This window comes from Phyllostomus discolor, chromosome 9 (genome assembly GCF_004126475.2).
Source record: "Phyllostomus discolor isolate MPI-MPIP mPhyDis1 chromosome 9, mPhyDis1.pri.v3, whole genome shotgun sequence".
NCBI lineage: Eukaryota > Metazoa > Chordata > Mammalia > Chiroptera > Phyllostomidae > Phyllostomus > Phyllostomus discolor.
Window position 1 is genome coordinate 97,462,764 of NC_040911.2, and position 139,996 is coordinate 97,602,759.

General features: G+C 52.6%; 4 protein-coding genes and 1 pseudogene across 5 annotated transcripts; 4 read left to right on the plus strand and 1 right to left on the minus strand.

Annotated features, from left to right (window-relative positions):
• The first annotated feature begins 9,785 nt into the window (after positions 1-9,785).
• SLC9A8 (solute carrier family 9 member A8) lies at positions 9,786-71,127 on the plus strand. Of its 2 annotated transcripts, none has more exons than XM_028524922.2 (16): positions 9,786-9,899; positions 11,935-12,113; positions 17,430-17,510; positions 29,932-29,990; positions 34,782-34,865; positions 39,292-39,393; positions 40,505-40,539; positions 45,635-45,778; positions 51,831-51,969; positions 53,437-53,542; positions 59,956-60,072; positions 62,339-62,421; positions 64,868-64,979; positions 65,663-65,883; positions 67,913-68,059; positions 69,013-71,127. In XM_028524922.2, the coding sequence occupies exons 1-16, from the start codon at positions 9,874-9,876 to the stop codon at positions 69,118-69,120; spliced, it is 1,743 nt and encodes a 580-aa protein (XP_028380723.1). In that variant the 5' UTR covers positions 9,786-9,873; the 3' UTR covers positions 69,121-71,127. The 2 variants fall into 2 exon arrangements, with proteins under 2 accessions (XP_028380723.1, XP_035865854.1); XM_036009961.1 differs by having other exon boundaries at positions 9,788-9,899; positions 40,460-40,539.
• Positions 71,128-77,465: 6,338 nt separating this feature from the next.
• Positions 77,466-88,380, minus strand: SPATA2 (spermatogenesis associated 2). The gene is made up of 3 exons (XM_028524715.2): positions 87,684-88,380; positions 81,853-82,294; positions 77,466-80,813 (listed from the first exon to the last, which is right to left on the minus strand). Exons 2-3 carry the CDS (start codon positions 82,186-82,188, stop codon positions 79,593-79,595), a joined length of 1,557 nt encoding a protein of 518 aa, XP_028380516.1. The 5' UTR covers positions 82,189-82,294; positions 87,684-88,380; the 3' UTR covers positions 77,466-79,592.
• Positions 88,381-91,834: 3,454 nt separating this feature from the next.
• On the plus strand, positions 91,835-92,151 carry LOC114507044 (annotated as a pseudogene).
• Positions 92,152-100,488: 8,337 nt separating this feature from the next.
• RNF114 (ring finger protein 114) lies at positions 100,489-115,276 on the plus strand. The gene is made up of 6 exons (XM_028524346.2): positions 100,489-100,662; positions 104,339-104,489; positions 106,563-106,669; positions 107,033-107,147; positions 112,079-112,186; positions 113,562-115,276. The coding sequence occupies exons 1-6, from the start codon at positions 100,523-100,525 to the stop codon at positions 113,625-113,627; spliced, it is 687 nt and encodes a 228-aa protein (XP_028380147.1). The 5' UTR covers positions 100,489-100,522; the 3' UTR covers positions 113,628-115,276.
• A 12,179-nt stretch (positions 115,277-127,455) lies between these two features.
• SNAI1 (snail family transcriptional repressor 1) lies at positions 127,456-133,434 on the plus strand. The gene is made up of 3 exons (XM_028524180.2): positions 127,456-127,636; positions 128,337-128,864; positions 132,439-133,434. The coding sequence occupies exons 1-3, from the start codon at positions 127,555-127,557 to the stop codon at positions 132,621-132,623; spliced, it is 795 nt and encodes a 264-aa protein (XP_028379981.1). The 5' UTR covers positions 127,456-127,554; the 3' UTR covers positions 132,624-133,434.
• The last annotated feature ends 6,562 nt before the right edge of the window (positions 133,435-139,996 follow it).

Sequence of the window (139,996 nt, forward strand, 5' to 3'; positions counted from 1 at the left end):
CCCTTGGGACAGTGGTGGAGCTGGCAGATTTGTGACATCATCCAGGCCCCAGGTTCTTTCATCCCTGTTCTGTTGCCCAGTGTTGCTTCATCCCAAGGCTGGTTCCCCTCGTGCACGTAGGATCACTGCCAAGAGCAATCAGGGCTATGGGCATCTGCTTTCATGTCCAGTAGGCAAAAAGGGTCACTCCCTAACTCTCTCCTGGGAGAGTGAGGAAGAACTATCCTGGCAACAGTCTCCTCACTTCTCATTGGCTACATTTGGATCACATGCCCATTCCTGAGCCAATCTCTGGCAAGAGGATGTAATTCCTATGATTGGCTTAGACTAACTGGGTCCCAGGCCTGTGGCTGGGTTGGAATGGATGTCAAGGAGTCAGCTGTGCTGTCCACCGCACCTGCCTCAAGGGTTGCAGGGAGAATGAAATGTGATCATGCTTACAAAGCGTAGCACACAGTAGGTGCTCAACAAATAGTAGTTCTCATTACTATAATCACCATCATCATCATCACCATCATCATCATCATCATTTAGGCATTTGGGCATCAGACAGACTTCAGTGAACAGTTTCTCCACTTATGAGCTCTCTGGCCTTACAAAAGTTGCTGACCTTCAATTTGACTCTGTAAAATGGAAATAAGTGTTCCTATCCAGCGTCATTACTGTGTGGCAAACAGTTAATGTTTAACGTGTGCCGATCATGCTTTTCCTCTTTTTTTAGCCTTCCGGTAGGATTAGATGGCCTCTCCCCCTCCTCAACAGATGTGGTTCACGTGAGGGAGACTCTCCCTTCTGGCGCCAGAGTGAATGCATTATCTTCACCTGAATGTCCACATCCCTCAGGCCAATTTGATTGGTTCAGGGAAAACATGTGACTCAAACTGGACCAATGACTGGCAGCTCCAGCACTTTACTGGTCTTCCCAGGGGAAGGGGTGCTCTCTTCTCTCTTTTTTCTCTTCTCCCTAGGATTGCTGAGCTGGGAGGACCACAATCGGGGAGCTGCTGGCAGCCATCTCGGTCACCACAAGGGGAGAGCCTGCCTGAGAGTGAGGCCAACAGAAGGGAAAGCAGAAATGGGAGATGAAGAAGGGCAGAGGCCTACTGGCACTGTTGAGCTCCTGGATCTAGCCATACCTGCACCAGCTGTACCACTAGACTTTTCCTCACGTGACCCAATTTTCCTTTAGACTACTTTGAGTTTCTGTTCCTTGCATTGATGAGTTCAGAGTCCAGCCTAACCTGAACGAGGGGGAAATCAGAGAAGGAGACAGCCCTCTGACGGCAGGACCTTGCTTAGCCAAGAATTTTGCCCAGACCAGTGCATAGAAAAGAACTCCAGAAGCACCTGGAGTTAAAGTGCAAACAGTCTGGTGAGGATTCCTTATTCTTTAGCTTATGATAAACAGGCAAACACAGAGGAATATTTTTACAAAACTGGGATCACACTGTACATCCTCAAGTGCCACCTCCTTGAGAGGCCTTCTGGGACCACCCCATCTACACGGCTCTGCCTCCACCCCATCTCTTGCGTTACAGCATTTTTCATTGCCTGAATTAATTTACTTTGTTTTCTTTGCACTGTCTGTCTCTTCTTCTGGAATGTCAGCTCTCCGAGGGCAGGGTTTTTCTCTGCTTATCACTGCTGTGTCCCCTGGGCCTTGAACAGAGTGGTTAAGTATTCAATACTTATGTTTAGAATAAACGTAGTTAGTTTGTTTGTTTTAACTGAGAAGTATGATCACAAACATCTTTCCATGGTAATACTTATTTTTAGAATTCAATACCTATTTTCTAGCTCTGGCAGGTGTGGCTCAATGGATTGGGTGCTGGCCTGCAAACAGAAAGGTCACTGGGTCAATTCCCAGTCAGGGCACATGCCTGGGTTTGGGGCCAGGTCTCCAGCTGGGAGCGTGCCAGCGGCAACCAATCCGTGTATCTTTCTCACACAGATGTTTCTCTTCCTCTCTTTCTCCCTCCCTTCTCCTTTCTCTAAAAATAAATAAATAAAATCTTTTTTAAAAAACAATTAAATTACAGACATCTTTCCATGGTAACAGGTATGAATCTGCCTCTATCTTTGAGATGGATGCGTGGATTTCTGCTGGTTGGATGGGCCGTGTTTGTCTCGCAAACCTTGTTGAATGACTGTGGGGGAAATGAACGGCCAAATGAGCCAGGGGGTGGGTCGGTCGGTACCTCCTTTCCTGCAACCCAGAGTAGGGCAGGGGAAGGGGGACCCACCCGGCCTTTCACAGGCTCGCCCTGATTCACAAGGACAGGACTTGAGCAAACACAGGTGGCTTTGTGTTTTGGCAAGAATGCCCCAGGCAAAAGCAGTCCTCAAACACACGAAGGTGAGGACAGGCAAACAATTCATTGAGGACAGAGTTGTTTATTAAGCTCCCAACCCCAGATGGAATTAACTTAAAATTTTTTCTAATTACAAAGGTAATATTGGCTTATAATTATAAAAAAAAATTAAGACAGTACAGAAAAGCAGTTATGATTTTAGAGCATTTTATAAATTATCTCATAGACTTTTTATCACTGCATAGGCACATATTTAAATGCTAAAGCATATTCGCTCTATATTTTAATTCAACAGCAATAGCTAAGGTTTACTGAGTACTTACATATGATAGTTGCTTGCTATTTATTAATTCATTTTATCCTAACAACAGTTCTGTGTGATAAGTTGTATTATTAACCCCATTTTACAGATGGAGAAACTGAGACAGAGAGAGGCGGAGTGATTTAGCCAAGGTCACACAGCAATAGGTAGCTAAGCTGGGATTCAGACGCAGGGAATCCGGCTTCCAGGCCGATGGCCTTAACCTCCACACTCTGTTGCCAAGGCAGAGAGCTCAGGCCCTTTCCTGGGATGAAATCCGCACATGAGAGTGACTATTTTTGGGGCCTGCACTTAGGATTTTTGTAATTTTCCCCTACTTGGAAAGACGGGGGAACTTCCCCATTGGTCTTTACATGAGGTAAGAAAACTGACAGTGTCCGCCACAGCAGGTATGTCTGACCCGGGAGAAGCAATAAAAGCGCTCAGCGAGAGGAATGATGCTGGTGGTTGGGATACACGCCACCGAGAAGCCACAAAGCGCTTTCTTTAAAATGAACATTTAAAATGACATGTGGCTGATTTTGTATTTTTATAGGACAGTCCTGCCAAGGTCTCTCTAGGTACAAGTGTCCGGGAAGAACTTATTTACGGAAAACAAAAGACACACCCAAATACCGACGTCAATGTGCGCAGCCTCTTCCACATACGGCCCGGTGCACGGTACCTGGTACCTGCCTGGACGTGACGCCTGTTTACTGTCCGAGGGACGTGCTGGAGGATCAAGAGCGAAACGCTCGTGCCTGCGACTTTGCAGCACTCACAGATCCACGTGAGGATTTGTTCATTGCAATTATTAACTACAGTGTGAGACACCCAAAGGCCCTGAGGTAGGGACAAGCTCCCCGTGTTCGGGGAGAAGGTGAGGGAGCAGCACCAGGAGCCCCGGGAGCTGGGCTGCGGTAGGAAAGGTACCAGAGAAGGTGCGAGATGGGGCGCCATGGGACGCTTCTGAGCAAGGGAAGAACAGGATCCGTGAATGCTTGAACAGCAAGTAAGGGCAGGAGCGGCACAAACCAAGAGCAAAGCCCTGGGACGCGCTGCCTGTCATGGGGAACACCCAGCAACTGCCAGTCACCTGTCAAAAACTATGCCAGCTTGTCATCTTAAAAAACAGGAAGTGAAGGCCATGGTTATTGGATATTTTCATCTTTGACGCCGCCTCACCTCCCTGTTTCATGAGTCACCGGGCTCTGTCAACTCTTCCTCCCCCGCCCTCCACCCCTTCACCTTTGTCTTCTCCCTGCTGTCCCCACCTCGAGACCCGGCGACACACAGAAACGCTCATTTCCAGGCTGCCCCTGGGCATGCCTTTTTTTCTTTCCCCCTTTAAAACATATCCTATTTTGTCTCATTTCTTGCTGTATATCATTTTCAGAAGATAAAAACTTTCAATAACAAGAAAAGGAAAAAGAATACCCACGATCTGCAATTCAGAGACAACCATTATCAAAACATTTTAATGTATGCTTTTCCTGTCCTTTATGTAGTTGTTTTTTTTTGGTTGTAGGTTTTATTTGTATCAAGGTTGTACATACACATAACTCGATGAGTCAAATTTTCTAAAACCAGAAATCTCCACTTGATTCTCTCTTTCCACCTCCCCGTTCCCAGAGACACCCACTTTGACCTCTTTTAACTGGCTGTTTGATATTTAACTCCATTTCCCTAAATAACAGGCTTCTATTTCCATCTCTAAACCTTCCCATTTTCAGTATAATCTTCTTTCCCACTATAGGATGTGAGGGTTCTGCCCCCTCCCCTCCCCTACACTTGACCCTAGCATATACACACGCCCTTCCCGCCTGTCCCCATCCTCTCAAGATGGTTGTAATTTTGGTGAGATCAATGTTTATTGTTTACATAGTTGTCACTATGTAAATGTCATTCACAGCCAAGCCGTGTGGTACACTACCATGTCCTTTGCTTTCCGGCACAGCTTCATAATGTTCCTTGAGTTAATCATTGACTGGCTCTCCTCCCCCACCCCTGGCAGACCTCATTTTCTCAGTATTTGTTTTCAGTTCAACTTCGAACATTTTGCCAATGGCCCAATGGTCCTCTCAACACCTTCCAGCGCGTCAGAAACGGTATTTACTTACCTTTTCGGAGAGATCTCCCTGGGGCCTCCAGACCTGCCGGAATCTTCACCGGGTACCCCCTCTGGTGCGCAGCTGTCATCCTGGGATCTCCCTTCACCGCCATCTGGGAATTCCAGTGGCTTCTGTCTTGTGCTGGGTTTCTGTTTCCTATACGTACGTGGTGTCAAGGGGCTCACTCTTACGGGCAGCTGGAACTCTGGGCAACTGTTTAGAACATGCGCCTCAGAGTTGCTCCATCCAAGGGGCAAGGGGGCAGAGGTGCTCATCCTTCGACTCCTGCCAGTTGTTGGCCGAGGCCTGTTCGGGGGCCGTCAACACCCCGGCACGGCTGGCTTGTCCTGCGCGGACCGGAAGCTCTGAGTCAGCAGGAGGACCCTCCGAGGGGTTATGAGCGGTCACCAACAGGGTCCGCTAGGGAACTGGAAAGCCCCCAAACTTCAGGTTCCCAGGCCCCACCCTGGAGATCCAGTAGGTCTGCGATAGGACTGGAATCTGTATATTTTACAAAGATGCTGTGTTTGTTTGTTTTTAAAAGATTTTATTTGTTTATTTTTAGAGAGAGGAGAAGGGAGGGAGAAAGGCATCGATGTGAGAGAGAAATCATCAATCGGTTGCCTCTCATATGTGCCCCAGCCAGGGACCGAACCCACAACCCAGGCAGGGGCCCTGACTGGGAATCAGATTGGTGACATTTTGCTTTGTGGGATGACGTTCAACCAACTGAGCCTCACCTGAGTCAGGGCTGGAATCTGTATTTTATCTGCTAAGTGGCCAGGACCAAATTAAAACATTAAAATCTACAAACATTAAAAATTATGCCCAACTCCTTCCCCAGTAAATCCATACGAAACAATGCTAAATGGCAAAACGCAATGAAGGGAAGGCCAACACAGAACTGATTTCTCCCACAGTGTAGAAGGCAGAGAAATGGCCCCCCAAAGATGTCTACATGCTAACCCATGAACCCTGTGAATGTGTTCTATTACATGATAGGGGGGAGTCTCAGTTGACCTTGAGATGGGGAGGTCATTCTAGAACATCAGATGGGCTCAGTGGAGTCCCAAGTCTCCTCACAAAGGAAAGAAGAAGGCAGGAAAGTCCGAGTCAGCGGGGGTGTGACGACCAGGGCAGAGGCTGAAGTGACGCCATCGCTGGCTTTGCAGAGAGAAGACAGGACCACAAGCCACGGGGTGCAGGCACCTCTAGAAGCTGGAAAAGGTGAGAAAGGACATTCTTTCCTCGAGCTTCCAGGAGGCACACAGGCAGCCCTGCTGGCATCTCGATTTTACGCCCATAACACTTCTAACCTACAGAAGAACTCTAAGATAATAAGTAATCCATGTTGTTTTAGGCCAGTTTCTTTACAATCAATCTCTTAACATACTCCTCCTGCTGGCTCTGCGTCTTTGATTACACCCTGACTGGTACACACGGTAACCACTCTGATTCCCGTTACAAACATATTGGACATATCAAGGTCACTAAAAAGTCTTTGTGGGTGCCCCCGTTTTGCTGACAGCTTCGGCGTTTTCTAAGCTCCGGGGAAAGGAGTCATGAACAAGACGTCCGATTCCACATCTGTAAAACTGGACTGATCAGAGTAACTCACGGGGCTTTTGTAAGCATTAAATAAATTACAGAGCATAATGTCCTTGGAACACTGCCTGGCGCAGAATAAATATTCAAGAAACACTAAAAGAGATAAAGAACAGAAAAAAGAAAGGAGCGTGACAAACTGTCTGCTTTCAGGGACTTATATCCTAGAGGGGAGAATGGACGATAAACTTAGCGAAGAAGGAAGGAAGGGAAGGATGGAGGGAAGAAGGGGGAAGGTGTCTGATAACGATAAATACCTCAGAAATACTTGTTTTAAGATCAGACTAAGGGCCGGCTGCCCCTGGTGGGCCAATCTAGCCCGCCACCTTCTTTTACACGGCCTCTAGCTAAGAATGGTTTCCCCATTCTTCAATAGTTGGGAAAGAAATCAAAAGAATATTTGGTGACATGTGAAAATGATAAGAAATTCAAATTTCAGTATCCATAAAGTTTTACTGGAACACAGCCACGCCCATTTAAATCATCCACGGTGTCCTTCCCACTGTCAGGCAGAATGGAGTTGTTGGTATAGAGATCAGGCTGAAATATTTACTGTCTGGCTCTTTACAAGAAAGGTTTCCAACCCCTGCTTCAGACTAAGTGGTCAGGGAGGGCCTCCCTGAGGAGGTGACATTTAAGCTGAGATCTGAATGGCAAGATTAGGGGAAGAGGGCAGTGGAAACAGGGAACAAAGGTAGAGTCTTTTCTCTAATCTTATAACAGCATTCCAAAGGCTTTTGTCACAACAACGATTGGCCCTAAGTTTCTTCAGGTGCTGTGGGGTCCAGGGTTCCGGAGCCCACAGGTACTGAGTTGGCATAGGGAGCCAGGACTGTCTGGCACCAAAGCCTGCCATGCCCTGTGCCAGCGGCCTAATAGCACACAGGAGCCCAGGAAATGGCTTTATTTGTCCAATGACTTTATTTGCCTTCCTGGGGTCAATGACCGGGGATTTTAGATTCATTCCCAGGAACAGGTGAGAAGGGCCTGGGATCTGTTCATAAGCCTGAGAGCAGGTGTTATTTGGACTCCTGGTTGGCAGCAGGTCCGTGATTGCCACAAAGCCCGGATGTGGACCTGATAGCAGGATCTGTGGCGAGGGCAGTGGGGGTGATGGCAGGTAAAATGGGACACCCGTCGGTGACTCGGGGCCCTGCTCTCATCCTGACTGGCCCACAGCCTGCAGTCTGATGCAAGGGGCCTTACCCCGGCCATGGGGGCTCACCTCCAGCTAGCTGAGGTTTTCTGGGCCTGATAGAAAAGTGGCAACCTCGCACCCGCAGTTAGTAAGTGTGGCTCTGAGAGAACCCAGCTCTCAATGCCTAGAAGCCACTTCATTTTCACCAGGCTCTGTTCGGGATAGCAGAGGAAAAGAGGCAGTCTAGCCCCATTTTAGAGCCGGAGAGATTCCGACAGTGGGGAGGAGCAGTGGGTACAGGCTAAAAGCACAGACTTCGCCTGAATCACAGCCTCGACTTTTGCCAGCTGCATGACTTCAGGCAAGTGGCTGACCTCTCTGGGCTTCTGCTCTGGGGTTATGATAGCATCTGCCTCCAAGAAATGTAAGGAATTAAGGAAACAATAGGCCGGCGTCACACCCACGGGAGGACTCAGTAAACTTTGGCTGATCCTGAGCACATTCGCTTTGACAACAGTCCTAAAAGGTCTCGGAGACGCAGTGAGCTCTGGGTTGGAGCCAGACAGATCTCTTTTCCGCCCAGGACCAAAAGCTTGACGTCAACCTTGACTTCTCTCTTTCTTTCCCACGCCACAGTCCATCAGCAAATCTTGCCTTCGGTTTGCATCCAGAGTCCAATCATTCCTACCATGTCCATGGCATCACCTTAATCCAAACTACAACTCGCTCTCACCCAGATTACTGGAAAGACCTCCCAGCAGGTATGAAGGCTTCCATCCTTGTCTCCACGCCTCCCCCCTGCCCGCCCCTGCTCCCCTCAACTCTCTATTGTCAAAGGGATCCTAATAAAAGTAGGGTTGTAGCACTCCTCTTTCCCAAAACTTCCTGTTTCTGAACACATCTAGAGTTAACTAATGTCTTTATTCATTCAGTGATCATTTACCATTGAGTACCTACTATGTGTCAGGTAGGTGTACTATCCTAGGCACTGGAGATAAAACAGAGAGCAAAACAAATAAAACCCTCTGCATTCTGGAAGTTTACATGCTCACGGAAGGACGATAGACAAATGTATAAGTAAAACAGTATGTTCGGTGTTATGGAGAAAGATAACTCAGGAAAGAGGAGGGGCCTTGGATTTTAAACAGAATGGTTGGGGAAGGAAGAATGGATAAGTTAAGGATTAAATAAAAAGCCTGAAAGTGGGAAAGGTGGGAGCCAAAGGACAACGCACCACTTAAGGACGGGGATACATTCCGAAGAATGCGTCACTAGGCGATTTCATCCTTGTACAAATATCACAGAGTGCAATTACCCAAACCTAGACGGGTGTAGCCTCCGTGGGAGGGAGGGAACATTGTTTTGCGGTGCACCATTGTATTCTAGACAAAAGGATCAGCCAGGCCAGAGGGGGCAGTGCTCCCCGTGTGTTTCGGGCACCCTGAGAAAGCCACTGTGACCACAGTGCTAGGATGCTGGAGGGAGAAAGGGGATCCCACTCACAGGGGGAAATGGGGCCGGGTTGAGTCCTGTTAGCACGCCAAGTTTTTTTTTTCTCTGGTCAAGATTGGAAGCCAGTGGAGGTTTTGAGCAGAGGAGTACCCAAATTTTAAAAGTTCACGGGGGCCACTGTGTGGAAAGCCAGGGGAACAATGGCAGGGACAGAGAGGTTTCGGCAGCTTTGCAGATGTGACGAGATAAGATGGCTTGGACAGGGAAGGAAGTAGCAGCAGAGGTGGCCTCCAGTGCAAAGGCCTAAAGCCCTTACAGTACGGTCCAGCTCTCCTAAGGGGGTTCCTCTTACACCTCCAACCTCACCTTGCTCCTTGCGGTACCCCCAACCCCACAGGGCACTGCTAGGTACATACAGGCGTCGATGACCAAATTCATCAGTGGCCCATCCCTGGATAACACCAGCCGTTTGAACGCCGGGCACACAGTCAGAACCCGGTAAATGTTTATAGGCAGATACTGCACGGCTCTGCAAAGCCCAGGTGGCCAGCCCTCTCTACAGCTGAGGAAAGCCGAGGCTCATGCTGGGGAAGTGAAACCCTCGGGTCCCTCTGCCCAGCCGAGGCTAGACGTTTCTTTCCCAACACTCAGCTAGGGTGAATGGCAGTGACCTCACAGGAGTTTCCCGCAAAACGTCCCCGCTCCGTGGGGGGCTGCCGAAACCTCGTGGGCCCAGAAGCTCCCTAGTCCTGCAGTGCCCCGGGAAGATCCTCCCGTAGGCATCCTCCCACCCTCGGGCTATAGAGACAAAGGGACTGAAGGGCCGCCCTCCCGCGGCCGAGGCCCCGCCCCCCACTCGTTGGCCGGCCGGCGGCTTCAGCGGAAGCCGGAAGCAAAGAGCGGGCCCTGCTAGCCCCGCGGGTCGGAACTCGGTGGTCTTGGAGGATCGGCAGGATGGGGGAGAAGATGGCGGGAGAGGAGTGAGTGGGAATTTCCCGGGCGGCGGAGGCGGCGGGGCTGGGCCCCAGCGGGTGACAGCTAGCGCCTCAGGCCGCCTTCTAGCCCCCGGAAGGCGGAGCTCCTTGTGCTGGTTGGCCAGGACTGACCATGCCGGCCCCTGCAAGGAGGGCGGGAGGGATGGGCCTGGGCCCAGCCCGGCCTCGCAGCCTCCTGGAGGTCAGACTCTCGGGTTGGGGATCGGCCTCCCAGCGCAGGCCTCGAAAGCTGTCTTGCGGCAACCGCAACCCAAATTTCCCTTTTCCAGCTTTCGGTCATCTGACAATAATGGAGCGCTCCGCCTCCTCCTCCAGGAAGTCCCCCAACCCCGTCCCCTGGTTAGCCAGTTTCCTCCTCCACTGTAACGATCATTTTTCGCATCTGTGTCCACTCAGTTTCATTCATTCATTAACTGTTGGCGGCCCACTGTATTTCCGGCCCTGGGTGCCTAGTAGAAGGAGGCAGACCAGGAGCTGCTCTCTGGGAACTTCCTTTATAGTAGAAGGAGACCTTAAATAGACAAGATGATATCAGATGCTCTGAAGGAATGGGATAGTGTCAGGGTGGGGGAAGTCTACTCAGGAAGGAGTGATAGTGCCAGCTGAAACCTTAATGAACAGAAGGAGGGATGGGAGAGGACACAGCAAGTGCAAGAGGTCAGAAGCAAGAAAGGCATAGTGTCTTTGAGGAACAGAAAGGCAGGCAGGGTGGCTGGAGGGTAGAGAGCAAGGGGGCTGGCTGGCCATACAAGATGACATGGGGGCGGCCGCGGGGCGGGTCCTGCAGGTACTTCTGCAGAAGGACCCCTCTTCACCCATCTCCATACCTGCCGGGCACAGCCTGTTCGTGTTACAGACGCCCTATGTTTATGGAATGAATATGTGGAAGTTCACAGGGAGCCCGGTGGTTGAAATTTGGCTCCCTCACCTGACAACTTTTTGGATGTGCGTCTTGGCTGCGTGGTCATTTCATTTAGTGACCCTACCTCTGGCCCAGACTCTAAACTGTGCTGCAGCAGCACAGAACAAAAAAAGTGATATGGACCAGTGATCTCAAGTTTGCTTTCAAAGCTCTGTTCTGCCACAGACTGAGCCGTTGGCCAAGTTACACAACCTCTGAGTCACTGTTGTTTGTGGGTATAAAAGGGAAAGTGGGGGTATCCACCTCGGGCATGTTATGCCTATTAAATGAAAGGTTGTATGTTTCCCTGGAATGGAGCAGGCTCAATAAACATTAGCTGTTAAGACTCACAATACAATGACTGTTACCAGTATTGCACTAGTGTACAGTCCCAACAGGTGAGGAGAGAGCTGTGAGGACATAAGTGGTGGGCTGGAGAGGGGTATTACAGAGGAGGTTACACTGAGCTTCTTGAAACCTGAGAAGGATTTTGTGAAGTACCAGATCAACGATCACAAATTCAGGTGGCTTCTTTGACTTGTGGAGCCAATTCCAGGAAAAGAATGTAAACTGGAGAAATAAAGGCACCAAGTAAATAATGTTGGGCCTTATAAAGTTGGACCCTGGAAGTGATGGGACTCCGGTTGGCCTCCATTTATTTTTTAATTTAAAAATTACTGTATTTTTTTCCATTACCATTCAGTCCCCTTATACCCTTTCCCCCTGCAATCACCACACTGTTGTTCATTGTCCATGAGTCCTTTACCCTTTCTGTTCAATCCCTCCACCCCTTAAACTCCCCCTGACCCCCGCCTCCATTTGAATCCTGCATAAAGGCCAGGGGACAGGCAGCATGCCCTTTCTAAGCTGCCCCTGATTCCCCCTTGTTCCTGTGCTCTAAGTGGCCGAGTTCAGAAGCACCCGAGGGCACCGGTCCCCTCCTGCGGCAGCAGGCCGGCATCTCCTCAGTCAGGTTCTCCAAAGCCTACCTGTTAGTCACAAGACTTGTGACTCCTATAAAGCTCTGTGTCAAGTTCTCTTTCTGGCTTCGTGTGTTGATGCTCTGGGGCCCTTTTCACCTTGATCTCATTCTGCTTTTTTGTGTGTGTCCGCCAACAGGTTCCTCAACACAACTCACGAAAGTTTCAATGTCACCCTCCACGCCACCCTGGTTGTCACCACAAAACTGGTGCTCCCGACCCCGGCCAAGCCCATCCTACCTGTGCAGACGGGGGAGCAGGCGCAGCAGGAGGAGCAGTCGAGCGGCATGACGATCTTCTTCAGCCTCCTCGTCCTAGGTGAATGCAGAGGCGCCGTCGTCGGCCTCGCTGTGTGTCGGTGGGCGCTGGCTGTGGTCGGCCCGTCTAAATCACTGTTGGCTGGGCCACACCCTCCAACTGGTTTTCATTTCAGACAGCGAGGGGCACCGACCAGCGTGTACCGTTATAGCAGGGTACTTCTTTTTTTATATAACATCAGAGCTTAGCAGTCCGGAAGAGCCCTCGGTGCAGTATCTTAGATGTCTGTTGGAAGAAAGAATTGAAGAATTTTTGACCTAGAAGGAACCTTGAACATCTTCCAGTTTAATGGACTTCAAACTCTGCTCGTGAGAATCTGTGTGTGCGTGTGCGAGTGTGTGTGGTGGTGGCGACGGGAGGCAGGGGGCGTCGAACAGATTTAGTCTCTCAAACTCTAAATCTCATTTTGTTCACCCTCTTCCTTTAATGGGTGAGAAAATGTAGGCCCAGAGAGGGTAAGCATTTGACCTGGGATTTGGGAGACTAGAGGCTAATATCCAGGTTACCAGACAGCAGTCAAGAATTTTAGACAAAAGGTGGTAACTTCAGTACCTCCCAGAGACTGTAGTAGAGAATTGTGTTAAACAAACACAAAAACTCCCATTGAAACTGCACAACCACTTTGGATTAGCTGACTACAGAAGAAATAGCTTAGCATTTGACCCAAGCCCAAGCTGTCCTTTGAAAAGTGAAGTTGGCACGTTTACATTTCTCCACTGTCCTTTAATGATGGTTAGTCATACTTCCAATTAGATCGTTTCGGAACAGGGCAAGGTGCAACCAGATTTAAAGGTGTAGTGCATTTCTCTGATGTCTGGTAAGGTTTTTTTGAGGAAAAGCGTCACGTCTTTCACACTGACATTCAGACTCTTACAGTCCATCTTAATGACCCAGTGAAGTCCTAAGGCTCATCCTCGTCTCATAGATTTAAACCAGACCAAACCAAACCAAAACCTGTTACATCTGGCTTTTTTCCCTTCGCAGCATGTCTTCAAGGTTCACCCATGTTGTAGCGTGCGTTAGAACTGTATTCCTTTGTTGGGTGGCATGTATCCCCTTGTAAGGATATGTATGCCACGTTGTGTTCATCCATTCATCAGCTGGTGCACATTTGTGGTGTTTCCACCTTTTTTTGACTGTTGTAAATGGTTCTGCTGTGAACATCTGTGTACACACTGTTGTGTGAACATACCTTTTTATTTCTCTTGGATGGACAGTAGGTACCGAGGAGTGGAATTGCTGGGTTAACTGGGTATTCTCTCTGGAACTTTCTCACCAGCTGCCAGCCTTTCCCACAGAGGCTGCACCCTTTTACATTCCCGCCAGCAAATGCCCCAGTGCGCCATGTCCCGTGTAGATTTAATGTGCCCAGGTAACTTTTTACCCTATAAATATAGTTGAATTGTATTTTTTGAGGATTGCTGCAACAATCAAGGGCTCTTGTTTTCTTTTCCTTTTGTTATAGTAGCTGAATACAGCGAAGAAAAACAGTTCCTCTGTTGATCAGGAAATCTCTAGTTCCTAAAACCCTGCAGCCTTAATCTGTCTACATTGTCGTCAGCTTGGTATGTTAGAGGATTTAAAAGCCTGGCCTGGAGAAAAAAACTTGTTTTGTAATCACTTTTTTCACAAGAGGGCGAGAAGCATAAGTAGGACTTCTAAAGTAATTTTTAGGGTGTGTAGCGTTGAAGATTATTTTGTGCCAAAGACCGCAAAACAGGTTTTTATGAGGTACTTTTTCGACCAGGCAAAATCCTGCCCAGCGTTCATGCATGTCTGGGGCCAGAAGGACCGACCTGCATTTCACAGGGCTGAGTGTTTCTCTTGGGTTGCCTTCCCTTCAAACACGTCCTGGGCCCAGACTCTGGGGTTGCGCTGACGTCCTGCGGGCCCCGTCTCCCCAGAAGCAGCTTCTCGGCAGTTCATGAGTTGGTATTTCCGCTTTTTCCGAGTGGGTCGCTTTTAGCAGACTAGAATGCTTCTTTTTAAGTACACTTGAAGGCATTTTTCCTCTCGTGTGTTATATAGATAACATGTTTCCTGATTAGATGTAAATCTGATAAAGTAAAAAGCAAAGTACTGTTAATAGATAACTTGCTAACCCACTGAGTGCACGAGCCCTGGTGAAGTGAGGGAGATTACTAGTCCACAGTTCGTGGTAGGCTTCTGGAACTGATGTAGAGCACCTTTGCCGCTTTTGTTCGCTGTTAGCTACGTCAGATGAAATTGTGACTCTTGTGTCCATAAGGATATGAAAGAATTACATTGTGTTCCTCTTTGTGGAGAAGGGATTTTTTTTATTTTGTATTTTTAGGAGCTTTGAATCAGTTCACTGGTACTTAACCCTTGCCGATCTTCGACTCCGCAGAAATTGCAGTGAGTCACCATTACCGACTTCCACTGGAGTTAGCAGTCAGCATCATTTGATAGACATTTTATGGGCCATTAAATTGACTGGCGTTATTAAAATCAAAATGTCTGTGTTTTAATATAGTTTACCTAATTATTGCTTCAGGCATGAAGAGTTGGAAGCGCATTCGCTTGTGGGATGCATACCCTCCATACCACCCGGAAGCTTTTGCCGCTGCTTGCTCTTTCGCCCGAAGCGCCTTGGGAACGTGGACTTGGGTTTGCACACATGCACTTGTGTGTTCATAAGCGCGTACCCTCGTGCAGGCTCACGGGGCTTGGGGCTTGTTTTACGATAAATGGGGTCCTGTCGCTTGCTTTCCCCCCTCACAGAATGACTTGGAGATCTTTCTGCGTTAGTGTGTTTTGTAGACTTCGTCCTTTTCTTCTTTTTAAAGGATGTGCATGTGGTAAAAATAAACAGAACATAAAATTTACCCCATCTGTGGCATTTCTGTTCGGTGGCATTTCCTACATTCACAGCGTTGTGCAGCCATCGCCATTGCTTAGTTCCAGAACATTGCCATGACCCCAAAAGGAAACCCAGTGCCCATTAAAAACATCCACTCCCCATTCGCCCCTCTCCCCCGTCGCTGGCAAGCACAATTCTGCTTTCGGTCTCTAAGAATTTTGCCTACTCAGAATACTTGATACAAATGGAATCATACAACGTGTGATCTGTATTTGGCCTCTTTCACTTAGCATCACGTCTACAAAGTTCACCCGTGTTTCAGCATGTGGTAGAATTGTACTCCTTTGTACGGCTCAGTAATAGTCCACTGTAAGGGTGTAACCACACAGTGTTTATCCATTCACCAGCTGATGCGCATTTGTGTCGTTTCGTCCTGTTGGCTGCTGTGAGTAGGGCTGCTGCGAACCTTTGTGTACACGTTTTTGTGTGGACACGAGTGTTTATTTCTCTTGGACGTGTACTTAGGAGCAGAATTACTGGGTGAATAGGCTGCTCTCTGTAACTTCTCAGGACCTGCCCGACTTTCCCCGCCAGCAAGGCCCAAGTGTTCCGATTGCTTTACATCCTTACCCACGCCTGCTATTATCCTCGCTGTTTGGTTTCCCTAATTATAGCCATCCTAGTGGGCGTGGGGTCGGATCTCACTGCGCCTTTGATTTGCGTTCGTCTAATGACTAATGATGTCGAGCATCTTTTCATGTGCTTATCGGTCATTTATCTTTCTTTGGAGAAATGTCTATTCAGGTCCTTTGCTCATTTTATGTTGTGTTGTTTTTCCTTTTGTTGTTGAGTTGTAAGAGTTCTTTCTGTATCTAGATGTCTGATTTACAGATACGTCCTCCCCTTCTGTGGGTTGTTTTTTCAGACCTCATTCTTCTTAATGGCTGAAGGCCGTCGTTCCTTGAGCCTTATATTTTAGCGCTCTCTCTCTTGATAATTTCCCCTCCGCTCTGAAAGACGCAAATAGTTGTTTGACGGATGAGAATACATTTTTAAATTAATTTTTTAATTCAGTTTGGTGCAGAGAAAGAGCAGAAACTGACTCAACCCCCTGATTATTATCTGTCTCCCTGCGGGCTCCTACACCTGCCTTTTTCGACGGCACGCATGCTCTTTGGTCGCTTGTTACAATCGGGCATCGGGACTCTTTTCTTGCTCTTAGTATTCAGTGTAGGATTTTCCTAACTAGGAGAAATGTTTACGATAAAATAGCACCACAGATTGATAGTTTAGAGCACAGAACGAAAGGAGGACAACATTTCTGTATGCACAACCGTTTCCTTTCTCTGGGCACCTGGTGCTTTTTGGAGGGACTGAAGGTATCTTAACTTGTCAGCGCGGCTCTGAGGGTGGCCACGTGACAGCCGTGCAGAGTGCATAAACGTTTCTTTTTTAAGTGCCATGAAGGCAGCACTGTGACTGGGGAGACGGCGAACCACCCGCTGCCTGATGAAAAGAAACGTGCTCGTTGACATTGGACCATGAATTTACAGTGAGGAATTATTTACATAACAGGTTGCCGTTGGGGGAGGGTCCAGAAATACTTACTCCTTTCAGATAGTTTTCTAGTCTTTCATTTCCTTTTCTGCCATGACGTCACCTCTGTGAGGAAAGTCAGGCATTCCCCTTATTCCGCTGACTGAGGAATGAAGGCAGCCAGCAGGGAGGTGGGGCTGCCCGAGGCTCGGGGCACCTGACTGGACTCCAGCCCCAGCCCTGCGGCACCTCCCAGTGGAGTGCCCTCTGGGGCTCAGGTTTCCCATCTAGAGCCAAAGGGGATAATGGTGACGATAGTGGGTTGAGAGGGGTGTTGGGGGTCAAATGAGGCAGCAGTCGGAAGTTCTCAGTGCCGGCCTGACTGGTGGGGAGCACTCAACCAGGGGGAGCCCCTGTACCCGGCTGGAGCGCAGGTGCCCCATCTTTAGGTCCCTGACGTTCATAGAACCAAAGTATTTACTTTGTTGTGTTTATAAAACACCCCCGTTTTCTTCTGTGTTAAGAGAGAACCAGTCACCTGGTGGCAAAGTACTCTGTGTCGGCACATTCGGTTGTAGTTACAGGTGCGTGAGCGTGATTTCCCTGACTTCCTCCTCTCCACTCAGACTTTTGCAGTTGATGGCAACTTCAAAAAACTCGAGGACCACTTCTCAGAATCAGGGAAGGTCAAATAATTTTAGATCATTGTGTAAGGTTTAGCAGCTTAGAAAAAAAGTAGATGTCTGATTCTCTCAGATGTACGGAAGTGTGGAGAAATGCTGTAAACACCATGAGTCTGTGTCCAGCTTCAGAAGTAAGAGATCGAAAATACCACTGACGTTTACGGTGTCACTGACAGCTGTCCGTTTCCCTGGCAGCCCTCGAGTAACTGTTGCCTTGAACTTGGTGTTTATGACTTACACATGTGCTGTTTTAACAATGTCTTGTTTTTCCCACAGCTATCTGCATCATATTGGTGCACTTACTGATTCGATACAGATTACATTTCTTGCCAGAGAGCGTTGCTGTTGTTTCTCTAGGTAAGTGCTTATTGGTGGTTTTACAATAAAAGCAGTTGCAATAGCCATCACTTTTTTAGTACCGCCTACAGCCAGGAACCGTAAGAGATGTGGTACATACCTGATCTCGTTTAATCCTCGCCGCAACCTGCCATGAGGGTGTTCTGATCCCATTTTACTGGTGAGGACACTGGCTCAGAGAGGGGTCATGACCTCATGAAGGTCACACGGACGCCCCTCTGTACAGCTTGAAGGCCTTTTCTACTTCTGGAACACATTGAGGTGCCTTGACCTCCGCCGCTAGGCTGTGCAGACACCCAGCTTAACCAAGCCCAGTAACTGACACTTGAGTTCACAGCGTCACTGAATTTTACAGCCAAGAGGGGCTCTCGCTTCACAGTTCGGGAAAGAGAAATGGCTCGCTGCGATGTCAGAGTCAGATCTAAGGTCTTCAGAGAGCATTTCATTCTGCCTCACATTTCTCCTTTGTTTCCTGTGGCAATTAACTCTTAAAATAATTAGCCGCTATTTAGAGGGAATAAATTGGTGTAATAACAGGTGTGAACTCACAAGCAAGTTCATTGAAGTGGTTAAGTGGAGGAAGAGGCAGACACCTTATTTTCAGTAAGTGTTAAGATCAAGATGAAAACGTGGGTGGGGATGCTTAAGGCGTAGAAAATGAGGTTTAACCAAGTTCAGCTAAAGCTCTCATCACATTATTATACTGTAGTTACTCTTACTAGTTTCCACTTGCCTGCTGATGATATTTAATTGTTTCATATCACCACCGATGCTTTAAGTTAATTTTATTTGCCTTGTAGATCTTGTTCAGTGTATTTAGTAATTCTTTCACAACATAGCTGTTGTTTGGATTGGCTTTGGAAACGAACACTCAGACTGTTCACGCTCCTCCTCCCCGCACCGCCACGGCGGCGTTCCTGCTGCCCTGGTTTGGCCCTCCTGTGCCTTGCCTGGACTTCTGGCCTCTGGCTCTCACACCGTCATCTCATTTAAGCCTCAGGACCCCGGGGGACGCTATATTTTAAGGGAGAAGCACCACTGTGTCGTATCGATCTTCGGGAAAGAGTTGGAAACCAGTTTTGCTCAAAAGGGTTCCTGTTCTCTGTCTAGCAGGCTCTCCAGCTGCACACCCTGCAGACCCTAACAGCCGTAGCTGACACATAGCCCGAGAGCCCTGAGGGTGGGAGGGTCGTTCGTGGATGTTCCTTTCCCAATGTCGGGCATGCTGAAAGTAACAGCCAATGCCTGTTATTCCGGGGCACTCAGTAAAGCCTTTACAGACCCATTCCAAGGAATTTGCAGTCTTGCAGTCAGTTTCCATAGTTTCTCAAGAATAATAGACATAGTTGGTGCGTACTGAGGTGTTGTGTGCATGGAAACTAAGGTGGTGGTTGGTTCTTATCATTGGATTTGGAACGTCAGGCTCTTCGCTGTCTCTTGAATGTCTGTGTAACTGCAGGTCGGGGACCACCAGTGCTGGTGCTGGGACTCACGGCATGCATTGCTGGTTGCCTACCCAAAAGCCACTTTTTCTCCTTCTTCCTTGAAAATAGAGGCCTCATTTTGATCAGGTGTCTTGCCTCCAAGTTAAGGTTGGTCTTCACAATCATTATAATCTCATTCTCCTTTGCCCAGGTGCAGAGGCAGCAAAGCAGTGTGAAATCGAGATCTGGCGGTGAGCCCAAGGGAAGGCCGCTCGGGGGTGGGTTTGGGAAAACTCCTCCCCTCTGACGGAAAGGGCGATTCCCCCTCTCTCTGATGCTGCTGCCTGAGGATGCGGTGCCCGGAGCCCCGGGAGCCACCTTGGCTCCCAGACGGATGCCAGACGCCCAGGACGGCCAGGGCGGCAGACGGGAAGCCCAGATCCCCAACCGCACTTTCTTTTCCTTGAATCGATAGCTGCCTATCTCAGAGCTGCCCGTCCAATGAGATGATAAACCATTTTCAGCCAGGGGTTCTTTTACTTGCAGCCAAAAACATCTTAACTGACATGGGATTGGGCCCTTTCCATTCAAGGGACAAAATCCGTTCAAATTGACTCAAAGGAAATAAATTGGTGGGGGTGGAGTTGCACACTCATCGGCTCATAGAACCAAAAAAAAAAAAGAGAGAGAAAAAAGGAAAATTCATGGGTGGTGCCAGCTCCCGACTCAGCTGCGTCAGGTCTCCCGCACTCGGTTTGTCTTCATTTTCAACAGTGTTTCCCTCTGTTTCGGCCTCGCTCTTGGGCAGGCTCTCTCCACTGGGTGATCGATCCTTCAGAGCTTCGGGCTTACCGTCTTTACAGTAGCAAGTGGGGGGGGGGTGGCCTCCTGTTCTACCCAGTTCCACCAGGAGCTGTGCGTGCACTCCGACCACATGGCCGCCCCAGAATGGGGAACAGGGGTGCGAGTGTGGTTGGGAGTCAGCCAGGGCTCTGCGTCCACAGGATTCATCTCTTCGCTGATGTGACAGAAATGACCGTGGCCTGTGCAGCCAGGCCTGGGGCAGGGCGACGGGAAGTAAGTCTTGCTTTCAGTAATTATTTGCTAACTTAGGTGAATGGAACGCTGCGAGCACATCTGGGAAGAGTGCCGGGGTCAGAAAGTGGCTTTCATTACGCTTGAGGACACGTGGTTGGAACTCAGAAAAGCTGACAAAGCTCTCGAAGCAGTCCTGCATCCCATAAAGCTGTGTATTTGTGAACCGAAGGAGAACTTTGTGCCACTATAGCAAAGTGTAACAAAATAGGGAGACATTCACCATTTCAAGAATTTCCAGCTTTTGTGCCAAAAAATAGTCTTGATGAAGCTGCCAGAGAAAGTGGGGTTTTCGCTCTCCCGGGAAACATTTCCCCAGCCGACCTCTTGCAGCCAGAAGTTACAGAATCCACCGTTGCTCAGAGATGGGAGTGGCCTCTTATGCGATAGTTCAGCATTCAGAGTTCCTAATAAATTGTTAGTATAGAAAAGGACATATCTGTACTGTAAAAACATATTTTCTCTTTTATATTTTATTGTGTTTTCAAGTGAATCAGGAGACTCTTCTCATTCTTCATAAAAATACAGTATCAACAGACTCCCAGTTCTAAAGGTACTTTCTTGGCCTGTGTTCAAAACTTTCAGATACTTTCTATACTTAGGAAATTCTGTAGTTTGGGCCTCTTCTTAAAAAGTAATTTTTTTGCACATGTCAACAGCTGTACAGGAAAAGAGAAATCCTTTTTTATTGACCATTTCAACTATTTTTATCATGCTTCATTCTCTTCTAAACCAGTTGTAGACATATACATATTGATTAGATGACTTTACTTGGTTATATCATTTTTTGTGTTTTTTCTTCTTACTGTTCTTTCCATGTTTTTCTTAAGTTCATGCTTTTATTTTCATTGGCCATATAGTACTGATTCAGTGTTTATAGATTTGGGTCTGAAATTTATAAGCAAAGAAAATGAAATGATTGTATTGCCTGCTGTCCTCTTGGAAAAAGCAAAAACAAGAGTAGATTCCTTTTCACAATCACACTGTATTTTAGAGCAGGAAAGCCCAATAAGGGCTGGAAATTTGACTTTCCAATGCCTAGGTTTCGCCTGAATACCGCAGATAGAAAACCTGCATTTTAACTTACAACTAGATTTGATTGGATCATGGAGTAAATAGGACACACAGAACCTTCTTAACTATGTTTGTGCTTTTAGTTATAATCATTACCTCTTGTTTTGACGAAAGGATTTTAATTTTTTTTTATAAGAGTAGTGCTCTTTTTGTCATTTGGGGTTTTGAGTGGAAGATGATGAAAAACCACTCAGTTCCGGAGTTACTGACTAAAGGTAATTCTGGAAAAAAGTAAATACAGTAATTACACCCTAATTGTACTTAAGTTATAAAAAAATATTTTTAAGGAAACTTAAAGGGAGACTCCTGTCACAGCTTCCGTTGCTTTTTAGACCCTTAAGAGTCTGACGCCGCTGCGACGTACCGTCCCACGGGCAGCTCTCCCTGCGTCGCAGGTGCTTCGGTTTGTCGGGGAAGGAGCAGACCCACGTGTGCTGGTAGGAGAGGCGCTGCCTTAGAGGTCGGGGCCGAAACCGGCTGTCAGATTGACAGCGTGACTGCAGCAGACAGGACTTCCCAGGCTGTCGCGTTGGAAGGAAGAGTGCTGGCACAGACTTCTAGCCTCTGTGTTTCTGGAAACATGGATCGGGGTGATCGCTTATTCTCGGAACACCGTGTTGCTGTTTTGCTGCCGTTAGCTAAATACGTGCTCCGCATGTAACAACGTCCTGCCTTTGCCTGGAGCCTTGCTCTGACTTTCCTAGGCTTGCGGTCCTCTTCTCTTGTCCCAGCATTTTGTCATCGCTAAGCTGTGTTTTATGCGTACATCGTCCAGATATGCCAAAATAGGGAGGGAGTCTAAATTCTAAAGGAAAAAAGGCTGCTAATGAGTTGCATTCTGAAACTTGCTGTATTGGAGCTGATTTCTATAAATGTCGCATTACACCTTGTAAATGATCTCTGTGGGTGATAAGGGGTGCATTCCTTTGAAGAAATAAGCTACTTTAAAAACAAAACATTTAAACAGCCCTTCCCCAGAAAGCAGACAGACACACAGCCCTGAGGCCCGGTTTCCCATCTTACTGGCAGGTCTTCTGACTTTTAGAGCATCTTTGGAGTAGTGTCGGCTTGACTACAAGTTGCACAGTAAGGACTGGATTCAGTTACCTCATTGTACTACGACTCGATTCTATAACTACAGCTGACAAGACGCACTGACAATATTTTAAAGTATTTTTGATAAATCACTTATGGCTGAAAAGTATTGCACAAGTAATTCTATTTCATGTTGCCCCATTACGTAGTAGGAGAGGTATGTCCTGCTGAGGGTCAGGGTCAGTGTGGCAGCCCCTTTCTGGGCCTGCCGGTCTGTTGGCACAGAGAGCCCAAAGTGACTGGGAAGCAGCCACTGTAACGCTTACTGCGTGAACCCTGGCGGAAATGGCCTTTCCACTCGTTTAGCCTAAAGTTTCAGGCTGAGGAAGCAGAAATCCCCCAGGTAGAAATCCCCACTCCCACGTGAGTCCCCGCGGGTGAGGCTGAGTGGGGCCACTCCCGCACATCGTGCGCTGTGCTCCCCCATGCTCACCTGGTGGGGGCGTTGCACCTTGTGATGGCCGCGTGCGTAAGGAGTGCGCTGCGTCCTGGACGAAAGCTTCTTTCCTCACAGGTGGTCATCGCCAAGCTGGTGCCATCTCAGCGCCATCTTTAGAGGCCACCTTAGCACTCTGGCTGGCTGCAGCTTCTGGATGGTGTGGTACGTGGTACAGGACCGCATGGAGTCCATGGTCACATGCCCAGTGCTGCACCACCTTTGCCATAAAGTGAGTCTCTCGGGTTGATGTGTGGCTACACAGTGTCCCACCTGGGTGGGCCAGACCCTCTGGGCCCACAGGCAGTGGTGCTAGCCAAAGACAGGCAGCGTGCGTGTCAGTCTCAGGCGGAATGAATTGCTGTCCTTTCCAGGATGGAAGGGTCTGATGTCATCGAGTTGCTGGCACGTACTGGCTGGTCTCAAGGGATGGCACCACACTGACTGCTGAGTTGGCCTCCAGGACACATTCAACAGTGGCAGGAGCTAGAGCAGCCAGGTGAGAGGGAGTGCATGTTGTTAGGCGCTGCATAGCTTCCACCTGCCGTCGTGGCTATGGGGTTCCTGAGCCCCTTGCACACATGCTGAAGTGGCCGAGGCCAGAGGCTGGGTGAGTAAATCCATTGGTCCATGGATTGGAAGCCCAGGATAAAGAACTCCTGGACTTCCGGCCAAGATGGACACGTAGGTAGACACACTGTGTCTCCTCCCACAACCAAAAGAGGAACAACAACAAATTTAGAAACAGAAAACAACCAGAACTGCCAGAAAATCGAACTGTATGGAGGTTCAACAACCAAGGAGTTAAAGCAGAAACATTCATCCAGACCGGCAGAGAGGACGCGCGGCAAGGTGGCGGCTCCTGGACCGGGCGAAGTGGCGGCTGGCAGAGTGGAGGGGTCCCACATTCGCACGCAGATAAACCAGGAGGGACAACTGGGAAGCGAGACAGACTGCACAACCCAGGGCTCCAGTTCTGGGAAATAAAGCCTCAAAACTTCTGACTGAAAACACCTGTGGGGGTTGAGGTGCCGGGAGAAACCCCCAGCCTCAGGAGACTTCAGGGGAGAGACCCACAGGGTCCTAGAACGTACACAAACCCATTCACCCGGGAATCAGCACCAGAAGGGCCCACTTTGCTTGTAGGTAGCGGGGGTGGGGGGTGGGTGGGGGGGAGTACCTGAAAGCCAGCCAAGAGTCCAGCAAGCGGCATTGTTCCTTTTTAGACTCCTCCCCTACGTACAGCGTCACAACGCAGAGACGTGGGTGGCCCCGCCCTGGTGACTACCTAAGGCTCCACCCATCACTATGTAAAAGTTGAGATGAGACAAAAAAATGGCCCAAATGAAAGAATAGGTCAAAGCTCCAGAAAAAATACAACTAAGTGATGAAGAGATAGCCAACCTATCAGATGCAGAGTTCAAAACAGTGGTAATCAGGACGCTCAGAAATGGTTGAATATGGTCGCAAAATAGAGGAAAAAGTGAAAGCTATGAAAAATGAAATAAAGGAAAATGAACAGGGAACCAACAGTGATAGGAAGGAAACTGGGACTCAAATCAACAGTTTGGACCAGAAGGAAGAAATAAACATTTAACTGGAACAGAATGAAGAAACTAGAATCCAAATATGAGGAGAGGCTTAGGAACCTCTGGGACAACATCTGAACTATGGGGGTTCCAGAAGGAGAGGAGGAAGAACAAGAAATTGAAAACTTACTGGAAAAATTAATGAAGGAGAACTTCCCCAGTCTGGCAAAGGAAACAGACTTTCAGGAAGTCCAGGAAGCTCAGAGAGTCTCAAAGAAGTTGGACCCAAGAAGGAACACACCAAGGCGCATCATAATTACATTAGCCAAGATTAAAGATAAGGATAAGGAGAGAATCTTCAAAGCAGCAAGAGAAAAGGAGACAGTTACTCCTACAAAGGAGTTCACATAATACTATCAGCTGATTTCTCAGAAGAGACCTTACAGGCAAGAAGGGGCTGGAAAGAAGTATCTGAAGTCACGAAAGGCAAGGACCTTAATCCAAGATTAGTCTATCTAGCAAAGCTATCATTTAGAATGGAAGGGCAGATCAAGTGCTTCCCAGATAAGGTCAAGTTAAAGGAGTTCATCATCACCAAGTTCTTACTATACGAAATGTTGAAGGTATTTATCTAAGAAAAAGATGATCAAAACTATGAACAGTAAAATGATAACAACTATCAACAACCGACCCTAAAACAAACACAAAAACAAACGACGCAAACAACTGGAACAGGAACAGAACCACAGAAATGGAGATCACATGGCGGGTTATCAGTGGGGAGGGGGAAAAGGGGGGGAAAAGGTACAGGGAAGAAGCATAAATAGTAGGTATAAAATAGACAGGGGGAGGTTAAGAATAGTATATGAAATATAGAAGCCAAAGAACATATATGTACAACCCATGGACATGAAATGAGGGGGGGGCACGCAAGGTGGAAGGGAATAAAAGGGGGGAGGGATGGGACAACTGTGATAGCATAATCAATGAAATATTTTTTTTAAAAGAAAAGAACTCCCAGTGTGGCTGCATGTCGGAGCGGAGGGAGAGGAGCTGCTGTCACAGCCGTAGATGGCCGGGAGGACTGGGTCGCCCGTTTGTGCAGTGTACTTGTGCCCTCTGACCCACACGAGCCTCATCTCTGATGCGACACTGTCGTCTTAAAGCAGACTGCCGCTGGGCCCACCTGGCCTTGCAACTGGGTGGGTAGGGCAACCCGGCATAGGAAGGACCATTCTGGCCACTTGAGCACTCGCTGTCCCATGTGCAGATGCTCTGTCTTTACAAGGGCCCAGTAGGGGACACGCCAGGAGCTGTTGGTTTTCTCCTCGGGAGTTTCTGAGTGGTGCATGGTTCTCTGCCGCGAATGGCGCGGCCTCGCTCCAGAGCCTTCGGGGTCTGTGCGGAGCCACCTTCCTGCTAGGTGGCTTACAGGGACGTCGAATGGCACCCCTTTCTACCACAGATGCTTCCAGCACCCCGGGTCTGCCAGATCGCATGGCGGAAGCTGCTCGAACTGCAGCTGGACCTGCCACAGGGCCATTTCTTCCGGGCCCCCCAGAACCATCAGCCTTCCGCAGACACAATGCACAGTTGGAGTTTTCTCAAGTGTGGACTTCGCTGCCTCCACAGCCTGGAGGAAGCCTACCAAGCATTGTGGTTCTTTCTCAGGGGTGGGAGGTGGAGCGTGCAGATCTTGTCCTTTGCTTGGAGGGGGTGTCCTGGCACACTCCGGCCGCTACACCCCTCAAAACTTCACAGACAGCCAGGCTCCTGACACTTTGTGTCATCTGAGGCGTGTGTCTTACCGAGACACCTACTCACCACTTACTTGTGTAACCAGACCCGCATGATGTCAGCGGGTAGCAGCCCAGGGTGTTGTCCTGTGGGATGTCCACATGCCTAGGTCCTTTGGGACCATTACATATGACAGAAAGTGGGAGTCACATGAGGCACTTGCCTCATTTGGGACTTCTGTGTAATCTTGAAATAGTCTGGGGAACCCCGCAGTCCCACGGGGAGGTGGGCGTGACTTCTGCAGGCCCAGAAGGTTCTCGGGAATCTGAAGGTTGAAGGTGCCCATGTGCGTCTCCCCGATACCCCTGTCCCACGTCTCCGAGTCCCGCTTCTGCCTGGTCGGGGGCCCTGGGAGGCAGGCGTCGGAGAGTTGCCTTCTTGAGTTCCGCTTTCTCGAACATCTGCCACTCTTCCTGTTAAGTCCTGTCCCTGGTCTCCAGCTCTAGGAGCCCCCCAGCTGCAGGAGACGAGGGGTCTGTTTATATGCTGCCAAGGAGGCCCTCCGGCTCCCGCCTTTTACTGTCAGTCGGATTGTCTGAGCCCGTCATTTTCTCCTTCAGTGCATCAGTGGCATTCAGCACCAGCCACACAGTTCCGCTGCCCTAGTGGGCACTGTTTCTCCCTGCCGCTCCGACAGTGGAGGCACCGCACGAGCCACCAGTGTCCCGGCCCGGTCTGCCACAAGGGCAAGTCTAAGTGATGGCACTGCTGCCCAGGTGAGGGGCTCTCAGTACTTCTCCGCCGGTGCCAGGGTCCTCATTGCTGGCCTGCTCCTGAGCCCTGCATTTCGAGTTGGCTCCCTGTGACCACTCCACTCCTGGAACCAACTGTCTTAGGTCGGCTCCTGAAAAGCAGAGCCTGCGGCAGGGTTGAGGACGAGTCATTTATTAAGGGGTACTCTTCAGGATTGATCCGTGAGGAAGGGAGTACACCAGACTAGGGAAGGAGAAAGAGCTGAATGCGGGCAAGCCCAGCCCGAGCCTTGGCAGGAGGGCTCTGCGGCAAGAGCTGACAGCAGAGCTGGCCCTTCCTTAGAGCTCGGGGGCTGGACACCTGTGCCCCTATTGGTTACCATTGGCCGTGGGGGCACAGGGGGCACAGCATCCGCCATGAGGAGCCTCTGGGCAGCGAAGGGCGGTTTTCTGGACGAGGGGAGGGCTGTGAGCACTTAGCCCCTGCTCATGGCATGTCGCACAGACCAGTCACAGGGCCTCGGCTGGCCTCACAGCGCCTGCCACAGAAGGCAGCTAGCAAGCTCTCTACAGAATTAAACTGCCTGTACTCGGGCCCAGCGACCCCCGTTTCGGGAGGTTTTCCTGTAGGTACCTGCCCACACGTGGAGCGAAGCGTCTACTCAGACAACGCCGGTGAGAGCACCAGCCCGGAACACACCCAAGGGCAGGGCTAGGGGACAGGCGGTGGGGTGGGGGGTGGCACCTTGCTGCAGAGGAAGGCCCTGCGGCCCCCAGCAGAACAAGGAGCGGGAGCTCTGTGTGCGTGGTGGGGACTGGTTTCTGGGACACGGTGTGAGTTAGAACGGTGGATGCCACATGGCTGTTTGTCTTAAAGGGGATTTTCTCTGTACAAGCACATGTACACGTATGGTTTTCCATGTACAGACTCCCGGGAGAAATGCACTGTGTGACCAAGGCCTGGGGACCGTGCCTCATAAATAATAACATGAAAACGAGCTTAGGCACCAGAATGATTACTGATTTTCAAATGTTACTGCTTCGTATGTAATTACAAGGGTTAATCATGGTACGAAGGTTTGGTACACATTCACAAGGGAAAAAGAAAGTGGAGGTTTTAGTGTAGAGCAAAGAAAACCACTAGCTTTTAAAGTGAAATCTGAAACCATGAAAAGAGGTCCAACTTCCCCAGGGCTCAGGAATGATGACTGAAGGCAGAGCGGCTGCCGATGCAAATTGAAACCTTCAAGTACAGTTTCGTGCCCACCATACTGGCAGGAATGTTAAAGCCTGATGACTATGCGGGCTTGGTGAGGATGTGGGGTTGCTCTGGTGGAAAGCAGCGGGGTCACCGCAGAGGACAGTCGGGCAACCTTTTAGAGGTAAAAACAGCTCCTGCCGTTCATTGTCTCTGGACCCCCCCCCCCCCCCCCCGCCCCCGGCCCTGGCAACACCCTTACACCAGAGGCTGCGCAGGCGTGTTCGCTGCAGCACCCTGTTAGCAGCCGACACTTGGAGACGGCCATTGCTGGCGGAATAGTTTTTAAAAAATGGGACTTGAAAAAAAATTAAAATATGATTTGCACACCATAAACTTCACAATTTCCAAGTGCACAATTCGCTGCTTTCCTGTATAGTCACGGGGTGGCGTGGCCACCACCACGGTCTAATTCCAGAGCATTTTTATCACTTCAGATAGAAGCCCTCTACCCGTGAGCAGTCTCTCCCCAGGTCCCCCTGCCCCCTTCCCCTGGCAGCTGCTGATCGGCTTCCTGTCTCTGTAGAGTTGCCCATTCTGCACATTTCATATAAATGGAATTGTGCAACCTGTGGCCATTTTTTCATAACAGCTTTATTGGGATGTATTCACGTACCATACAGGTTGTCTATTTTAAATATACAATTCAGTGGTTTTTAGGATAGTCACAGGATTGTGCAGCCCTTACAATAATCGACTTTAGAACATTGTCATCACCCCAAAAAGGAAGCTCTCACCCCTCACACCCTACTCCTCAATCCTAGGCAACCATTTCTGTCCCTGTCGATCTGCTTATTCTGGATATTTTATATGCATGGACCATAAAATGGTCTTCTGTGTCTGGCTTCTTTCACATCCGCGTTTTCAAGGTCTGTCACGTGCCACGTGACCCAGTGCTTTGATCTGGTCCAGTGCTGGACAGTGTCCCCTGGTGTGAGCAGTGTCCCCTGGTGTGTGCAGACCGCGTTGTTCGAGCCGTTCATCCATTCATGGACGTTCAGGCTGTGTCCACCTTTGGGCTGTTAGGAGCAGCGCCGTTAATGAGCATCCCCACACAAGTTTCTGTAGGAAAGTATGTTTCCTGTCGTCTTGGTGCAGCTCCCGAGTCTCCCAGTGACTCGGTCTAGCTTTCCGAGGAACTGCCCAACCGTGTTCCCACAGCGACTGCACCCCTGCCCGTTCCCACCAGCGGCATGCAAGGGCTCCGGTTTCCCCTCTGCAGCCTTGCCAGCACTTGTTTCCCACGTTTTTTTATCATAGCCATCCTCGTGTGTGTGTGTGAAGAAGTATCTTATTGTGGTTTTGAATTGCATTTCCCTGATGACTAATGTTGTTAAGCATTTTTTCATGTGCTTTTTGGCCATGTCTGTATCTTCTTTGGAGAAATATCTATTCAGCCTGTGGCATTTTTATGTTGTGCTGTCGAGCTGTTAAAAGGAATGAGGCAGAGCGCCATACAGTAATCTCTGATCTATTATTACACATGGATCGAGACTTAACACTGAGCAGAATAGCAAATGGTAGGGAGATACATTGCAGCACCATAAATTTTATATAAATACACACAGGTGCGCCTCATATGTACACCCCCCCCCCCAGGACCACGTGGTCAAATACAAGTCTCTAAGGGGACAGAGAAGGGTCTGGTGAAATATCCCGCAGACACGTCAGGATGGTTGGTCACCTCGGGGCGGGAAGAGAGAACTGAAATGAGAGTGGGGAGCGGGGTCTCATGTCAGGCAGGCTGTTCTTGGGTCCTATTTGTAAAGCTTTTTCTTCCCCCCTCCCCCAGATTTTTATAATTTTCATTATAGTATGTTTGCCCGAAATGCAAGTGAGAAACCCCTGTAACTCATACAACTTCACATTAATTTCCATTGGTACGTTTTCAGACATAAAGCTTGCAGAAACCCATAAAAGCCATTTAGAGACATAATAATATTCAGCTTCTCTAGAATAATAAACCTGAGTAATCTTCCTTGTACCTTAAGTTTATGTTAAACTTACGTTTTCTTTTCTAGGTATTCTCATGGGAGCAGTTATAAAAATTATAGAGTTTAAAAAACTGGCAAATTGGAAGGTAGGTTTGCCCAACTGTTCTTTTTTTAATGTAATTACAATTTTTATTGGCTGTTCTTCATTTTAGTAACACCGGTGGTCATGGGAGCTTTCTTATCAGTGAAGTTCACTTTATGCCATTAACTTTTTAACATTCTGTTAGATGAGGGCTGATACCTTTACATCCGAGTTCTTTTTAAAGCATAAATCTCACAGTTTCGGTCCGTTAACGTGGGCGCACTCCATGTCACGCACATTGCCGTGACCCTCGGGAAAGGCTCTAGTTGGCATCAAATATTAAACAACGCTTGTTGCTCCCTGGTCCATTCTCACCGCTGGGCAGAAGGGAACGTGTCTGTCCAGCCCCGTAGAGCGCACGGAGTGCCGTACACACCGCAGCTCCTGCTGTCCTCGCGACGTCCGCGGTAGGTGGGCTGTCACCCCCCTGTCACAGGCGAGGACAGTGATGCTCAGGGAGGCCGGGCATGTCCAGCGTCCCAGAACTAGAAGGGGCTGAGTGGAGCCCCATGTCCCCTGTCCCTGCCGCACCGTGCCGGGCCCGGTTTGTGGACGCCCGTGGCTTTGGGCACACACGGCGGTGGTGGGAGCTGGAGCCTCGTCTTGTGACGTGAGGACTAACTGAGACCCGAATTTCCACTTCAATCCGAGCGTCCATATTGTGTAGAGAGATTAGCAGGTGTGTTACAAGATTGAACTTGTGAATGGAATTAAGGTCTGTTTCAAAATATTAAAAGAATTAGTTGGTTAAAATTTATCACATTGGTGTCCCTTCCCCCAGATTAGTTTGCCTATTAACCTGTAGAGTGTAAAATTTATAAAACCGTATAATCTGACCTAAAGCACCATGTTAAACTGTTAAAAATAATATTCAGGCAATATTGTATGTATTAAATGAATTCTCAAATGCATATTCAGCTCCTAACGTTACAGCTCTCCCGCCAGCTGGCGCCGAGCCTGGGCAGGTGCCGCGGGAGCACGCTGTGGACGGTTCGCCTCTGCTGTCCTGCAGCTGCACGTGACCGCGGGCCGTCTCGGGCCCTCTCGGGCCGTCTCGGCTGTGGGGTGCAGACTAGAACCTTCTCTCCGCTCCCAGGGCTGCTGTAACCTGACATGCAGAGAAGCTCACCTAATGCATTTTGTTTCGTTTGATTTAAAATCAGTTGAGCAAAAATAGAGTTGATTTGAAAACAATTAAAAATTGTTTGACTTTAAAATAGTATTAACCTATATACAATTCTGGAACTTTCACTTAAAAATCTGAACTTCTAGCTTCTCTTGGAAAAGCACCTCTCGGGACAACAGCCCCCGTTCTGCCCAGCAGAGGTCCAAGGCGCTGATGGGGAGCTGCTCCCCTGGCGATGCTGTGGGGCCCCCTGCCCCACAACGTTAACCCCTGCCCTGGTACCCCTGCCCTGAGTAGTGGGAGCAGGGGAAGGGAGGTTACCTTTCCCTTCTAGTTTTATGTGCTGCAGCGTTACTGAACTTAGTTTTCAAGTTAAAATAACGGTGGTACGTTCAATAGCACAGACAAGTGAGCCCGTGCCGGGTGGTGAATGTAATTAACTGCCCGAGGAGCCATCTGGGCGGGCAGCCAGTGGCTGACCTCGGAAAAGGGCGAGGTTCCCAGCGGGGGTAGTTGGGCCAGGCTTCCTGGAAGAGCAGGTGTTTGTGGAAAGCCAAAGTGGGAAGCAGGACAGCTGTTTGGGTGCTATAGGGTGCTGCAGGGAGCAGCTGGAGATAAGAAGAAGGAGCTTGGTGTTTTTTCTCCAAGAAGTTCTGTTTTCACACTGTCTCACTGGGCCTGCCTTCTGCCTGTATTGTCCTAATGCTTCGTAGATTTCTTTGAATCAACTTACTTTTTTATTTATATGTATGTTTGTAGCAGTTTTTTAAAGCTTTATTGTGGTAAAATATACAAAACATAGAATGTATCACTTTAGCCATGTTTAAGTGTACAATTTAGTAGCATTACATACACAATGCAGTAGCACTAAGTACACCCACAGTGTTGTATAATCATCACCACTGTCTCCAGAACTTTTCCATCATCCCAGGTAGAAACTCTGTCCATTAAACAACTTTCCATCCTCCCCCCCTGCTTTTTAAAAAAGATTTTATTTATTTATTTTCAGAGAGGGGGAAGGAGGGAGGAAGAGAAGGAGAGGAACATTGATGTGCGAGAGAAACATCAATCAGCTGCCCCTCCCACACCCCCAGCTAGGGACCCAGCCTGGCAGGCATGTGCCCTGACTGGGAATCGAACCAGCGACCTTCGAGTCCGCAGGCTGGCACTCAATCCACTGAGCCACACCAGCCAGGGCTCCCCTTCTTATTTTACTTTCTATTTCTTAGTATTTTCTTTTTATTTTTATAGTAGCCCTCATCTACTTTCTGTTTTTGTGAATTTATGTATTCTAGGTACCTCACATAAGTGAAATCATACAATATTTGGTATTTGGCCTTTTGTGTCTGCTCATGTTACCTAGCATGTTGTTTTTAAGGTCCATCCATGTTGTAGCATGTATCAGAACCGCCTTTCTTTTTACGGCTGAATAATATTCCATGCAGGTTTGTACCACACCGTGTGTGTCCATTCATGTGTCGGTGGACCCTGGGGCTGTCTCCACTTTTTAGCTGTTACAAATAATACTGCAACGAACATTGGCACACCATATATGCATTTATTTTAAAGGAAACATAACAATACTGCTTTTGTAAATATACACATAAAAACGAAGGAGCACACGGGCCTGCTGCAACCTCTGAAGCAAGCCCATTCTCGCTGTCGAGAAGGGGGACCAGCAGGCTGGAGGGAGGCCGTGCAGGCCGCAGCACCACACGCGGCGTCTCTGGCCGCACTGGGGTTGGGAGAGAACCCAAAGGGGCGGACTTTCCCGGTCCGCATGGTCAGCGACATGTGATGCGCACTCCTCAGGTGCCACCGAAAATGACCTCGGACTGTTCTCTGGGGGAAACGCTGCCAAAAGGAACCGGGGACCTCTTTGTAACACTCTTCATCATAAGGTAGTGGATGCATTCCCTGTGGCCACTGTAACAGAGTGCCACAGATTGGGTGAATTAAAAGAACAGAAATTTAGCCCTGGCTGGTGTAGCTCAGTGGATTGAGCACGGGCTGTGAACCAAAGGGTTGCCTCTTCGATTCCCAGTCAGGACACATGGCTGGGTTGTGGGCCAGGGCTCCAGTGGGGGCCACGTGAGAAGCAACCACACATTGATACTTCTCTCCCTCTCTTTCTCTCTCCCATCCCTTCTCTCTAAACATAAATATAATTAGGGAAAAAACTTTAAAACAAGAACTATTCTCTCATATTTCCAGAGTCTAGAATCAGAAATCAAGGTGTTGGTGGGGGAGGGAGTGAATCCAGGCTCCTGGGGAGAATCCCTCATTGCCTCTTCCAGCCTCGTCCAGCTTCTGGGGGCAGCGCCTGGTCCCGGGGATTCCTCGGCTGTGTCTGGCCTCAGTTCCTCTTCACACGGCCTTCGCAGTGTGTGGGCGTGTCCTGTTCTGTCCCTAACGAGGACACTCTCCTTGGGTTTGGGGTCCACCCTCATTCGGTATGATCTCATGGGGATTCTTCCCTGAATTACACCTGCAAAGACCTGATCTGCAAATGAGGTCATGTTCTGAGGTTCCAGGTGGACATGACCTGGGGCTGGAGGACACTATGCAATCCGTTGTCGCTGGGTTCTCCTTTCTCCCAGCAGAGGCTCAGTCTGTGAAACCCCAGGAAGACCAGCGCAGCGGCCGCACTGCCCAGATCCTGAGAATTGGTTGCCCCACGAAACACGGAGCTCAGCCCGTTCCTTGTCCCACAGCCCCAGCCTGAGTCACGAGCTCGTTGCACCCACAGTTATTTTAAGACTTAATTAGAAGTCATCATTTACTTCTATTTTGAGCCTTTTTTAAATGCTGTTTTAGTCTTTATACGGTAACAGCTGTACATTTGTAAGAAAACATTTAGTCTTTCTTTTGAATATGGCTTTTGATAAGAAATCAGGCTGTCAAGATTGTTGCTTAGAAATTTTCACATGAAAAAAGGCCTGATTTTGCAGAATTTACATGTATTACATGCAGCCTCTTTTGGCTTGAGGACCAGAGTGTATTTTCCCCCAACCCACCAACAATCAGAGGGTTATTTCATCCCGCCAAAGAGGGCTCTGCCTGGAAGCGCCTTTCAGAACCGTATTTCACATTTGAACCTGAAAGCCTGTTGAGGGACTGGCTTTACAGCCAGGTCCTGCGTCCTGAGTTGTGGGAGCGGCAGGTGGGGGGGGACTCCCTCATCACAGTCTGGTCGAGGAAACCGGCAGCGTTGCCTGTCGCAGGCAGAGAGAAGGCGGGGCTCTTGCAAACACGCGTAGGGCTTGCCCCTCCTCCCAGTGGAGTGTGTTAGGGCTCACCAGCACCTTTGTCCTGGAGGATTCCAATCTGCGGGCTTATTTTTGAAAGTGTTCTGTTTGAAGTGTTTTCTATATTAAAATTAATTTTCTTGCCTTAGTAAAGGATAAAAAAAGCATACGACTGTGTTTAGAAGCAGTTCATTCTGCTTTTTCTTTTCCTGGTCATCTTTTAAACTCACTTATCCTACATTTTAAAATGCACATTTTATTTTTGGGGGGGGTTATCTGTTTTCCTGTTTGGTGTTTTTCATGCAGTTTTTAAAACATGATAGGTTTCCACTGGGCCAGGCCTAAAGAAGAATTGCTTTGACTCTTTACTGATGGATGTATTTCTTAATTGCCTCTGAAAGCACCCATTGAATATTTACAGGAAGAAGAAATGTTCCGTCCGAATATGTTTTTCCTTCTGCTGCTTCCACCTATTATATTTGAGTCGGGATATTCATTGCACAAGGTAAGGCTGGATGGCTTCCGCGTGGGTAAGGCAGGCTCCTTGAAAGCCCGGGCGCTGACCTAGCAGCAGTGTCTCTGTGTGCGCACCCTGGGCGTGTGTGGGAGAAGCAGGACGGGCGGCCTGCCTCGTGGGCAGGAGCAGACACGGTCAGCGGGCTGCATGCACGGTCTCAGGCAGTGCGGTTTATCGGACGCGTGCTGTCCGCAGAAGGGTGCTTCGCCGGAAGACAGCCAGAGAGGTTTCCAGGGCTGCACAGACAGCACGTTGACTCTTCTCGTGGGACGCAGACCGACAGGTGTTGGAAGCATAGTCTGTGTCCTGGGTGGACAGGGACGTGTGCCCTGGGCCTTTGGATTCTCCCGGCTCATCACACGGGGCCCTCCGCCTCCTCAGGCCCATTCCTCATTCAGTGTCTCCCCTTGGTGCCCAGCCCTGGGCCTCAGCTCCCTGCTGATATTCCTCCCCTCCCCCAGTCTCCACCTGTACCCCTGCTCCCCGGCCCAGCTGCTCCACACGGGATGGAGCCCCATCCTTCTGCCTCATCTTCCGGCTCCTTCTGGAACAATCCCCCAGTCCCACGGTGGTTCCGCCCAGTCTCAGCTCCCCACTCCAGCCCGAGGAGTGGCATCACTGGCCCCCGCACAGTCCCTGCTTTGCTCTGTCACTTCTGGTCTCTGTCCTCCAGTTGCCAGCCGACTCCTCCTGCCCGGGCGGGAGCTGTTCACTTTTTTTTTTTTTTTTTAAGATTTTATTTATTTACTTCTAGAGAGGGAAGGGTGGGAGATAGAGAGAGAAACATCAATGTGCGGTTGCTGGGGGTTATGGCCTGCAACCCAGGCATGTACCCTGGCTGGGAATCGAACCTACGACACTTTGGTTCGCAGCCTGTGCTCAATCCACTGAGCTACGCCAGCCAGGGCTAGCTGTTCACTTTTAAGCCAGTTTTATGTGTATACATGGGTGTTTTTCTTGGCCTGTGTTTTCTTTAAATATCAATGTATTTAAGTTTTAAAGTAGATGATTCCATTGAAAATGTTAGTAATACAAAAGTTACTTTGTAAATATGATAAAAAAAATATGAAGGTTGGAAGGACTGAGGTTTGGCCTACCCTTGGAGAGAGGAAAGAGGCTGGACGTTGGAGCCAGAGACCTAGATCTAATCATGTGCTGCCCCCTATGGATTCCTTTTGGGAACTGTAGAAATTAAAACACAAAAAACCCCACCAAAACCCTACCTCTCAGGTGGCTTGGAAATTTACACTAGATGAAAAAATGTATACAAAGCACCACCCACCACATTAAATAAATCATAGCGCTTCTTGTAAATAATGATATTTATTATTACCAATATTAATATTACTAGTAGTGAAATGAAGAATAACATAATAAAACTTGGATGTTAAATTTGTCAAGAGTTTTTGTTAAAATGTATAAATTAATTTTTAATTTTTCACCTGGGTACTAAACCAAAAGTATTTTAAGATGTTCAGCCCAGATTTATTTTAAAGTTGTTATTTTATTGTACATCTATTCACAGAAAATGTGAAAAGAAAGTTTAATGTAGAAAAAAATTCCCAAGTCTTATAAACTGTTACTGACATCAGGTAATTGTTAAAAGGAAAACAAGCAAGAAAGAATTGAAGGTCAATGTCTTCTGTTCTTTCATTTTGTAAATAATTCTTAAAGAATTACCGACAGATTTTTAAAATATTTTATTTTATGTATTTATTTTTATTCCTTCAAGAAGAATCTTGAGGGAAATAAAAGCCACAGTTCTGTTTTTAATTTAGTTTTAGAGAGAGGGAAAGGGAGGAAGAAAGAGAGGAAGAGAAACATCAATGTGTGGTTGCCTCTCAAGTGCCCTCCACTGGGGACCTGGCCCACAATACAGGCATGTGCCCTGACTAGGAATCTAACCAGAGACCCTTTGGTTCACAGGCCAGAACTTAATCCACTGAGCCACACCAGCCAGGGCAGATTATGAAAATATTTTAAAACAAAGTTGAGGAAATGGATTGGATTTTGACTTAAAAACAACACTTTGATGATCATATATGAGCATGGAAAGTTTTATTTTCTGACTTTTTGGAGGGAGGGGAAATAAACTTGTCCAAAATTTGAGGAAAATAATAATTTCTTTAAAAATCTTTTCTTTGCCCTGAATGGTGTGGCTCGGTGGGCTGGGCATCGTCCTGCAAACTGAAAGGGCGCCGGTTCGACTCCTGGCCGGGGCCCAAGCCTGGGTTTCGGGCCAGGTCCCTGGTGAGGGGAGTGGGAGAGGAAACCGGTCGAGGTTTCTTGCACATTAATTTTTCTCTCCTCTTTCTCCCTCCCTTCCCTAGTCGCTAAAATGTAAATTAATAAAATCTTAAGAAAAAATAAAATGAAAATCATTTCTTTGAAGATAGCTTTCCAGCAGAAAAGTGTGATAATTTATGCGAAAGGGACTAATGTGATTTGGAAATGTGAATTCAGAGACTCTGCCCACTTTGTACCCTCCCCCAGAGGAGACAGGAAGCCATCTTCGAGCGTTTTATCTTAAGATTGCTGTATTTGCTCGTGTGAATGTGGAACAGAAAGTTCAGTGAGGCTACTCTACGTTGATATGCAGTAGGTAGCCAGGCATCGGCTTTTTAAATTATTAATGTCATACAAACAATAGGGCATTCATTATGTCAGAGGCAGGCGAATTCACTCTGTTTAGCAAAGGGAAGTTCTTATCGTGTGATAACATGAACTTGGGTAAATTTCCAACATCCAGATTGCCACTCACCACCTACATACGTTTTATCAGAATTAGCTCCCTGTAAACAGGCCAGGACCTACTTGAGCCTGTTTTAAAAGACTAACAAAATAAAGCAGCTTTTTGCAAAGAAAGACTCATCGATGAAAGCCGTTTGTTTAGAAAAAAAACCAAATCATTGTGTTTGGCTTGAGTTAAGTTCAAGTTCTTTGTGGCTAAGGATGGACGTGCCAGACCAAGTCACCGAGCGTCAGACCCTGGGCGGCCGACTCAGAACTGCAGAGAATGAAGCACAGGAACGCCCTGCGGGGACAGGAGTCGTGGTCAGTCAGGGTCGCGCTGAGGACGCCCTCTTGAAGTGAGCTTTCAACCGGCAGCTCCTGTCGTCTGCGGCTCGCCAGCTCCCGGGCGAAAAGCTGGGGTCCCTCGTCCACGCTCACAGTCGAGGGTCGTCAGGGTTCCCTGGCGCTGTTCCCGAGTGGGCCCACAGGGTTCCCAGAAACAGCCGATCTTCTTAATTTTATGGGAATTTGAAAGATGTCATCACGCTACCTGGACTCAAATATTTCCTCCTAAACGCCATGGAGTACAGAGGGAAATACGTCTTATCTGTCCTATTTCTACTTGGTGATGGTGCCGGCAGAGCGAAATAAGATTGTTTAAAAGGCCTGGGCAGCAAAGAGGGGTTTCTGGCAGCATAATCCACTGTTTTGACACTCTCTGTAGTGGCGTGCCTTTCCTTAATGAATGAAGAATGACAACTGTATAAACCTTGCACTCTGATCAGACGTGAAACCCAATTAATTGATTCCTCTGGAGCCTGTTCACTGGGCGTCTGGCCTCTGACAGGCCTCACGTCGCGACGTTGTACACAAGCGGGTGTGGTCACTACCCCCACTGAGCCTGCGGCCTCGTGGGGAGGACAGACACCAAGTAGCGTCACACCTAAATGTGAATGTTCAGCCGTGTCAAGTGCTGCCGGGAGGGGGTCATTGCGCACTGAGAGCGCAGAGCAGGACGTGACTTGGCTCAGGGATCAGAGAGGCCTCCCTCAGGAAGGGTGGAAGTGTCCCGAGATCTCAGGGTGATGGAGGTTCACCGAGCACTGAGAAGTGGGGGGGCTTCAAACCAGGGAGCACCTCGGGTGTGAGGAACAGAAAGCCACCGGTGTGACTGGCGCCCAGAAAACAAAGTCGGAGGTCAGAGGCCTTCCCAGGGGTCGACCATCCGGGCTTCGGTTGGGTTTTAGCTGCATTTTGAGTGGAGTGGGGTGGGGTCAGAGTTAAGGCAGCGCAATCAGATTTGTCTTCTGCAGAGATCATTCTGGAAGCCCTTGGAGAGTGGAGGGCAAGGGTCAGGAGCGGTTGAGACCTGTTAGAGCTGTTGTTGCAGAGGTCCTGGGGGAGAAGGTGGTGCCTTGGCCAAGGGCGGTGGAGGGGACGATGGAGAGAAGTGGGGGGGGGGATAGGAGCGGCTTGGGGGAGGCAGAAGCCGCAGGACCAGGCTCCGTGTCAGATGCGTGCGTGCGGGCAGGCTCCCCGGCGTCCGGCTTGCCAAACGGGGCGGGTGGCGGCGCCGCCCCAGAGAATCAAGCACCTGGGGAGCGCCAGGTGTGCGGACTCCACCTTCCTCGGCTGGAGCGGCTTTTCTAATTGTTCCTCTCGTTTCTGCTCTTTCAAACAGGGTAACTTCTTTCAGAATATCGGTTCCATCATCTTGTTTTCTGTGTTTGGTACAGCAATTTCTGCCTTTGTGGTAGGCGGAGGAATTTATTTTCTGGGCCAGGTAAGAAAACCGTCTTTGGAAAACTTGGACAGTCTTACCTTCTCAGCGCTGGTGCAGGGAGGCGGGTGGGGGTCCCCGTGCCCCTGGAAGGAGTCCAGGCTCCCAGGAGGCACGGCAGAGTGCCGCTGAAGTTGTCTCTCCGTGTCCTCGAGAGCTTCGGTGTCTGGAGCTGAGCGGATCTTTTCCGTCATCCTCAAAAGTACAGCATTGATTTGCTCCCGCAGACCAATATTGTCTTAAGTTGAAATACCTAAGAATAAAGCAGAACATGCATCATCAAGATCCTCAGGCTACAACACTATCGGTTGTGTTGTTATACACACTGAATCGGGGTTAAATGCTCCTTTTTTAAAAATTAAAAGTTGTGTTTTAAAAATCAAAGATGATTCTGAACGTGTTCACTCAGTTCTGACGTGTCCCCCTGTTCACTTACATGCTCTGGACTTCCCACCAGTGCTACACCAGCCCCAGGGTCACCAATTGTGTGTTCTGTGCCTGGGGTTCAAATTGTTCGAATCCATTTAAATCAGCCCCCCACCCCCAGGGGGGCAGTGTTCGTGGTTTTGCCTTATGCACATCCACGCACGGCAGTCCTTTTTCTGTCCGGCCCGGGGCGGGAAGTGTGCCTGCCCTGGTTCTGTTACGTCAGTTTGAGGGTCAGGCAGCTGGGCGGGGGGCAGGTCTCTCCTGCGGGGGTCCGATAGCGCGTCTGCTGTCTTTTCTTCTGACGGCCGAGGGCTCTGAGGCCCGTCCCGTCTGACTCTCTCCTCCACCGCCGCCTCGGCGGCTCCAGGTGAACCTGTCTGCCGTGCAGCCTTCTTCACTGCCCGGCTTCTAGTACCAAGTACGAGGAAACTTGGGAAAAGAAACTTGTAGTTAATTTGGCTGGAAACACATAGCATTCTTTTCCATGCTTCTGCTGTATGATGATCAGGTGCATGTTTAAACTAAAAGTTAGAGGAGTTTAAAATGTTTTCTCAAGTGTTTTGAGGGCGGAAGATGAACGTCCTTATCAGTGCGTGGACTAGCACTAATGGACATTTTAATCTTCTTGGCTGTTCTCCAGGGGGATTTTTTTTGTGTCTGTGTGTTTGTGTGTTTTGTTTTGCAGGCTGACGTAATCTCTAAACTCAACATGACAGACAGGTAAATCTTTCACACTCTAACACCCATGTGACTACTTTTGGGACCGGGGACATTCTGAGACATTGATTCCTGGGTGTGGTACCTCTCTGTTCTTTCTCTCTTTTTGTTTTGCTGCTGATTTCTCTGTAGAATCTATTCTGAATTAATGCGGGTCTCTGAAATGAATCAAAACTAGATGGAGGAAATTTTCAAGATCTCTAGTCAGAACATTGCTGATTGAAACGATTACTATAGCTGAAGCTTTGGAGGGAGTAACTCAGGGGTTAACCCAGCTCCCTGGGTTTGGGGGGATTAACCCCCCAAACACCCCCCCCAACACCCCCCCCAACACCACACACTGCACCATTGATTTATTAGTAAGAACCCTTTTCAGCTGATTTCTAAGTCCTTGTCAATGGCCACAGTGAAAAGTACAACTGTATACACTTTGAAGTGGGTTAGGGATGGGGGGAGTGAGGTGTGAATCTCTATTCTGGGATTCCCTCCCAGTCTGGGGGCGGGGTACGGTGTGGGGAGCAGGCAGGGCCACGGGCTCTCCTACGGGTGTCCTCCTCCTTCTGAAGCTACTCCAGCGAGCTCTCGGGGCTGCTGCGTGGAAGCCAGTCCAGGAATCTCCATAACTGGCTTAGCGAGACGCAGCCTAGGCAGCTGTCTCTCAGAAGTCTCCAGACCTAGTGCTGCAAAAGCGCGCCAGCAGGGCTCAGCCTGGTCTCCTCCCTGAAGAATCCAGCGAGGATGCAGCCCACGCTGCTTTGTGTCCCGGGCCCACGGTCAGCATCAGCGCTGGTCCTTCCTGCCGCCGCGGGGCTGGGGAGCGAGGAAGCGGCCCAAGCGCTCTGCCCCGGGTCCCTCCCATCCAGCCTGCCAGAGCTTTCAGCGTTTAGCAGCACCCTGGGGACTAGAATCTCAGAGCCCTTTTCATGGGAAATGTGCCTCTGATAACATTAAGTCCAATCTCATTTTCCTCCCAGGGGCATGAATGTCAGAGCTTTGGTTGAAAGATAGTTTTGATATATAAGCAAGTAGCAAAAGTCACATTCCTGTCCTGAAAGGAGCTGGAAATAAGCCAGAACGGGTGCCCTGCATTTTGTAGGTATTTTACCAGTGAAAAGAAGTGCCCCAAACCCCGTCCAAGTCAAGGAAGGTGTCCCGGCCTCCCGTCCTTCAACCTGATTGCGGGCAACCAAGCGGAAATACAGAATATGCCCCACTAATTCCTGTGGAACTGGATGGAACCGGTGGTTGGGTGTCCAGGCGGGAGGAGGGAGAGACCCAACCGTTCCTGAGACCAGCGGAGTGACAGCCGGCGGAGTTTCTCCCTCCGGGTGCAGACGCGTTATTTCCTGTTAGAAAGTGACTGTCCCACAGACGGGGAGTGTGCTGGGGACACCAGCCAGCAGTGGCAAACCGCACAGCTGCAGGGCCTGGCAGAGCTCGTCACGTCACGGGGGAGCTGGCCAGGTGCACGCAAGGGGGGACCGTGAACCAGAGAGCACGGCCTGTCTGCCGGGGTGGCCGCTCCCCAGCGCCGCCTGCTGGTTACCTTTATGCACCAGAATCACTAGATGTTGTTTTACATTTTTTTTCAAAAGAGGACAGGTTTTTAGATTTTAATAGGGAATTTTCTGGGTTTTCAATGTTGACAACGTGTTCAGTTTTTCAAAAACACCATGCAGGTCAAATGTGGAACCCACAGACATCTGCGCTAGAGAAAACATTTAAGAAAAAAAAAAGAAGAAGAAGAAGAAAAGAAACCAAAACTTTGTTGCATTTTATTTTAGTGACATTTCTGCTGGAGAGGTATTTTACTCCCAGATACACCTGGAATTATTTCAGCATCCTAGACTGTTTCCTTTTTGTTGTTTTTATCTCGTCTGAAGACATGCTCATTGGAGGGGGGGGGGGGGCGGGGAGAGAAACATCAACCAGTTGCCTCCTGTCGTAGGAGCCTCAGCCCGAATCCGCAACCAAGGCGTGTGCCCCGACCGGAAATCGAACCCCTGACCTTTCGGTCTATAGGATGATGCCCCGCCCAACTGAGCCCCACTGGCCAGGGCTCTTTTTGTGTTCTTGATGTTACTATTCTTTAAGATGATGGAATCAAGAAAACGCATTTTTAAGTTGAACTTCTAGCTTCTGGCCTTGTAAAAACTGGGGTGTGAAGTGGAGCAGCTGGTGGCAAGTCACATGACCCCTCAGTTTCAGGCCTGCCGCTGACGCAGGCGGCTCCCGATTCAGACTTTCCAGGGAAGTGCTCCACCCCGGCTGAGATCCCCGACCACGTGCTGTACAATTTATGCAAGGCCTTTCCCCCCAACCCTTTCTTGTGAAACCTGGAACGGACAGCAAAGTGGCCACGTGAGCGCCACCCCGAGTCCGTAGTTACCTTTCCGCTATGTCTGCTCTCGCGTGGGTCTTCCGTCTCTCCCTCGCTCTACCCACTCATCAGTCCGCCTTCTGGCTCCTGCGTCTGACCGGCAGTTCAGGAGGCCCCGGGGACGGTGGCAAAGGGTGTCAGGCAGGCCCCTCTCAGTGCAACGGAAACCCAGCGCAAAGTGGCTTTTCAAAGACGAAGGAAGTTGGTTCATAGAACTGAAGTGTCCCCAGAGTGATGGCTTCTGGCGTGACAGTCGTCCGGGCCCTGCAGTGTCAGGAATCTTCCCGGACGCAGCTCCGCTCCTCCCTGACTGACTTCCTCCTCGGGCACATTTGCCCCACGTGGCAGCGCTGATCGATGGCTCTGGGATCACGTCACCCTTCAGCCATCCTTGCCAGATGGGCAAACTAATTCCCTGTGGCCTGCTCAGATGCCTGCTGGTGGCGCACGCTGACCCAGCTCGGGTCCCCTGCCCAGCCCTAGAGTCCCACACAACTGCATGGATGGAGAGTAGGGAAGTGGCTCCTCCAAGGAAAATTGGGGTGCTGCTACCAAAACCAGGGCGCATGGGTGTTTGAGCAGGGAGAGCCGTGGCCGTCTGCTCTGCCATGTGGCAGTGGGGGATGGAAGGAGGGGCCCCCGGCTGGCGGAGCAAAGTCTGGGATGCAGCACAAGGGCCTCACAGGCAGCCGCCAGCCAAATGGGGTCTCCCAGGTTGGTGGTCATTAGTTACCCCGCCTCCCCTCCCTCCCTCCAGCCTGTCTGCCTTCTACTGAGCTCTCTGCACCATGCTCAGCACCCATCCTGGGAATGTGCCCATGGCTGAAACACAGGGCCCACACCCCTGGTGCTCACAGGGGTGGCGAGAGGCAGGTGAAGGGACAGCTCACGATGCGTGTCACAACTTCTGTGAGGACAGGGACAGTGGACACTGGGGTCTGAGCTGAGACGCTCTGGGTCTGGTCCTCAGCTCGGGATCCGGAGACCCTCCTCGAGGCGAGCCGGCTCCCCTGTGTGAACTCACAGGAATCGAACCCGCAGGGAGCTGCCCCGGCAACCCGAAGGCCAGGGTGCTGATTCCCGAAGAGAGCCCTGCCTGGTGAGGCAGCCGGCACCTCCTCCCGCCAGCGCTCTCCTCCCTGAGCCCAGAGTCCAGTGACCACGGAGGGCCGCTGGGGACGGCAGAGTGGACAGAGCACACTCCGTCCACAGGCCGGGAGGCTCCCCCTTCCCTCCCAGACTGCGAGCTGGTGAGGGTGGGACATAGCGGTGGCATCTCTGGCTGACGGCTCTCACGCAGGGCCCTGGCACTGGGGCTCCATGCTGGGCCTTGTGTTGTAGGAGGGGCGGGCCTGCCCATTCTGCTGACGTAGGACGAAGGCCTTGGCAGTTTAAGGGAGCAGAGGCTTGCAGGGACACCGAGGAGGAGAAGGACAAACGGGCTGGGCTAACAGGTCTTCAGCTCCCCAGGTGGCCCAGGAAGCCCCAGGGGGCGGTGAGGCCCTGTCCCCCTCGCCAGCCCCTCCCATCTCCTGCCACCAGCCCTCGGCCTGGCCACGGAGCCGCCACACCCACCGTTTGTTCCTCAGGCAGCCATGCTGACTGCCCCCGCAGGGGCAGCTGGCTGTTGCCATGGCCCCCAGATGTTGGCCCGGCCACCTGCTGACTGTCCAGGTCCTTGTTCAGATAAGTGTCATTTCTTCAGCGAGGCCTTTCCTGACCACCCAATCTGATCGTGCATGCCTCCGCCTTCCAGGTTACTCTTCCTCTATCGCCCTGATGGCCTGTGTAAAACATGTCGTTTTCTGAGTTGGTCTCGGCCCCTGGATATTGCCGTATCCGGTGTCGTGGTTAAGCAGAGGCACCGACTGAGCCAGATGGCCTGTGTTTGAATCCTGCCTCTGCCGCTTGTTAGCCACCCAGCCTTGGACAAGCTCAGTGTCCTCCTGTGTCACCGGGGCAGTAGTGGTGCATCTCCTACGGTTGCCGAGTAGATTATTGAGCTGCTCCACGTAAAGTGCTTTGCATAGCACCTGGGGCCTGGTCTGAGCACAGACAGGTCTGCTGTTAGCATTAGCCTTGGCGCCTGAAGCACAGCGGGCCCCAAGCATCTGGCCCTGATGCATCTTCGTTGGAGGTCACGAGACCTTTGTGGCCGCCGTGGATGAGAGCCTCCGGCCGGCGGGAGGCAGCTCCGGGGTGGGTGTCCGCCAGCCAAGCCGCCCGTCTCCTGAAGCACACTAGCACTGCTGCTCTTGGCACTTTTTAGATGTTACACGTGTCAGCGGAGGCCGGGGCTGGTCCCGGGCGGAGGCAAGGGGCAGAGCAGGATTCAGACACAGCAGCCCAGGGGTCACTTGGGGGCGGCCTCTGAGCCGCCGTGCTCCTCACCGCTCCAACCGACGAGCCGGGGAGTCTCACGCATGTGAGCTGAAGTCTTCCCTCCGCCGCTGCCCCACGGAGCCTCGATGCACCGAGTGGACAGCCAGGCCATCCCTAACAACCCCTTTTCGAGTGGGCACTTCACTGCTCCACCCTCGGTGTCCGTCCGCTGATGTCGTAAGAAGAAAAAACACGGCAGCCCCTGTTACTGCGTCAGCCACCGTGGGTGTGCTGTTATGTCACATCAGTCAAACACAGTCCCCGGCTCTAACGCTTTAGTGCGAGGACCAAGTGAGGAGCGTCACAGCATTGCCCCTCCTGTTCCCTTCCTTACAGTTTTGCGTTCGGCTCCCTGATTTCTGCCGTCGACCCTGTGGCCACCATCGCTATTTTCAACGCGCTCCACGTGGACCCGGTGCTCAACATGCTGGTTTTCGGGGAGAGCATCCTCAACGACGCCGTGTCCATTGTCCTGACCAAGTGAGTGTGCCCTCCCCGGGGGACACAACGGCAGGGCCTTGGCACAGACGGACAGAGGTTCCCGTGCAGCCGTGTGTGCAGTTGCTGTCCTCTGGGTGACCGGCTCGCCTGCCCCTTTCTGTCCTGACCAGCGAGGACGTGCCCCGGGGATACTGTCAAGGTCTGGGGTGGTCCGCCTTTTGTGACCGACCGTGTAGCAGTAGTCGGCAGTGCGGCTTCTCGTCTGCATTGCCGGGGGGTCCTATTAGATGTGGCATCCCCAGGCCCCACCCCAGGGCTTCCGAGCCAGCGACTGGTCCGAGGTGAGTGCTAAGAACTTGGGTTTTTCACAATTTCCCCAGACGATGACCGAGCAGCCTGTTGAGGGGTGAGTGTGTGGACGGCGTGCTGCAGACCGCTGCAGACGGGGCCCTGCTCCCCACTGGGGAGCTGCTGCAGGTCGCCTCCCTTCTCCCCGCTGGAGAGGAGGATAGCGGGGCGGGGGGGGTGGGCTTCCCTCCTTAAGTTGCCGCTGGGTGGAAGCCACTTTGGAAACTGCAGGTCTCTGTCTAATGTGCATCCGCGTCACTGCCCTTGTTGATGGGATCGGAGCGATGAAAGGTGAATCGTAAGATGTCTTTGGGAAAAGAAACGGAATTCGAGATAATTTCAAATGTGTTTATCCTTGAACTGTGTGTTTTGTGGTGTTTGTTGGCCGGTGTGGGCAAGAGAGCGAAACAGTTTTGCCAAAAGCCAGAAAATGTACCAGCAGTCAAAGCAGTTGGAGAAAGGAGCCCTGTACAGCGTGCGATTTGATGAGCCAGGAGAATTCTGGGAGCCAGTCAGCGTTCCGATGGAGAGTAGAATTTCTGTGATCTGAATCCTGACTTGCTTCCTTTGTCGCAAGCTTCCTCGCTAAGCATAACATTCTGTGGTGGTTAGCATTTTCTTAAAAGCTTTACCATAGACGACATCCGAAATTCCAGTACACTGGACTAAAAGGGTGTTTTATAGTGGAAAGAGCCCAGATTTTGGAGTCAGGCCGACTTGGGCCCAAGTCCTGGTGATGCTGGTACTGGGGAGAGATCTGGGGTCAGGGCCCGGCCCTGCACCCCAAGCCTGTTCCTCAGTGCTTGCCTCGCTCGCAAGGGGAGGATCAAGCGAGAGGCAACACGTGTGGTGGGAATGGGACGGCAGGTGTATGTGTGAACCAGGTGTGAGGGCAGAGCTGCAGGCAGGCACCCGGCCAGTCTGAGTGCCCCAGGCATGGGGGAAATAAAGTTGTTAGCAAATTTGTTAGTGAGATTGCCTCATATGCTTGAGCCGAGGCTACACATGGGCACCCGGCTAATCTGAGTGCACCAGCTATCGGGGTTCAGGGGTTAAATACCTTAGTTTCCAGGCTCCTCCTTCCCCTTCTAAACCTCAGGAATAATGTACAGCTGCAAAGGCTTTCTTCCTGTTGGTGAAGGCTCTTTGTCTTAGTTGGTGAAAGTGTTCCCAAGGCCCCCTTTCCCAGCAGAGCCTCAGGACCCCCTCCCTCTGCACTGTCCGTGCTTGTGATGGTCGGAAGACCTGGCAATCCTACTGGACCAGGCTCGGGGCTGCTGAGCCAGAGGGTGAGACGTGTCTCCCTCCTCCTCCCTGCCTGGTTTACTACTACCTGTCCCACCTTCCTGTGCCACTCACAGCTGTGTGGCCCTGGCTCGGCTCCCTCACCTCCTGAGCCGCAGGCTTCTCGGCAGTCGGTGGCTGTGAGGGCGGTAACGCTGCCTCCTCCTTGGCCTGGATCTGAGGACCCAGCAGCGTGGCGTGGGGCTCTGCAACGAGCATCTGACAGCAGGCAACGCAACCCGAGACCCTCCGCCCTCCTGCGCCTGCCCCGCTACTGTGTCTCCGTCTCCGTCGGCTCTGTTTTCATGCTGCTTCTGCAGGAAGAACTTACCCGAGGTTGCTTAACTGCAAGAAGAAGCGCTTAGCGAACCTAAACAAGACAAACTTTAAAATATTTTTGTTATTCTAAAAATAATACATATATAATTCATACGACATTTAGAACACACACAAGAAGAAAGGGAGAAAGAAAAATTACATGCATTACCCAGAGATAATTACAGTTAACAGTTGGGTGGAAGCACACATTTATCCTCCTTAGATGAGCTCGTACCCCACGCTGCAGCTTCTCCACGGAACACGGGGTGAGATAATCTTCTGTAACGTCGTCTTACCCTGTTGCTGGCTTGTCCACATTTCTCCTAACAGAGTTTTCTGAAGCTGCACTAGGGAATTCTCACATATCTTGCTGTAAGACCTTTAAGAAATCGGGTGGCTATATTTTTTCTTAGGATCTACTCTGAAGGCTTCTTAGCTTTCCGGTTTTGACTTCGATCTCATATCCTGGCTGCATATATTCAACGTTTGTGAGAAGGAATTGTGCCCAAACTGGAGGTGACATCATGAGTTATTTTCATACGTTAGAGCTAAACTCAATTGCTTTGTCTCTAATTCATTATTATTTTTTAAAAATCAGTCAGAAGTAGGACCTTTTCCCAGCTTTTCCAGGTCCCTTTGTCACAAAAAAAAAGGCCAAAGACTAGGAGATACTCTCTTTTTAAAATGAGAAACGATGGAGTCATTTGTTAAAAGTAGCCAAAGGTTCTTCCTGGCAAAATGCTTTCGAGGGGGGGGTGGCACCTGTGCCAGCAGCTCCCCGGACTGGGTCTACAGACACAGGCCCGTGTGGTTTCCCCCACTGCAGGGACGCGGGTGGGCGGGGCCTCCCAGGGTGGGCGGGGCGTCCCCCCCCCCCCCCACCGCAGCTGCAGCCCGCCTCGCCAACTCTCAGTCGCACTGTAGGCTGGCCGTCCTCCATGAGCACTGGGTGCGGGACCTCTGTGGCCCGGACACTGCTCAGAGACCAGCTGGACTCGACAGACTCAATCCGAGGCGAGAGAAAGATGCTCTCGGAGAAGTGGGCACAGCGGTGCAGGCGGGACACCCCACACCGCAGGGTTCGCCGGAGGCTTCTCGGGGGGCAGCCTCCGGAGTCGGTGGGCGTTTTCAGATAGAAGAGAGATGTGGGGGAGCAGGGGGCATGGTGGGCCTGTCCCTGTTTTTGGCATCACAGGGGGGAGCTGTTGTCCGCTGTAGAACCATGCCTTGTCTTAAGCGTACACTTCGTAAATGATCATCTTCGAAGTGCTCTGACACATTTTTCTTTGCAACTGAATGAGCGTGAATTGCTCCTTTTTTCATGTTTTCCCTTTCAGAAGTGCCAGAAAGCTAAGTATCTTCTATTTCTTCATTAACTTTAATTAAATTATTTTTAGCTTTGATTTGTTGCTATGACAATTTGTTCTTCAAATAACTACTGTGGAAGGAACCTTTTGTTCGGCACGAACCTTTTGAGCTACAGTTTAAGCTCAAGAACTGGATCCTGAGGCAGCATTGTTTTATATCCGTAAGGTGTGCGAAACGTGACCTGAAAAAAATACAATGTAGACAATTACCAGGCCAGAAGGAGTCCAGATTCTGCTTGCATCCGTCCTAAGCTCAGGAACCATTGGCCTAAGCCTCCCCTACACAGAAAGAAGGCAGCCGTGCTGGCCGGTGGGTGTACCGGCCGAGGGAGCCGCCTGGGCTGGGGGGCAGACACTGTGTGCGTGTCCATGGACCCTTCGGCAACACTGGGTGATCTTAGCCCTCGAAAGCACTTTGCCCGTAAGAGCCTCCCTGGATCCCAGCATTCCCCGAGGCAGCGGGATGTGAACCCGTGGTCTCCTCGGAAAGAGGGGATGGGGGCGGTGGTGCACTGAGGTGAGTTTGGAGAGCACTTGGGTGAAAAAAGGTGTTTTCCTTGCAGGACGGGGCAGAAACGTGTGTTACATTGCGCAGTGCATCCCCACGAAAGGCTCCCTGAGGTTGTTTGATCTAGCTACTCTTTTGTCAGAGATTATCCGGCTTTATAATTACACCAGTTAGCGTAATGCTGAGTAATGAAGCTGAATATTATTGCTGACACTTCTTCGCTTTGTTTACTGACTCAGCAACAGTCTATTGGGTGTGGGTGCCGGACGCTGCCGGAGGCCCTGGACGTGGGGCAGCTGAACAGGATTGGTGCCTGTGCGCCGGTTCATTAGTTCTCAGCTGCTCTGGGGAAGGCAGCAGCGGGGGGCTGAGAAATGGCCGGTCCAGTCTGTGTGAAGGGCCCAGGGCAGGTGTCCCTGAGGAAGTTACCTGACCCTGGGTTCTGAGACACAAACTGGCAAGTGAGCTGGGGCCGGGGACGAGTGCGGAGTGACCGCAAGGAGGTCCTGGTGACAGCGGCCCACCCTGAACGAGGAGATGGGATCGAGGGGTGTGGCAGGGACAGGAGTCAGGTTGAAAGCGCACAGGGACCTGCGCCCGGAAACACACAATACCGGGTGGCCAGGAAGCCAAGCTCAGACCGGGTGACCAGACAGAATGCAAAAATGTCTCCGCCCCTGCACTCCCTACCCCAAACACAGAAGGAGCTGATTGCCTCTCCCTGTAACTGCCTGCTTAAACCACTGACCCGCGTGCGCGGCCGACCAGGGTTTCACCCTGTGCAGCCTTCCCAGGGCTCTGCCATCCCGCCCCCACAGCGCGGGTGTGACCGCAGTGACCGGGCAACGCAGCGGGAAGAGGGTCACCCCACCCTGAAGTGGAAGATCTGCAAGCCCACCTTTTCCAAAAGCCTGTCTTTCTGACCAAGCCTGCTTTGTCCCCAGCTTGTAAAAGCGGCTGAGCAGAGCCGGCCCCCCCCCCCCCCCCCCCACTCCGGCCAGTGCAGAGGACCATCCTTTCCTCTGGGCTGCCTCCCTTGTGCTCGAGCGTGAGCTTCATAAAATCTGTCTGGAAGTTCCTCTGGGGCTTCCTCTTGATTACTGTTCTGGGAAACCCAAGAACCCCAGTGCCAGTAACAAGGTCAGGCTAAGACGACTAGGCGTCCTCCTGCAAAGCAACAGGGAAGCTGTCGATGGGTCGTGAACAGGCCGATGGCCTGGTCAGAGGTGCATTCATTTTCTGGGGCCGACTCAGGCTACCGGATGGAGAATGGGTGGTCCTGAGGGGACAGGGAGGTCTGTAGAGACCAGCGAGGCATAAACTCAGGGACACACGGGAGGGCAGGAAGGGAGAGGAGCGGATGGATGTAGGAAACAGCCCGAGGCGGAATCTGACTGCAGGAGAAGGATGCGTAATGAGAGCAACCCCATCGTAACGGTGTGATGGTTTTCCCTTTGTGGGTGAAACCAACCATTGGATTTAATGGCTTCTGACAGGTTTACTTTGTTCTGTCGCAGTGAAAGGAAAGCTCTTCCAGTTCTTCCCCCTTCCGCCTCCTAACTCCACCCTCTCTGGCTCTGCCCAGTGGCGGGCCTTCTTTAGGCGGCTCCATTCCAGCCAGACTGTAAGCCCCAGGCTCAGTTTCAGGTTTTACTGCAGGACCCCCCCCCCCCCCCCCCGCCGCCATGCTGGAAACACTCCCAGGGCCTCCGAGGGAGAGGAGCAGCCCTGAGCCTGGCTCACCAAACGCCTTTCGCAGGTCCCGAGCTGCCTGCTGCTCTGGCCTTACCCCTCGCCTCTGTCTCCCCCGCTGCGCCCGCCCATCCTGTTTCTGTGTTTTATCCATGCTAACCTGTGTACTCGAATGTTCCCAGAACGTGCTTGTGTTCTCGGGTTCCCTGCCTCTGCGCATGCTGTTCCCTCTGCCCGTGCTTTTCCCTCGTCGTTTTGTAGCCTAACTCTAAACCACACGCCACGCAGAACCTTGGTGCTGCCGTAGCCCTGCGCCCTCTCCCCAGATGGTCGTGTGTTCTGTCGCCTTAGACTGGGCAGCTCCTCGCGGGCAGGGGCCTGGCCCTCACCTCGGAACCCCTGGGCACTGGCGCAGGGCCCGGACGGAGCAGGTGAACTAACACGTGTGCTACACCGAGTGATGGGGCAGAGGAATGGGAGCGCAATCCAGGACAGAGCTTTGCGTGCTAAATTAATTTCTAATAACCTGCGTCTATAACGTTCTAACTTCCTTCTGTTTTCTTTTCTTTCCTAGCACAGCTGAAGGTTTAACGAGAAAAAATATGTCCGATGTCAGTGGGTGGCAAACATTTTTACAAGCCCTTGGCTACTTCCTCAAAATGTTCTTTGGCTCGGCCGCGCTCGGCACTCTCACGGGCTTAATCTCTGCATTAATATCCTTTGCATGTGACGAACGGGCACGGAGGAGGAGAGTGCGCCCCACACCGCCATCTCCAGCCTTTTCCTCCGGCCCCCTGGGGGGACCGGTGCTAGTCTGAGGTGGTGTGTGATGGAGGACTTGTACGCCTAGTGTTGGCGCCAGGAGCACTTCAATTTAAACTCAGAGATTTTTAAATTTAACACGTGAGATTTAGAATGTCACTGTAAAGCTGCAAAACCGTGCTGGATATCAGATCTGATTCGGGAGGCCTCTGAGTTCCTGGAGTACGAAGACTGCATTCAGATGATTTTCATTTTCTGCTGTCTCACTTGCCACACTCAGAAAACTGGAAATTAATTTCATTTGAAAATGCCGAGTGGAGAAAATCTGGAAGTGTTTATCCGGAAGGGCCAGGAAAGAGGCTTTCAAAGAGAGTTCGTCTCAGTTATTTGCACTGATTTTCTCGCATAACAAACAACCCATAAGCTGTTCCGGCCGGAGAAGGGAAGAAGGAGAGAGGCCCGTGAAGGCCGGCGACACCTTCATTGCTCTGGAACATTCGTCCCGGTCGTGACGGGAAAACAGGCGCCCGGCCATATGGGGGCCGGCCTGATTCTGCGTCTTGGGGAGACAGCCGCCCGCCCCTGCCCCCAGTGAGTAGGTTGTCCCCCAGATGGCTGGAGGAGCCTTTCTCGCCAGTGACAGGCGTGTTTGTCTGCCACCCGTGGAGTTTTCCCATCGCCTCTCTTGTCCAGAAGCTGGATGCTCTGCTGACTGGGGTGACAGCTTCTCATCTTGTACCGATAAGCAGAACAAAACAGAAAACGTTCACCAGCTTAATGCTTCCCTCCATATTTCTCTTTTCCTCACAAGGGGACGGGGGGCACCTGCTGCTGAAGCCAGGTGCATGGAGGGCCGTGAGCCCCGTGGGCACGGGACGATGCTGGGAGACGCAGGAGACTCTCCTTTTCAGGAGCAGGAGTTTGGATGGCCCCGGGCGTAGGAAAGGCGGCCCTCCCGTGGGACATTGAACCCGAGCCTGGAAACCCCGTTAGTTCATCTCATGTGATGGGGGAGGAGGAGGTGAAAGTGTAACAAGGCCCCGGAAGGGACCCAGCAGCGTGGGCTGTCCCCCGTCCATCTGCGGCCCCCGCTTTGCTGCCCATAGCCCTGGCACGTTGCCCGCCTTCCAAGTCAGCGTTCTTAAAGGAGCTGACTGAGGTCGATTTTAATTTCCCCTCACCATGTGTCTCGGAATGTACATTTCTTAGTTTTGTCAGGTTCCCTTTCTTAAAACTGCAGTCTCCATGCGAGGAAAAAAAAAAAACCACGATGACAGATTTTCACTAGTTAGCTCAGAATATTCCAGAATCTTGTGTCCATTGTTTAACGTAACGTGTTTGGGAGGCAGCGTTTGGTGCCCTCGCTAGACCTCCCGTCCACGGCCCCGTGTTCTTTGTCCTTGACGACTGTCATCCACGTGCTCAAGCACATCGACCTGAGGAGAACGCCTTCCTTGGAGTTCGGCATGATGATCATTTTTGCGTATCTTCCGTACGGGCTGGCGGAAGGGATCTCCCTCTCGGGTAAGTGCACGAGAGCCTGGCTGCACCCAGGGCCTCGGGTGGTCCCAGTCCCCCCTCTCGCTGTACCGGCCGTCCTGTGGCAGCGATTACGGTGTCACCTTGGTCTTGCCCCCTTCCCGGAACAAGGGCTCCGAACGTCCTTCCCCCCACACCCTGAGGATGGGGTCGGGCTGCTGGGGGCCCTCCCCGGGCCCTGGCGCCCACGGAGCTGCATCCGGCCACTGCGGCGTTCTTTCTGCAGAACGTCACCGAAGGGAAACCATGCAGTGTGCAGCCGCTGGTGTCTCATTTCTTTTAGTTGAAGTAACATTTCCAGGCAACATCATGTTTTGCATGTATCATATTCATCATTGCCTCTGCATTCTGGAGCACACGGAACATAGTTATAACAGCGATTTTATAAAATTACTTCTGAGTGATTTTAACGTCCTCGTTTGCTAATTCCATCGTCTCCTTTGATTCTAGTCTGTTTCTGTTGGTTAAGTTTCTCCAGTTTATTTGTCATACACTGCTGCCGTTTGCTTGCCCGTTAGTTTGTGATTGGATACCAGGCCTTGTGGACCCGGTTATGTTTTTGCTCATTAGATAGAGTTTGGGATTTTCTTTGCCATATGTCTAAGTTTCCTAGAGTCGATCCTTTTGAGGTTTACTTTTAAGCGTTGTCAGGGCAGGTCCAGAGGAGCACGAGGAACGAACGCACTGCCCTCCTCAGGGCTCTGCCTCACGTCCCATGTGTTAGGAGGTGACTCCACTCCGGCCCGAGGGGACGCGAGTTACTCCCAGCCTCGCGTGTGCCTTGGGAATTGCTCAGCCTACTCCTTTTTAGCGATTCTCTTCCAGCCGCGTGGAGTCTCGCCCATGCGTGTGCAGATCAGATCCAGTCCGAGGTCCAAGGGGACTCAATGGCAGCTCACAGAGCTCTCTTTCTGTTGTCTGTGTAGCTTCTCCGCGCCAGTGTTCTGCTGCTCTGAGCCCTCCAGCTCTCGGTCTCCCTTCTCAATCAGACAGAGACTGCTGGGCTGGGTTCGGGGCTTCCCCTCTCCGCACCTCGGCCTGGGAGCTCTGGCTTGGGAGCTCTGTCCAGGTGGTGAGCCGAGTGGGGGCCTGGGGTGGGAGTGGCTGCCTCCTTTGTTTCCCTCTATCGGGAATCTCAGTCCCACCCTGCCCAGCACCCAGTGTTGGGTTTTATTCAATGTCTTTTACAAGTTCTCTAGTTGTTTATGGCGAGGCAGCAGTTTGCACAGCAATCATTTCTTCACGGGCAAAGCACAAGTCCCCACAGGTTTTGAAGGACCCCGCTGAACAGAGATTTCCCACAGAGCACGTTCTGGAACCGCACGCGGGTGCCCTGCGAGCAGACCCTGCCGAGGGGACAGCTGGGAGGACGCTGGCCATTTCCGCTGGAGAGCTCGTTGGAAACATCAGGGATTTTTGTTTTTGTTTTTGTTTTTTTGTTTTTAACCCCACGCCAGTTTTCTTGGGAAGTTTCACCCCACTACCTGCTGCCAACTTTCCTCTCTCACCGCCCCCGAGTTGTGGCACTCACACAAACACTACCTGTGAGTCACTTGGCTCTGGCCTCGCTGTTTTTACCTGTTTTTCTAAAGTGCTCCAGGGTGGGGACATCAAGTGCCTGGTGGCAGAGATACATTTCCAACGTCCATTTGGGATTTGTGGTTAAAGCAAGGGAGCATTTTTCTAGTCTGTGCTTCAGAGAAGCAGTGTTTTCTGTTGGCAGGGCTTCCGTTTCCATGAGGACCCCTGCAGTTCTCAGTAGTGGGGCCGAAGACAGCACGTGCGGGCCCAGAACACACGGCCCCCCTCTGGGCCTTTGGGACGCCTGCCGCCCAGTTTCCAGAGAAGGGCAGGTGACCCTGGCGTGTTGTGCGCCTGCGGGAACGGGAAGGCAGCTGTCTCTGTCTCTCCCCCTTCCCCTCCGTGCTCTGCGTTGCCTGACTCCAGAGAAGGGCTGACGGGAGTGGTTCCCGGACCGCCAAACAGGGCATTCCCTCCGCCCCAGTCGTCTACCCAAATCATGTGCTTAGAGCGCCATGCTTGAGGGCGCCGTGGATCCCGGCCCCGCCCCTCCCCGTAGCCGCGTCCCTCCAAGGGCAGACTTGACCACTCTGAGCAAACTCACGACCTCGTGTAGCACAAGTGCCACCCTCACGCTGGTGGCGAGGACGAGAGGGAGCTACGCAAGTAAGAATCCTGACAGCCCAATCGTGGCATCACCAGGGCAACCGTACAGTTCCCCCCTTTTGTCCCAACACAATAAATTAACAGCACCCCCTTTCACTCACAAAAGTGTCCTGGTTTCAACAGCATATTGAACAGTCGCCCTAATTCTTACTTGGAAGCATTAGCTGTTCTCAGACCCTTCGTTCTAATTCTATCGATGCAGCCTATTCCGATTTTGCATGTGAGCCAGTTCTGAGGGCTGCTCTGCCCTCTGGCTCTGAGGGACCACAGATGTGCAGCCCTCCCGTGCCAGGAGAGCAGCTCTGGGCTGAGGGAGGGGAACCGGGGCAGAGCCACACTCCGTCGAGGTGAGTCCCAGAGGAGGGGGCTTTCAGGGCATGACACTCCTGCAAAAGTAGGGAACGTGCGGCCGAAGATGGAGTGCTCTGCCGGCAGCCGCAGGCACGGTCCTGCATCCGAGGAATCCCTCCGCGGCGCTGCCCGCGAGAGAAAGCTGGGTGCCGCTCTGTGTTCTCCGACATTGCGGTGGGGGCGGTGGGGGCGGTGAAGTGGATCTCGGCCCCTCCCACTGCGGCACGCTGTGCAGCCGCCTCAAACGTGGATTCGTCCTATTTGTCCTGCCACTCCAAAATATATTGTCAAATTTGAAGAAAGTTGCTGTTCATTCAGCCGTTCAGTGAGTTCCCGCCTGCAGAAGACAGGTAGTAAGCACATGAGCAGACACACCCCTTAATCTCAGGCAGTGAGAAATGATATGAAGAGAGTAACGTAGACAGTGGCTCGGGGGGCGGCCGCACCGTGAGACGGGTCAGAAGGTCTCCTCCAAGAGGTGGCCATGGAGCCAAGACCGGAGCGGGTCTGAGGAAGGGTGTTTGTTTGGCAGCAGGAGCAGCAGGTGCTGAGGGTGTCTGATGGGTGGGAGGGAGCTAGGCAGGCCCCAGGAAGACCGTGTGGCTGGGACAGAGGGGCGAGGAGCCGGCCCACCGGGTCCTGTAGGCCCGGAAGGAGGCGGGAGTCCGCTGCTTGTGCAGAGGCAAGTTCCGAGGCCTCGCCGGAAACTGCTGTGTGAGCAGTACCTGCATGTATCTAGTCGGATCCTGTTTATTAACGTTTTAAAGACAGATAAACTTGATAATGGCAGAGTGAAAGAACTGGCAAACATGCATAGCACACTGTTAATGGTAGCTAACCTCTAGGAAGGTGGAGATTCCCTTTATACCTCTGAGCCTGCGTGCTTTAGAGCAAAATTGTATAATTACATTTAGTATTGGGTGATTGACGAAGGGGGCTGACTGTGGTTTGACTCGGCCGTCAGGAGGAACACTGTACTTGACCCGCAGGAAGACAGGGCACCGTGGGACTTGCACCACGCTGCCCTGCTACGTCCGCCTTGTGGACTTGAATCCCTTCTCTCTATTCCTTATTACACTTAGAATGGTGGGTTTAACGGGGACTGGAGATGGAGTTCCTCCCGCCTTCCCCTCTTCCAGGAGTCTGGCCGCTTTGCTCCGCTCTTATTTGCCTCCTTACACAACTTTTCCATCTAAAAGGAATGTGTCGGGAAGTCTTCCCTACAGGGCATGTTCACTCCTAGGAGTGGGCCTGCTCGCGCCATTTCACCTACTAGTGTTTTACAGCCCTTGCAGGTGGCAGCTGCAGCGGACCAGGGAAGTCTGGGGCTGGGGAAGTCACCTTCGGCTCAGGGAGAGCTCAGAGGGCAGACACTTGAGCTGTCCCTCAGGCCTTTGCACCCACTGCTGACCTTGACTCTTTCCTTCGGCCCCGAGGACTCAGAGGTGCCCTGACCCCACGCTAGCCCGTGGTAAAGGCCAGAGGCCCATTTTCATCTGGTCTAATTTCACCCCCCAGATAGAGCTTGTTTATCTACACACAAAAAAAAACTTGAAACACTGGTTGGTTGCATCATTAAGTTAGCAGATTTCCCATAAGAAACAGGTACCTCGCATCTCTCAGAAAACCAGCAGGAAGGCCGGTCAGCCCGAGGCCCTGTGCACAGGGCCGCCCTCCGCCCTCTGTGGACGGGCTCGTCGGTGCCTTCTTCGCCCACGGGCCGCTCGCCCACTCCATTTTGATCCTGTTGTCTGGCCCTGGCTCTCCGGAGTGGCTGAGTCATGTCGGGGTCCGTGGGCCGTGACACCCTGTCTCTGTGGGCAGGACGGCCACGTGGGGAGAAGGCCGTTTGTGTTACAACTTGAATGGGGCTCAGGCTCCTCTGGGGTGACTTTTCCTTCAAGGTAGGAACCCCTGAGCCTCAGCTCTGCTCGTGAATGGGTAACCCTTCTCAAACCGCGCTGGTGAGGCAACGCCCCTTGAAAGCCAGGAAGCCAGCCCCTTCCGCAGTGGCCTGCCCCGCACAAGGCCAAGTGCATAACCGCACAAGTCTGTCCTGCCCTGTTCTCCTCCCGTCTCCACTGAGTTCCAGACCCAGGATCTGTCTCTCCACTGATTCCCTTTGCTTTGCTTCTTGATGGTTTATGGAAGGGTCAGCTCTCCAGGTGGTCACCTGCAGGATCCTACAGGACAGCCACCAGGGGTTGGTTGTCGTGTGCGTGGTTTTTATCTCGCAGCGCAGTGGTCCCGACTGGCTCCTGAGCTACGGGGGCTCCTCAGTGCTCTGCAGGAGCAAGTACAGGCGCCTCCTGCCCACTGCTGCCCCTTCTCCCATCTCGTCGGGCGTGGCTCGTGGGCAGGCAGCGTTGCTGAAATGCCCCTGTCCAGCCTCCTCCGTAGGGGAAAGTGAAAGAGCAGAGAACGTGCTGTTTGCTAAGAGGGCTAGGAGATAAAATGTCCCGGCTTCCGCCGTCACTCGGGCCAGCACGTGCCCGTTGGGCCGGAGAGTGGGGTCTTCCCATGTCTTGTGGGGCACTGGGTGTACGGGAAGCTCAGCCATCGAAATGTCTCTGACGCGGTTCTGTGAATGTTCACCCTTTCATAAATGTAAAAGTTCACGATTAATCCACGTTCCTCAAAACAACAGAAGGAGTAAGCATTTTGCTTATAAAGTCTGACTTGCAGTTCATATATATTTACTTACTTAGCAACTTTATGAAAATGTCAGCTTCCTTCCGTGAAATAGAGACCCTAGACAGGGAGACGCGGAGAGGAGACCTGCGTAAAGGGCTTCAGCTGTGATGGGGGCAGCGGCCCAACGTGGAGACTTGAAACGTTGGTAAACAAGCCCTGGCCGGTGTGGCTCAGTGGACTGAGCGTGGGCTGTGAACCAAAGGGTTACAGGTTCAATTCCCAGTCAGGGCACAGGCCTGGGCTGCAGGCTGGGTCCCTAGTAGGGGGCTTATGAGAGGCAACCATGTTTCTCTCTCTCTTCCCCTCTCTCTAAAATGAAATAAAATAAGTAAATAACTTTTTAAATGTTAGTAAACAGCAGAAGTTGTGGACTCTCATGGAGGGCTTTATGGAAGAGGCACTGTGTGTTATAACGCATCTGTCTGTATTGTAAGAGTGTTTCATGGTGGTTATAGGGGAACTCAAAATCAAGGACAGTATTACAGAGCAAATTAAAGTCTACCCAGATTCTTACACTCTCCTTCTGCCCCTCCTTCTGTCCGTGGACGGCAGTGACGGCCCACGCCTGTCCTGTGATGGGCACTCCGCATGGCTGGTCCTCATTGCTCTCCTAACAGTTCACGAGTGGGTGCTACTGTTCCCACTGCCCAGATGAGAAAACCGGCGCTCTTGCCGCCCCTGCCCTGGCCCTGGCTGGTGTGGCTCAGTGGACTGAGCGCCAGCCTGTGTGCCAAAAGGTCGCTGGTTCGATTCCCAGTCAGGGGACGTGCCTGGGTTGCGGGCCAGGTCCCCAGTTGGGGGCAAGGCAACCAACCCACATTTCTCTCACACACGGATGCTTCTTTCCTTCTCTTTCACTCTTCCTCCCCACTCTCTGGAAATAAATAACATCTTAAAAAAAAAATGAAAACAGGCTTGGTGGGGGGCCGGGGGAGATCTTGGCCCGAGGTCTGCCAGCTGGCAATGAGGCCGCCAGACAGAAGGGCCATGGCATTTCTCTGCAGCCTCCGGGAGGCCTCAGGTGGTGTGTTCTTTTTTCTTCCTTCTTAGAACACCTGACTCTGTGGGCTCCAGGGACCTCCTGCAGGAAGTGGGACGTGCCGTTTGTGGGTCACGCGGTAGGTGCTTTTCTGCCCATGTCACTCGGCCCCTCTGTCCCTCTCCAGGCATCATGGCCATCCTGTTCTCGGGCATCGTGATGTCCCACTACACGCACCACAACCTGTCCCCGGTCACCCAGATCCTCATGCAGCAAACCCTGCGGACCGTGGCCTTCCTGTGCGGTGAGTTCCGCTGCGCTGCGCTCGGGCGAGGGCCTGCCCGGAGCTGCTTGTCCGTCCTGCCCTGTTTTAGGGTCGAGGGTCTTCCTGGCAGAAGAGGCAGCGGGACCCCTCAGAGCCAGAAAGCACGCCCCCTTATCTGTTGGTAGTTGCTCCAGCTTTTCAATTCCACAACATAAACCAAATGCCTAACAAATGGAACACTTGATGCATGCCATTTTAAAACCAAAAATAATGAGAACTACTAATTATGAACATTTGAGACTCATGCATTTTAATGTTAAAGTGGCATCTCCAAAAACGTTTTCCTTTGGCACTGGTGCTGATGCGAGTTAGGGGGATAAAGACTCCACAGTCAAAACGAGAGTTTGGGAAGTCTTGGGCTAAGTGAAGTGTAACAAGTTCCTCAGCTGCAAGACTTCGCAGCGAGCGTGCATTGTGAATTTCTGAGAGAGAAGTGCAGTCACAGCTTTTCCCACACCTGTCCACGGGACCCTTGAAAGACAACTTGGGGAGGTACTGCTGTTGAGCTGGGGTACACCAGGATGGCCGGCCCCCCCCCACACACACCACCCCGCACATGTACCTCCTCCCTAGCTTAGGCCTGGGAGTGAAGGAACCACACACACTGTCCCTTCGCACTGGTGCCCAGTGTCTGTGCCCTGGCCACCACCGTCAGCGTCTCCCCTGGTACTGCAGCGGGGCTTGTCTCACCTGGAAGCGTGAGCTCCACGCTGTCACACGTGGCGGGGGGGAGGGGCAGGTTGCGCAGCGCCCTCATTCCCTGGGGTGGGAGGGGGCTCACACGTCACATGACTCGCCCACAGCCGCAGGGCTCAGACGTGGCTCTGAAGCCCGCTCTGTCTCTGCCGGCCCAGTCAGCGTTTCCCCAGTGCACCCCTCTCAGAAAGTCACCGCTGGTGACTCTGGCCCTGGCTCCCACAGGTAAAGGGCGAAAGGCAAAATGTCCATCAGTTTCTGCTCGGTCCCCGAGAGACCCATGCATTTTAGGTTTGATAACACCCACTTCCGACACGGGTGTGTGGAAAACACGTGTGCTGGTGCCGTATGTGCTGATGCCATCCCTGTGGGGAGTCTGGATCTGCGGCAGGTCTGAGTGTACAAGGCTCGTGCCCTTTGACCCACAGTTCTGCCACCAGGAATGTCGCCTGTGCAGAATTACCTTTACTGTTGTTTGTAGTATTAGAAGTAGGAACAGTTGAAATAAGCAATGACAAAGGATTCATTAAATTAGCCATGACATCCCAAACAGTGTGGGGCGAAGGTAGGTGTACAGTTGTTCACACGGAACTAATGCAGTTATACGTAATAATACTACAAGAATAAACTGCCCTGCGTAAACCTACTTTCGCCTACAGGAGTTATGCTGCCAAAGAAAGCACAACATAGATCTCAGTGTGTTCTAGATGAGCTGATTTGGAAAGATCACAAAAAATATTTAATGGATCAGAAGAAAATTCAAGGAGGATAGGGGTGGATCTACTGTCCAGTTTGTGACTGCTTTTAAAAATAGACACATTTTAGGAAAAAAAACAGGGCCGAGATGCCTTTAAAGCAGCCTCACTGTTTTATGATGTTCAGCTATGTAAAAATGGCCTTTTCTCCCCGGCTACGAGGCTGTCTGGGGGACGTCACAGTTTAGGCGGGGACCTGGTGCTGGAAACGTGCAAGGTGCCTTTCCTTAAGAAAAGCACCTCCGCCGCCTGTACAACAAGCGTACACGTTGGGCTTGGACTTGTGAAGCCGGGGGCCAGAAATGCGCCTCTCCCCGCAAACCCCGCAGGGGCGAGCCATCTCCTAAACCTGCGGTGGCATTAAGTGTGCGAGGTCCAGCATTTGGCTCGGCCCGCTCCGGCCAGGAAGACAGCAAAGGGCCCTTCGCACTAGTCACGCGGCCCCTGCAGCCCCGGCTCTGACTCCTTGCCACTTGGCCAGCAGTCGGGATCCGTGCTGATCGGCGTTCGGCAAGTGGACTGAGTGCTAGCTTGCTAATGAGTACTCCGCAGCTGCCTCCTTCAATTAGGAGGCTCTGAGGAGCAAGCACGTGTCGCTCGTGTGACGGAGAAGGGGGAGAGAATCGCAGGACGAGCTTCACCAGGTATCGGTCGCAGGATGTCCCAGAAAGTAAGCCCAGTGTTACCGCTGGGTGCTGACTGGCGCGTGAACGCCTGCTTGTTTGCTTGCACGATTTAGTCTGTGCTGGAAGAAACAGTCAGGGCTGAATAATCCATTCTTTGGTTTGTTTCAGAAACATGTGTGTTTGCGTTTCTTGGCCTGTCCATTTTTAGTTTCCCTCACAAGTTTGAAATTTCCTTTGTCGTCTGGTGCATAGTAAGTATTTTCCTCGTTTTTATTTAATCACTTATTCACAGCTCAGTAACCACATGTTCCGGATTCATTTATGTAACTGTTAGCTCTTTGAAGTCAACAGCTACATAGACACGCTTTTGTTTAAGGTTTCTTTTGTTGAAAAATCATAAACATACAGTAAAGGGGTGGAACTCAATGAATGAATATCCTCAGAAAAGGGGTTTGGTTTCTTTAAAAATTTTAAGTGGTCTTGAATGTTACGGGCTTCTTTTAAAAGTACAAGCTTATGAATTTTTATGGTAGGTGGTGAAAGCAGATTTCGGAATTGAATATAGATTTGAGCAAACCATGTAACAACATATGCATAGAAAAAAAGAAAATATGTAAAGAAAATCTAGCCAAGTGTTCCCAGTGCTTATAGAGCTGGGGATGATTCTTTTTCTTTTCTGTGTTTTCCGGGTAGCGTATAGGGCATGCATTTCTCACTGTGGCTCCCCCAGGCGTGTCCATGCAGAAGCATGGCCTTGGACACGTGTGTCAAGTAAGGATACCAGCTCCTTCCTTGTGCCCCTGGAGCGCCACCCAGGGGACTCATCCCAGGTGCCGCCCGCTCGCCCTCAGGAAGGCTCAGGAAACTGTTCTGATCGCTCTGGGGGTGGCAGGAGGAGACTAATTAAAATGCACCTCTAAAAAAGGAAAGTAGAAGCTTAATCGTTTGCAGCAGAATCAGATCCTTGTGGGGAAAAGAACAGTTTGGCATCTGAGAGAAAGGCCCAGCTCCCCCAGGCATCCGGTCCGAGTGCCGTGAGTGGCTCCTGACCCATTGGGTTGAGCCTAGTGCGCCCAGGTCGGCCCCCTGTGCTCTGCATCTCTGTGGGCCCTCCTGCAGATCCACCCTCCATCCCCGACTCGATCTCTGTCGTCTTTTTAGATCCTATGGTAATAAGGCGCATGAGAAGTCTACTTCACTATTGTTGAATTACCGTAATTCACCTTCAGTCAACTGTTACTGCCAGCCCCACATCATGAGCACGGCTCTCGGAGGCGAACCTGTTACTGTGCACGGTCGCCTGCAGGGGGCACGCCCTGCAGGGGGCACGCCCAGAGGCCTGCCCGTCTGGTGTGCAGGGAGCCCGAGACCCAGAGGAGATGAGGAGCCCTCCGGAGAAACATGGTTCTCTAGGCCACCTGGGTGCTCGCACCTCTCAGTCAGCAAGAGTGCGTGGCTTCTGTCACCAGTATCCTCCAAATTCAGGTTCTAGGACAAGGGGACAGCAGCAAGGCTTTTCAGAAAGTATACGAGTCTTTAGGGTGGGCACTGGGGCTAGGGGCCCTTTGGGTCAAACCTGAAACACGAGTGTGGGGACAGAGGACCGGGTGCCGGCGGGTAAAGCCCAGAGGAGGTGTGTCGGCCGTGGGCTGGGAGGGGCGGCAGGAGGGACGGGGACCTGGAGCAGTGACTCGGTTTGGGCCAGTCACTTGACCCCTCCGTGTCTCCCTTTCCTTGTCCCTGAAATGGAGACAGTGCCCCCTGCTTCGTAAGATCATTGCAGGGATCTAAATTTAACAAGATAACGCGTAGAAAACGCTCAGCACATTGTCTGGCATATCAACGTGAGGTGATTGGGAGCCATCATCAACTTGGCCATCGAGGCACACGCTCCGAGGCCCCCTCAGTCCGTGCTGGTGGGAAGGCGGAGCTTAGAGCCTGCGCCATGTATGTCTGTATATTATTATCCTTTCCGAGACTGAAAAAATGGAAGTAAATTCATAAATAGACCTAAGCACCCACTTAGAGAAGATTTAAACTACACAAAGCTGTATTTCACGAAGACAAACATGCTTTTGGAGACGGTCAGCCACCAGAAGCCACGGCAAGCAGCTGGCCGGGTTGTGTGGCCTCCTTTCAGAACCGGCGGACACGCCCCTCTGGCTCAGGGAGCAGCGTTCGTGTGCCTGGGCCGGCCCTTCCCAGCCTTACCCCCCCCCGCCGCCCCCACAAGGAGCAGGCCCCCTGGAGAGGCAGGAGCACCCCGTCTGTCCCTGCAGAGCTAGCCCTTCGGGAGCCACGAGCACAGCCCCGTGCCCTGGCGGGGCGCCTGTGGAGGAGTTAGGCTGCCCTTCAGTTACCCTCCCGGTGCGTCCGCGTGGCTTCTTGCCATTCAGTTCTGTCCTGCTGTCACCAGTGAAGCCAGCGCCGACACCTCGCTAGCCCTCTCCCCCTGCCTGCTGAGATGCGGTGTACAAACTTCACCTTCTCCCAGGCACGCAGACACCAGGCACGGAGGATAGATAGCCCCCCCCACCCCCCGCACTTCTGAGTAGCGTGGTGTCATTCACGCCAGTTAGAACCAAGGGGAGCGCTCTACTGGCAGTGGGTGGGCTACAGGGCCTGGGTGGGCTGCAACGAGCTTCAACTTGAAGCACCAGAGGCTGGCGTCCAAGACGTGTCGGTTGCTGTTAACAGGTGCTCGTGCTGTTCGGCAGAGCGGTGAACATTTTCCCTCTCTCCTACCTTCTGAACTTCTTCCGCGATCATAAAATCACCCCGAAGATGATGTTCATCATGTGGTTCAGCGGTGAGTCCAGCCTCGAACGAACCGTGGGGGGAAGATGCCTCGTGCGAAGGCGCACACCGTGTAGGGGGCCGTGTGGTCGGCGCCCTTTGGAAACGGCCGTGCCTCGTGAGCCAGAAGTCACTCGGGGCCCCGGGCCTGTCCGTGCTGCCAGGGGCTGCGCAGCAGGGGGCGCTGCACACGCCGCTCTCTGTGCTACTGCCTGCAGGCTGGGTGGCCCTGGGGGGACGTAGTCTCCCGGCCTCCTGAGTGGATTGTGGGGAGTAACAGGACCTGGTTTACAGTTTCCTGTGAAGAGCACACACGGCCCCGGGCTCAGAGCGCTCAGCACAGGGCCGGCGCGTGCACAGGAAGGGCCCGGTCTGCGTGCACGAGCCCTCGTGTTTCTAAATGTGAGCGTTGGGCTGGATAAATACGTGCACGTGCTGTGCTTCCCAGCCTGCACGGGGCAGCTCACGTGACCTGCCCGACCACGCTGTGAAGGGGGAGCGGAGGGGAGCCTACCCCTGGGCCCCACCTCTCTGCAGCCTGCTTCTCTCCCACCCCAGAGCCTCACGCATGCTTGTGCTCTCCAGCCAGCGCGGTGGGGTAGGATGTTCGACTGGCCATGACAGTCCCCGGGTCCCCAGGGAACCGGGTCAGGGCGCCGCTGCCCTCTCCCCTCACGCCCTCCGCTGTCCCCCCAGGCCTGCGGGGCGCCATCCCCTACGCCCTGAGCCTGCACCTAGACCTGGAGCCCATGGAGAAGCGGCAGCTCATCGGCACCACCACGATCATCATCGTGCTCTTCACCATCCTGCTGCTGGGCGGCAGCACCATGCCCCTCATCCGCCTCATGGACATCGAGGACGCCAAGGCGCGTCGCCGGAACAGGAAGGACGTCAACCTCAGCAAGACCGAGAAGATGGTCAGTGCTTGCTGGGCCCGGGGCAGGGCAGGGCGGAGGGCTGTTCCCCACCGACTGCCAGGAAATGGGGAAACGAGACGCAATTTGAGGATGCTCGGCACCTTTGCACGCACGCACGCACGCACAGGTGCAGCTGCCCAACCCGACGAGGAGGTCGAACCAAGGTTCTGAAGCGTAGCTCTTGGGGTGGCTTGTCTGCCAGCCCTGTGGTCTGGTGAAGCCACGGAGGTCGTGGGCGGGGAGCGTGGGCCTGTCTCGGACTCGCCCAGCAACACTCCTCCCCTGCCAGTGACCGCCCTGCCCCATCAGGGCCCAGGACAGGGCCCTGCTTGCCACATCATTCCCAGCACTCACCAGGAGCCTCCTGTGGGCCCTGAGGTGGGGGAGGTGGCTTTGAGGGCCATGAGAGGTGCCCCATGCTGAAGCCAGTCAACAGCCTGCCTGCCTGGGGACTGGGGTGCCCACCTCTGCCTCCTCTGAGCCACCCCCCTGCCTGCAGCTGCTCCTGCCGGTGGGCCGCCCCTCCAGAGTCAGCTGTGCTCGGGCCTTCCCTGTCCCGTGTGCCCCCCTCAGGCCCCATGTGCCAGGCCAGACTCTGACAGGAGCAGAAGCCACCCAGGCCTCTCCCGCCTTTCTGCACCAGCTCTCCCACTCCCCCCCCCCACATGAATTTCCATAAATGCATCTTCTTCTGGTTGCCTCAGTAACTTCGGTCACGGGCGGCACCGAAATCCTCAGCCAGGAGATAGGTCACAGGGAGGTACCGCAGGGCACACGGGAAGCCCAGGTCTGGGCTGTGCTGCTGGAACGAACCCTGCAGAGGAGCCGGTGCCGGGCTGCCTCCCTCCCTCCCTCCCTCTCTCTCTCCCAGCGGCCCTTCCCCCACCCCCGCTCACCCACCTCCATTTCACCAAAAGCTCTAGTGTGGGTCCGAAACCCGTCAGTGGGTGTCAGAATCGGTACAGGTGTCCGGGGTCCTACAGGTCCGGGGTGGGGCTGGAAAGAACTTGCACACCTAACAGGCTGCCAGGTGCTGATGCTGCAGCCACACTCGGGGAACCAACACCACCCCTTGCCCCGCCCGCCCCCGGCTCGAGCAGAGACAGGACGTTTGCTCCGCGGAAGCACAGGCCGTTCAGGGAGTGTCCTGTGGTGCAGGCACAGTGCTCGGGTGTCCTCGGACTGTGGCAGGTCGCCTGGGGACCTGCAGGAAGCAGAGGCTCCTGCCATGCCCCTCGCACAGGCGAGAGCACCGGGGCACAGAGAGGCCCCGTCGCAGAGCCGAGGTCACACAGAGTCCAGAGCCTTCACTCTTCACGGTCCACGGGAGGTCCCCAGCGTGGGCTCCCGGGCCAGTAGCGTCACGAGGAACCTGTTGGGAATGCACATGCTCGGCCCCGGCCCAGACGCCCTGAGTCGGATTCTGCAAGTGGGCCCGGCGTTCTGGGGGCTCACAAGCCCTGTGAACCGGCCCAGGCCCAGCCAGCAGGCTGTGGCTGCGGAGCAGCTCCCGCAGCAGAGCAGCGCACTGGAGTTCGGTCCTGAGGCCCCCACAGAGGCCGGGGGCGGGGCTGAGCTGGTCCAGTGAGTGTGAGGCCCACTCACCGTCCAGGCCTGCTGTGCCCTGTGCTGGCGATCTCGTCATTCCTCCGTGGTTCCCGCTTGGATGGTCTGTGTGTCTCCGCTCCCCCCACTGCCCTCTCCGACCACTCCCTGGCACTGACCTGCACAGGAAGGAAGTCTCCTGGAAGCTTACAAACCAAGCCCAGCGTCGGCCCAGAACTTCTGATTTGTTCCCGGTTCTGGTTTATTCCTGGGTATCCGTCATGTTTTTACAAGCCTTCCTGCCTCCCTGCAGGCTCCCAGGAAGCCCCCTGCTGCCCACAGATGCACCGCACGGATTCGGAAGTGCAGGCGGGGCTGGGGACACGGGTGGCCGGGGTGAAGGGCTGCTAGGTGGGCTGGGTGGCATGGGCTGCCAGGGAGACGCCAGCCCATCTGCCGGCCTCACCCGCCCGCCTCCCCGCAGGGCAACACCGTGGAGTCGGAGCACCTGTCGGAGCTCACCGAGGAGGAGTATGAGGCCCACTACATCAGGCGGCAGGACCTCAAAGGCTTCCTGTGGCTGGACGCCAAGTACCTGAACCCCTTCTTCACACGTCGGCTGACCCAGGAGGTGGGACATGGGCCAGCGCCGCACGGCTGGGGGTCCCTTGCCTTCCTCCCTCAGAACCGGCACTGGCCACGGGGGACAGGGAGCCAGGGCTCACGTGCTGCGCTGGGGAGGGGAGGCTGGGCCGCCGCCCCCTGCTTGGCTCTCCTTCCCAGGATTGCATCTGCTGTTTTTCCTTCGCTGCCGGATTTAGTGCCGGTTTAATAATAGACTTGTTAGCAGTTTGCTTTTCCTGGATGATAGACTCGGGACATTGATCAGCCACCGAATCTGAGCTGAGGAATTTCAGACTCGCCAGGGCCGCAGGCAGGGGCCCAAGGCTCAGGCGCTCGTTCCATTGTCCGGGCACCGCTGGCCTCTGGGTGGCAGACCGGGTGGGGGCAGTCTCTGGGCCAGCTCGGGCCTGCTTTGCCGACCAGTCACCCTGCCCTCTGCAGGCCTGCAGGGTAGGGGGGGGCTCTTCTGGTTGCCCTCCCCCCTGCCCTGTTCCCCACTGGCAGCGGTCCTGATGCGGTGTGTGAGCTCGCACTATGGGCCACACCAAACGGTGTTCACAGTTGCCCTGGTTCATCCTCCCAACAGTCCCAGCAGAGGTGGCTGTTCTCGCACTTGACAGCTGGGAATGAAGGCTGAGGCCCAGAGAGGTGAGGTAGCCCCCTGAGGTCACACAGCCAGCATGAGGCAGAGCCAAAGGACAGCCCAGGAGTGTCTGACTCCAGAGCCACAGTTTTTAACATCCTGCCACCGTCTCCCACTCCTCCTGTTTCTGAGTGACACCTCCTGTCTCCCCCACCCCCACATAGAAGAATCCCAGCTGACTCAGTTCCCGCTTTGAAACTGCGTGTGGCCATGGTCCCTGCCTCCCTCCCCCCCACAAGGTACAAAGCAGCTCCTCTCCCTTCCTCGACCCTGACCCTGCCCCTGACCCACTGGCCTGGTTGTGTCTCCTGCCTCAGGACCTGCACCACGGGCGCATACAGATGAAAACCCTCACCAACAAGTGGTACGAGGAGGTGCGCCAGGGCCCCTCGGGCTCTGAGGACGACGAGCAGGAGCTGCTGTGACGGAGCGGCGCCTCTGCCTGGCCCCCAGGATGGACGCCCAGCGAGGGCCGCAGGGCACCTGCACTTGGCGGCCCCTTCAGGGAGGAGGAGAGCCCGGGGCAGCCAAGGCGCTCGTCACTCGGACCGAGCAGGCCTGCGGAGCCAGCTGGCCTCTGAAACGCCACCGCTCCGCTCCTCACGAGCCGGACCTCCGCTTGCAGCATGGCTCCCAGCTCGCAGGTCAGAGGGAACACCTGTCCAGGCAGAAGCTTCCTTTTGCTTCTGTAGCCAAGGCAAACGGTCGTCTCTCCAGCCGGGGCCCCTGAGAGGAGGAGGAGCCCTGCTCTGGGCACCCTGACTGGGTGTCCTCGGGGGCGCTGGTTTGCAGTCCGCCATGCCCAGATCCTGCCACCACCTCGACCCCGGGGGCCCGCTGGGCGAGGAGCCAGCTGCCACTTGCCTCCTCCTCATCAAGGCGCCGTGGGCCTCGGCAGCGGCAATTCTGACCCGAGTGGCAGCCCCGGAAACCTTGAGAACCTCACACTCCCCTTGGTGATGTTCCCTGTACATCCTGAGAAAGAAAAACGGAGTGACCTTTTTCTTCTGTACCTCTGATTGGCACCTCACAGGCTGTCCCCCGGGTGGCAGGCGGCCACCGCCTTCTCTGGGAATACTGTGAATGTTTACACTGGTACCCAGCACGCGCCTGCCTGCGCAGGCCTTCCCTGGAGCCCCTGCGGGAGCAGCTGGGGCTGGGGCTGGGCTGGGGCTGGGGCTGGGGGAGTGCCTTTTCTGTGGGGTCAGACTGCCCCCTAGAGGGAAGAGCCAGAGGTCCAGCGCTGACACGGGCCAGCAGCCACTGCCTGATTTCCTTTAAATTCATGCACTTGAACCAAGTGGTGCAAGCCCAGCGGCCGCCTCCCTCACTTTGATTGCCTCTATTAGGGGTCCTTGTTTGTCCAGAGGCCCCCTTTCCTGGGCTGCACGGGGCCTGCCCGCCAATTACCTACGCCCACCTTCACTGCTAATCAGCACGTCCTCCCTCCCCCAGTTCTGTACTCTTGGGTGCCACCTGTCGCCCATGCCAGGGTCCCAGCTCACCCACGCATGGAGTCGGGTGCAGAGCCTGCTGCCCCTCCCCACACTCCAGCCAGTGCATCCGATCCTCGCCTGCAGTCCCCAGGCAGCCACTGAGACCCGGGGCCGAGGTCCCTTCACAGAGTGCTTGCACCCTCCCTCTCTCACACCGGGGTCCCGAGCGAGTGGCCAGTCCGGTCCAGATGAAACGGAGTTGCCGACTCACACCCGCCCCTCGCCTGCCCTGTAACAGGCCTCCTGTCGGCTTGCCTTTGCCCATCTCCAGGCTGTTGGCGGTTCCCTCGTGTGGCTCAGGGTCCCGGCTGGAGCCGGGACGTGTCGCCCTCTGGGTGGTTTCATCCACCATGTGCACACCCCTGGCTCTCTGTGGGGACCCAGGGGGCCAGCTCAGACCCTGGGCTGGCCGCAAGTGCACGTCCACCTCTTGCCTCAAGCAGCGTGGCCTGGGTGTCAGGAAAGATGGATCTCGGGGCCCTTTGAGGACTCGTGCGTCCAGCCCACGAGGCCGGGCCCCTCCCCCGACCCCTTCCCTGTCCCTGGAAGGGTAAGGCCGGTCAGGCAGGAAGCTCACAGTTTCCTTTTTGTGCATGACAAGTAAATCTGTACTTGACAGAGCTAAAATGTGTCGTTTCTGTTTTTGTGATCTCTCCTTAACCCCGTAATCTGAGGGAAACAGGATCCTTTTGCTCTACCTGATACCCCACTGGAGGGATGATGTGGGCATAACTCTGGTCTCGTCATTTCCTGTTTCCTTGTAGTGGAAAAGCAAGGTGGGGGGAACCTTGGTCCTCATGAGGCGGGGGGGTGTGCCGGGGTCCGAGACCAGACCGTGTCTCTCACCCCCAACTCACAAGCACTTCACTTTCTCCCCTAAAACTCAGGATCTGATCTCAGAGGCAGAAGCTGCATTGCAAACTCAATAGCTTGACAAGAAAAAAAAATTTTTTGGAGTTCAGAGACTAAGCAGTGAAAACAGGTTTTTTCAATTCAGACCGGCCCTTGTCACCAGGTCCTGCCTGGCCTGCCACTTTTAGCTGAGACCGGAAAGTGACACTGGTAGAGAAGCATGTGGGGCGCGTGGGGGGAGGCCCCAAGGCTTGGCTGTGGGGGTGGGGGCGCCTCCCCAGCAGGTACCAGCATCGGTCTGGGTCTCCCGTGGGCCTCTTCTGCCCCCTGCTGGTCGAGTGAGGGCTCAGCCTGGAAGAGCATTTCCATGGAAACGGGAGTAACCGGTGTTCTTCGGTCATCCGTCTAGCTAGTCACCTTTGCAGCAGGCAAAAGTCTACCAATATATATTTTTCTGGTGGAGTTTTTCTAATGTCTTTGCCTGAGAATCGAAAGTTCCTGCTGTCTACCTTTAGCCTATCTAATAATTCTGAGGTAATATATGCCTGTAAGATTTTTTTAAATCCAGCATAACTAACTTCTCGCACACTTACTTTCTTTGGGGTCTGGGTGATGGGACAGCAGAGCCGCACACAGCACGCAGAGAAAGGACTGGAGTGTGAGGTTGGTGCCTCTGGGGAAGCTGGCCTTCCGGTCAGTGAACTCGGGAGGCGTGCCCAGCCTGGGGAGCAGGTGGGGGGGGGGGAGCAGCAGGACTCACCCCTGGCGTCCCCGCTGCAGCACTGTCGTTGCAGGGCCCCTGGGAACCTTGAGGCTCAGGGTACGAGGCCTCCCAGGGAACGGAGCTGGCTCTTCCTGGGTCTCCAGAGACCAAGCGTGGCCTGGCCAGGCAAGAGGTGGCTCAGTGCCACAGTCTGGTGCTCACTCAGCCCAGAGGCAAAACCGAAAGGCTCCACCCCCAGGCCGGCCACCTCTTCTCACAGTGGGCATGCTAGCCAGGCCCTGGCTGCGGTGAGGCCCAGGGGCAAGGCCGGCCCGGGGCGTTGGCGGGCCCTCAGCACCCCAAGTCCCCTGAGACAGGCTGTGGTTTGCCTGCAGATGCCTTTGTGTGAGTGGGGACCCTTCTTAGAACCCACAGCAGCAGCGCTATCAGCAAGACTTGGCCTCACTCGGTCTCGGTTTCACATTCCCACAGAGGCCCGCACATCTGGCAGGGTTCTCGGCAGGATGGCTGCCGCCGGGGTCCTACTTCTGCTTTGGTGGGGACAGCCAGGGTGGACAGGGTGGTGGTGGCCAGCTTCTCCTTAGCAGGTCATGGCTGTCAGTTACAGGCAGGGCTTGGGGTGCCGCGGCCTTAGGACTGGCCCCTGATTCAGGCGCGAGGAGCAGTCTCAGCAGCGGTGCTCTGCCACGGAGCAGAACTCCAAAGGCCGAGAAGAGGAGAGAGAGGTCCCCTCGCCCCTCTCCCAGTCCCCCCAGAATGCAGGCCCGTGTTGCTCCCGCTGGTTGGTAAGCAGGAAATCAAATGTGAAACATCCCTGGTACAGCAGCCAGAATCAGTAAGCTGTTCCTCGAGGCCCCAGGCCATATGTTTTGTTTCATTTAATGTATTATTTATTTTCAGAGAGAGGGGAAGGGAAGGAGAGAGGGAGAGAAACATCGACTGGTTGCCTCTTGTACGCGCCCTGACCCAGAATGCAACCGGCAGCCTTTTTGCTTTGCAGGACGGTGCGCCCTCGAGCCACACCGGCCAGGGCCCCGGGCCGTGTGTTTTGGGTGAGAACAGTATGGTCAGCACACAGGCGTGAAGGAAGAGGTAGCCACACGCCCTTCCTTTCAGGTTCCTGCCATTCCTCACACCAGTGGGGTTAGGTGTTCAGGGACCCCACTGCACACGTGACAGAAGAAGGACGGCTCTAATTTCCCCGACACAAATGGGGCAGAAAATAGGTCTTTCCTTAGGGGAAAAAAAAAGCCCACAAAAACGTAGTTGGTTTATATTGTGGCAAAGTGACCGCTTGCTGGTGGAAGGCCAGCTGGTCACACCTTTCTGGGGGACAACATGCGGACACCTTTCAAAAGCCAGGACGCATCCTGTGCCTTGACACAGCCCTTCCCTTCAGAGCCCGAAACCAGTGCGCACGAAACTCGGCCCGAGGGCGGCCAGCTGTCCTGGTAACGTCTACAACGAGGAGAAACCGTAGAGGGCCTCTGCCCGTCGACAGGGAATTGGTGAGAAAAATAATAAAACACCAGCCATTAAAGAGTATGGAGATGTTTACAGTGTGTTAGGCCAGTAGCATCTTACCATTTTGAGAGAGAAAAATTTCGTCTTCTCCTTAAGTGTTTGAGATTCTAAAATGATTAAAAATGAATCATAGTAGTAGAAATCTTGTATTTCTTTTTAAAGTACAGACATGACTCCTCAGATACCCATGAACCCCCAAATGGGGCAGATCCATAGGCCGCCCACCCAACCACCACCTTCTACCCCGGGCCCTGTCGCCTTTGCTAAGAAAACCCATTCTGGGGGGATGGCGGGTGACCACACGCATCACAGGGAAAGCAGGCCCGTCCCCAGCCCAAGCCGTTCCTGGTCCTCCCACTCCCCTCGCCTGGGAATGGCGGGGGGATGTGCCATCGACCTGATTCTGGCCGCACCATCTCAGGGAATTTGTGGAAGTGTTCCCCCGCCCTCACAGAGACAAGCAAGGGAGGGAAACACCCTCTTCCCGCCGGCCGGCCTCTGCCTCCTACAATAATGGACAGACGACTGAGTTGGGGCCTGCCCGGCCGTGCTGAGCACGAGGGAAGGCCTCCCCGGCGCGCGAGGGCGGCGGAGCAGAGAGACAGAAGGCCTGGCGTTCTCAGTGACCCGTTCTCAGTGACCCGGCTGGGCCAGCGCGCTCAGCAGTCCTGGAGTGGACCCCTCCAGGGGGCACCGTGTGAGACGATGCGTGTTCCTACTATGCGTGCCGCTGCCAGGGGGGTTTCTGTTACAACGAGAACAGTCCTGACGCACCTTGACCAGTGTGTGCGCGTCAGCCTTGAAGGAGGGAATCTGGAAGGACAGGCGGCAGGTTTAACTTGGGTTCTGAGTGGAAGGACTATGAGTAACCTTAAATCTCTTGTTGATATATATTTCTTATTTCTTTCATAAAGAAATGACAAGAACCCACAGTGTGTTATCGCCACTTTTCAAAGTGTGATCACAAATGAAACCAGAGCTAGAGCAGCCGCACGGTCCACGGGGAGATTTCATGTGACTGACGCAAAGGGCAACGGGCAGTCTCGTCCTCCCGTGACAGTCCCAGCTGACGACGTGACTTGGACGAGCACCTGGCAAAGCCAAGGACAGTTCCAGATGCCGGCCCCCCTTCGCCCAGCCGTCCCACTCCTGGGCTCACACCCTACAGAGCAAGGCTGGCAGGCCGCTGCCCGGGGCCGGCCCGCCTCTCCTGCCATTGTGCTGCCAGAGAGCTAGGAATGGTTTGTAACATTTTCAAATGGTTGAAATTTGGGAAAAAAAATTTCAAAAGAAGAATATTTCATGACATATGAAAACTATATGGCATATAAACTTCACTGTCCATAAATAAAGTTTTGAAATTTTAATTTAAATACTGTGGAAAATTGTTTTCTCTCATTATATAAGTACTTACTTTTTGTGGGGGGGGCTCTTAGCTCCTAAAGCTGAAAATATTCACTGTCCGGTCATTTACAAAAAAACTTTACCACCCCTGGCCTGCCCTAGAGAAATTCTTACCCACCGGAGACACCTACAAGAATATTTGTGACAGCAAGATGTTGGATACGCCCAAGCTAAAGAAACGATTGCCCTAGGATAACGGATAAACTGGTACGATGATGCGGTGGAGCACATCCCGCGGTGAGAATGGACGGGCGAACTAATGAAACTAGAATGGACGTGCCGACACGGACCAGTCTCAGGCAGCCGAGGGGCGGGGCGGGGGGCGGAGAGCAAGCTGCAGAAGACGCTGTAGACGCAGCCCTCCTCAGGCCACGCCGGACCACGCAGGGGACCGACGGTGCGCAGGGACGCGGACCAGAGTGGTGAGAGTGGGGGGAAAGGCTGGAGAGGTCAACAGCAGGACCCCGAGTCCCTCTGGGGTGGGGAGGGAAGGGGAGGAACTGCATTTAAACCACATGTCACCCACCCCGGCTTCCCCTCTACCCCTGACGTTTCGTTTCCTAACAGGGCAGCGAGCGACCAGTGCATCACGCCCCCGAGCCTCGTCCTTCGCCCCTGCTCCAGTGAGTAACTGACACTCTCCCAGGGCCACCCCAGGCCTGCCGTGCCCTCACATCAGTCAGGACTGGCTTTAGTCACGGGTGGCAAAATCAAAATTAGCAGTGGCTTCCCTGGAGTCCTTGAGGACCAGGATTCTCAGTGTGGGGAGAAAGACGGAAACTCTGTGGTCCTGAATTTCAATTTCAGTGTAAGCAGGGGCTCGTGTGTTGTTTTTCTGAACCGCAAACCTGTTCCTACCTCTGCCCACTGAACACACCTACAAACAGCACAGCGATGGTCAGCTCCCCGAGCGCTCAGACTCGTCTCCCATTGTCGTTTCGCTGTGCAAGGACCCGGGACTCTGCGAAACACCCAACTGCAGGACTCGGGCAGGACACCCACACCACACGATGGGCCTCAAGAACCTCGTCATACCAGGTCGAGAGGAAGCGACCCAAGATTTCAGGGCCATGTCCGACGGACTCGGGAGACTGAGGCGGCTCCTACTGGCCAAAGACGGGAAGTTGAGCATCGACGACAATAACAGTGCACACCGAAACACTTAAAATATACTGAGATCAATGAGTTTGTGATTAAAAATTAGTCACTCAGGGATTCTAAAACATCATTATTCTAAGCGAAAATAAAGAGAAAGCAGCATTTATCCTGTCCAGCGACGCTTCTCTCTAAAATCAATAAACTTTTAAGGCGGTTTTTATTCTGGACGGCCACATGCCTAGCACTCAGGGCCTCCCCTACCGAGAGAAGGGGTGCACGGGGATCGATCGGGGCTGACCTGCGTCGTCCCCTACAGCTCCCATCCCCGACACCGGTACAGGCGCGGTGGGTGCCGCAGACTGGTGCTCAGAGCTGGCAGCAGAGCTGCCGTTGTACAGCTGGTGTGCCTGCTGGTGTTGAAATATGCTCGCCATTTACATACACAAATTAAGCAATCTGCCTGAAGTCTCCGCTCTGCTTTGGATGCGTCCGTCTGGCTTCCTTCACTCTCCCAGGCTCGGGGCTCACCTCTAGGAAGCTGCTGTTGCTGCAGCCAGGGTGGCAGGTGCCATTTCCGCGCTGTAGCTAAAACCAGACCCAGCACCTGGACCCTGATCCGGCCCGAGGCCTGGGTATTTACTTGTCCAGCGAGGGCATGAAATCAAGAAGCCTGATCGGTCTCTTCCCCGGCAGCTGAGCCACCCCGAGGGGGCCCACCCAGTGCAGCCATCAGCATCGTCACCATCACGGGCACGTGAAACCAGGATGCCCCAAACCACAGCTGCTCTTGTACCGCCCTGAACGTTTTTGCCATGTATTTTGCTTTTGAGTCCATCGTTATTTTTTAGAAACACTTTAGATCGGTTTTTAAAGGAACCTCCTGTCACTGCTGTAGATGGAAAGCCAGTACAGCCCACACCAAAAAGAAGGTAACTGAAAATCGAGCTCAGATTCTGCCAAAGGCTCTGAGCCTGACGCCTGCTTCCTTCGTTAAAAACAAGCTAGCGTTCAACTGACTTCCTCCTCGAGGCATTTACATGGATCGAAAGCATTAAAAGTGGAATTAATTTTTTTCACATCATCCTTCCAAGCTATTTAATGGCTGTCGGTCAGCAGCGGCAGTGGGTTCCCCCGGGCACCACGGCTGAATTCGGCACACCCACTTCCCGTCCGTCTGTACGACGGGGATCACAACAGAACTCACCTTACAGGAGTGCTCAGGCTATTACACAAGATTGAGCATTACAAAGCGCCCAGTTCACACCCTGGCCAGGTAGCTCAGCTGGTTACAGCGTTGTCTCAACACTCCAAGGTTGCAGGTTCAATCCTCGGTCAGGGCACACCCAAGAACCAACCAATGAATGCATAAGTAAGTGGAAGAACAAATCAGTGTTTTTCTCTCTGCCTTCCTCTCTCTCTTAAATCAGTAAATATCCTTTTTTTTTAAAAAAAAAAAAAAAGAGAAAAGTATGAAAAAAATACAAGTAAATTAAAAAATAAAGTGCCTGGCTCACAGTAAGCACTCAAATGCCAGCTCTTATTATCTGTCAGTTTCACGGAAAAGAAAGTGTAATTAAGGAACTAAATTTGGATTGAGGGGAAAAAAAAATCCCAGAACCCAAGCAACTCAAACTTCAAAGCAACAGGGAAGGGGGACATAAAACCCCAAACACTTTATTAAATAATGGAAGACACTTTATTATTTCTTTAAACCATCTCTCAACATTTCAGCTCTTGATAGAAATCAAATGCAAAACATCTGCACGTTTAAATTAGCATCTAGTTCACTCTCCCGCTCACAGCAAGCTCGTACAGTAAGACGCACGGAGAGCAGGGTCAGGGCGCTTCCTGCCCCAGCCCGCGACCCCAGCATTTCCGGGCCGACACGTATATACACTGGCCTGTCCCCGGGGACATTTCCGCTCCTGCTCTCGTCCACTGGGTAGGTTACGTGGCATCACGGCTGGTTAAAAGAGTAACTGTAGTGCTAGCGTGGTCTGGAAACGGAGAACTAGAAAACTAGATTTCTCGGGAGTGGGCCAGGCATTGACACTTCGGAAATGTGGGAAGGGATAGAGGAGAAAAATGCGCCAGAATGGGGTGATCTTGGTAGTAAAGTTGGTTGAAATTCGGCTTTATATACACATTAAATATCTACCTGTGATCTACCAGATATATATAAAAAAGCCATAGATCTGAAAAACCTTAAAATCGCTCCACTGAGTTAGAACACCAGCAAATTCACAGTGGCCTCAGGATTCAGCCAGATTTCAATTTGTTCAAGAGCTGAACACCTCCTTCCACCGGAAAACCCACCGCAGGTCAATTCCCACACCGCTCTGTACATCGCAAACACTTATGGCTAGAATATATTATTATTTCACAAGGAAGCAGTTTTATTTCAAACTCTCACCCCACTCCTGCTCTGGCCCGCACCGGGAAAACCCAGGGGTCAGTCATTCACACGAGGAGTTTGGGGGCCTCCGGGTCTGGAAGCGCTTCGGCTCAGCTGAGAATCGCGGGAGACATGTCTGACGGGCGCACGCCGCCTCCCGCCCACTTTTAGTGCAAAAAGATCACGCGTGTTGCAGAGTCCTAGAAACAGCTGAAGAGAAGGTGACTGAGATGGAGGGGTGACGGGAATCCCGCAGGAGTTTCCTTCTGAAGAGACGCGAGCAGTTTGGAGTGCAAGCTCACACTCGGCGAGCGGCCAAGGCCAGGCTGCGGATCCGCACGCAGGGGAGGTTCCCGACCCGTCGGCAGGCCGTCCCAGTCCGCAGGCGCGCAGGCCTCCCGGCCCGCACTAACCCCCGTAGTGCACACTGGAGGTAGGTGTGTAGAGATTTACCGTAGGGAAGACAGCGGCTCTCCACCAACTCGGGACGCTGTCTGCTCCTCCTCTGCCCACACGCTCCGCTCTGCCTCGGGGCTGGGGCGGTGGAGGGAGGGCACGGCATGGAAGGGCATGAGGGCCTCCCTTGGAAGACTAAAGGACCCAGGGTATTTTTATAAATAGCTACATAATTAATGTTTTAACCACTTTGAAACACACAGCAAGTTGAATATTTATTTAAAAATAAATTTCAAAAATATCTATTTACAGTACAGTAAGAGGGGCATGTGCAAACGACAGAAACGGGGGAGCCAGCCCTGCTGCGGCAGATCCGCGCTCCGACGCGCGGGAGCCACGTTCGCACACGGCATGGGCTCCACTGAGCTGCGATGGCAACGGGGTGACACTCAGCTAACACTGGACTCGGTTCCCCTGTGAAACCTGGGGCGGGGCGGGGCGGGGAGTCGAGGCAGAGCGCGCAGGGGGGTCCTTGCGTGTGCGAGGAGGACGGCAGAAGGGATGAGCCACTGGAAGAGGCCCGGTGTGGCAGGAGGGCTCATTTCACAAGCCAACAGGCCTCTAGCTCGCCGTCCCAGGTGGGCATTTGGAGGGGACCTGGGGGGCCCTTCCCAGTACGAGTTGGCTTTGCAGTGGGAGGGGTAGATGTGGCAAGAGTCCCAGAGATAGAGATCCTCTTTTCAAAAACAGAAAGGGAGTGGAGAGATTAGCAAAGATGAATCTGAACGGAACTGCCACCCTCTCCCTTGTCAGGCGACAAAGCAGCCATCGGGTGAAATGTGTTAGTCACTCAGTGAACTCCCACACGGGGCAGCCAACCCAAGTCCCCGCACCTACATGGTCAAGTGCAGGTCTCCGCTGCCCGGATCAGCGCGTGAACACTCCTTCCCCAGGAGAGCAGAAAGATCAGTGGTGTAGCCCTTGGAGCAGGGAGGTGCGGGGTCCGGTCTATCTATACACGAGATGGGAGAACTGGGTGGACTTGTAGTTCAGCTGGTTGTTGGGTATGAACTTGTGCAGCTCACTCTTTTTGCAGCAGGGGTCATAATGGTAGGCGATGAGGCAGGCGTCACAGGAAACTTTTGAACACTGGGTGCAGGTGTTGGTGGCACCGGGGCGGTTACAGAAGCCACAGCGGGAGGTGGCTGTGGCGGGGGGCTTGGACTTCGAGTGGAAGTGCGCCAGCCGGTCCAGGCCCTGAGTCTGGCCCGCATACTTCTCCCTCAGAGACGGCCCGTGGGCCAGGCTGTCGTGCGTGGAGGACTTGCTGGGGAAGGCGCTGGGCTTGGAGGCCGGGGGACAGGGGAGCAGGCCGTCGCAGCGCTGACAGAGGGAGGAGCTGCAGGACAGGCCGCAGTTTTGGCACTTGGACAGGGCGGACTCTTTGGCGGGGGCCGAGCGCTTGTAGAGGGGGTGGGCATCGTTTCTGAGCAGCCACACGTCCTGCCGTAGGGCGTCCTGCCTCCGGTACGTGGCCCTGGGCTCCGAGTCCGTGTACAGGTCCACGTCATCCTGGGCCGAGAAGTACGCGCCGCGCAGCAGGCCCAGGCCGTTGCTGGGGGAGATGGATGGGAGGTCATCGGGGCTGCCGTGAGGGGAGCTGGACATGGCCAGGAGCGACGGGGACGGGCGCATGATCTCGTCCTTGAGGTCACCCACATCTGCCGCCACGGGCTCTTTCCGCAGGCTCAATGAGGTCTTCAGGGGCGGCTTCCGGCTCTCCCAGTGGCTGTCGTAGGCGTCCACCGACCTCGAGATTTTGGTCACACGGGGCTTGTAGTAATCCTTGGCTGCCCGCTCGCTGGCAGACTTCTGGAGGGCCACACGGGCCACGGAGGCCGGCAGGTGATCCCGGCCCTCGGCCCGCCGCCGCAGGGCGTCCGAGCAGCCCCGCACGTCCTCTGCGCTGCTCTTGCGCTCGCTCACCACGTCCAGCTCGGAATAGCCCTTGTCCTTGACCTGGGAGTGGATTTCCAGCATCTGCTCACACTCCACCTTGGCCAGAAAGAGTTCAAAGGAGACCATCTTCACCTGCAGGGTCTCCACCAACTCCGTGAGCTTGTATGCCGTCCCCAAGTCAGGCACGTAGCCCATGTAGTTCAGGATGGTCCGGATGTCCTCTTCCAGCAACGTGGACTTGACGTAGTACACGAAGGGGCCCGTGTAGGTCTGGAAGGAAGGGGGCAGACAAAGAGGCGGGGCTTTCTCTCTGAGACAGCCAGGGAGACAGACGGCCTCACAGGCAGTGTGCCCGAGTCTGGACTGGAGCGCCGGGAGCCGCAGAGCGGGAAGGGAATGACCCCAGTGTCCTCTCACTACGGGAGGCAGAGGCTGACGCTCACCCACAGCTCAGCGCACTGGTGTGTGGGAATGACACAAGTGGAGGGAATGAAGCCACGAGCTCCCTACGCCGGGCACCACAGCTCTGCTCCCCGCGAGGAGGAGCAGGGCGCACCCGGTGAGGAAAGCGGGCTGGGGCGGCGGCAGGGCCCACTGAGCAACATTTCTCTCTGGCATTTCTGCAAAGGCCTGAAGAATACAGGTGGGGCAAAAGCAGCTTTACAGCTGTAGATATGTGACACACAGTGTTCATGCTTACATTGTTTTTTATTAACTATTGTACTGTTTTCCAGACAAACCGCTGTAAACCTACTTTTACCCCACCCTGTCTGTCAGACTTAAGGCCCTGTCTTGGCGGAAACCCCTGGGCCATCACTGCCTTCGGAGTGACTCGGAACCCTCTCATCCCCAGACTCACCTCCTCGCTCCTCTCCGTCACTGCTGCACCCCTGCGGCAGCCTCCTCACTGGCCTCCCTGCCTGCTCTCGCCCCCCTACAGCCTACCACCCTACACCAGCCTAGAGGATTGTCTGAAAACGTACACGGACCCCGGCATGGCCTTGCCTCCCAGCCCACTTACGACAAACCCGTGCTCTCTGCCCTGGGCTCCCAGGCCCTGAAGAGCCCAGGTGCCACTGCCCTTCCAAACCCCGGCTGCAGATGTGGGCTGCCAGGGGCGGGGACCCGTTAAGAGATGACACTGGGCAGATAGGCAGGGTGAGGAGCCATGGGGGTAATTCTGGTGGTTATCTCGAGGGCAGGGGGAACCTGGGAGGGTCTGCAGGCAGGGCAGGCCTCTCAAGGCAGCCTGGCAGGGGCAAGCAAGCGGAAGGCAGACCAGTGTGGAGGGCCCTTCCCTGGACCTTACCTTGATGCTCCTGAACTCCTTCTTCCATGGGTAGAGAAAGAGGTTGATGCCCACCGTTTCCAGCACACTGAAGGCGCAGTGCAGAGCCCGCAGGCTAGACGAGCTCAGCGCACGCAGGGAGCTCTCCACCACCTCATAGAACTGGATCAGCCGGAATCGATACAGGGGGTCCACCTTGTGCAGGCTGAGCAAGGTGGACGCGGCCACCCGCAGGTACTCATCACTGCCAGGCCGCTGCTTGCTGGGGGTGGTGTCCACTTTGCCTTCATGGAACTGCACATACTTCCGAAATAAGTCATCCTTGTATTTTGTATCCATTGAACTGGGCTTCCCCATCCGGTCCAGGGACGAGGGGCTACCTTATCTCCTCCACGGCCTCTGGGTGCGACGCCGGGCCATGGCCAGAAGCGCGAACATGCTGCCCGCCTGGACTGGCGCACTGCTGCGGGAGGGGAGGAACGAGAGGCACGTCAGTCCTCCGTGGCAAAGGCCGCTGCGCAAACCCTAACGCACAGTGGGCACCGCCACCCCGGGCTTCACCCTGCTCTTCATTCGCACCCTTACTGAACGTGGATCACACACTTCACAGCTGAGCTCACAAGTGGAAGACATGATGAGGAACGCCCTACCTGGTTATGTGGCGAGAAGGAGAAGTGCTAAAAGCCCTCCCGAGGCAGCGGCAGACCTGAAGGATGAGTGTGCAGAGGTGTGGGCGGGGAGGAAGGCCCTGAGCTACCACCACCAGTCTTACTACGGCTTGCTAACGCGCTCAGTCTGCTCCAACGACCCTGGCGGGCCGGCCGAAGTCCATGCCTTTAGCCACCACACCCTGCTTTCCTGGGGCCGGAAGGAAGGAGCTTGGCCATGAAAAGCAAGAAGCCTACAGAGAGAGGAGGGGAGGGGAGGCTGCAGGCATACGCGGCGGCTCATTCCCCAAGGCCTCACAGAGCACCTAGGAACTTTACATTTATTCCAGGAGCCACAAGAAGCGCCTGCCTGAAGAGTTCAAAGCGAGGGGAAGAGGGACAGGATCCTATTTGCAATTTTAAAAAGAGAGCATGCCGGCTGCCGGCCCCTGGCCAGTGCTTTCATCTGCCTCTGATGGCCTGCGTCCCCCTTTGCCTTAACAGCAGCTTCCAGTTCCACGGGGAGAGGATGGAACACTCTGAGCTGGGACACAGCATTTACACACCCTTGCGGTCTGCCTGGCCACCCGTTAGTAGAACATTTACAGATCCGGCAATAATTTTTTTAAATTTACTGATTTTAGAAAGAGAGAGGAAGGGAGAGGAAGTGAAGGAGGGGGAGAGGGAAGGGAAGGTAACAGAAACATCGATTTGTTGTGCTACTTATTTATGCATTAATTGGTTGCCTCTCGTATGTGCCCTGACTGGGCATTGAACCTGCAGCCTTGGTGTATCAGGACGATGTTCTAACTACCTGAGCTACCCGACCAGGGCCAGTAATACTGTATTCACTGAGGGATATTGCCGGGGCCAGGGGCAGGCAACATGGCACGGCGGTGACCAACAGGTTCCGCAGCCAGGCCTCCTGGGCGTGAATCCTGGGTCTGCTTCTCTAGGTTACTTCGGCAAATTTCTCAGCCTCTCTGGGCTCCAGTTTTCTCATCTGAAAAAGGGGGTTGGTAATAGTACCCAGAGTCCAGAACTGGGGGGAGGACTGTATGCAATTGTATACAAAGCTCTTCACGGAGTGCCAGCTTAAAAGAAGTCCTTGACAGACCCGGGTGTCTGAGGGTGCCCTACCCCCAAGATGCCAGGCTCTCTCCAGAAGGTAACATCAGGGTGGGACAAATCTCTCGGTGGGTGATGGACGTGCGTTTTCACACCCACCTGCCCTGCCTTTCCTGACCGCAGCTCTATGGGTGCGGGGATCATGACCCTATTAGTCAGTAGGTAACCTAAGCACAGGTAACCTAAGCAGGGTATGTGCTTTAGAAATACCTGCTGTCTGAGTGAGAGGCTCCTGCCGGCAGTGGGAAATCGGAAGGGACCGAGAAGGAAGCCGCGGTGAGATGGGACGGGCCTGTGGAGTGAGTGGCAGGTCTGTGCTCAGCTCAGGAGTCCTAGGGACCCCAGCATGGCGACGCTCGTGAGGACAGTAAAACTGTCCACGTCTTCATGAGCCATTTGTCTGACTTCTCCAGGTTTGGGGAGGGAGGGGTGAGACATGCAGGAGAACCAAGGACTCAGAGATGCCACCTTCTCCACCCACTGCCCTGCCAAGAAAGCCCAATGTTTAGGAACAAACAGAATAAATACGTCCAAGGAGCTGGAGAGGTAAACGTAAATCCACTCAGAATAAATGATCTCTCCAGACCAAGGTCAAAGGCTCTACATGGCCACACCCCTGCCCGCCTCTCACACTAGTCTTGCCCTTCCGTCTAGGTGCCACCCACAAGAACTGTTTGTCGTTCCTCAAACACAGCAAGCTCCTTTCTATCTCAGGACCTCTGCACATGTTCCTTTTGCATGTTCTTCCTCTGAGGCTCCCCATCGCTGGCTCACCCTCCCTCAGGCCTTAGCTCGAACGCCATCCCTCAGCAGGCCTCCCACCTGCCCGGTCCCTCCTTATCCAGTTAGCCTAGATAATCACCATCTGAGATTACCAACTTTGTGTATTCATTCACTATGAATAGTGAATGAATACACAAATGTCTCCCCCATTACCCAGTAAGCCCCACAAAGGCAAGGACCACATCTGTCTTGTTCATCATGATGCTGAACAGAGCCTGGCACTTAGCAGGTGTGTGGTAAAACAGGTGACATGAATGATGTAAGCAATCAGGATGCCTTAGTTTCTGTAGCTCCCCCACGGATCCTGGGAGATCAGCCGGACAGACAAGAACAGAAGCTCCATGGCATGGCATAGCTCGGGGTTAGTAAAACGTGGACCCAAGATTCCAAGCCTGGCTTCTGATTTGGAGGCTGTGCTCCTCCCACCACCCCGCGGTTCCTGAGTTCCACAAGGATGTACGCAGCACCTACCCCAAGCCAGGCTGTGGGCTGGACGCAGTGGGGGCGGATACGGGGTGCCAGGAGCAGCAGGGGACAGCAGTCAAGACGACACAGCTCTGCCCCCAAGTCTGGTTGAAAGAATTTACTGTCTAGTATCAAACTATGTCTGTTCTCTGAAATAAAACTGCACTGCAACCCGAGAGAAGACATTACTTGCCCTTGCTAATAAAGACCCGTATGCATTTACCACTTTGTATTTGTCTAACAGAAGCTTCCATCCTGCCTGTGGCCCCAAGGACTGTTTCCTGGTACACCTGAGATCAATTTAAACGGGGGCCATCAGGCCTTCTAAACACTGCCGTGAGTTCTCTCCAAGGAGGTCAGCCTTGAGCCCACGGAAGCTGATTTTTTTACAGCATCATCCACCCTTCAGCTCAGAGTCTGCTGCTCCGTAATCACACCTCAGTCCACACCCTTGTTTGTTGCTGGCAAACAATCAACAAGGAAAAGGGATCCAAATAGCCTAGTTGCTGTTCAAAATCCTAACTCTCGAGTCAAGAATGGGAAACCCACCTAAGAAGAATTGTGAACCAACCTAGGTAGGGGAGGAAAAGGCTGAGAGAAAATAAATGCTAAGGGAGAGAAGGAAACTAACAATTATCAACAACCTATGTGCTGAGCCATGGGCTTTCTGCTTCGACTGCATCATCCCGTTTAATCCACGCCATGATGCCACGAGAAAACCAGGGCTCTGCCCAGCAGAGTTTCAAAGGGTCAGAGCTGCAATCTGAACCTCAGCTGGCCGACCCCGAAGCCTGTGCTTTGTCCCGTTTATCACATCCATTTGTTGTTAAAATTAGCAGCCTTCACGACAGGACTGGTACAGAAGGGCCCTCAGCTGCGGCTCAACGAAATTCAAGGAGATCCACAGGACAGGCCCAAGGTTAAAGAAGAGGAAACCGAGGCTCGCAGAGGCCAAGTCACTGGTCCCAAGTCACAAGGCTAGGAAGAAGTGGATCTGAGATCTGAAACTCCGTCAGATGCCACAACCCGGACTCACGCTCTGCGCTGCACTGCTTGAGAGCAAAGCTGTCCCCCTCCGTCTGCTGGACAGCTCTGCTGAAAAGGGCCCAGCTAAGCTAGAACACCCTGTGGCAGGGAGAGCAGAGAGGAGTCTCAAAAATTCCTGTAGTGCAAAACTCCCATCTTCCCACACACCCTGGGGCTGGCAGTGCCACAAAGCTCTGTGATGTAAGCTCAAGGGCCAAGGCCAGAGACTGGCCAGCGGTGAAGCAGCTGACATCATCCGTCCTGAATACATTTTCGGAGAATACAGGCTGCATTAGAGCTGGTCATAGTTGGTGTCTTTTCTGAGCACAGAACCAGCAATTTATTCCCAGCACTCTGCAAGAACCAAAAACACACTCGCTGCAAAAACAGCGTGGTTACAGGAGCCCAGACAGCGTGGTGACAGAAGCTGTTAATTTCTCCAGGCAACCCAAAGGCTGGAAAGCCAAGATGTGCCAGTCTGGCGGAGAAGAGGAAAAGGCACTTGAACACCCCTAACAAAGTCAGGCAGGTGCCCCTAGCCAAAAGGCCTGGTCAGCACTTCCTGCACCCACGATCTAAGCCCCTCTGGAAAAGCACATCAATGAAGAGGCAGTCAGAGAGGCTGGACTTTTAATTATTATTTGTAAACATCTCAAAGGAAAACTACCTGCTTAAAACCCCACCGAAAGGAACAGAAATGGTTCTGGGTAGCAAAGCACTAGCTCGGCTTTACCTCTGCTGGCCCATTCGAGCAGAAACATTCCTCAAGCTGCATGTGAAGGCGCGCCCCCTCCCTGCCGGGGCAGGAGCTATTTTGGTCCCAGCACTGCCCCAGTCCACAGGTTTACAGATCCCTGGTCTAGCTTCGGCGGGCTCAGACTTCCCTCGGCCTCCTATAGCAGCGAGGGGAGAGCAGTTCAAGCCCCTCCACCTCCGCACCTCACTCCTTTGCATTCATTCATTCCCGAGGCTCCGGAGATACACCCAAGTCACCTGCTCCTGGCTGTGAAACACCAGAGGGTCCCCAGACCCCAACCAGATTCCAGAGAAAATCGGAAAGGCCTTCCAACCCTCTGAAAATAACCTCGGCGGTGCTGAAACTGGGCTTCCCTAGTGGCAGAGGCCTCTCCGAGGGGCTGGGAAGGAAGCTTCTATCCCCTCGCTGCAGGGGACAGAAGCTGGCGGCTGCTATTCCCGGCCTGGTAATTCCTAGGACCTTGGAGGACCACGTCAGTTGTAAAACCAACCAACCAACCAAAAAAAACCACCTTAGTCCCAAACTCGGGCCCTCCCCACGGGCCCGTGAATGAATTAACTGCAGCTATCATTTACTGAATGCCTGCTGTATGCGAGAAATCTCATTTCATCCCCACTCCGGTCCTAGCAGGCAGGTTCACTCCCATTTAACTAATGAATTAGGCAACTGAGGCTCAGAAGATTAAGTGACTTGTCCAAGGTCACACAGGGAGGTCAGCCACCGAAAACCGGGCTGAGGACCACTGCGCCGTAACCGCCTCACAATGGAATTGGAGTAGCCTCCTCTTGGGTTACTCGCCGAGGAGGGGGTGTTCCTCTTGAGCCACCCATGGTCGGTCCTAGGTGTCTGTGAGGCAGCCCTTGGGGGAGGAGGGATCCTGAGGAGAAACTGCGCCCCCCAAGGGAGCCGAAAAGGAGGGCCCGCCCATCGCTCCCGCCGTCCGCGAAGGGACCCGCTCCCTGGCCACCGAGTCCGGCGGAGTCGGGCGCCCCCTCCGCCCGGGAAAGCCCCAAAGGCCGTTTCCGACGCGGCCGCCGGACACCTACCCCGGCACTGCCCCCGAGGACGCCTCGGCCGACGGAAGCGAGAAGAAGCCGAAGCCGCAGCCGCCGCCGGAGCCGGGCCCCGGTGGGCTCTCGCCGCTCCGGCCGGCTGCAGGGGTTTGAGACCAGTACCCCGGGGCCAGTGGCGACCCGGAAACAATCGGCCTGGAAGTGACGTCCCCAGGAGGCGGGTCCAAAGGGAGGCCGGGTCGCGGCTGCGCGCTGGGCTGGGGAAAGGCCGATACCCACGGGCAGCGGAGAAAGAAGCGGGAGACAGAAGAGCACGCACAGAAGCCGTGGGGTTTCACTTTGGAAACTAAAAAGCTACTGTCGGGCTGGGGCTAGGACCCGGAAGTAAACGGGCCAGGAAGTGACGCACATTGTCCGCCCCAGGATGGCAGCTAGTCAGTTGTCATGGGAACCGGTCGGGAGCCGGCGGCGGAGTCTACCGGCTGGTAGGCAGGCTGAGCGACCCCCGGGCTCCGCCTCCCGGACTTGCGCTCCCGACTGCCCCTGAGCAGGAGCTGACAGTTGGATCCCTCGCCTCCTTTTTACGGAAGCAAATACCGAGGCTTCAAGAGAGCAAGAGATGCCCAGGATCACGCGAGACTGAATGCAGCCCAGAGAGGACTGTTGGTACAGGCTGTCGTTGAGAGAGGGGTCCCAGCTTTGTCTTTGTCACTTACTAGCTGCGTGACCTTGGGCAGGTTACTTTACCTCTCTGAGCTTCAGTTTTTCCACCTGCAAAATGGAATAATAATAGTACCGTCTCCTGGGAGTCATGTGAGACGCGTTCATATATGGAAACCGGTTATTACAATAGTTGGCATAAAGATCTAGATACATTTTGCTTTTTAAATCTGGTTAAGTGAAAGGAAATGACCTCTCTCTGTCCCCAACCTCCTTGAAAAGAAGTCAGCGTTGGGGGAGACCAAGATATTGCCTCCTCGCTTTGTGACTTCTCACCAGGCACCTGTGGTACCCGTGTGGCCCACATTGGCCGCAATACTGCTGTCTTGCTACTTCACTTCATGGGTTTGTCTTTTCTCCTACCCACCACGAGGAGTCAGTTTTTATGATTCACTGCTCACTGAATCCCTACTGCTTGCAAAATGCCTAGTACGTCCTCAAGACTGTTGAACAGATCTGCAACTGAACCTTACGTTCTATCGCTCTCAACTTATCCCATTTATTAAAGACTAGAGCCCACTCCGTGCCAAGTTCTCTTCCTGGAACATGCTCTCAACTCCCTGCACGTACCATGATGCTCTTCTACCCCTCTGGCTTCTGTGCCTCTATATGCTGTTCCTTCCGTCTGAATGTCCTTCCCCTCACCTCATTCTTTCCTCGCTTTCTTGGCTTCCAGCCCAACTCTGCCCTCACATCCTTTCTGAAGCTTTCTCTGATTTCTCCAGGCAAAGACTAGCCTTCCTCTGGTTCCCCACAACACTGCCTTTCATGATCTGATCTCAACTCTGACCACAGTGGATTACATATATTGTTAAACATCACTCCCCCACAAGACCTGGGGCTCCTTGAACATCCATGTTTTCCCTGAGCTCTGAACAAGCCTGATTATGAGGTGCGCAACAGATGTTTCTTAATTGGAGGATTCTCTCTCTCAGCCTTGGTGTCCCCAGCTAAAGCCGGTGGGTCTGTCTCAGGAGTCAATTATATACTACATGGGGAAGCATTTAGAGAACCAGCAACTTGCTATTCAAACAGCAGCGATTACTGTATTTATTTGTTGCCGTCTGAGCACCGTGCAAGCGCTTTGTGCATTGTGCTTTAGCCTCAGCTCATGCTTAAGCTTCTCTCTTAAATCACCTGCAAGGTGTTTACAGCGGTTCCAGCTCCGCCCAAACTCTCTGCCTTTGCAACAACACAAAACTCCTTTGCAACAACACAAAACTGTCCTTTGGAAATTGTTGCAGGACTATGTGAGCCTGTTAAGAAGTCCCTCCCAGCTCTGGTTCTGTGACAGACAAAGGGGAAACAGATTTTTAAGAAGGCTTTACCAGTAGGAAACCCTGGTCATTGAGACTTGGTGATATTTCATATCAGAAAATACCTAGCCCTGGCCAGGTAGCTCAGTTAGTCAAAGCATCATCCCCGTATGCCAAGGTTGAGGGTTCAATCTCTGGTCAGGGCACATACAAAAAAAACAACCAATGAATGCATAAATAAACAGAACAACAAATTGATGTTTCTCATTCTCTCTCTATCCCATCCTCTCTCTCTCTAAAATCAATAAATAAAAAAAAATTTAAAGGGAAGAAAAAACCCAAATTTGCTGACAAGAACCATTTCTCTCATCTTTTAGACAGGGTTAAAAAGCCCAAGACTTTTCTGGTTGGTAATGTGAAATCACAGGAGCATCTTTTTCAGATTTTATTACATAATGATTAGCAGCTTATATAACGGTCACGTAATGATTGGCACCTCTGCTTCCTAAGAGCCAACAACATGAACAATCTACCTACTTCTTTCTATTTTATGTATTTTTTTAAATCACAAAAGTAACACATGAATTCCAATGATACAGACGTGTATAGAACAAAAAGAAAAAAAAAAAGCAATCCTATGCTTTTTGCAGCAATTTGATTTCCTGGACTCTACCAGAGAAACAAGTACACAAGATCCCCATTGCATCACTGTCTGCAATGCAAAAACAAAACCCAGAAATGCCCCAAATGTCCATCAGTAGGGGAACGGTGAATGCATATTAATGACCCCTATGTATCTGTTGAAAAGGATCACATAACTGCAGGACACGAGGAGCAGTGAAAAAAGAAAGACATACCCTGAAATGGAAAAAGAAACATCAGTCAATACTATATGTTTTCTAAGGGTGCATATATATGGGGACAATCATGAAAATATAGATTATCTGTTTTTAAATCATTCCACAAATACATCTTATGTGATCTTAACTTATCTCTCCCCCAGAAGTCAGTTACGTCCATGAGCACATAACTGTACCCATTTCGCTCACACTCCTACTGTTATTATCTGCCCTATATGCAGCAAGAGGTTCAATTGTAGTTGTTTCTGATGGAAATTTTTATTGATGTTAGACTTAAAGGGCTTCACTGGGAGCAAAACAGACACATCCCCTGCCCTCAAGGAGTGTACAGTCTCATCAGAAAGAGAATGTTAATAAACCAGGAGGAGGACAAACTAAAAACCCATAACTCAGAACTGAAGGTGGTAAATGTTATGAGGATTTATAGCTTAGAGGCTAGAGAGGGGGCCTGTGACCAGGCAAACTGGGGACCGTCTCAAGGAAGAAGTCACATTGGAGCTGGGCTTTGAGTGAGTTGGACATGTGAGGGTCTCCAGCTTTCCTTCCAGCTGGAGGGAAGAACGCAAGCAAAAGAAAGTACTGGAAATTGAAACTCAGCGGCCTCCAAGCATGCAAGGTGGGTGTAACTAGGTATTCGAGTAGGGTAGTCTCGTGCTGCATAGTATCAGACGTTAGTATTAATGTGGTCTAACATAGTACCTGGCTCACAGGGAGCCTTCAATAAACACTTTGGTGAGAAAACAAATATTGTCGAACCCCTACAGTGCTTCAGCTGATTGTTGCCATTTCCCTGCTGATCATGATCAGATGTTTAGGTTTCTGAAGAGGAGCTAGAAGTCCAGATTTTAAAGCAAAACTTCTCAGTGATAAACACCACGTGTAAATGTACTTCCTAGTTCCGTCTGCTAAGAGATCCCACAGGAAATATCCCAAGGGGTGTGATCTCACACCCCTTGTAGCACCCAGAGCACCCAGATCCTACTGTCTAAATGCCATTCCTCCACTAGAACGAATCAAGTCCCCTTGGAGAAAAGACTGGTTCTGGGGGCTGGGGCAGGGAAATTGCAGTGTGAGCCTGGAACATCTCATTGAGCCAGAAAATAAGGAAATGCCACAAGAATAATGGGACGTGTCAAAAGGACATAAAAGCCAGGTTGGAGACGTCCTAGTGGCCAAATCTGGGACAATGTGAACGTTGACATAAATCATGATAGTATCAGACTATAATACCTCAGCGGGGAGGGAAGGGAGAGAGAAACCATGATCCCATACTGATACCAAACGTGAAATAACAATGTAAAATGCCGAGTTTGGCTTCCACCGCAGCAGCCACTGAGGAGCAGCAGCCATGGCTCTCTGCCACCCCATGGCTATGGGCCTCAACAAGGGCCACCAGGTGATAAAGAATGTGAGCAAGAGGAGGCGCGGCTGCCACCGCGGGTTCCTCACCAAGCACACCGAGTCACGTGGGACACGATCCGAGAGGTGTGTGGCTTTGCCCCCTGGGAACGGCTCGCCATGGAGCCATTCAAGGCCTCAAAGGACCAGAGGGCCCTGAAATTCATTGAGAAAAGGGTGGGGACGCACTTCCGTGCCAAGAGGAAGAGAGAGGAACTGAGCAATGTCCTTGCAGCTCCTAGGAAGGCAGCAACTGAGCAGGACTGAGCCCCAACCCCTCTGTGTAATAAACCCTGGGGGGGGGGGGGGGGGGGGGGGGGGTGTGTTTGCCAGAGGAACGTGTCCCAGGGCTTTGTGGCCCTGAGTACCAGGTCTGACCCCTGCGCTCAGGACAGATGAGGAACAAGCAGTTCATCTGGTTAGAAATATGAGTGCAGGGCGAGCTGGGGAATCGGGGTGACGAGATCAGCCCAGTCTGTCTCTGAGGACCTCAGATGTTAGGTTGAGCCTGGCTCTGACCCTGTGGCACCTGACAGCCACTGAAGGTGTGTGAGCAAGAAAGATGGTGACCTCAGGCCTTGCTCTCCAGGCCAGGCGTTTGGTGCTGGGAGGCAACAGGCTATGGTGAGTAAGAAATCAGCATTTAAGGTCCCTAGAAGCATGGCACAGTGGAACGGAAATGACACTACAGCCAACAGACCTGGGTTGAAGTCCCTGGGACAGCATCTAGTAGCCCTCTGAGTTGGGCAAGCCCCTCTAAGAAGTTGGACTCTGAGGCCAGCATGCCTGGGTTAAACTTTGGTGTTTGCGGTGTGTAACGACCTCCCTGTGCCTGAGTTCATCTGTGAGATAAGAAAGGTAACAATAGTACCTAGTTCCATACAGGTTACGCGATAGTCCAGGTGCACGCTTGGCATAGTACATTTACGCATTAGCTATTATTGACGGTCCTTTTTAATTAAACGCAATAATGCAGAGAAAGAACACTCAGTTCCTGGAAGGGAGTAAGCCTGCAACTAACGTTGTCCATGATGAGGAGCATTGCTGTATAACATTAACTTTCTGGGGGCTCAGAACTCTGTCTGGTTCTCAAAGCCCAGAATGCATTCTGACCACCCACTGGTGGAGGCAGGGCTGGGGGCAGTTAGTAACCCCGAGGAAGGCTTGTCTTCAAATGAAAGCTGGCACAATCAGCCTTCTTCACAAGCAGCAAGCAAGCCCTGCCCTCTTATTCTCTCAAAATAAACCCAACTGCCAACCGCTTCGAAGTCTTCCCGTCTGCCGAGGGAGACAACTGAAAGTCTAAAGGTGACCCAGCAAGCTGAGGGCTGTTTATTATCAGATTCCACCCAGCCCAGGCCAGCTCCTAGGAAACACAACTCGTGGGGTTGGAAGTGTCAAAGGCTCAGCCAGCACCTCATCCGGATGATTCTAAATGGCTCCTGAACACAGTAACCCGGAGGTTATGAGCTCCTGGGGTGCAGTATATTGGTCTCTTAAAGTGTTGGGTTTCAAAGGACCGTGTCTGGAACCAGCCATCTTTGTCCTTTCCTTGAGGCGGGCCAGAGAGAGCTACACACGGGTTGCCTTTGTTACAAAGCAATGTCATTCCCAGGCAGGAAGGCCAAGTAGAGTCTGAAGCTAAAAGGCCTCAGTTCAGACCCCTGCTCTGCCACTTTCCGGTTGTGTGACTTTGGACATGCTCTCCCAGGTGGGGCTTGATTTCCTTATCAAGGATTAATTGGAGTGAATACTCCCAAGACCGAGTGAGAGGTTCAGTGAGCTAATTCGTGTTGGCAAGGATGTGGAGAAGTTAGAAACGGTGTACACTGCTGATGGGAATGCAAAATGGTGCACCTGCTGTGGAGAATGGTATGGTGGCTCCCTGAACAGTTCAACGTAGAACTCCATATGACTTAGCAATGCTTCTCCTAGGTATCTACCCAAAAGAATTGAAAACAGGGGCCGGACAGAACGTTGTACACTATCGTTAACAGCGGCATTCTTCATAATAGCCAAAAGGTAGAAACAACCCAAGTATCTATCGACAGACGAATGGATACACAAAATGTGGTTATACCCATACGTTGGAATGCCATTCATCCATAGAAGGAAGTGAAGTTCTGACACATGTGACCGCATGGATGAACTTGGAAAACGTGCTATGTAAAAGAAGCCAGCCAAGAAAGGACAGATATTACAGGACTCGACTTACGTGAAATGTCTGTAGTTGGCAAATCTGAAGAGACAGGGAGCAGATAAATGACATGGAGGCTGAGGAGCAGGGAGAATGAAGAACAATTGTTTAATAGGTACGGAGCTTCTGTGTGGGGTGGTGAAAAAATTTGGGGAACAGACAGTGGTGACGATTGCACAATATCGTGAATGTAATTAATGCCACTGACTTATACACTTTTAAGCGGTCAAAACGGCAAATTATATATATCCACAATAAAAATATATATATCCATAATAAAAAACATTTTGAAAATGGTATGGTTTTTTAAGGAAACACACACTGAAGTATTTAGAAGTAACGGGAACATCATGTCTACAACTTACTCTCAAATGTTTTGGGGAAGAGTATACATACGTGCATATATAAGTGTGTATGTGTGTGTGAACATACATATTAGGGAGATGAAACAATAAGGCAAATGTGATGAAATTGGGGGATCTTGTCAAAGGGGTCTCTGGGAGTTCTTTAAAATATTTTTACAACTTTTCTGTAAGTCTAAAATTATCCCAAAACAAAAAACTTACAAAAAGAATGGCCTCAGTGTAAAATGACATTTCATCTCCTACAACCAAAGAATAAAAAAGACAACCTAATAAAAAAGGAACAAAAGACTTGAACACTCTCCAAGGGAAGACATACCAATGGCCAGTGAGCATATGAACACGTGCTCGGCATCATCCATCATTATGAAAATCAAAGCCCCGAGCCCTGCCTGGTGTGGCTCAGTGGATTGAGCACAGCCTGTGGACCTAAAGGTTGACAGTTTAGTTCCCGGTCAGGGCTCACGTCTGGGTTGCAGGCCAGGTCCCCCCGGTCAAGGGTCTTCGGGAGGCAACCGATTGATGTTGCTCTCTCTCATCAATGTTCCTCTCCCTCTCTTTCTTCCTCCTTTCCCCTCTCTCTAAAAATAAATAAAATATTTTTTTAAAAAAGAAAATAAAATGAAAGCCCCGAGATCCCACTGCACACCTGCTACAGTGGCTAAAATCAAAGCGGCAGACACCCAAATGCTGGCGAGGTTGCAGAGCAGCGCGGACACTGTTAGAGGCCGCGGACAATATCGGGAACATGGTTTGGTTTGGCAGCTTCTAATAAATTCAAATGACCCAGCAATTCCATTTCTATATGTGGATACTTAGGGGGTTTTTTCGTTCTGTTTTGTTTTGTTTAGAGAAAGGGGAAGGGAGGGGGAAAGAGAGGGAGAGAAACATCAATCAGTTGCCTCTCACGCACCCCCGACCGAAACCTGGCCCACAACCCAGGCATGTGCCCTGACTGGAAATCAAACCTGTGACCTTTCGGTTTGCCGCCCGGGACTCAGTCCACTGAGCCACACCAGCCAGGACAGATACTTAGGGCTTTTTTTCATGTCTTACTAATTGTTATGACTTCACTCTGTTATTAGCCAATGTCTCAAGTCCCAATATGTGCAGTTTGCCACTGACGGTAGTGGATTGAAATCCTTATTTCAATCGGCCTTGATAATATTCGTGGTTCAGTTCTAGTTCTTGTCAGATCATACTGGATCGTTGTTTTTACCTCGTTATGTGGCTGATCCTTGATCTGATACAAACTGTAGAAATGCTGTGTGAAAACAGTGAGCTGGCACAGTAACCGGTAAACTGCTCCGTTTACGCAGCCATCCCCCTGTGCCTTTCCGGTTTGTCCAAATCACTCACTGCCAATCCCAATAGAACTCCAGGCACGTAGAAGCTATTGATCAAACGAGTATTTCACGTCAGTGTTACCCATGTTAAAACTCCTTGCCATCCAGGGCTACGTCCCTTTTAGTTTCATTTTTTATTTCTAGGCCAAGAACTGCAAGCCATAAAGGGCAGGGACAGTAAACCCTTCAGGAGCTGGAGAGAGTTTGGGAGGCAGCACTCACCTAGTCGGACCAGGTGAGTCTCTCAGGTACTCGTCTGCCCCCTACTGGCGCCCATGGCTCTTACCAGTTTGAAATCCAACTAAAATTATTTGCCCATACAGTAGTAAGTGTAGTAATGTATAATGGTGTAAATTCTGCTTTCTTTAGATAAGCATAGTAATAAGTTGCCCACGTGGCCGGAGGCTGAGAGATGGGGTGTGAGGGGTACATGATTTGAGGGCTGGAGTCATAGCTCATCATCTCATGTCTTCTCCCACAGGGCCTAATGCAATATTCTTTCACTTTTACTTAAAAAGTGATGTGGAAAAGTTCAGAAAGTACAACAGGCGAAAAGTTTAGACGACTCAAAGGGGAAGAGAACGAAAGTAAGTCTGCCTCCAGGCTCAGAACCCAGACCCCAGGCCCCCAGGTTCCCTTCCTGATGATAAACGCTGGTGCCGGGTTCTCAGCTTCTCCCCAGCAGCGTCCGGAGCCCCTGTGCCCGGGACTTTCCCAGCTTTAGCACTGAAAGCTTGGCCTCCTGGGAAACCCCCGACATCGGCTCCTCATACACAAACACATGCCAGTGACACCCCCCAGCATCTGGGTGTCATTTTAATTAAAATATAGTTCAAAGATCATTCCATATCAGCCATATATTCATTTAACAAATATATTTGGAGTTACCTACCACACACTAGGCACTGTTTTAAAAGCTAAAGATACAGTAAACAGCCCTGGCTGGCGTAGCTCAGTGGATTGAGCTCAGGCTGTGATCTAGGCATTGCAGGTTCGATTGCCAGTCAGGGCACGTGCCTAGGTTGCAGGCCATGACCCCCAGCAACCGCACATTGGTCTCTCTCTCTCTCCTTCCCTTCCCTCTCTAAAAATAAATAAATAAAATATTTTTTAAAACTTAAAACAATAAATTAAAAAAAAGATACAGTAAACAAAATGGATGAAAAATTCCTCTCCTCATGGGGTTGACATACCAGTGATTACATCTATTGTGTATATTGAATCTCTTTGCTACTGCGACCAGTGCTGCCCTGGACATCGTGTGTCCGTACCGTTTCCACCCATGTGAGTAGATCTATAGCAGCACCGTCCACAGAACTGTCTGTGGCGATGGACATGTTCTGTATCGGCTGTCCTGATATGGAGCCACCAGATACATGTGGCTGTTGAGCCCCAGAAATATGGCTAGTGAGACAGAGGAATTGAATTTTTTAAAATTTATTTTGTATTGATTTATTTTAAATAATCCTGGGAAACTTGCTTTTTTTGTTTTAAAGATTTTGTTTATCTTATTTTTAGAGAGAGGGGAAGGGAAGGAGAAAGAGGATGAGAAACATCAATGTGTGGTTGCCTCTTGTTCGTCCCCTACTGGGGACCTGGCCTGCAACCCAGGCATGTGCCCTGACTGGGAATCAAATCTGCGACCCTTTGCTTCACAGGCCTGTGCTCAATCCACTGAGCTATACCAGCCAGATTTTAGAGAGAGAGGGAAAAACACATTGATTTGTTATTCCACTCATTCATACATTCATTGGTTGATTCTTATTTGTGCCCTGACCAGGGATTAAACCCGCAACCTTGGTACATCAGGATGTGCTCTAACCAACAGAGCTACCCGGCCAGGGCCAGTTTTGTGTTTTAACCTAGGGAAATCACCCACTAAAAAGTTTGTATTAGTCATCAGTTGCTGCATAACCAATGACCGCCAGCTTAGTGGCTTAAGCGGCACACATTGATTATCTCACAGTTTCTGTGGGTAAGGAGTGTGGGCCTGGCAAGGCTCACGCACTCACACCAGAGCAAATCTCCTTGCAGCTTTCATGAGGATCATTATTTAGTTGAAAAACTTTTATTTTAGTTTATTTATTTTTAGAGAGAGAGAGGAGGGAGGAGAAAGAGAGGGAGAGAAACATCGACTGCTTGCCTCTTGCAGGCTCCCAGCTGGGGAGCTGGCCCACAACCCAGGCATGTGCCCTGTTGGGGAACTGAGTCAGCAGTCTTCCGGTTGGTAGGCTGACGCTCAATCCACACAGCCACACCAGCCAGGGCAAAAAACTTTTCAAAGCATCAGTCACCACCCACCTATCTTACTGTCTATTACCACATCTTTCTCCTTAGCACTGTATCTAATCTTCCCTGGACTCTGCAGAGGGCCTGGCACACAGTAGGCCTACAGCGACTCTTCATTGTCTGAATGAATGAGTCTACCTTGGCAGTAAAAATCAAGTTTGCAAAAGCTTTGAGCAGAACCTATTCCCCCATTCCAGGCTCACAGAACCCCAAGAATAGCCTGGCCCATGTGGGCAAACCTGGGAGAGGCTGCCAAAAACTAAAGGAGAGAAGAGACTTGTGGGAAATATTTTCCTAAAAAAATATTAAGGGGGAATGGGCAGAGGAAGTTTCATTCATTTGACACACATTATTAGGTCGATTGTTGCTGAAAAATAGTGAGTATGGGTGTGGGGAGGAGGAAGGACTGGCTATATATTTGCAAGCTGAGAAAGGGATAATGGGGACATTGTCCCTGGGGATGCCTCAGGAAAACAGGAAGGGATGTAGCACATTGGGCCTAGTCTCGGCATGGATGGGGGTTAAAGAAAGATAGTACGGGCTGCTGGCACTCAAAGTATGGCCCCCAGTTCTGCTGCATCAGCCTCACCTGGAAGGTAATTAGAAATGCAAATCCCCAGGCCACGCCCCAGACCTACTGAAGTACTGGATCAGGAACTCTGGAGGTCAATTCCAGTAGTCGGTGTTTTGAAAAGCCTTCCAGGTGACTCTGATGTACGGGCATCCGGAAGAGTATAGGAGCCAAAGCCAGAGTGCATGTGATGGTCAAATCCTGACTCTCATTTTCTATCTGTGTTAAAAGGTAATTCAGTCTCTCTGTGCTTAATTTGCGAAGCTGTAGAATGGAGATAATAACAGAACCGAAGGTATAGGTTACTGTGAGGATTTGTTCAAGTGAAGTGCTTGGAATAATAAGCAGCCAAAAAACATTCACTATTAATATTATGTCACTCCTGTCCTCTTGTCTCTGCGACTCAGTGCATAAACTAGTAGAAAGTTCAAGAGCTCAAATGGGGCACTCAGTGGATTTGCAGCTCAGCTCTGGGGGTCCCCTGCTCATCCCCCCATCCTCACCCCCACAGCATCTGGCATCAGGAACAAGGACAACAGGAAGGCTTGTAAATACCCACAGCACACCTCTGCCACCCACCCCCTACAAAAAGGGGGAAGAGATCAGGTGAGTGAGTGCCTAGCAGAGGAACAGGAAACAGAACCAGGGGGTATAAACATTGGCCCCTTGGGCTGCTGCCTCCATGCCAAGTTATTTGTTGCAAGATGCCCATGTGGACAGCTAAAAATAATTCTCCTGCTGCCACCAGGTCAAGCAAAACCAATCCAGATGAGTGTAAAGGGGACAAAGAAAGCACAAATTTGCATTCAATTAACCTTGTTTAACCAACATGGTTTATTTTTCCCATGCAGACTCCTTACTGTGAGGCCTACGGTGGCATTTCAGGTGGAGGTTTAATTGATTATAAACTTTCCAGGTTAAGAAAACCATGTAGAATTGTCAGCACAGACCGCCTTTTGAAAAAGATGTCTCTTTCGTTAAATGGGCTATGTGTAAGGGTCAGTTGGGTGCAGTAGAAAGTGGAGAAAGTTGGGATTCAAAACATCTGGGATGTAGGCCTGCTCCTGTCTTTGAGACTGAGTTGAGTCTATCTCTTCAGGCTTCAGCTCTCCCGTTTATATGGAGCGGGAGCTGGACCCCAGCGCCAGGAGGCACGTGAACACGAAATTAAGCAATGTTGATCCAGGGAAGGAGACATGCTCCCCGTTACTTCCGCTTTCAGTAGCAAGTCTCTGTGTGGTGATAGCCTGTCTTCATCACCTTTCTAATAATGGCTAATCTCTTTTTTCCGCGTCAACAGTACTCAGCATGAACTAACGATATTATTTTATTTCCATTGTATTTTTACAGCTCCCTTGTAGAAAGAGGCGATACTGGTTTTCTGCTTGTAGCTCAGGAGTGTTATCAAATCTCCCTTTAAAATGTGTTTGTTAAAGTTTATTTATGTTTTCTTCTGTTTTAAATTTTTTCTTTGCTTTAAGTCTAAAGAAATCAACTGGTTTTGAAGAGAAATGTTAAGTAATAGTGCATAATTAAATGCTAAGTAATAGTGACGAGTTAAATTTACTATTTAAATTTAAGCAGAAAGCCGGCTCCAATTTTGCCGATCTCTAAATCCGTTTTCCACATTTTCCAGATTTCCCTCTGCCTCTCCTCTCTCCCTTCAGGGTTCAGGGTGCCAAGTGGCGTGGCTTATCCATTAGCCCCGCCCCCACTCCTGTGCACAGCCCATAATCCACGCCCCTAGAGACTCCACCTCCCCCAAGCCCCGCCCCTCCCCGCCCTTCGCGAGCGCTGGCTGGCCGCCTCCGCCCCGCCCCTCGGGCTCCTCCTTCTTGGCCGTCGCCGTTACGCTGCTTTCCGTGGCTGCAAGATGGCGGCGCAACACCCGGACCCTGAGGGTGCTACGCCGGTGGCAGGGCCAGCAGCGGCGGCCGACCCCCTCGGCCGCTTCACGTGTCCCGTGTGCTTAGAGGTGTACGAGAAGCCGGTGCGGGTGCTCTGCGGACACGTGTAAGCGGCGAGCCCGGCCCTGGGCGGGGGGCGCCTGACTGGGAGGGGAATGGAGTCGAGGAGAGAGGCCCCGGGGACCGGGAGGGTCTCAGGCGGGGGCCAGAGGAGCGACCTGGAAGGGCCTCTGCGTAGGACCTTCCCGGGCTCCTGACGACCCGTGGAAGTTGTAGGGCGCTCGTCTCCCGCCCCCTTCACTCCCGACTGTCCCGCCCTAACGATGAGCTCCCACTTTGTTTCAGGCGGCTTGTCAGCTCCTTCCCGGGGGTGATGGCGGTGTCACACCCCGCTGAGCGCTAGGTGGGCTCCGAAGTCTGCCCTCGAGAGCCACAGTTTCCCTTGAGTAGTGCGTACGTCGCTCCTAAAGTCTAGTACGTCTGGCGTCATGCCGCCCGCTCTGCCGAATGATTCTGATGTGCGCTCAAGTTGCAGAAACGCTGAGCTAGACTAAAAGAACAAAAGGGAGATCTTGGTATGAGTCCGACCAATCTGCCCTTCACTGTGAAAGGGGTTGAGAGGTGGCAGATAGGGGCTGTCATTCCTGTGTACTTGGGTGCGGGTATGTTTCATGCTGTTTGAAGTTAAGCCTCCTGGGCCTGCATTTTACAAATAGACGTTGAGACGACGGAAGGAGGTGTGTGCGAAGATGTCAGTACCGGCCCTGGGCCGGGGTAGGCCTCTTAAGTTGGGCGGGATTTTGCATCTCAGCCTTGCTCCATCAGACGCAAAAACAAACACACCTAAGTTGAAAGAACTGTGCAGAACTTGGCCACTTGCTCCACGGCCACCCTCAATGCCTATCATGGGCACCGCTTTGGCGTTGGTCTTAGGACCTTTTACTGGGCAGTAGGCACAACAGGCACCTGCAGCCGTTTTGCAGGTGCGAGTACTGAGGCTCATCGTTGTCTGGCTCTTCCCAGAAGGACACAGGCATCTGTTGGGCAGCCTAGAGAACAGTTGGCACCTGGCAAAAGCTCCCCAGCCACGTAGACTGCCGTTTGCTTCTTCAAGTACATGAAGCTTGCTCTTTTTCCCCGCCCCACAAAGATTTTATTTATTTACTTTTCAGTGAGAGCGTGAGAAACTGCTATATGCAAGAGATTACATGGGTTGGTTGCCTCTCGCAAGACCCCAGCTGGGGTGCCTGGCCCACAACCCAAGCGTGTACCCTGACTGGGAATGGAAGCTGCCACCTTTTGGTTTGCAGGCCGACGCTCAGTCCACTGAGCCACACCAGCCTGGGCATGAAGCTCTTTCTAGCTTTGAGCTGTTCTGTTTGCAGTTCAGTTAGCCTGGAATGCTTCCTGTCCCATCTGCACCTCCTTCACCACTGCCCCAAATCCTTTTCAGACTTCAAGTCCCGATGTGTAGCCTCCCTGACACCATCCCCACTTAAATTACCTCCAGTTTCTTGCACAGGGTAAACGTTAGGGCCCCACAAGCTCCAGCCGTGTCTGTTTTGCCCTGTCTGCATCCCCAGTGCTCAGCACAGTGAGCATCCATCTTCCAATCTTACGTTCAACAGACTAAATGTTTGTGTGCCCACTGTGTGCCAGGTTCTTGGGGCATAGCAAGAAATAAGGTGGTTCTGCCCTCAGAGTTCACAGCTCAGCAAATGTTCAGACTAGTGGGAAAATTCATTGTGCAGTGGGAGGGTATTAGGAATCAGACCTGGAGTAGGGAGGAGGTAACGGATGAATAAAGAATCTTGCCCCAGCAAAAGTTAAGGTTTGCTTGAGCCAGATGAACCTTTCCTAAGTCAGAGGTCAGGGGCAGTACTAGGACTCAAACCTTGACTTTTTTCTGTGCTCGCCATACTAGTTCCACGTGATCATCAGTTCCGTGTTGATTGGAAAACACGTGGATGCGCCTCTCTTGAGTCCCCTTTAGTGCCAGCCCAGTGCTTTCTGTTCTGCCTGGTTGGTTTTTGCTAACTTTTGTAACTTGGAAACTTGAGCATCACCGCAGTTCTAGCTGGATGGAGCATTAGGTTTTCATAAAACTTTATTTCAAGCCTTAAATGACTATATCCTTTTCCAGTCCAGTGGAATACAGCTGGAGCAGGGCAGGTGGCTGGGTGCCCAGGAGAAGGGACTTTCTGCACAGCACTGTAAAAAAAGAATAGGGCGGAGCATCTAGAGAGCCGAACTAGAAAAGGCCCATGCATAGGAAATGGAAACTGAAAGCAGGCTGTTTTGTTGGGCATGATTCATGGCCCCAGAAGTCTTCCTTTCTGCTTTTAGGACGCCCCCCTGCACTTGGTATCATCTGTGTGTGGAGCGCTTTGCGCCCGGGTCTGTGTTGCGCTCTCCTTGTAATTTTAGGTCTCAGCTCAAATGTTACCTCCTTAAAGAAGCTTTCTGTGGTCCACCCCAGCTGATCTCATTGCTTCATTCCCCTTCCTGTATTTAATCACTAACTAACTGAAACGACATCTGTGATTTTCCCCACCCTGGATCAGAAGCATTACGAGGACAGGGACTTAGTTCAGTTGGACATTGTGCCCTCAGTGGTGAGTCAGTAGACCCCTCCCCTTCTCCCTGCCTGGTCTAGAATTTGCCTAGGAGAATGTCATCTAGCTTAAAGACCAAGAGGAAGAAAATTTTTAGGCAGTAAAAAATTTTCCAGTGTGCACATAGCCTTTGATTATTAAATCCTGCCTTAAGTCTCTCAGGTGGGACAGGCAGCTGGGTATTTTCATGCCTCGTTATCCATTCTCCCTGTGTACTTTGTCTCGGCATCACCACCTGCCTAGGCTGAGGATAGAAACCTGGCCATCTGCGGCTTTCTTGTTTTCTCCTCCAGACTCTGTAAGTCACCAGTCCTACTGCGTCATTTCCTGGGCTCCTCCTCTGTTGCCTCCGTCGGGCCCTCGCAACCCTCTGCTGTTAGCCATCTGTCTGGTCTCTCCTTCGAGTTCCCTCTCGTCTTTCCTCACCTAAAAACAATTTTTAAACCAGCAACTCTGTTGTCTGTGATAATCCCAGAGTTATTTTTCTAATACTGGGATTTGGTCTTGTCGATACTTTGCTTTAAACACCTGGGTCCCCATTGCTCATTAGGAAAAGCGGTAGGCTTCTATCTCCTCAGATGTGTCATGAGTTTTTAACTCTAAAGGTCTGGAATATTCGTCCATTGCTCTCTGTCAGCTGAACTGCATCTTTTAAGGTTCTTTCACAGACGCTGCCTCTGAAGTCTTCCCGCCCTGCCCGTAGGTCCCAGCGAGTTGCTCTTGTGTTGGTGTTTCCTGCGTGCTTTGCATTCTCCTCTAATGGTAGCAGCCCTTGCCTGGGGTGCATTTCCAGTGTGCTAGGCACGGTGCCGAGGTCTCCCAGCACCCCTACAGGTGGGCGCTGCTCTCTCCGTTCCACAGAGGGAAAAGCGAGGTGCAGGAGACCCCTCAGGGCTGGGGGCTGAGGTCTGAAGACTGCCCACACCTCCTTTTGCGTCGTACCCCAGTAGTCTGCCTTTGTTTCTCTCGCTGGGCCTGTCTGTCCTTTGCAGGAGCCGTTCCCCCACCCTCATTTTCCTGGCATAGGGGGCCTCAGTATTTGAGTGAGGTTTAGGGAGTAAGCTGTCCCTAACGCATTACTCATTGATGTCTTTTTAAAAGTGTACCCATTGCTGTTGTCCCGTCCGCACAATGCATGACTCGGGTTCTCTGTGTGTCTTGTTCTAGCTTTTGCTCTGCATGCCTGCAGGAATGTCTGAAGCCGAAGAAGCCTGTCTGTGGCGTGTGCCGCAGCCCTCTGGCGCCGGGCGAGCGAGCCACGGAGCTCGAGCGGCAGATTGAGAGCACAGAGACTTCTTGCCATGGCTGCCGTAAAAATGTATGTGGAGGGAAACGGGAGAGTCAGCCTGCCTGTGACGAGATGGGGTAAAGTGCAGAGCTGTCGCCGCGTGGCGTCTGCGGTCAGAGCGTGACCGGACGCCGAGTAGCACGAGTGCATGCCCGTTCTCTGTGGCAGTGGCTGCGCTGTGTCGTTTGTGACCTTACTGGGTTTGGGGTTTTCTGGGGGTTTTTTGTTTTGTTTTTTTAAGTTGACTTAGTGTATTACATATTTTCGCCTTGAAGATCATAAAAATCAGTTATCTCAGTTTTTCCTATAAAAGACCCATTTTTCCAAAGCATTATGCAGAATTTTAATTGGAATATAGTGACGGAATAATATCTCTTAATATTTTAATATAAAACTAAATCAATGATTCAAAAAAGTTACCTGCTGCAGTTAGCCTGAGAGGAGATTTAAAACTCTAGGTCATTACAAATATTAAATTTAATCAACTTTTTAGCACTTGACAGAGAAGAATCATGATACAAAGGCCAATATGAAATACTTGATTATAATAGCAAGATCTAACACTTGAGATGCACCCATGTTCTTTTGTATAATCATGTTAGAGCCAAGTGTGTTTATTTCAACATCTATTATAACTGCAAAAGAGAAATATTTTCCTGTTTTCCAAGAGATACACATAGGCTTACTGGTTTTTGCATCACTATGATTTTGTTAATTCAAAACCACACGGTACAAAAACGCAAAACAGCGCAGGTTTGTTCCCCGCTCCAGAGATTGCCTCTTCAAAGTAGTTCGGTTCAGAAGGCTGCAGAGTATTTTCTGCCCTTTGACAAACACAGAGGTAGGGTTTTCACAAAACAGAGTCATAATCTATATTTCTACAACTTTTTTTTGCCTTGGAACTCTTCTCACTAAGGGACAGGCGGACAGCCTAGCGCATCAGTTCCATCACTCCGGCACCTCGGTGCGGCTCGCCGTGGGACGGGTGCCCCTCAAAGTCTCCTTCCCACGGGGTGATTTAGCACGAGGGGTACACAGTGGGCACAGCTCCGAACAGGGCTGTTTCCGGTCCGTGTCGGTCGGGAGCCCTGGTTGGCAGCTTGAAGTCAGATACTTTAGCTGGAGGTGAGGCAGAAGCATCTGGGTAAGCCAGAACTCAAATACTGAAGTTTGGGCTTTTTTCCATATGTTTTTGATTTTCTCCATTTTCAAGATTAGTGATTGTATTGCGGTGTATCTTTAAAAATGTTTTTATTCCCTGCATCTCCCCTCTCCCTTCCTTCCTTACATGTCTTCTTCCTTTCTAGAACACCTGTGGTGAGGCGCTCTGTGGGTTTTTTCTCTTTCTATATTGCAAAGACTAGATTTCATAGAAGAAACAGAATTAAGATTTAGGGTCTTTTTAAAGATCACTCGTCACAACCTAACGACTTGTACCGTAACTGGGATGACTAGCCTTTACCCCTTTTGTGTCCATGGCCACTTTTCCCTGCTGCACAGGATGGAGTGTAGCTCTTGGTTTGCTATACGGAGATGAGTTTAAATGCTAATGTGTAAAACTTTAAAGGCTTCCCTGGCTCTGGAATGTGTCTGTGAGCAGAGAGCATATTGTGAGTAACACGGACCTCTAGGAGAGTTAGTATAGAGTGGAAGCAGATGTCCTGATTTGGTCAAGTAAAATAATCAGTCTTTTTTTTTCTTTTTTAAAGATTTTATTTATTCTTAGAGGCGGGGAAGGGAGGGAGAAAGAGAGAGAAACACTGATGTGTGAGAACATCAATCAGCTGCCTCTCACATCTGCTCCCTGACCAGGGACCCAGCCCACAACCCAGGCATGTGTCCTGACTGGGAATTGAACCGGTGACCTTTTGCTTTGCCGGACAATATCCAAGCAACTGAGCTACACAGGTCAGGGCACACCAGTCTTGACCTTAACAGAAACCCTGCAACAAACAGTCAGAGATTCAGCACAGCCAGGGCACTGGTGAGAGTGTTTGCCAGGGTGGCACAGGTCTACTTTTCATCTCGTCCTTGCTTTGGGATGATGTTGAGCCTGGTACCAGGTCCTGACTAACTTGTGGCTTCTGATTCTTCCTCTCCAAGTTCTTCCTATCCAAGATCCGGGCCCACGTGGCTACCTGCTCCAAATACCAGAGTTACATCATGGAAGGTGTGAAGGCCACCACCAAGGACGCATCCCTTCAGCCCAGGTAAATGATTCAATCACTCCTTTAGGTCGAGGTCATCTTTTGGTACAGAGACAAAGGACGCTTTGCGTGTTCAGGGCTGAGATGTGGGAGTTTCAGAAAGCGGAGGTGTGGTCGCTCTGCTGGCCAAAGCTGATGCACGTGTCTTTATGGGGGTGGAAGGAGCAGGCCTCTCTGGTGTTCGCATCAGTACCAGCTGTGCTGGCCAGTCATTTTCAGAACACTGACCTGACGCTGAAGCAGCCATCACGGTCCTTGTCATAGCCGTTCAGTGAACTGGGCTCCTTTTTGGAGGTATGGTGGCTGAAGTTGCGTGGAATGTACTCACAGAAGTGCTGTTCTTTTTTCTGCCTTTTCATCCTCCAGGAACGTCCCAAACCGCTACACCTTTCCTTGCCCTTACTGTCCCGAGAAGAACTTCGATCAGGAAGGACTTGTGGAGCACTGCAAGTCCTCCCATAGCACGGACACCAAGTCTGTGGTAAGGGGAACTTGTAGAAAAATATGTTTATAGGGAGGAAGTCACACTTACAGAAAAATTACAGGATTAGTGCAGTGCACTCTCATGTATCCTTCACCTAGATTCTCAGATTAGTAACATTGTACCTTGTTTGCTTCGCTGTACTTTCTACAAACAAATTTTTGCTGACCGTTAGAGAGTAAGTTATAGATGTCATCACCCTTTGCCCCTAAACACTTCAGCATCCATCTCCTCAGGAAAGAGCATTTGCTTTAAAAAAATTAGCTTTTTTGTGTTTAATTGTCACACTCAGGAAAGGTAGCGTCGAGACAGTCTGACATCTGCTGTGGACTCACGTTTAAATCCTGGCGTTTTGTGATGTTCTTCGTGCCAGTCTCCCCGGCCCCTCGCCCTGGGTCTGCGTCGGGTTCAGTTGTCACGTCTTTGCGGCCCTCAGCCTTTCTCTGTCTTTCTCGACCTTGACATTTTTAACCAGGACAGGCCGACTGTTTTGTAAAATGTCCTTCAATTTGGGCTTGTCTACTTCTTTTCTTTTTTTTTAAAGAAACAGTGACAATAATTGTGATCATTTTTAATTCATATTATTGCAAAGTATGGTACTAGTTTTTAAATTTAATTATTTCTTATTGCATTTTTTTCTGTTACCACTTATCACCCTTATACTGCCTTCCCCATTGGGCTTGTCTGCTTCTTCATGCTCAGACGCAGGGACGCTCCGTAGTGATGTGTCCTCCAGGTGGCACGTCAGGGATCACGCCGTGTCTGTTGGTCCTGTTGCTGGTGTCGTCAGCTTGGATTCCTTGGTGTCCACCACGTTTCTCCTCTGTAAAGCTGCTGCCATTTTCCTTTTGAGAGTAGCTTTTTCATAGCTGTGGAGAAAGCAAATTTAAGCTGAAATTATTAGGAAAGTGCTTATCAGTCCTTTGACGTTTAATCATCACAGACTGACACTGTTTGTTTGTTTGTTTGTTTGTTTTTTAACAGTGACACCCAACCAGCTGAGCTGCACCAGTCAGAGCTAGTTTCTTTTGGGGGGCGGGGGTGGGAGGGGCTTGAATTTGGTCAGTCTCAGCAGTGTCACCTGTCCCTCTTCCTGTGACTGACAGACTAGGGTCTTTTTTCCTTCTTCTCTTCCTTCCTTCCTTCCTTTTTTTTTTTTAAACAGACTAGGTCTCAACACAGCTTCCTCTATAGTTTGTTTCAGTTTTCCCATTTATCTCGAACTGCTTCTGTGGAACCATGTACGCAGACCTGTGGGCAGCCTTCAGCTCCATTGCTGTAAAAGGTGGTGCACGAACAAGAATCTTTGTGAGCATTTGCTGAGGGATTAGGCCTTGTGGCATTCTGTATTTTTGTGTTGGAAATCTTAAAATCCACCTGGCCTTTTCAGGAATATCTTAAATCTCTTGACTTTATCAAATTCCTTGTCAAGCCCAGATTCTGGTCAGTACAGCCACTTTTTTCTCTGAGCTCCCTGGGTTCTCACCGTTGTGCTGCAACAGACTCCACCAGTGAACCTCTCCTGTCTGCGCCCTCAGCTCCCGTACTAGGGCACTGGGCTGGCTGGGCCCGCCGCGCACCCCGCTTGCAGGAAGACCCTGTTGCTGCAAGGCAGGCAGTGTCTCGGGGCTGTTCTCTGCCTCAGTTCCTGCCAGAAGCCGTTCTCACCCTCCCTACAGATACACTGGATCCTGCTTTTAAGGAATTCAAAGCATTAGGTGTGCTTTCCTTTCTTCTCTCTTCCTGCTTCTATCGCAGGAGCTCTCTGGTCCGCCTCCGAGGTCACCGAGGGGCAGCTTGTGGGATAAGTCTGGCGTGTACACATTTTAATTTCTTTCACCTTTAAAAATCAGAACATTTCCAATCCCGATACCCTGCACTGGAGAAATGAGAAGTTCTGGCAAGAGCCGGCTGGCTTTGCAGCTGCTGCCCGCTCTGGACGGGTGGGGCTGGTACCCGCTCTGCCTTACTCCTGTGCCTTTCCGGCCTGGTTCCTGTGAGCGCTTGAGTCTGCAGCCCTCGTGCCTTGTCCTTACCATCCCCTCTTGTGCTGAGGGAACGGCTGCTTTCCAAGGCTGACTCGTCTCTGCCTCTGTCCTCAGGTCCGAGCAAAGGGACCGGACTGGGGCCTGGCCCGGGGAAAGGCTCCCTGCTCCTCAAGATTCATCGTGTTTCTCCTCTCACCTTCTCTGCCTGCTCCTTCTTCCTGTTTCCCTTCGCACACACCCGGGTCTTCGTGTCCGACTGGTGGGAGGAGCGTCTGAGTCAGCTCTCCTTCTCCATCGCATTCCGTCTCTCTCTCCCCTCCGGCTGGCGGTCTTCCAGTGGCTGCCGCCGCTCCGCACCCTATCCTTGACTTCCTCTAGAGTCTGGCTTCCACTCCTGCCGAGTCGTGTTCTGTGATCCCAGCTGGTCTCCCTGAGTCCTTGTTTTCTGTCACCTCCTGGCAATTTTTAGATTTTGTTCTTTGTCTGTAGTCAGTTCACTGTGTGACAAGTGAACTGTACAAACCCCCTCCAGCCCCTTCCCCTGGTTCTTCACTTCCCGCTACACCCTCAGTTGTTCCCAGTGGTTTTTATGTTCCTGCCATTTATTCTGTGTTTGGATATGATAAATGCTTCACGTCACCCCTTGCCATTGTGGTGTAATGGAAATGAATGCAGTATCAAAGTGAGACACCGTACCGTGGTGGCCGGTCAGCCAGGTACGGGAGCTCAGCCACAAAGAGTCGGCTGTTCTTACTCGGAAAGAAGTAGCCGAGTCGTTTGATACTAATACTCGTCTTTCTAACGTATCTTTATCGCGTAGCCAACTTGGAAGTCTCTCCAGCTGGATGCCGACCCGGGATGGTCATCGCACCTGCTGTCTTACTGTCCCTGTGATTCCAAAATAGATGCACAGTGCATGTTCTGTGGCTGCACCCGGCGAGATGCGGGGCCCCAAAGCCGGGTTGTCAGCTCCTCCTTCGGGAGCTTTGAGTTGTGGTGCCGGAGACCTAATGACTGTCTGGGAGGGCAAGTGTGCGGAGACAGACACACGCCCCCCGCACCTGCCCTCGCTGCCCGTCTTCCGTTCTGAAGTTAGTCAGAGAAGCACGGCTATTTTGGTCATTGTGAAAACCGAAACGGATGCTAAGTAAAATGATAGAGACGCTCTACTTCCTACCACCGTCTCTCCTGCACTCGTTTTTAGACGCGAATAAGAGACCGTTGTGCCACCCAGGTTAAATGGACTGCCCGTGTCGTGGAGCCAGGCAGGGCCGAGCCAGCACTGGAGCCTGGTCCCCAGCCCCTAACCCAGTCCTCCCTTCACGTCATCAGAAAACGCCTCTTTGGGGCGCTCCTGGGCGTTGGAGTGGTCTGCGGATGTGGAGAAATACCCCTTATGTGTCCCTCTCTTCATGCGAATGACAGCTCATTACTTGGAGGCTGTAACTAATGTTTTTGGCCACTGTTCCACGTCAGTACTTGTAAATCTGTCTCTTTTAATGAGCTTCATAATTTCCATTACTTTTCCCATGATTTAGTTGGTCCCTTATCGATGAACGTAAAGGTTAGTCCCAAATGACATCAGGAAATTTGATTGAGGACGGGATATTAAATGCTACTAAAGAATTATTATCGATAGGTGGAATAGTGGTGTTGTATTTGTAGAAGGACATACTTATTTTTAGGACTGTACTGAAATAGAGGTGACATGTGTTTTATTTTAAAGTGCTTCCTTTTTGCTGAAATATGTAGGCAAACTTAAATCTAGGTGTTTAGGGATAAGGGCTGGTTTGTCAGACTATTACCTACTTTTCTATAGGTTTGAAGTTTTCCATTGTAATTTTAAAAGGCTGCCATAAATTTTAATGTATCTGTGCCTGTGTTTATGTTTGTCTGTGAAATAAATTCTTAACTGTGGATTGATTTGGTTGGAGGTTAATTGTACGTATAATTTTGATCGATATTGTTGAACTACTCTGGTTTCTGGTACTGCAGCCTAATTTCTCTCTCCCTCCCCCCTCCTTTGGCTTCCTGAAATCCCTGTGATTGTTCTGTATCTGTCGAAACCCCTCTTCCTTCAGCCCTTGGCCCTCTGCTCTGTTTCCTCCCCCTCTGTAGAACGCCGAGGCCGTCAGGGTTTCAGCACTTCCCTCGGGAAGCCGCCTCCTTCCCTGTCCCTTGTCCTACTTGTGCTCCATCCAGCTCCGGGCACCTCCCCTGCTCCCCTGCTCAAGGGGTCTTCCGCCGCTGCAGACTCCTTTCTTGCCTGCCCGCTTCGTCAGCTTCGTTCTCGTAAACGACGGGGTTCCCTCTCTGAAGCCCGACCACCGGTGCTTGCTGCTTCTCCGCCCGGCTTCCCTCTGCCCGTCTCCGTGAATTTCCCCTTCTAGCCACACTCCTTGGCCAGTGCTGTCTGCATGCAGTGCTGCCTCCTGGCCTTGCTCCTTGCTACTGCCGCCCCTCTTCTGGGACGCCTGTCACGTTTTGTCGTCCATCCCGATACCTCCCAGTCTTCGAAGCCCGAGCCAACCCCTTGTTGGAGGGCTTTCAGCCTGAGCCCCTCATCTGAGTATTTACTTGTAGAAAAGGAGCACATTAGGCCGTGTTTTAGCTTCCTCGGGACACTACACATCTGCCATTTCTTGGTTTTCTTTGTGTCTTGGATAGCTGACACATTGTTCTGACCACGGTAGGGGATAAGAAAAGGACGGTATCGTGGCCGAAGCCTATACCCGCCCCTCGTGTGTTTCACGAGTCAGATGACGCGTGGAGACTGACAGCGTTTCCTGGGGGTGTCAGTGTGCACACGAGGGAGTGACCTGGCCCTGGACCGGCGTGGCAGGACAGCTGCCCTGGAAGAGAGGGGCCGGACCCCAGCCACAGAGGGAGGGCGGGCGTCGGCGCAGACGCCAGGCGCCTGAGGCCGTGCTTCTCTGTTGGCAGGTTTGTCCCATCTGTGCCTCGATGCCCTGGGGAGACCCCAACTACCGCAGTGCCAACTTCATCGAGCACATCCAGCGGCGGCACCAGTTTTCTTACGACACTTTTGTGGTGAGTGGAGCCCGGGCTCCGACCCGTCCCTCCCTCCCTCTTTCCTGGGGGACCACGGGCCCCACTGCTGAGCTTTGTCCCTGAGGCGACGGGTTTCCCGGAAAGGCAGCTGTGTGGCCCGTGAGCCAGGTGCACGGCCACAGATGCCCCGAGTGGTGCTGAAGAAGATGAACTGGCCAGCTGTCCAGACAGGGGCACAGCGACCGCTGGCCCCTGGGTCGTCTTCCTTCCCCCAGTTTTTGCCCACTTTCTTTTGGTATGTGCAGTTTCTGCCTGTTACAGAACCAGGTTTGGAATTCTCTCTTTTTTTTTTTCCCCATTGATTTTAGGGGATGGAGAGAGAAACGTTGATTTGTTTCCACATATCAATACGTTCATTGATATTCTTGTATGTGCCCTGACCCGGGAGCAAACCCACAACCTTGGCATATTGGGACGTTGCTCTAACCAGCTGAGCTACCCGGCCAGGGCTGGTTTGGGGTTCTTAAGCTTAGATGCCCATGGGGCCAGGCAAGTAGTGGAAACGGCCCCCGGAGGATTTTTAGGCTGGACTGCGTGTGTCCCAGTTCTGCCATCAGCTCCAGCTGCTTGTGGTCATGTGGAGATAACGGGCACAGTATTGCCCGTCTCTGCCGCCCGTCTCTGCCACCCGCCTCGACCCCGAGAAGCCGGAAAGCAGCATTTCGTGAGAAGTATAACACACTTGTTCTTTAAAGTACTTGGGGCCACACAGAGCACACCCACTAGCCAGACGCAGTCGCTGGGTTTGTGTCTCCTCTCACAGCTGTGTGGTTTCGAGGGGCACACTGTCGTCTCGGCATTCTAGTGGTAGATGGATTGGCCAACTGCCTGGAGTAGCCTCTTACTTATACACGTAAGTGTCGGGTTGGAACTTGAGAGTATTCAGTCTGAATGGCTGTGTTGCAGGACCGAGAAGGAAGGCACGGCTCTTCCCTCAGTTGTCACAGAGTGTGTGTTCACGGTCTGATACAGTGTCTGACATTCAAACTTGAAAATAACCGTCGTCTTCGTTAGTGCTGTAAAGATGAGTATCGTGACTGGATAGAACACCGGCCTCGCCGGACCAGACAGGCTGGTTTCACTGCAGCGCGCTCCACGTTGGAGCACGGGGTCTGCGCCGGGTCCGCCTGGGTGCCCGCCGGGCCTCAGAGCCCCGCCTGGGGGCGCCGTCCTGGTTTGCACCTGCACCTGCACCGTCGGGACGAGGCAGCAGAGGCCCCGCGGGGTCGGGCAGCGTGGCCGGCCGTGGAGCTGGCAGCTGTCTCTGGGCCCCGTGCTCGGCCGTCCTGCCCCGACAGAGAGTAAGTTTTTGTCGCCACCAACGGGCTGAGGCGTGTCTGTGCTTTGCCCCCAGGATTACGACGTGGATGAAGAGGACATGATAAACCAGGTGCTGCAGCGCTCCATCATCGACCAGTGAGCAGAGCCTCTGCCGGCCGTCCCGCGTTCCAGAGCTTCCGTTCCGTGTTACGTGTGAAACGATAAATGTCCAGCAGACCTGGAGGTGGGCCCTGGCGTTAGGACGGGGCCGCTTCTAACAGGGAAGCAGGGCTCCAGTTCACAGTCCTCCTTTCCTTGGGGCTCCCCCCTGCTGTCAGCCCCATTTGCCGCGTGTCTGTCACTGCTCCTCACCTACTTCCGGTGCCCCGGCTCCCGGAAGAGAGCCCCGCCCACTTCCCCACCTGTCCCGTCTCACGCCCGTTCCTCTCACCCAGCGCTCACCTCTCAGGTCCTCCGAGCCAGCCGGACCTTTCGTGGGTCATGAATAGCACAAATGAGACGAGCGTCTCGCCCCCTGGGCCCCGAGGGGTGTGGGCTCTGGCCGCAGCGCCTCCAGCCAGTGGCGGCCCCTCTGCGCCGAGGGAGTTCCCGCTGGCCGCAGCTGCCGGGAGCTGGGGTTCCCTCCCAGCCCTCCTTTCCACAGTCCCGCTGGGGGGATGCCCTGGGTCCGCGTGGTCTGACGCCGGAAGTTTTGATTGGCGACACTTCCCTGCCACTCCTGCGCACCCTCAGGGTGGACTGGTTCGGTCTGCAATGCCTGCATTGTGCCTTTTCAGGGTGCGGCGCGACCGCGTGTTCTCCGTAGAAGTAAGCGTGTCTAGGTTAGAAACTTAGGTTCAACTCCATGTCTCCACACGAGGGGAAGAGGGTCAGCCAAGAGAGACAGAAAGACCGTAGCTTTTTCCTCACGATTTTCAAACTAATGAAGTATTTTCAAATGACTGGGTCGAGTTTACCTTTCTGCTTGGGAGCCTGCTCACATCCGCGCCCTCGGGGCGCAGAACGGAGTCTTCACACGAGTGAGGGGGAGTGAGGGGGAGGGGGTTCGGGGGCCAGGAGGGCGCCCGCTCTCCTGTCCCGGGTTGGTCACCTTAGGTCACACCGAGCACGGCTTTTCTCGCAGAGGGACCCCTGTAGGGCCCCCACGGGACACGGCCAGAGGCACGGCCTCCCCTGCGGGCAGTTGTTAGTGGGAACCGTCTCCTGGAAACGCCCTTTGGCAGCGGCTCGAGAAGCTGGAAGTCCATCCTGTGCTGCAATAGGAGTGACCGCCGGGCCGGGCTGGCCGGCAGGTCCACAGGAGCAGAGCCTCTCCGGTCGCCCAGGGGCCTCTGGGCTTAGGTTTGCTTCTGCGCATCCGACCTCTCTAGTCTGGTAGGGGAGTTTCCTCTGGCCAGCGCTTTGGGCCTGCGCATGCGAACTGCGGGTGCCCAGTGACCGGCAGAGAGGGGGCCTTGGGGACAAAGTAATTTTTCCTGATTGCTCTTTCTTGGGAGGGCCCAGATGCAAAGGTTGGCTCCCTCACCGTCGTTTTTGAGGCGTTCGTTCACTCCGACCTCCCTGAACTGGGGTCATTGTGGTGTAAGCTCAGAGGGGATTGAGCAGAACCTTCATTTGCGGGAACTGAAAGCGTGTGTCTGTCTCACTGGTGGTGCCAGGAAACTGAGTTCCCTGTATTAAGTGCACTTCATGTATTTCTAATAAGATGACTTTCCAGAAAGTGAAATTTGTTATGTTCTGGCTTTTAAAAGGTGAAATATAAATAAATTTCATAATTTATCCAACTGGTAAGCTGCGGTGCCTGCTTTCACTCCACACTCGTTCCCAAGTAGACTCACTAAATGTTCCTAGAATTGACATGGAACTAAAATAAGACCGTTTTTGATGGTACTACTTTCCACTGCCACGCTTCCTGCCTGGAATTAGGGGCCGGCGCGGTGGTAAGGAGAACCTGAAGGGGGCAGTGTCTCCCTGGGGCTCGGGCTGGCCCCACTGCCCCTCCCGGCAGGCAGGCAGGCGAGTCCTCACCCCTGAAGCAGAGGGGGAGAGACTCACACAGGTGGGCTGACAAGATGCCTGCCGCCAGGTGGACACCTTACCTGCTCAGGCTTTAGACGTGAACCCAGGATGCTCTCCTGCCTTCGTTCTTCTAGTTATGCCCTGGCTTTCCCCGGTGTCAGCTGAGTGTCCCATATGGGGCCTTGCTGGGCGTTATGCATACAGAATTAATGACAATGATGCTAGTTCTTCTAAAGTTTATTTTTAGAGAGATGGGAAGGGAGGGAGAGGAACATCAATGTCTAAGAGAAACATCTACCAGTTGCCTCTCTCAGGCCCCCAACCCAGGCGCGTGCCCTGAGTGGGAATCCAACCAGCAACCTTTCAGTTCGCAGCACGATGCTCAACCCTCAGCCACGCCAGCCAGGGCGACGCTAATCTTTCTAACCCCTTGTTCTGGCACAGTGCCTACCCTCAAATAAATTTGATGTAATCCTCCCTCCTTCAACTCCTGAAAGGTGACCAAAGCCAGGCACTGAGGAAAAGCCGGCTTCCTGCACCCTCTTCCCCAGCCCTGCAGGGGGGGGCACTTGCGTCACTCCCATCACACAGATGAGGGAGTGGCAGCCGTCTGGTGAGTCATCTGCCCAAGCAAGTGATCTGCCCAAGCGTTACAAAGCAGAGGTGCCCCCCAAACTGATGGTCTCAGGCACAGCGCACAGTCCCCTCTCCCCAGCATTCACACTGCTAGCCGCGTGGCCTTGGACAAGTTACTTGTATCTCTATGTGCCTCAGTTTCCTCATCAGTGAAATGGAGTTCATAAAAGTGTCTTCCTCGTAGGGTTGTGGGAATCTGGTGAAACAACCCACGTGAAGCATTAGGACAGGGCCTGGCATAAAACATGTGCTTAATCCATGTGAGCTACTGATGGCACCACTGTTTTTTCTCATCCATTCCTGAGACTACCCAGTGTCCCCCGCCCGCCCACCCCCCACCCCCCCACCCCCCCCCCCCGCCCACCCCCCCACCCCCCCACCCCCCCCCGCCCAAACAGCTAGCAGCTGTTTGATGACTCAACAACGCTGTTAGATGCAGTGTTTCCCAAACTCTACCTGAAGACAGGAACTACCTGGGAGGCACTTGTTACAAAATACACCCTGAGGCCCCTCGGAAATTCTGGTTGGTAGTTGTAGGTAGAGCCTGGGAATCTGCAACTTTTAGGAGAGCCTCATCCTCAGGCTAGTTCAGGAAGTAAGGCAAGATGTGTTGCAATGAATGTACTGTAGCTGGGGTAGGGCAGCAACTTGGTTTAGAATCAGGTGGTCAAGCTCGGACTTTAAAGGTTGCAAGACTTTAGTTATTGATGCCTCTTCTGATTGTAAAATCCATCTAGAGGCCCCGGCCAGTGTGGCTCAGTTGGAGCGTTGTCCCAAAAGGTCCCAGGTTCGGCCCTGGCTGGCATAGCTCAGTGGATTGAGCGCGGGCTGGGAACCAAAGTGTCCCAGGTTCGATTCCCAGCCAGGGTACATTCCTGGGTTGCAGGCCATAACCCCCAGCAACTGCACATTGATGTCTCTCTCTCTCTCTCTCTATCTCCCTCCCTTCCCTTCCAAAAAATAAATAAATAAATAAAATCTTTAAAAAAAAAAAAAGGTCCCAGGTTCGATTCCCAGTCACGGTACATGCCTAGGATGTGGGTTCAGTCTCCAGCTGGGGTGCATTTGAGAGGCAACCCATCGATGTTTCCCATGTCAGTGTTTCCCCGCCCCTCTTTCTCCCTCCCTTCCCCTCTCTCTAAAAAGAAAGAAAATCTGAAAAGAAAAAAAAAAACAGGTAGGGCAGAAAAACATAAAGAAGAAACGACACCACTGCTCGTCATCCCACCCTTAAGACAACCCCATGGCCACTTCATCAATAGTGGAACCCTTCCGGGTCCTGGGTCATCACATTTTCGGTTGAAACTTAAAGTGGCCACGTGCTTGATTTCCTGCCTGTGACCTGTGTTTTTCACTCTGCAATTTGTCCATCAGCCTCTTGCAAGTCAATGTGGAGTTACTGTTAATGGCTGCGTGATGTTCCCGATGAGGGTGGACCGTTCTTGATTTATCAGTGGGCGTTTAGGTGGTTAAAGTTTGACCAGTACAGACAATGCTAGAGCATCCTTACAAGTGTATCTTTGCCCACTTATCTGCATATTTTTGCAGAGCTGCTGGGTCAAATGGAGAGTTTGAGAGACAAATAGGGAGGAACAGGCACAGGCAGGCAGAGTCGGGGACACAGAAAAGAGAGAGAAGGGGAGAGAGCACGGTGGAGCGTGGAGGGGGTGCCTGGGAGAGACCAGGGTCGCTGTTCTACAGAGCTGCTGAGGCAACCTGTCTGAGGCAGGTCCACAAACATCCAGGTGGAGATGTGACTAAGCGGCCTCAGGCACACACCCTGCAGATACAATTGGGGACGAGGTCAGAGTCCTTTGTGCAAGGGTTTCGTGGAACTATTGTTCCTGAAAAGCAAAAGATGAGAAGCAACCTGATGACCCCCTGGTGGGAGACAGTGCTGGAAGTGCTGAGAGGAGCCAGCCCCCGAGGGGGGGGCGGGCTGCCAGAGTCAGAAATAAAAATACAGGAGGCCCAGTTAGACTTGAATTTCTGAGAAAGAACAAGCCTGCCCCGTGCAGTCTACTTATACTGAAAGCTTATTGTTGTTTACCTGAAATTCTAATGTAATCGGGCATCTGTATTTTATCTGGCGTGTGTCTTAAAAGCATTCCTGTATTAAAGATACCAAAGCGACCACACATTTTTAAACTCCATTTGAACATTTCTGATCTTAAAACGTGGGGCAGCCCCTACAACTCTTCAGGGGCTCGAGACCGAGTCGGCGCTGGAGCCCCCGTCTCCCCGAAGGACGTGTGTGTCCCGGAACACTCATCTGCCCGCTGGGCTTGTTCACCATGGAGGCCACTGGCCGCTGCTGCCCGGAACACCCTCTCACTGTTCCCTCCCCTCCCCGGGCTGTCCTCAGCCTGGGGTCAGTGCGCAGCTGACCTCCCTGACTCACCGGGCCCCTCACCTGTGAGCTCCGGGGGAGTGGGGGCTGTCTGCTCCAGCACGTGGCCCGGCCTCCAGGCCAGTGGACTCCACCTCTTGTTCACTGTGACTTAAGCACACAGTAGCGCAGCTCTCCGGGCCTCGGTTTCCTCATCCGTACAGTGGGGCTGATAATCTGGCCTGCCACGCAGGGCTTGCTCAAAGGGGCCAATGGGACCGAGGTGGGAAAGGGAGAGGAGAGCAGCATCTCTAGGTGAGACGCTCTAGGAACATCTGGGGAGGGGAAGGGTGTTGGGGGCAGAAGGAACAGCAAGGACAAAGGCAGTGTATGGAGGCAGAAAGGCCCGTGAGGCTGGATTTGAGGAGCAAGGGTGAGAGTGGGGGCGATCAACCCCAGGATTTCATTTTGTGCTCGAAGCAGCTGACTTTGACCTAAGGAAACAGTTGGCTGCCGCTTGCTTGCCCTTGGCTCCGAGGACACTCGGTGGGACTCGGAGGTCTAGAGGCACCCCAGGTGGGTGGGGGGGTGTGGGACAGAGGAGGCCTTGGGGGCTTTTCCTGGACACGGGCCCAGCGTTCTGCCAGGAAGGCAGAGATAGCAGGGAGCTATCAGCCCGTCCGGGGCGAGGCTGCCAAGGCCCAGTGAGTGTGCGAGATAGTCCGAGAGATAGTGTGGCGAGTCCCTGGCGGCAGGTGCCAGGAGATTCATCCTCGGGGGAAGAGACACTCCGCACCTTCGGGCCATCCCAACGACCGGTCTCAGCCCTGGAGTGCCGGGGTGGCCCCCCTAAGAGGGACGCCGCACCAGCAGGTGCAGAGAGCTGGTTTAGGCCCACCCCCTTTAGCCCACGCACGTCCACCTGCAGGCCCCGGACAGCTTCCTTTTAGCCACCTCGTTCTGGTTGCCCAGGATGGTCCCCAAACTCCCTCAGATCTGGGCGAGCCAGGACAGTTGGTCACCCACCTTATTACCCCATTGGCCAGATGAACAAACCGAGTCTCAGAGGCCATGGGCGTCTGCCCCGGTGTTGTGGCGGCTTTCTCATGAAAAAGTATGTCATCTGATGTGGTGACACAGGTATCTGAAATTTAAAAAATCATACCCTTCAAAAAAGGTTTGGAGAAAAAGAAGTTTCCTTCCCACTTCTGTCTGCCGCTTCCTCAGAAGGAACCACACTCTTCAGTCTCCTTTCACAGACAGTCTGGGCCTGTGCGGGGGATATTATCTTATCTATTTGCTTCCACACAAAAGGCAGCCTATTAAGTATTCTGCTCACTTGATTTATTTTTTTTACTTAAGAAGTCCATCGGTTTGATCATCCATTCAGCTAAGTTTATTGAGCACCTACTACACACCAGGCCCGTTTCTGGGTGCCTGGGTCACAGCATTGAACAAGACGGATTACAGTTCCTACCCAGGTGGGACCATCTAGAGCAGAGAGGGGATATTTTGGTTTTGTGGGCCTCAATGGGTATTTATATAAAACAAATCTCCACATTTTTCTTTATTGACAACATTCAAAATAAAATAGTATTTAAATATTTTTTTTGGTAGTACAGGTCTATGAATGAGAATGGGATTCTCTTTTGAAGACTGACATTTTGCTGTGATTAGGTTTCCACACTAGTGTGCCCTCCCCTCACATCGACTGCAAATATTAATCTGTAAAAGCCGTTCTTGGCTCAAGAGCCACACCAAAGCCCTCAGGCAGGTTCGGCCGTGGGGGGCGCGGGCTGCAGTTTGCAGAGCCCTGCTCTAAAGGGCAATCGGCAAAGTAAGTAAAACGCACACTGTGTCAAACTGGGGTGTGTGTTGCGGAGAGAAATTAAACGGAGGAGGGATGGGGAGTGAGCTGTGGAACCCGGAGGCGGGGGCAAGAGCATTCAGGAAAGGAAACACAGATGCAAAGTCGCTGAGGCCGGAGCAGGTTGGGTGGGGTCCATTGTAGGGCCTCGGTGGGGGCTGGGTAAGCTCCGAGCGACCACGAGGGGCCACGAGGGGCCAGATCCCGCGGGCGCCTGGTGGCGTCACTGAAGACAGGCCTTTCCTGTGGGAGGTGGGAACCACAGACAGGCTCCAACACTTGAACGGCCGCAAGATATCCCCCTGATTGGACTACCCACTTCAATTTAAAAGTCCTCTCTGATGGACAACTTTGCTACACTGTGAATGAGGTTAACACTTGCAAATAATAATTTAAAAAAAATGTAAAACCTGGGAAAGGGCACGTCGTAAATGTCCCTCCCACTCTTGCCCCCCGGCCACCAGATCCACTCCTCGGAGACAACTAGTTTTCAGGTTTCCCTCCTCCAAAGGTGTATCTGTCTCTGAGAAGTATCCACATCCACCTCCCTCTTCCTATGCAACTGGGATCACATTGTGCTTGCTGTTTTGCACCTTGCTCTTTACCACTTGATGCCTTGACAAGATTCCACAGCCACTGAATATATAAAGCTTTCTCCTTTGGGACAGGTGGGCAATATGACTGCACCGTAATGTATTAACTAGTGCCCCGCGTGGTTCTTGCCTCGAGGGCAAGAACCCCGTACAATGCAGATGCTCAGCAAATGTGAATGAAAGGGCTTGTACCCCTTTTGTTGGAGCCCCCAGCTCTGGACCACGCCCAACAGACCAGAACCCAGAAAATTCCCCTGATAACATTTGTCTGCGGGGAAGGTGACTGATTGCTTCACAGGGGGCCTGTGGGGTCAGGCCCAAGGCTGAATCACTCTTTGTTTTCAGGCAAGTGTGAGACACTCAAAGGGGTTTTGTGTTTTAAATCAAGGATAAAGGTGGAGGTTGAACATTGACTCATTCCTTGAACTTTCCATAGGCACTGCATTCTCCCCAGTCGGGATTAACTCTCTGGTTCTGATCCGCTCACTCCACGATTCATGATCTGATCACTGGGGCCAGGCAAAGATCTCTTGGCAATTAAGAATTTCATCAACTTGGTGACCACAGGGTAGTTTAGAATGTGGAGAAACAGAAATGGCTTTGGAGTACCTTTGAAAACGAACAAACAAACAAACAAAAAATGCTCCACCCCACTCAAGTGAAATGCAAATTGTAACTCTGAAACCTCACTTTCCCTCTCAGATAGGCAAAGATAAAACGAACAATACCCTACCCCCGCCAAGTTTCTTAAAGGGTCCCTCACCTCTCAGCTGATGAAGTGTAACTTAGCTTCACCTTTTGGAAGGACATTTGGACAAGTCTATCAGCATTCCATGTAACGTACCTTTGAGCCAGAGTACAAAGATATACGATATGTACAAGATCTTTCATTGAAATTGCCACCGTGCTCGTAGCAGCCAAAAATTGCCATCTACCCTAAATGCCCATCACCTTGTTAGGTAAATTGTGTGACTATGGTGTAATCCGTACAATGAAAGTCTGCTGTCCTGCAAAAGATAGCCGTGTGTGTACTGATAAGGCACGATTTTTCGAGACACTGAATATTGTTACTTGAGAGGAAAAAGCAAGGTGTAGGCTGGCGTGAAGGGTCCCGCATGTGTTACGTAGGGAAGGGATTTGCCTACTAAATACAGGTACTATGTATCTCCTTGTTTCCATCAAGACCATCTCTGAAAGGTCATACAACACGGGTAAAAATAGTTGCCTTCGGGGAGGAACCTAGAGATCTGGATGAAGGGAGACTTTCTTTTTTTGGTTGATTGGTGGTAAATCTCATTTTTTTTTTTAAAGTTACTGTTTTCACTTTTGGGGAATGGACACCTGTGGAAGATGCAGGGCTGTAATTAAATGTATCTTCCTCCCAGAGGCCTTTCCTTGTCATATTAGATATTACCAAACTGCCCCCCAAGGCAGCTGTACCAGTTCCTACCCCTGTTGAGGACTGAGCACCCCCGCGCGACAGGCCCGAGACGGTCGCGGGGAGCGCCCCAGCCGGCAGAGGGCGCTGGGGAGGTAGGTTCGGCGCAGGCGGGTCCACAGCGGCCCAGCAGCGGAACCCTCTCTTTTCCGGGAGAATCTGATACCACCTTGCGGCCTCGCCTTCCCCTGCGGTCCTGGGGCCTCGCCCAAAGCCGCCTTCCACCTCCAATTCTCCTTCGCCAACGTGAAGGAGGGAGGAGGTGGGAACTGGTCAGGAGAAGGGACAGCGGGGCCATTGAATCAGAAGGGAGAGGACAGCCCAGGTCCAAGAAAGCCTCTCCCCACCCCCTTACACCCCCTCCAGGGCTCAGGTGCCTAAGGGAAAGGGAAGGGCGGGCCGGCCATGGTGTTTCTGAGCACGAGGGGCCGCTGGGCTCTTCACCCAGGCCGGCATCTCCGGGAAATGCGAGCCACCCACCTGTTCCAGTTGAGGGAACTGAGGCCTGGGGAGGCGAGGCCAGGTAACTCGCTCCGGGTGCCAGGAGGAGGTAGAGGCAGTGATCAACCGTTCACTAAGGACTGGATTGAGCCTCCGTCAAGCTCTTTGAAGAAACTGGAGAGGGTGATGGGATTTTAAAAAGTGCTGTTGGGGACGGCGGGGTTCTGCTTTGGCCAGGATGGGTGACCAGCACGGGCTCCATCGAGGAAGTGACTTAAATTTTGTAATTTGTTTAAAATACCATTTAAGCCCTGGCTGGCGTAGCTCAGTGGATTGAGCGCAGGCTGGGAACCAAAGTGTCCCAGGTTCGATTCCCAGCCAGGGTACATTCCTGGGTTGCAGGCCAGAACCCCCAGCAACCACACATTGATGTTTCTCTCTCTCTCTCCCTCTCTCTCTCTCTCTCTCTCTCCCTCCCTTCGCTCTCTAAAAATAAATAAATAAAAATCCTAAAAAAAAAAAAAAAAGAAGAAAGGTAAAAAAAAAGAAATGTTTAAAAAAATAAAATACCATTTATGCCAGAAGTATTCAATTGCCTACGTTCAGTTTAAAGGCTAATCATAAAGATCTTTTTGCGATTAAGAAACAGAACATGACCAAGAATCCAGAAGCCCCTCCTCCCGCAGCTAACCAATCTCTAGAATTTTGTAGTAAACATTTCCTGACATGTCTTGGTAGTTTTACCAGCTCCATACACATTCTCATACAATACAGGGTTTCGTCTGCCTGCCTTTGAACCTTATGTGAATCCAACGGACTGTATGCATTCATTCGCCTGTGACTCGACTAGTTTGCTTAACATTATGGTTTTTTTCTTTTAGCTTTGTTGAGGTATAATTGACAAATAAAATTATAACATTTAAAGTATACAATGTGATGGGTTTTCCTTTTATTTTTTCATTCCTCGGTGCTTTTTTAAAAAAGATTTTATTTATTTTTAGACAGAGGGGAAAGGAGGGAGGAAGAGAGGGGGAAAAACATCAATGTGTGGTTGCCTCTCGAGTGCCCCGCACCAGGGACCTGGCCTGCAACCCAGGCGTGTGCCCTGACTGGGAATCGAACCGGTGACTGTTTGATTCTCAGGCCTGTGCTCAATCCACTGAGCCACACCAGTCAGGGCTCTTTTTTCTTTTTATAAATGTATTTTTCTATTATAGTTGACACACATATACAATATTATGTTAGTTTCAGGTGTAAAACATAGTGTTTAGACACTTATATACTTTGCAAAGTGATCATCCCAATAACTCCAGTACCCATCTGAGCCTGTGCAAAGCTATTACAATATTATTGACGATATTCCCTATGCTGTACTATATTTTTTATTGACCATATTCCCTGTGATGTAAATCCCCATGACTGTTCTTGAAACTGGCTATTTGTACTTCTTAATCCCTTTTATCCTTCTTGCCCATCCCCCACCCCTTTCATCTGCAACCACCAATTCTTTGTTATGAGTTTCTGTTTTGTTTATTTTGCTTTTTAGATTTCATAAGTGAAATCATATGGTATTTGTCTTTTTCTGACTTACTTCACTTAGCATAACACCCTCTAGGTCTGTGCATGTTTCGAATGGCAAGATTTCATTCTTTTTTTATGGCTGAGTAATATTCCATTGTGTAAATGGACCACCTCTGCTTTATCCATTCGTCTGTCCACGGACACCTGGGTTGCTTCCATATCTTGGCTATTGTAAATAATGGTGCAGTGAACAGAAAGGGGTCGTGTATCTTTTCAAACTAGTGTTTTCAGTTTCTTCAGATACATACAAGAAATGGAATTGCTGAGTCATGTGATGGTTCTATTTTTAAATTTTTAAAATTTTCTTTGAGGAACCTCCCTACTGTTTTCCACAGTAGCTGCGCCAATTTACAACCCCACAGGCCATGCATCGGGGGCCCTTTCCTCCACATCCTTCCCACCCTTGTTTGTAAAATTACGCTTTTGAGGTTTATCCCTGTTGCTCCATGGGGTGGTAGGATTTATTTTCCAACTTATTGATTTTAGAAAGCCAGAGAGAAAGAAAAACATCAACACGTTGGTCCAACTACTCATGCATTCACCAGTCGACCCTTGTATGTGTCCTGACCGGGGATCAAACACAAAACCTTGACATGTCAGGACAATGCTCTAACCAGCTGAGCTGCCCAGCCAGGGCAGGTAGGTCATTGTTATTGCTATGTAGCATTCCATTATTGGATTGTATCACGATTTATTAGCCCATTCTACTGTTGACAAACATTCAGGTTGTTTCCAGTTTTTTGCTGGTACAAGGGTACAAGGAGTGTCTCTTGTCTTTTCTGGGTTGAGGGCTGGGCATCAGTTCTCGATTTCAGCTGCTTATTAGAATCCCCTGGGGAGCTTTTAAAAACTCGAATACCAGAGGCCCCCTCCCTATCAGATGGGTTAAATCAGGATGTCTGTGAGGGTGGGGCCTAGGGATATAGTTGGCTTGGGAGAATTCTGGGAAGTCACTTGCCCCTAGCTCATGCCAGAGTTCTCCAAAGTGGCCCTGCCCGTCGACACTCGCCCCAGCATGCAACAAGGCCTTGCTGTCCTCGCATCCTCATCAACACTTGCTATTGACCAAATTTTAACTTTCTGTCCCCTGATGGCTGTGAAATCGTATTTCACTGTGGTTTTCATTTGCATTCCTCTTCTTCCTAATGAGGCTGAGCAGTTGGTGATATTAGTGCTGAAATGGAGCCTGCAAGGGAGCCAGCCAGGTGAAGAGAGATGCAGGGAGCAGGGAGCAGGACAGGTGCCAAGGCCCTGTGCTGGCCTACGGCTGGGACCTGAGGAACAGAAAGAAGTGGGCGGGGGAATCACTGTGCACGGGGAGGGGAGGAGGGAGGGAGGGGCTCCAGACAAGGTCAGCGGAGGTGAGATCTGGTTGGAGGGCAGTAGGGAGGACTTGGGCTTCTACTGGGGTGAGACGGGAGCATGGAAGGGTCTGAGCAGAGGGACGTGGCCTTGCTAGCTCTGGCTTGCACGTGGAGGGAGAATCGTGATTGCAGCTACATAGACACAGGAGGGAAGTGTGCTCTTTGTAATGCCAGCGCATGACCTGTCTCCCCCACCCTGCCCTGGGCTCACCCACTACAACCAGGGTAAGGATGCTCATAGTGCTCACAGCTGTTTTACCCCCAGCACCTACCGGCCCAGACAAGGGTCCCTGCCTTCATTCTAGGTGGTGAGTGGAGGGACTTACAGGTTTCCATGGCCCTTGATTCACAGGTGGAGCCAAGTTAGACCCCCCACCCTTACCCCAGGCCTGGCATGGCCCCCCGTCTGGAGTCAGTGGGCTCACAGAAGAGCTAGGGGTGAGGGTCCACTATCCCTTCCCTGGGCGCACCCCCCATTGGATCAGTCAGTTCCAGCACCGCCCCCCCTCCCCGTGGAGCCCAGTGTTAGGTCCTTTAGACCAGGACTGATGGTCCCCAGACAGGTGAAAAGACCCCCCTACTACTTTCCACACTTCCCTACTACTTTCTCCCACCTGCCCAGAGTGATCTTTCTCGATGAGACTCCAACAGGTCCTCCAGAGCTGAAAATCCTTCCTTGGCGCCCCAGTGTCCTTGGGGCAAAGTCCAAACGCCTCTAGAGCTTGGAGGCCCAGCATACCTGACCCCACCTGGCCTGCCTACCCCACCCCCACCCCTGGGAACCGCTCTCAAGGGCTCTGCAGTAGTTACTGATTCTTACCTCGGGCCTGTCCCTTCAGTATTTCTGCATTTCTTCTGAGAAGTTGCCCTGCCCCCTGTCAGGTGACCTGCCTCTTCTCGACTGTCACAGCGCCCTGCGGCTTCCCCCTATCCCCCATCAAAGCGCACTTTCGTTTGCATTGTAATTGTCTGTTTACTTCGTCTGTCTCCCCTACCGGACGGTGAGCTAGCTGGCCTTCCGTAGAGACCTCGAGTGTATTGTCCAGGGCTGAGTCCACAGCTCCTAGACCAGTGCCTGGCCCACGGTGGGCGCTCAGTAAACACTTGCTAAGTGAAGGAACGAAGACATTTTGGTAGCTTTGCAAGAAAGCTGTGGTATCTCACACTGGAGAAGCCACGTGAGGATGCCCAGCTCCTCGCATTGCCCCCTCACCCCCCCCCCCCCCCCCCCGGGTACAGTGTTAGCTCCTCCTCTATCCCACGCTCTCTGCGAAGCGCCAGCCGGGCGGAGGAAAAATTCCGCCCCCTCCCAAAGCCTGAGGCGGAGGCGGTTTCGGAATGTCAGGTGCCCGGACCCTACCTCGTGCGCGCGGCACCAGGGGGCGCCAGAGGCAGCGACCGCGCGGCGCTGAGCTGGCCGGTGCGTGGGGTCCCTAAGGGGGTCCCGCCTGGCCTGGGGTTCCCGACGCCCGGCGCCCAGCCCCGCCCCTCCCCTCCCCAGCAGCTCACTGCCGAGCGGTCAGCACAGCGCCCACAGCCGGACGTTGGAGCGGCCCCCGCCCGGCTCCCAGCGCCACGCGGCGCCAGCCCCGCCAGCCCCTCGCGCACCTGCTTGGGGCGTGCCCTCGGGGAAGGCGCTCCTTGATTGGCTCAGAGGTGACAAAGGCCACGCCCTCTATGGCTGGCTACTTAAGGAGTTGGCGGCCCGACTCAGCTCAAATCGCTGCGGATCGGCCTCGCCGGAGAGGCTGCTTGCGACGCCAGCGCGGCTCGGCGACCCCGGCTTGCTTCGGCCACCATGCCGCGCTCTTTCCTCGTCAGGAAGCCTGCCTGCTCCCGCCGGAGGCCCAACTACAGCGAGCTGCACGACTCTTCTCCAGGTGAGTGGACGTGGCCCCCGGGGTGGGGGTTTGGGGGAGGCAGGCGAAGGGATCCTTTAGGGAAGCGGACATGGGGAGACGGACAAGGGGCCAAAAGCGAGTCAAAGGCCTCGGAACGGGGAAATGGGAGGAGGGGTAGGGGAGCCCGCGGCAGGTGGATCGGGCGGTTGGGGGAGGGCTTTTCGAGGGCGACGGTCTTGGTTTGAGGGCAGTTCTCAGCCGCCCAGAGGCGGGAGAACCCCGCGAGTGAGAAATGAGAGCGGGGCGCTTCTTTGGGAGAGACACCGGTTAGGCGCTGGGAGGAGTCCGGAGTCCCGAGGATTCGAGGGGGGGGGGGAGAAGAGATGTATATGGGGGCGGGGGGGGGGCATGGGACTCGGGTGGTGCCTCAGACCTGGGGTGATTGGGGGCCCGGGTCTTGTCTTAGGCTGGGGACTTGGGGAATTCCGAGGAGTGAGCCCCTTGAGTTGGTGCTGGAAAGAGGGGATCCTCTCTGTGAGTTCTGGAGGCTGAGGTGGAAGATCCAGGACCTGGGTGAGGAGGTGGCTCCGCAAGGGCAGGAACCTATCCGTCCGAGGCTTTGATTTATCTAATAAGAGTCGAGTGTCTGCCGCATTCAGCCCCTGGCCCCCACCAGGCTAGGGTTTGTTGAGGGGCTGATCTAACACCTGACCTTGCCTTTCTCTCTGCCTCTCCTCAGAGTTTACCTTCCAGCAGCCCTACGACCAGGCCCACCTGCTGGCGGCCATCCCGCCTCCTGAGGTCCTCAACCCCACGGCCTCGCTGCCCACGCTCATCTGGGACTCTCTCCTGGCACCCCAGGCCCAGCCAATTGGCTGGGCCTCCCTTCTGCCCCAGGAGATCCCCAAGGCTGTGGAGCTGACCTCCCTGTCAGACGAGGACAGTGGAAAAGGCTCCCAGCCCCCCAGCCCACCCTCACCAGCACCTTCCTCTTTCTCTTCCACCTCAGCCTCTTCCCTGGAGGCCGAAGGTTATGCTGCCTTCCCAGGCTTGGGCCCATTGCCCAAGCAGCTGTCCGGGCTCTCAGGGGCCAAGGACCCCCAGTCCCGCAAGGCCTTCAACTGCAAGTACTGCAACAAGGAGTACATCAGCCTGGGAGCGCTTAAGATGCACATCCGGAGCCACACGCTGCCCTGCGTCTGCGCCACCTGCGGGAAGGCCTTCTCCAGGCCCTGGCTGCTCCAAGGCCACGTCCGGACCCACACCGGTGAGTGTCCCCGCAGACTGGCTGCCCCCTCACGGTCCCCACTGCCTTCTTCACCAGCTCTTGTGAGCCTGGGTTTACGGTCACTTCCAGATGGTAGAAACCGAGTCCTCTAGCTCGGGAGTTCAGGGGCCTGGCCCTCTGAAATGTAAGCGCCTCTGCAGTCTCAGTTGCCTGGCCAAATGGGCTGGCGCTGGATATGGGGAAGGTGCAACCAACACCTCGCTGTTGGAGCCAGGTGTGAAGGGGCCCTCCCTGCCCCACACGCCCCCAGCCTACCCCCACCTCGGCCAGGCAGGATGTTGTTAGAGGCCCCCCACCTGGCTCTGAATGCTGCTTTGAGGACTTCCTCAAACCTTGGGCTGGTGCTTCACTCTGAGCCTCAGTTTCCTCATCTGTAAATTGAGCACGAGATACCTCCCGCCGGGGGTTTTCTGTGTGGGTTAGATGAAAGAAAGAATACGGAAAGCTCTGGATTGGGCTTGGCACCTGATCAGCCTGCACAAAAAACGGTCGTTGGTGTTGGTTCTGCTTCCCTGCTGTGTGGCCTTTAACAGGTGATTTAACTTCTCTGAACCTGGGGTTCCGATTGGTCATATAAGGTAGAGCATGGTGGTGCTGTATAGGGCGGCTACCCTAAGTTATCATCGTGATGGTTCTCAGGTCTGCTCTCCCCGCCCCCACCCTGAAGTAGATAAACTCAAATCCTGTCCTGCAGCCCTGGGAACACCTTAGCTGGCAGAAAACAGATTATGTCTTGGTGTTTTAGAAACAGAGTACTAGGCCCTGACTGGGTGGCTCAGTTTGTTGGAGCATCATCCTAAAGCATCAGGGTTGATGTTTGGGGCTGCTTTTTATTTTTTATTTTAAAATCTTGTCTATTTTTTTAGAGAAAGAGAGGAATCTTTATCTGTTGCTCCGCTTACCTGTGCATTCATTGGTTGACTCTTGCATGTGCTCTGACCTGGGATCGAACCCACCACCTTGGGTGTGTCAGGGCAATTCTCCAACCAACTGAACTACCCAGCCAGAGCTTCAGGCTGCTTTTTAGAGAGTGACTGTTGAGGGAGAAGGTTCAAGGGTCATATTATCAGCTTTGGGGTCAAGCTGTCCAGCTGGAGACTGAGTTCTGGCATTTCCTGGCCCAGGGGCTGACCTCTGAGCCACGAGGGTTGGGGGTGGTTTGTGAGTAATGCAGTCTGCAGGCATTATTGGTGTCGCTAATACTCCCACAAAGTGGCCCGGCATCCTCCCCATCTTGCAGACTATTGCTACCCGTTTCTCTCACTTGGTGCACAAATGGCACTGATTTCAACACTTAAAAATCCAACTGTCTGGCCTCTGCTGTCCTGGGTTCCTGCCCAGCTGATGGGGTTCCACTGGGGCCGGGGTTGAAACCCTGGGGTGCCCTCCTTCCCTCTCCTCTCATGGGACGTTATTTTAATGTAAAGGCATGGCTCCGACACAAAAAGCTTGTTGAAATGCACCATCGCCATCCTCAGTGACACCCATTGTGTGCCTTAATGGTGGCCCCAGTGGGTGGGGGCTGGCGGGGTGGAGCAGGTGCATATAGGGCAGCGGTGCCCAGCACCTGTTCCGGGCCGCAGCTGCTGGCCCACAGCGTGTCAGGCCCCTTTAATCCCGGGAGTATCGCATGTACAGTGCCCCCCTCGGCGGCCTTTGTCCCTGCCGGCCTGGTGCCGATTTCACACTCGCCAGGAGCACCATAAAGGCGTCTGGGGGTGGGGGTTCAGTGAGGGGCGGGGGTCTGTGCCTGCTGCTGGCCCACGAACCTCCACCCCATCACACCCGACAAGGCCTCCTGTCCCGCCGTTCAGGCTCCTATCTAACACGGAGCATGCAGGTGGCGTTCAGTGAGCGCTGCTGCGTGGGCTCCCCTTCACCCGTGTTAACGCAGGGACTCCACCAGCCTCCAGCCTTCAGTGCAAGGTGCCATAGTCCCCACCTTACAGATGAGGAAACTGAGGCACAGAGAAGGTCCTTTCCTAAGTCTCAGCCTATAATGCTGCAGCCCAGGGCTCCTTCCCCTCGCCAAGGCGATCAGAGGACGCTGGCTGTCTGTGCCCCCGGGAGTACAGGCCTCCACCCCGTTCCCCAGGCCCTGCTCACAGTGAGCTCTCTTCACGAGGCAGCGCGTGAATGAGGAAGAGCTTCACTTGGGCCTCGCAGAATGCAGTCATCAAACGCTGCAGGCCTGGTATGCAGAGGGTGATCAATAATGAGAGACCCAACGACATTCCTTTCCCACTCCTCCAGCGAGGGAGCCCCCTGACTGCCTTAGGAGACGGAGCCTGTGAACGGGTGGTTCCGCACAGCCTCAGGCAGCCAACTGGGAGCGTCTCCTTCCCAGTGCCAGCGCCTCAGGCACCGAGCAGGCTCCTGCGATTCATTCATTCCTGGCTGCCTGGAATTCCAGCGGAGGGATTTCACCGGAGGGCCAGGGTCCAGGGGCCTAGCAGTGGGAGGGTAGGAGAATGGTGTTTGGGGGAAAGAATATTCCATGTTATGAAAGGGTGCCAAGCACATGTGGGAGCTTGATAAGTATTTGTGAAATGAGTTACTATTCTGATTTTTTGGGGCAGAAATTGCTGTACCCCTAAGGAAAACAAAACAAAATATGTCATCAACGTTTTAGGCCTGCAAACTCTGTCCTCTTGGTTGGGGCAGGAATTATGAAAAGTTGGTGAACAGTGCAATAATCTGATGGTGATCGATGGGTTAGGTTTCTCTGAGGCCTTGAGAAAAAACTTATTCATTGTATAAGCACTTATTGAGCACTTACTGTGTACCCAGCCCTGGGTATCAGACTTCCGGAAAACAGTCTTGGCCCAGAACAAACAAACAAACGGAAAAAGTCTTGGCCAGGCAGGTGGTGTGAGGGTCACAGGTGGGGAGGGGTTTGAACAAGTCCTGACGGAAAAAGTTCCCGAGACCTCTGGACTGGAGGCTCGGAATGGGTTCACGGGAGGCCGTTGCCCTTGCGGGACTCGGGCTGATGGGGGAGCAGACAGGAGACTTGAAGTCACCCTGAGTGTGGTCAGCTTCCATTTGGCTCAGAGCAGTGGCCCAGCTTCCCGGGGAGGGGGGTAGCCTGGAGAAGGCCTGTAAGTCTCCTCGCAGGCCTCGTTCCCAGATGAAACCAGTTCAGGAGCGATGATAAGGAGCCGCCACCACGGCCTCCTGAACTGAGAGGCGGCCGGGGCGGCGGCAGAAATCGAGGCCCCTGCAGGCAGGCCGTTTGGCTCCCCCTGGGCAGCCCTGCACTCGCTGCTCAGTGTCTCGGTGCCTGGGTCCCGCCGCCTCTAAACCGAGGCCAGGCGGGGGTTGAGGGAGAAGCGTGAAGTGCTTCGATTGGCCCGAGCTCCCAGCTGAAAACCAGGCCTTTGGACACTGGGCACGGCCTGGCTTTTCTGGGTCACGGGGCTCCTGGGTCACGGGGGTGAGGAGGGCGCTGCAGCCTGGGGGTGGAGGAGCAGGGATTTCAGTAAACGTCAGCTGTCGTCCCCAGCAACTCCGCAGTCTCCTGACAGCCTCCTGCTTCCCTCCCTCTCCCCAGGGGAGAAGCCCTTCTCCTGCTCCCACTGCAGCCGCGCCTTCGCCGACCGCTCCAACCTGCGGGCCCACCTGCAGACCCACTCGGACGTCAAGAAGTACCAGTGCAAGACCTGTTCCCGCACCTTCTCCCGCATGTCCCTGCTCCACAAGCACCAAGAGTCTGGCTGCTCGGGGGGCCCCCGCTGACCCCCCGGGGCTCCCTCTGCCTCTCCAGACCCTCCCCATGCAGCAGCCTCCCCCCAGCTCTGGAAGGAGGGACCCCCGCATCCTCCTCACCGCCGTGGAATTCCCTTCCGAGCCCCTCCGTGGGCCCCACGGACGCTGAGGACCCCCTTCCGGTTGTGTTCGCTCTGGGGCCTCAGCTGATCCTGCGCACGGCTGTTGGGAGGGCGGCCCCTGTGGCAGCCACTGCCGCCCGCATTCTGGAGCGGGCCTTTCTGTGTGGGCCTGTGTATCCAAACTGTTTGGATACGGCCGCTCTGAGCTGCAGGACAAAAGCCAACAGACTGAGGGGAGGCCCCCGCCCCGCTCAGGGGACCTCCCTCCTCCCCACCCCAGAAAGCCTCAGGCCACCTCTCCAGGAGGTGCAAGTAACTGCAATAACCCGCCCCCGGGGGCACCCACGGGCCTGCGGGGGTGGCCACCGGCTGAGGACCGTCTAGACCCCAGGGTGCTCCGGGGCCTGGGCAGCTATTTCGGCCTCCAGTTTGTCGCGGTGGCACCTGTTTCACGGGCAGTTTAACAGCGTCTCAAAAGGGAATGTGAGTAATTGCCATCACTTGTCGGGGGCCCAAGTCCAGGGTGCCCCAGCCCCACCAATGTGTCTCCCAGAACTATTTTCAGGGCCCCGACAGGTGGGCCCAGGGGGAAGATGTTTACATTTTTTAAAGGTACACTGGTATTTATATTGCAAGCAACATTTTGTACTACGGAAACGTTTTGTATAGTTATATGTACAGTTTATTGATATTCAATAAAGCGGTTAATTTATATATAAGAAAGGCTTGGTTTCCTAGGGGAATGGGTATTTCAAAGGGCCTTTGGAGGGAGGCGGGAGGGGGCAGGGCTTCTTGGAACTTGCATGTTCCTGACACAGCTTTAAATCACGTCCTCGCAAACGTCATGTGACTTTGGAGGCCTGGGTTTGCCAGTCGGGGACCTTGTTTGTGCAAGTGGATGTTCCTCTGAGCCCCACGTCCTGTGTGATGTGGAGGCTGGGAAACACCTGTAGCCGGCTGGACAGTGAGGGTGTGGGTGCGGGTTCCTGCACTCTGTGCGTGTGGCCTTGCTGTCATTGTCCCCTTTTGAGGGTGACCAGGCCCACGGGCCAAGAAGCTGGCTGCCTGGGTCTCATCAGCTGGCCAGGCTGGGGGCTCTGCCCGGCACTGCGGGACTTGGGGAGAGGGATCGGCCGCTTCTCCCAGCCAGCGCAGGAGAATGCTGTGAGCAAGGAGGGGGCAGAGGATGTCCTTCCTGTTTCCAAGGGCTCTGGGTCCTGCTCCAGCCTCCCTGTTGGACCCACACCTCCGTGGAGCTGCTGGGTACCAAATGGCCTTTGATGCAAGGAAATTGTCTGGCTGGAGCCAGGAGGGTGAGAAGCCAGGCCAAAGGGTAGGGGTCATGCAGCTTCCTGCTCCAGGACAGGACGGGGAAGACAGTCAGCTTGCGTCCTGGGCTGGGATAATTCACTCCTGGCTGGCGGGGCTGGCGTGGTGACCTCACCTCGGGGGCCCTCCTGGGGCCAGGAGAAAATGAGTGTCCTCTTTGAGCACAAAAGGTGCTGAAGGTGCCAGTTTCCTGCGGGGAGCTGAGCAGGCGTGCAGGCGTCCCGGAGCCGGAGTCGGGCTGGGGGTGGGGGGAGCTTCATGTTCCAAAGGAGAGATGATTCTTTCTTCTAAACAGGAAATGGTGACCCGCAGGCCGGGAGCAGCCCTTAATGACTTGCAGCTTTCCTCCCAAAAGAAAAAAAAAAAAAAAGTTCTCTAACAATCGCCAAATTGTAGCCGGCCTCCCTGAAGGGAAGTTAGAGAGTTGGGGGAAAGTTAGAGAGTTGGGGGGGATGCGGGGGCTCGGCACCGATTTGCTGAAGGCCTACTGTGTCCCAGGCCCCCAGGCTGCCCTTCACAGCCACCCCACAGTAGGTGCTGACGTTGATGGTGAATGAATAAATGACTTTATTCAGAGGGACGGGCCTGGTGGAACTGCCCCCCCACCCCACCAGCATTTAAAACTGGGTCTATTCTGTGAGCCAGGTAGGCCTGGCTCACGCCCCTGACTCTCAGGGTGCCCAGAGCAAGGCTCTCCTGGACCCCCAGTTACTGCCTCGATAAAATGGGGTGACGACAGTGCCTTCCTCTGGCTTTGATGAGCTCGGTGCATGCCAGGTTCTGTTCTAGGCCCCGGGGTTACAGCCACGGACAGATGGACCATCCCCGCTCTCACGGAACTGACTGACGTTCTAGCTGGGAGACAGAAAACAAGCTGAACGATTAAATAAACAAGCCGCCTTCCTACGTGGTGACGGTGCCAAGATGGAATTAAAGCAAGCACGTGCTGGAGGGCCGTGGGTGGGGCTCCCTCCGATAAGGCAGGCTCGGGGCTGGAGAGCCAGAGCCCTGGGAAGAAGGGCTGACATTCCAGTGCAAGCCTGAAGGAGGAGAAAGTTCCAGTCGGGCAGGGTGCTGCAAGTGCAGAGGCTGAGGCTGGGAAGAGCTGCCTCCCCACCCCCCCCGCCCCCCGAGAAAGACCAGAGGCCTGCGGGCTGGGGAGGCCGGGTGGGGTGAGTGAGTCCACCCGATCCTGCAGAGCCTGTGTGGTCAGTCGGATCCGAGTGCAGCCCAGAGGGCAGCCGCTGGGGCTTTGAAGTACGGAGAGCAGAGTGGAGACCTGCTTCCCTCCTGTACAGACTCCCTGGCCCCCGGTGGAGGATGGAGTGAGAGGGTAGGGGGAGGAGAGAAGCGGGCTAGCAGCCCACTGGCCTGGCGCTGGCATGGTGGATCCTTGGGGAAGACTGGATGTAAGAAGCATGGTGGCAGGTAGGCCAGCAGTACTGTGCTGGGCACACCTGAGTGCTGGCAGGTGAGTTATTAGATCATTAGAAGGGGGCGCTGGGCCCCCTGGGTCAGGAGATGGGGTTACAAAGAGCGAGGACCCAACAGCCCAACTCAACATGGGACGACCACACTGCTAAGTGAAAAAGCGAACTAAAGTATCACGCAGAACATGCTGCTTTTGTGGGAAGAAGAGGGGTGGAGACGCACATGATATTTATTCTCATTTATATTTGCCTATGGGAACTCGAGAACGATTTACAATAATCTAATGAAAGCATTCTGGGGGGCAGGGGTTGCAGGAGACGGAATGGGGTGGGCGGCGACGAGAGAGAGGAAGCAGGGAGACCGTGTCTTAGATCTGTTTAAGCACTTTTGATTTCGAAACAATTTCAACGGCGCAGAGCAGTTAAAAGAAGTTAAAAGAAAAAAACACGATAGCCCTGGCTGGCGTAGCTCAGTGGATTGAGCGCGGGCTGGGAACCAAAGTGTCCCAGGTTCGATTCCCAGCCAGGGTACATGCCAGGGTTGCAGGCCATACCCCCAGCAACCACACATTGATGTTTCTCTCTCTATCTCTATCTCCCTCCTTTCCCTCTCTAAAAATAAATAAATAAAATCTTTAAAAAAAAAAAAGAAAAGCATGATAATCTGGAATCCTTCATTCAGATTCTCCAGTAGGTTAACACTGTCTCAGGCACATACCCAGGTTTTCTTTTCCTCGGACCCATCAGAGAGCGTGCATGTGTCAAGGTCAAGGACTTTCTCTCATAGGACCGCAGCGCAGTGATCAAAATCAGGAAGCTTCGCGTTGGTGCAACTTGGGGGTCTAACCCACAGTCACAGTCAACTCTTCCCCACTGTCCCAGCGATGCCCACCCCCTGCCCAAAGCCTGCTGGAGGGTGCAGGTGGGTAGAGATCGAGGGTCACAGGTTGCATTTTCTCGTCCTGGCACTTCATTCTGGGACAACTCCTTTCTTGGAACTTGGCGACTTGGACATTTTTGAGACATTCGGGCCAGCCATTTTGTAGAATGCTCCCCAAATCGGACTTTCCGGATGCTTCCTCAAGATTAAATTCGGGTCGTGCCCTTTGGCAGGATCCCGGAAATGGTGCGCGTCCCAGCGCAAGGTCAGTTTGAACCGTAACTGCTGACATCGACTTGGGTCCCTGGGTGAAGGTGGGGTCTGCCAGGTCTCGCCTGGAGACAGTTCCCCTTTTCCCCCCTTTTGTGCTTAATCCGTATCGTGTGGGGAGACATTCCGAGACCATGTGGATAGCCCGTTGCTCCTCGAACTTCCGCCCACGTCGGTTTAGTCCTCACTGGTGATTTTTGCCTGTATCAGTTATTGCTATGGTGGCTGCCAAAAGGGGGTTTTCGAATTCCATCGTTCCTTCTGTTTTTACTGGTTGGCTTTCCACTGTAGGGAAGGGCTGTCCCCCAGGGGGCAGCTCAGAGCCAGGGGGGCGGGGGTTGGGGGAGTTGGGAGGAGAGATGGGACAGGGAGCCCCAGGGCCTGGTGAGGCCATGAGACCCTCCCCTGGGCTTTTCTTTCAAACGAGTCCAGGAAACAAATTGGCTGTAAAGCTGATCTCCGTGCAATGTCCAGGCAGGCAGGTCTGGGGCCGGGGCCACCTCTGGGCACATCTGGGCCCCATTAGTGACCCGGGCAGCCACTCACGGGCGTCCCTCGAGCCAGGATGGACGGCACTCCGGTAGGCAGGGATCGGGATCCTCCTTGATCCTTTTAGCTTCCAAACTGTCCACTTCACACAGGTTTTGGGAATTTATTTAATTTTCACTTAAAAGGGTGAAGAGATTAGATGGGAGGGTCCAGTGAGTGTGATCCACACACCCTATCATGACGACGTCTTCACTGTCCCTGTAGGAGGCTGGAGTGCCCTTGTAGATTACGTGTATATTAACACGCACACGTGGTTCTAATCTCGCTTGAGGGAAGAGCCAGTGTCGTCCTCACCTTGGCCCACAGGCGCCTACAGAACTGGCCCCATGGCCGCCGCCTCTTTCCCTCCCCCACTGCCCACTCCCTGCAGCCTTTGGGGCCCTTCTGCCACCTCAGGGCCTTTGCACTTACAGTTCTGCCAGGAAGACGGGCCCCCCACAGAGCCACTTGGTCAGCTGCCCCCCCAAACCTTTGCATTCCAGGTCCCTCCCCTGTTGTTGTTCCCCATAGCACTGGGCACCATCACCATGGACAAAGCACACGTGTCACTGCTCACGGTTTCTCTGTTGAGACTCTCCTACCGGAACGTCAGCCTCACGCAGGTGGCAATTTTGTCTGCTTCAGTCACGGCCGGGTCCCTGGTGCCTCATGTCTTGAACACAGGAGGCGCACCCTCAGGAAAACTTTGCTGAGGGGATGATGAAGGCACCCATGGGTGACCCTAGGGAGTACGGCGCGACCCCCACGCCGAGGGAGCACTCCCGAGGTGCCAGGCCCAGTGCTGAGCTGAGCGCCGCGCCGAGATGAACTCGTTACACCTCCACGACCGACTCCAGAAAGAGGGAACCGAGACACAGAGAGGTTACGTAACTTCCCCAGGGCCACACAGCAAGTAAGGGATAGATTTGGGATTTGAACCCTGAGTTCTTTCACTTATTTTTAAAAATTATGGATTGATTTCGGAGAGACAGAGAGCGGAAAACATCAGTTTGCTGTCCCACTCTCAATGTGTGCATCCGTCGGTTGTCTCCTGTGATTCTTGTATGTGCCCCAATGACTGGGACCGAAACCGCCATCTTGGCAGACCGGGACAGTGCTCCCACCAACCGCTCCGCTGGGGCTCTGGCTCCCTGTGCCTTTTTTTTTTTTTTTTTTTTTTAAAGATTTTATGCCCTGGCTGGCGTAGCTCAGTGGATTGAGTGCAGGCTGCGAACTAAAGTGTCGCAGGTTCGATTCCCAGTCAGGGCACATGCCTGGGTTGCAGGCCACGGCCCCCAGCAACTACACATTGATGTTTCTCCCTCTCTAGAGAGAAGGGAAGGGAGGGAGAAAGAGAGGGAGAGAAACATCGAGGTAAGAGAGAAATATCAATCGGCTGCCCCTCGTCAGCGCCCTGACTGGAGACCGCACCTGCAGCTCAGGCATGTGCCCTGATTGGGAATCGAACTGGTGACCTTTCTTTTTGCAGGACGATGCCCAACCAACTGAGCCACGTCGGACAGGTTTCCCCTGGGATCTTTTATTACTGTTGCCATTTTGTTCTTTCTACCTTTGGGGTGAGTATAGCGAAAACTCTTAAACTGAGGTACAACAAAGCCTGTGTCTTCACCGCCCTCGCTTGCCTAGAACCTCTCCCGGAGAGGGGCCCGTTCTCTCTGCTCCCCGGTCTTCTGGGGACCCCACACGCCCTTCCCCAGCCAGGTAGGCAGCGGAAGGTGTGCAGAGATGTGGGGGTGGGGGCTGGACCCTGGGGGTACCTAGGTGGGGCAGGGCTAGCTTGCGGGGTCCTTGCAGACCACACGGGGCTTCCAGACCAGGAGCTCCCTGGCAAGACTTGCCTCCCCCCGCACCCCCCCCCGGACCTGGACCCGTTCTGGGCGGCCCCAGTCGGGTGATGCGTAGCTGGATTGTTCCCGTCCCTGCCCCTATCTGCACACAGCCCTGTTCTGCTTCCCGTTTCTCGGTGTCCTTTCCTCTTCTCCCAGGGACCCCGGTGATTGGATTAGGCCCCACCCTCGCCTCACTTGATATCCCCGACCGAGACCCTATTCCCAAATAAGGTCGCATTCACATGTTGTAGAAGTTGGGGCTTGAACATCTCTTTTTGAGGGGACACAACGTGACCCAGCACAGGTGGCTACAGCCCAGGTTGCTGCCAGTGTTTCTCGGGCATGGGATGCACCTGAGAGATTTTTATTATTCATTCACCTGATTTATTAGTCAAACCCTTCAGGAGAGGCTGGAAGCAGCCTGGAGAGGGGCCTCAGCAGGTGGAGGGGGAGGTGAATTCTGCCCCTATCGTTCCTGGAACAGAGAAGGCCAAAGGCAAAAGCCACCCTGACCCCTGATCTCAGAAGGTACAGGGTGAGCACGTGCTGGGGAGGACCGGAGCCAGCCGAGTCAGCTGGGATTAGAACCAGGGCCCCGCAGGCCTGAGGGGGTATTTTGGGTTTATCCTAAGAGCCCTGGGGAGCCAAGGGAGGGTTTGAGCAGGGGAGGGACTTGAGTGGATTTGTCCTTTGGGAAGATCCTTTGGGCCGCTGCTGGGGGGGGGGGGGGGTGGCGGTGAGGGCGGAGGGCAGTGCACGGCCTGTGGCAGGGAGCACAGCGAGGGTGGAGTCAGAGACACTGGGGGTGTTTGGCAACTCGTGGATGTGATGGGTGAGGGAGGGGTCCAGGCTGACACCTTACCTGGATCTTTCAGCAACTCAGGGAAGTAGGGACCAGCAAGGCAAAGCGCCATGCATTGGGCAAATACTAACCACAAAGAAGAGATGAGCAATAAACATTTCCTGAGGGCTCTCTACCCGTTTTGCCCAGATC

Coding starts and splice junctions, on each gene's coding strand:
- SPATA2 (XM_028524715.2), bottom strand. CDS start 82,188: ATGGGGAAGCCCAGTTCAATGGATACAAAATACAAGGATGACTTATTT. Junction 80,814..81,852: donor AGGAGTTCAGGAGCATCAAG/GTAAGGTCCAGG, acceptor CCTTCCTTCCAG/ACCTACACGGGCCCCTTCGT.
- SNAI1 (XM_028524180.2), top strand. CDS start 127,555: ATGCCGCGCTCTTTCCTCGTCAGGAAGCCTGCCTGCTCCCGCCGGAGG. Junction 127,637..128,336: donor GCTGCACGACTCTTCTCCAG/GTGAGTGGACGT, acceptor GCCTCTCCTCAG/AGTTTACCTTCCAGCAGCCC. Junction 128,865..132,438: donor CCACGTCCGGACCCACACCG/GTGAGTGTCCCC, acceptor CCCTCTCCCCAG/GGGAGAAGCCCTTCTCCTGC.
- RNF114 (XM_028524346.2), top strand. CDS start 100,523: ATGGCGGCGCAACACCCGGACCCTGAGGGTGCTACGCCGGTGGCAGGG. Junction 107,148..112,078: donor GCACGGACACCAAGTCTGTG/GTAAGGGGAACT, acceptor CTCTGTTGGCAG/GTTTGTCCCATCTGTGCCTC. Junction 112,187..113,561: donor TTTCTTACGACACTTTTGTG/GTGAGTGGAGCC, acceptor CTTTGCCCCCAG/GATTACGACGTGGATGAAGA.
- SLC9A8 (XM_036009961.1), top strand. CDS start 9,874: ATGGGGGAGAAGATGGCGGGAGAGGA. Junction 12,114..17,429: donor CTTCAGCCTCCTCGTCCTAG/GTGAATGCAGAG, acceptor TTTTTCCCACAG/CTATCTGCATCATATTGGTG. Junction 51,970..53,436: donor CGGGCTTAATCTCTGCATTA/ATATCCTTTGCA, acceptor ACTGTCATCCAC/GTGCTCAAGCACATCGACCT.